Source organism: Budorcas taxicolor, chromosome 8, assembly GCF_023091745.1.
Source record: "Budorcas taxicolor isolate Tak-1 chromosome 8, Takin1.1, whole genome shotgun sequence".
In the NCBI taxonomy this organism is placed as follows: domain Eukaryota; kingdom Metazoa; phylum Chordata; class Mammalia; order Artiodactyla; family Bovidae; genus Budorcas; species Budorcas taxicolor.
Genome location: NC_068917.1, coordinates 97,991,054 through 98,135,232, shown reverse-complemented (window position 1 = coordinate 98,135,232; position 144,179 = coordinate 97,991,054). Strand labels below are relative to the sequence as shown.

General features: G+C 43.2%; 1 protein-coding gene and 1 non-coding gene across 2 annotated transcripts; both read left to right on the top strand.

Moving 5' to 3' along the window:
- The first annotated feature begins 32,935 nt into the window (after window positions 1-32,935).
- On the top strand, window positions 32,936-143,489 carry ABCA1 (ATP binding cassette subfamily A member 1). Its single transcript, XM_052645014.1, has 49 exons — window positions 32,936-33,038; window positions 47,169-47,262; window positions 52,425-52,566; window positions 54,475-54,593; window positions 73,845-73,966; window positions 76,571-76,747; window positions 85,495-85,587; window positions 90,211-90,451; window positions 92,327-92,466; window positions 92,805-92,921; window positions 96,841-97,038; window positions 97,812-98,017; window positions 98,798-98,974; window positions 100,524-100,746; window positions 102,418-102,639; window positions 103,722-103,926; window positions 105,059-105,172; window positions 105,895-106,066; window positions 107,088-107,219; window positions 108,118-108,260; window positions 108,479-108,616; window positions 109,843-110,063; window positions 111,392-111,464; window positions 112,311-112,513; window positions 113,590-113,638; window positions 113,827-113,940; window positions 115,019-115,167; window positions 116,058-116,182; window positions 117,418-117,516; window positions 119,604-119,793; window positions 120,640-120,734; window positions 122,157-122,189; window positions 123,337-123,442; window positions 124,417-124,491; window positions 124,969-125,138; window positions 126,681-126,858; window positions 128,875-128,990; window positions 129,081-129,225; window positions 130,821-130,944; window positions 132,618-132,747; window positions 133,013-133,133; window positions 133,919-133,981; window positions 134,774-134,880; window positions 136,965-137,106; window positions 137,472-137,606; window positions 139,272-139,375; window positions 139,981-140,073; window positions 140,729-140,972; window positions 141,598-143,489. Exons 1-49 carry the CDS (start codon window positions 32,973-32,975, stop codon window positions 141,736-141,738), a joined length of 6,786 nt encoding a protein of 2,261 aa, XP_052500974.1. The 5' UTR covers window positions 32,936-32,972; the 3' UTR covers window positions 141,739-143,489.
- Window positions 123,659-123,731, top strand: TRNAG-UCC (transfer RNA glycine (anticodon UCC)). Its single transcript has one exon. It is a non-coding gene; the product is annotated as a tRNA-Gly (tRNA).
- Window positions 143,490-144,179: the final 690 nt, after the last annotated feature.

The window sequence follows — 144,179 nt, the reverse complement described above, 5'->3', positions numbered from 1 at the left end:
CCCATGAAATGTCTTGGCTGTTTTACTTTAAAGCTCAGCAGAACATTTTACGTAATGTTTTGGTGTGGCTGTAGAAAATTGATCCCTGCTGATAGAGAAATATTTTTGAAAAAAAGCTTTCATTTTCAAACAATGAGTGTAAACTGGCTGCCCTGACCTTTACCCCACTTCTGAGCTTCTCCCCACAGGGCTGGGGTGAAGGAGACTGGGTGAAAATAAATCAAATGTTCAGTAATTTATGTGAGTGTTTGAAGAAATTTTATTGACTCTTTCTATAATCTTGAAATGTAGAAAGAATCTGTAAACATCAGAGCCAAAAACCCTAAAGGAAAAGATTTATAGACTTAACAAAGTTTAAAAAAAAGGATGACAATCTTGGAAAAGTATTTGTAATATGAGTAGCATTTGAGGAGTTAAAACACTTGGTTTATAAGAGTTTAACAAAGAAGAAAAAGATGGACACTAGGATACAAAAAGGTCAATAAATGTATGAAAAGATGTTCAATCTTATTAGTAATCAAAGAAAATATAAATCAAAACAATAGTACATTAGATTGGATTTAATTTTAACACTGATAAAAATGTTGATAAAAGGATGAAGAACTAGGCATATTCATACCAATATACACCTATTAGAAAGCCTAAAGTAAAAAATCCTGACATTATCTAGTGCTTCACCTCCTAATACAGTAGAATATATACATTTAAAATGGTATAATCAAAATGTCCATAACATATTACTTAGTGAAAATAATTTTCAAATTATTAGTAATATGTAAATATATCAATTCAGTCAGTTCAGTCACTTAGTCATGGCCGACTGTTTGTGACTCCATGGACTGCAGCACGCCAGCCAGGCCTCCCTGTCCATCACCACCTACTCCTGGAGTTTACTCAAATTCATATCTATTGAGTTGGTGATGCCATCCACCCATCTCATCCTCTGTTGTTCCCTTCTCCTCCCGCCTTCAGTCTTTCCCAGCACCAGGGTCTTTTCCAACGAGTCAGTTCTTCCACATCAGGTGGCCAAAGTATTGGAGTTTCCGCTTCAGCATCAGTTCTCCCAATGAATATTCAGGACTGATTTCCTTTAGGATGGACTGGTTGGATCTCCTTGCATCCAAGGAACCCTCAAGAGTCTTCTCCAACACCACAGTTCAAAAGCATCAATTCTTCGGCACGCAGCTTTCTTTATAGTCCAACTCTCACATCCATACATGTGACTACTGGAAAAACCAAAGCTTTGACTAAACGGACTTTCATTGGCAAAGTATTGTCTCTGCTTTTTAATATGCTCTGTAGGTTGGTCATAACTTTTCTTCCAAGGAGCAAGCATCTTTTAATTTCATGACTGCAGTCACCATCTGCAGTGACTTTGGAACCCCCCAAAATAAAGTCTGACACTGTTTCCACTGTTTCCCCATCTATCAGTCATGAAGTGATGGGACCAGATGCCATGACCTTAGTTTTCTGAACATTGAGTTTTAAGCCAACTTTTTCACTTTCCTCTTTTACTTTCATCAAGAGGCTCTTTAGTTCTTCTTGCCATAAGGGTGGTGTCAAATATATGTTTGACATATGTGTGTGTGTGTGTGTGTGTGTGTGTGTGTGTGCGTGTGCATGTGCGCTCAGTCATGTCTGACTCTTTGCAAACCCATGGACTGTAGCCTGCCAGGCTTCTCTGTCCATGGAATTTTCCAAGGAAGTATACTTGAGTGGGTGGCCATTTCCTACTCCAATGTTTATATAAATTATATTTATGTAAAAATCATTTACAAATAATATATATGGCATGAAACTGTTTTGCAAAATGAGAAATATTGGGTTGGTCAAAAAGTTCGTTTGCATTTTTCTATAATATCTTACAGAAAAACCCAAATGAAGTTTCTGGCCAACCCAATGTGTGTCCAAATACACATTTATTCACTGAAAAAATATCTGGAAGAATGTACATCAGACACATTGACAGAAGTCATCTCTGGGTAGTGGGATTATAGTGATTCTAACTCTCTTCTTTGTACCTTTTTCATAGTCTTTTAATCTTTATACTTTTAATAGCCTGAACATTTGACTATGAGCATGTATTATGTGCTTTTAACATTTATGTGACTTTTACAAAAACCGATGCAAAGGTTTAAGGTTTTAGTTTTAGACCATGACAAAATTTTCCCAAGTCAAAGCAGATGTATTCAAACATTACATACTCCACAAAAGTATCCTGCCCAAATCTACTATAAAAGAGAGAGCATTTGGCTCTTTATTGGTAGGACTGCTGACACTAGCAATATTATTTCCACTGTTGAACTTTTCACCCTTCAGATATGTGTGGGTCACTAACACACTTCCTCATCTTGAGTTGTCTTTGATATTTAAAATGTAATTCTTAGACTCAAGGAACATAACCTCAAGGTGTTTATATGGTTAAAAACCAAATAATGCATCTTGTTTAGTATGATTCTATGTATATGGTGATTGGGAGGATAAAATGGAAAGATTATCTGTTACTAAATTTAGAAATTATGTCCTGATAGATTGATGGTTGATTTAAATATAACTTCTTGTCAAGCATCTGTTTTTAGAATTGAATTACTATGACTCTACAGTTTGCTTAAAGTCTCTTAGTCTCAAATTTCTGTTTGCTTTGTATGCTTTTAAGAAAATGAAGAGTAAAAATGCACATTTAATTTTCATTGTATCATATTTTATATGACACACTGTAGTCATCTCATAGAAATATAAGGTGACAAACAAATTGCCGAAGAAGTAATTGTCATTACCTCATTGAATCTTAAGTCATTCAGAACCATGTCCCACATACTGAAGATTCATTTGGGAATGCTTTTGTTTCCCCAGCTGCCCTCTTCTCTAGCTTTGCCTTATTGACCGCCTCCAGTGGAGTGCTGACTATTTTTCATCTTGCTTTCTATGTTTATCTCCAGGGTTTAATTCAATAAACAAAGTGGCTTGGATCAAACACTGGGCTCTCATGGGTTTGGAACGTGTTCTTTGGTCTCAGTTTTAGTTACCAAAAGGGAGGGTTGTTTCTGACCTCTCTGACTCTTCCCTGCTGATTTTACTAGGCCTTTGATACTAGTAAAGGGTGAGATTTTTGAGGAGGTGGTCTTGCTTTTGTTAGAGATGGTACTGCCTTTTATTGCTTTGTGATTCAAGTTGTGTTCAGTTAAAATTGCAAAGGTGTTAAAAAATCAAATTAAAAGTAGCAAAAGTAGAAACCAAGGTTTTGATCTGTAAGGAAACATGTGACTTTTACTGATGCAGAGATAGCAAATAAGAACCCTCAGCTAGCTTTCATTTTGCCAAGATTTAGGTCATTCATTGCCTACAACACTGACAAGCTCCACCACTTCTCCCAACACATTCTCAGTGTGTACAGTGGACTAGCATCTCCCCTCTATCATATTCCCCCAAGAACTTCCAGGTCAAGGGGCCACAAACTCAAAAGACTCTAGGAGCTGGGCAGGTAGTTCAGAAGAGTAAATAAGACTGTTTAATAAAAACAGGAATTAGTGGGGATTTGGCCAAGGTAGAGATAGCCATGTTGCACCTATAGACACCTCTTTTTTTTGGACAGGGAGCCTCTCTTTTTTTTTTTTTTTTGCAGATTTATGTATTTAATTTTTGACTGTGCTGGGTCTTGGTCGCTACATGCAGTCTTTCTCCAGTTGCAGCAAGCAGGGGCTACTCTTTATCGCAGTGCTCGGGCTTCCTACTGCAGTGGCTTATCTTGTTGTGGAGCCCGGGCTCTAGGCATGTGGGCTTCAGTAGTTGGGGCACATGGCCTCAGTAGCTGTGGTGCACGGATTTAGTTGCTCCATGGCATGCGGGATCTTCCCGGACCAGGGATCTAACATAATAAATGCCTGCATTGGCAGGCAGATCCTTAAGCTCTAGACCATTAGGGAAGTCCTCGAGAAAACCTTTTCTCAGTATCAGCCAGTTGTTGCTATGTGGGAATAAGGCTTGGGGGATCAGAGCTTCCACCTTTTCAACAGAAGCAAGAAATAAAGATTTTTGTGTGACATTTTCAATCTCATCAACCATTTTCCATAAAATATCAGCACACTTTAGCCCAAACCATGTGTCTGAGAGCTGGATGTGACTATGGGCTGCCAGGGTGCAACTTCTGATAAAAACTAAAGTGCATAAATTTTGGGCGTCCAAAAGCAGGGTACTGATGAAGGCTGTTCCGAGGTCAGGACCAGCACAGATACAATCCCAGCAGTGAAGAAGAGTAACATGGGACTTTGAGGCACAAATCAGTGGTACTTCAGTGGTACTGCTGTGTGCTAGTGGACAGGGCTATAGGATGCTGAAAATTAGAGTGTAATTGGCTCTTTTAGATCCCAGTGGAAGCCCCCAGGGCTCTTAGGCAGTTCTGGGGGAGGGAGGAGAAGATGGAGATCTCAAGAAAAAGATATTGGACTTCCTGCTAATAGGCAAGTGGGGATTTGAATGATTAAATAAAAGATGAAAAAGAGATATGATTGTATTTGAACTGTGAGCTGGCAAAGTAGTTTATACTGGTTAATCTAATTGAAAATATCAATTTAAAAATCCACAGATTGGAATTTTGGAAAGAAGTCATATTTATTAAGTTATTATTGGACATTGCAGAAAGTTATATTGTTATTTGAAATAATAATAGTGTAATATAATAAATGGTATTAATAATAACAACAGCTGTGTTTTATTAATTTACTTTCACCTTGGAGCATGTGGGATCTTAGTTCTGACCAGGGATCAAAGCTCGTGCCCCCTGCAGTGGAAGCAAGGAGTCCTAACCACTGGACTGCTGGGGAATTGCCAATAATAGTTGTCTTTTTTTGAGCTCTTACCACGTGCTAGGCACAGTACAAGCACTTAACATGTACTAACTCACCTAATAGCCATAGAAACTGTAAGAGGTAGGTTCTACTATTATTATCTACCATTGGCAGATAAGTAAACTGAGACACAGAGAAGTGAAGTAACATTCCCAAGGACACACAGACACATTAGACAAATAAGGAGTTTTCACTTAGCACTGTACTCCTAGGATTGGTTTAAAATCCTCTCTCTTATTTATAAAGATACTCACCAAAAAGTTCTGTCTTAACCATTTCATCCTTCCATATTCTCTTCTGTTCTTCATTACTGTGTGTACATTCTTCTAAAATACATTAGAGTTTAGTTTCCATACGGTAATTTATGGTTTGCCTTTCTGCAGTTGTAAACTATCTCCTCACTGCTAATCTACTGACTTTGTCTTTAATGCCATTTTCCTTAGGTAAAAAATAGCATATACTTATCCTAGAAATTTTGTAAAATACAGACACATATGAAAAAATTTCTCCTAATTCCACCATCCACAGGAAATTGCTGTTAACCTTTAGGTGACATTCTTTCCATTCTTTTCTATGCACATATATATTCAATAAAAAAGACTACAAATATACTACTATTTTTACAGACTATAAATCATATATACACATAACTATTAGCTTTGCTTTTTATAGTTAACATTTGTCACAAGCCATTTCCCGTATTTCTACGTTTGAAAACATTATTTTTATTTTTAATGGCTATATAGGATTCTATCATATGAGTTTACCAGAATTTATTTTAGAATCTTTTCACCATTAGATGATTAACTATTTTAAAAATACTCACTCATGGGGATCTTCCCTGGTAGTCTGGGAACTAAGACTCTGCACTCCCAATGCAAGGGGCTAGGGTTCAATCTGATCAGGGAACTAGATCCCACATGCGCAACTAAGAGTTGGCACGCCACAACTAAGATTCTGCATGCTGCAAACACAAAGGTCCAATATGCCACAACAAAGATTGAATATCCCAAGTTCTGCAAGTAAGACCAAGTGCAGCCAAATAAATCAATATTTTTTAAAAAAAATGCTCACTTCTGGAGAAAACATAGTGACAAACATAAGTCTCTAACCAGATTTTTGGACATTTCCCTAGGGTAAATTCCTCCAAGTAAAATTAATGGGTCAGTAGTTCTTAACACATGTTGCTACATTGCCTGTCAGAATGTTGGACCAATTCACATGCCACCCTCAGTTTTTGTGATCTTCACTTGTGCAGCACTTTCCTATTTCCTTAACCTCTGAATTTATTTCCTTATTTGTCAGAACTGGACCCTCCATTGAGCTTTCTTTTCTCATCCTAGCAGTGTGCTGAGGGCCTGCCATCTCCAGCAGTAAGTAGACAGATGTGGGGACTTCCTGCTGCTGAGCTCTGTAGAGCAAAAGAGTCAGTCCAGAGGAACCAGCTTTAGGCTCAGCTCTGTGGGAAGCCCCAGACATCTGGGAATGGAGCTCATCCCCCACTAACTTACATATTGTGGATAATTCTGCAACGGGAGGTTTCTGGGACAAGTAACTGGGCTAAGAAAATGCTCAGATTTCACTGGACAACATCAGTCACCAGAAGCATGGCAACAAAGAAGGGAAATGAAGGCCTGCTTCCATGGCCTGGTCACAGCACAACATCTGGACAGTGTTGTCTTTGAAGAGGCACAAACATTCCTTCTGTCTAAACAACTTCAGAAGCTATGAAAGGCACTGGTGCAAGGACAAGTCAAACCAACACAAGACCACCAAGGGGACAATAAAAGGAAGACCTTGCACTCCTAAAAGAACTGTCTTCAAAATGCTGAAGTGGAAAAAGAGGCTTGCCTCTCCAGCAGTGCAAAAGAGAACGGTAATCTGGAACATTTCCTAGGATTTCTTTGTTTTTGAATGACTTATTCTCTTATTAATATGTCAGAGAGAAAAAATGCTTCTGGCTAAGAAATAATGCCCCCTAATCCCAGAAGTCACAGCCCGCAAAATAGATTCTTAAGTGTCAGAAAAGCACTCTGAATGAGAAGAGAAGAATACAATACATCACTTCTGTTATAAAAAATGCTTGATTTCTTTTAATCCCCAGAGTCCAATTATTTTCTTTTCAAATTTAAGGGTAAGTCTGCACTATTAATTAAGGGTTCAGTTCAGTTCAGTCCCTCAGTCGTGTCTGATTCTGCAACCCCATGAACCTCAGCACGCCAGGCCTCCCTGTCCATCACCAACTCCTGGAGTCTACCCAAACCCATGTCCATTGAGTCAGTGATGCCATCCAACCATCTCATCCTCTGTCATCTCCTTCTCCTCCTGTCCTCAATCTTTCCCAGCATCAGGGTCTTTTCAAATGAGTCAGCTCTTTGCATCAGGTGGCCAGAGTATTGGAGTTTCAGCTTCAACGTCAGTCCTTCCAATGAACACCCAGGACTGATCTCCTTTAGGATGGACTGGTTGGATTTCCTTGTAGTCCAAGGGACTCTCGAGTCTTCTCCAACGCCACAGTACAAAAGCATCAATTCTTCAGCTCTCAGCTTTCTTTATAGTACAACTCTCACATCCATACATGACCACTGGAAAACCACAGCCTTGACTAGACAGACCTTTGTTGACAAAACAATGTCTCTGCTTTTTAATATGCTGTCTAGGTTGGTCATAACTTTCCTTCCAAGGAGTAAGCGTCTTTTAATTTTATGGCTGCAGTCACCATCTGCAGTGATTCTGCAGCCCCCCCCAAAATAAAGTCAGCCACTGTTTCCACTGTTTCCCCATCTATTTGCCATGAAGTGATGGGACAGGATGCCATGATCTTAGTTTTCTGGATGTTGAGTTTTGAGCCAACTTTTTCACTTTCCTCTTTCACTTTCATCAAGAGGGTAGTTACCTATTAATTTGAGTACTTAAAAAATATCTGTCTATAGTATTTCTCTCTTTCTCTTTCATCTACTCTCTACCCCATACATTTTTTATCTAATGAATTCTAATCCTCTCTGTTCTCTGTCCCTTTTGTCTCCTGATTCTTGAAAAATAGCACAGCAGAATTAGTTATTTAATCCCATCACTCTCCTTCAATAATCTTACACAGGAGGCCAGGGATGGAGATGAGAAGAAAGATTTTCAAGTAAGGGAACTACATGAGATACAGTGTTTGTGGAATGGGGAGTGGGCAGAAGGAAGAAAGGAATGGGGAGATGGAGAAGATCCAAAGGCCTTCTGTGTAATGTTTGCAAAAGTCTTTGTAGGTTTTCTAAAGGAACTTTGAGGGATTGCTTCTTTGTAAGCAATGGAGAACCATAGGAAGTTTTTTGGAGGGGAGATTTGATTAGGTACTTTTTGGCTTTGTGTTGATTTGATTAGATTTTTCCCTTTAAGCAAAAATCACACTCTACTGTGTTAGGAAAGATAAATAGGAAGAAGAAGAAACTAAAGGCAGGGATAACAATTTGGAGGTTACCCAGAACTTTGGCTTGATTTTAGACAAATGAGGATGAAAAGGACAGGGCAGATTAAAGAGATATTTGGGAGATTCAAGTGGCTTGGGTGCTTTTTAGAATGAGAAGAAAAAGATGGGGACAGAGAGAGGAAAAGTCAAACAAGTATGACTATAATTTCCCACAGTCAATATGTGGATCCATCATTAAATGAAATTAAAACACAAGATGCATATGGAGGAGGGAGATTAAAGGGAAGATTAAAAAACTGGTTTGAGATTTAGTTGCAGAATATCTTGTTCAGTGTTGTGCTGGTAAATGTTAAAACTGGCTTTCCAAAAAAAAAAAAAAAAAAGAGAGAGAGAGACAAAGACAGGAAGAAAGGAAAGCCCTAATTGTATCAGATTTCAGTGGCATTAATATTCCCAGGATGGACTGATTGTAAGTTCACTCTATGAAAGTTACTTATTGCAGAGTTGGGAAGAGATATACATACACAGTCAGCAATTATGAGCTGGAATGAGCACACCACTGGTCTTGCTGGATGCTCCATGCTGTATGGGGGGGGCACCGTCCCGGAGCACAGCAAGGAGGTGAGAGCTGGGGATACTCAGTTTACCTGAAGCCAAGGGAGTGGACTGTGTTAACAAAAAAAGAGAGAGAGAGAGAAAACCAGTATTAGGAGACATTATATAAGGATAGAGAAAGTCAGGGAAAGAGTTATGAAAGAGGCAGGAGAGTCAGAAGAAAACCAGATTCAGGAAATTCAAGAGAACTAGATTCAGGAAGGAAGATGTGGTCAGTAGTGTTGAATACCAGAGATCAGGTAGCCCAGGGACTTAAAGGAGGTCATCAGTGCTACCCAATCAGTGGTCTTTCTGTGCTTGAGGTATTTTCTATTTTTCTACATGAAAATACCTTATAATGATAAGAATGAAAGCACACCTACTGCTCTGTCTCTTTTAGAGAAAGTCATTAATTGATCTGGAAAGTGGTGGGGGCCAGAGTTTGCCTGAAATGGGCTGGAGACTGAATAAAACAGAGGGATTACAGAAGAAATTTTCTCAGCAGTTTGGCTCTTAAAAGCAGGAGAGCTTGAAGGGAGAAAGGTTAGAAGGATGGCTTTTAAAAAGAATTATAGTTCATTGATCAACCGGTAAATCAGGGGAATATATCTCTCTATAATCCAAACTAACAGGTTCATCTCAATGACAAGCAGAACAAACTCAGGACCAAAAGCAGTAATGGTTTTGAATCTTGCATGTGTCAATGAGTCACATTAATAAAGAAGGGGATTGCACTGGTCTGATTATGTTGAACTTGTAATATTGAAAGCTTATGCAATACCTGGTTTACTTCACAAATAATGGTGATTCCCTTTTTCTTTTTTTTTTTTTTAACTATCTTTAGCTTGAAAATTTGTTTCTAACCATGTATTGGAATTAAACTGACTCAAATATGAACTGTAGGTCCTTTAATTCCACTTTACATAAAAGAAGAATTGTCTTTTTTTCTTCGTTAATTTTGAGGCACCTGTCATTCTTCAGGAATTCTCAAAAAGCCCAGCTATCAGGTCTTCTTAATTGTAACAAGTTCTGCTAAGGAAATTATTTTTAGAATACTTTCTGTTTTATTCTTCATTGACTTCCTATAATACTCTTTTTTTCTCCCAGAGTTTCCAGGAATCAAAAAGCATGGTATGCATACCAAAAATACATGTGTGGTGAAAATAATTTATATTTTAAATAATTTGTACGTGTACATTTATGTGGGGGCTTCCCTAGTAGCTCAGCTGGTAAAGAATCCTCCTGCAATGTGGGAGACCTGGGTTCGATCCCTGGGTTGGGAAGATCCCCTGGAGAAGGGCATGGCAACCCACTCCAGTAGTCCTTCCTTGAGAATCCCAATGGACAGAGGAGCCTGGCAGGTTACAGGCCATGGGGTTTGCGAAGAGTTGGACATGACTGAGTGACTAAGCACATTTATGTGAACCAGCTATAGAGTGTTATATATCAAAGCAATTTCCAAGCAAAGCCTTTTGGGTAATTCCTAATTTAAAAGGTCTCAATATAATGATAATCGGTAGAGCCATGGCCTCTACCAGGGTCTCTAAGGCCACAGCTACCTGAATTCTGTAATTAGAAGATGCCAGGGTCATCTCAGAATAGAACTTCAAGACACTCACGCTGCACTGACAGAATCAGCTTCTCCGGAGACAGCAACAAAGAAGGGCCATTCTGCTGGTTTGGAAAGAGTCACCTAGGGTGGAGACCTGGAGTGTTGGTGTCAGTGTTAGCAGGAACAGAAGGACTTGGGGGGAAGCTTACTGAAGCATACTCAGGAACAAATCAACCTGTGACATTTGAGGGAGAGAAATTCACACTTTTATACTCTCCCAAGGGACACATTCTTTTAACCTCTAACTTTTGAAATTCAGTATTTTTTTTTTTTTCATATGAACCTGTCATACTCACAAAGTGTGGGCTCGATGAAGGCAGAATTAGGTGCTTGTGTCCCTTGGCCAAATCACTTAGTCTCTTTGGGGATTTAGGCTCTTTTATGGGTAGAAACGAACACAACTGATAAGCTTATTTCAGACATTACAGTGTGTGCTGAGAAGAGCAGATTCTTGATACCATAGGTTATTCTCAGTTAGAAATGATTACGTTTGACTTTGGGGCCATAGACCTTTGTATTTAGAATCAATGGCTGTCTTCTCTGGTGCTTTCATCTCCTTCTTGGCCTCATCTCCTTTCTCCAACGGACTATCCTTGTCTCATGTGTACAGGACTTACTGTCACTCATTCCCCAGGAGAACAATCTGAGGGGTTACTTAAGTATGGTGCTCTTGGAAACTATAGCCTTCAGTTTCAGAAAGAATGATTCTGGTGGTGGGATTTTAAGCACTGTGATAGGTGGATGGTGGGGTGGGGTGGGGCAGGGGATGGAGAGTCAGAGAGTCGTAATCACTTCCACAAATCACACTTGGAGTCATAACACCTCCTCCAGGAACTTTCCTTTATATCTAGAGGTCAGAGAGATTACTTTGAACTCTGCTAGACTTGGAGTTTTAAAATTTTGGCATGGAAAATTCTTTATAGGCCATGGTTGGTACCAGAAAATGACATTAATAGGCGGCTATCAACAGGCTCTTAATTTTACAGAGCCATTCTTCCCAGGAGCTCAAATGAACAAAATTTACTTTCAGAAAACCTCAGTGAGTCAGGGAGAGCATATATATAGTCTCTTTTGTGGATAAAGAAACGGAGGCAGAAAGTTAGTGGATTATGTGGTTGTCATATTTGACCCTGGAACCTAGGGACCAGGGTCTCCTTTTTGTGGGCCCTGGGCTTCAGAAGTTTGACTCTGGCCCACCTCAAACTTCATCCCTTCCTAAGGATGAATGGTCCACAGGACCCAGGGGCCAAGTCACCAAGTTATGAGTAGCTGAGACCCCAGAATTGTCCTAAGGCCCTTAAGTGCTCTTCCAGGGCCTGCATGGGCCTCCTCACTGGATCCATCCTTAGTGTTGACAGAACCACTGACATGTGCGCCTGCATTCAAATCATGGTCTGGAGGGGCTTGTGCAGCTGGGGCTCCAGACGCACACCTGCAGGTTCTTCTGGAATATGACAGAGCTGAGGATGGGAAGCAAAGTTGTCCGGGAGCCTGCTCTCCTGCTCTACCACTTTCTTGTCAAAACTCAAGTCAAAACGAGTCTGGTCGTGAATCCACCCTTCCCAGTTGCTCCAAAGGTATCTCTGTCAAGTAGGAGGAACTTATTTTACAGTTTGTTAGCTTTATTTATGAGTTAAATATTGAGAGTTAAAGTATGTGGGCCTCCGTTTGTACACTTGCTTCTGTTCCTCAAATGTTATGGGCCCTCTTGCTCTTGACTGTCAAGGCCAAAGCCAGAGGAAGAAGCTGGAGAATTGGATGGTTATGTGATTTTCCAAGACTGCGATTCTCTAGTGGTACTTTGCAAACCTGTAGAAACCAAAATACAAGCCCACGTGTATTTATCTATTACTGCTGACTGACATGGTGAAAATAAAAAGGAAATTAGTCCACAATGCTGGGTTTTCTGTGGCCTCCTTCTCCCAGTTTGCTAAGGGAAGGAGCGAGACAGTTTTCAGGGGTCCTCCTGGGACTTGGGAGGCCCAAAATTGGGAACCCCAAAGGCTCTTGAATTCCAAAGTGAGGGTTTGCGGTGGAAAACAAAACCAGCCAATTGTCCAGAGGACTGTCCATCTTCTCCCCACTCTGGGCATTTAAAGGAAAAAAAAGACTAAAGGGTTGGCATCCTTAGGGGTTTTAGCCTCGCTTTCTCTTCCCCTTTCCTCTCCTCTCTCCGCCCCCAAGTCCCTCCAGCTGAGTAAATTAACAAAGGAAACAAAAGTTGCTGAAAGAACTAGTTTAGAGAAAGCGATTTTCACTCGTGCTGTTGGCTGCCCTGAACCTGGACGAGAGTCTCTGGAGGGCACAGTCCCAAGACCGCCGTTTGCCCCTGCTCCTGCGCTGGTGGGCCGGGCTGGGCCGAGCGGCGAGGACCTACGGCGGGGGTAGGCCGGCTGCACTCCGCCCCCAGCCCCGCGCGCCGCCGGACGTCGCCCGTTTAAGGGGCGGGACGCGGCTCCACGTGCTTTCTGCTGAGTGACTGAACTACATAAACAGAGGCCGGGAAGGGGGCGGGGAAGGAGGGAGAGAACAGGCTTTGACCGATAGTAACCCCAGCGCTCAGCGCCGCCGAATCTATAAAAGGAACTAGTCGCGGCAAAACCCCGGTAATTCCGAGGCAGAGTGAGTGCTGCCGGGGCCGGCAGAGACGCGCCGGCACCTCTCTACCCGGGCGCAGGTGGGCAGAACAGGGAGCGCCGTGCAACCAGCGCCGCCACAGCCAATTTCTCGGGGCGCTTTGCTCCCTTTACCCCCCGTCTTTTCCGAAGGGTTTTTCAAGGGGTTGGGGAAAGAGCCACAAACACAAAAGTGGAAAACAGGTAAGAGTCTCTTCAGCGACTTGGACGTTATTGTTTCGTTTCGGGCCGAGGGGACTTTGGGAAGCTCTGGGTGTCTGGGACTTTAGTCCGAACCCCCACATCCCCACCTCCTGCAGCACAAACAGGGGCTCGTAAACGTGGAGAGGACGTCCTAGGAGGAGCTCTGGCGACCCAAAGACGCGACATCGCTGCGCTCAGGGTTCGCCTGCGGTGGAGCTCGGGGAGCATCTCTGGGCGCGCGGAGACCCGAGCGCAGTAGCTGGGGCGCAGTGGAACCGGGGGCTCCTGGTGGTGCTGGAGGCGCTGCTGCCGGAGTAGGGAGAATGGGAGGTCTGGCACTGAGCTATTCCCTTTGTTTGGAAGCGCCTGAGCCGGTTGGAACCCTCTCTGGCTGCGGGTCGGCCGGCGCCCACCGGGAAAAATGCCAGCCGCCAGAATCCCCTCTGTTCGAAAGGCGCTAGTCCGGGTAGGGCTCTGATCTGGGGATAGGTCCCCCGCGCCCCCGGACTGGAGCAGCGCTTTCTGGCTCACCAAGAATGCGAGTGGGAGGTGTCCCAAACAGAGTCCTTAGCGCTAGTGCTCTTTTGAGGCCTCGGGGGCTTTGTTTGATCAGGGGGTTCCTGTTCCATAGTCTCCATACGCTTCCAGGAGGTGCTGCCTCTGACGCTGTGGGAGGCTGGGGATGGGGGTGGGGGAGACGGGCGGGACGGAGGGACGAGAGTTTTGTTTCTTTAACAAACGTTAGAAGGGTCCCTGCGGAAACCTGGAGCTGAGGTGACCATTCCCCTGCCCCCCCTTCCCCCCATCTTCCTGCCCTTTGCTGCGTGTCTCTTGGAGCAGCTTCAGGCAGGGCACGGATGGGGAAGCTAGGGCGAGACGGTGCAGCAGAATGACCGAGAGTAACCCCGGCAGGCGGTGCAGAGCTCGCAGCTCCGCGGGCGGGCTGTGCTTCGTGGTGGGGGGAGGGAGGGCTGAGCGCCGGCTGCCGGTGGCCACGGGGGGAACTGATCCACAGCGCCTCCTGGCCGGGTGGCCTGGGAATCGGCTTCTTGGCCCGAGTGAGGCCAGGCTGCAAGAGGCTTTGTCGCCTGCTGTGGTTCCGACCGAGATCCAAGGAAGACGGGTGATTGTAGACTGGGAGGAAACCTGGGGGATCAGGCGAAAGTGCTTCTGCTTGTGTTTTAGATTGCTTCCCAACTCCCAGAGAGTTGCTAAATGGAAGGTTCTTGGGGCGTGCGTGGGCCAGTATTGTGTGTAGGTGCTTGTTTTTCAGCACTCATCAAAAAGAAGGGAATAAACAAGAGAAAAGAAAACAGGGAGAGAAGGAAAAAGGGAGAGAAAGAAATGTAGCACTGGAAATAATTGGCCTTTGTCTTTTGCAAAAGCGATACCATCAGCTTTTAAAACCAGAACTTTTCAGTGAAACAAGGAAGCGAGTGCGTGGTATATACATTCATATAATAGACGATAAATTTGATATTAAAAAAATTCCTTGGTGATAAAAATCAGCAAGTCACTTCCTAAGGACCGATTCCCACCTCCCATCAAAGAACACCTCATAAAAATTTGCAAGTTCAAAAGCAGAGTTTTAATGGTCCTTTAAACAATAGTGTGGGACCCAAACCTAAGTTTCGATCTTTTCAGACAAAATTTAAAACACACCTAAAGAAGTACTTAGTTTTTTATCTCCCCTTTTATTTCAGCCCATTTTCCTCATACTTACTACGAAATTAATGGAGGCTTTTTGTTGTTCTTGTCATTCTCTTTGAGACATTTATCCTAAATCAAAGAAAGTGTGAGAGCAAAGGGAGAAGGTTCTGGAGTAGAACCTCTTCTGATGGTAAATAATTTTCAAGTACAAAGTTTTCCTTGTCAGCCTATTCCCCAAGTACTCCTTGTTTTTTTCTTTTTTTTTAACTTTTAATTTTACATTAAAGTATAACTGATTAACAATATTTGATAGTTTCAGGTGACAACAAAGGAACTTAGTCACACATACATGCATCCATTCCCAAATGCTCCTTTTATAGGAGCTTTAATGCTTTATGCATTAAGTTAATTCATGATAGAGTTTTGGGAAAACATTAGATACACAGAGCAAGAAGCGGTAGAATCGGAGTGACAGCCTTGGATGACCACAGTTCAAGGGGTAGGAATTGCTACTGCAGTCAGAGTGATTCTTGAGCCCCCTCGCAGGGACCAGCCTGTTGTTCCAGAATGATGTATCTGATTGTGAAATGGACGCTTGTGATATGTGTCTCCCCTTCAGATGAGCATTTAAAATCTCAGCTCTCAATTTACATCTACATAGAGGCCTATAGTGAACCCTGGACACCTTTTGACTTAGGGCGTATGTACAGTTCACGTGAGACTAGCTTAGATTGGAAAAGGGTGATTAGGGTTTGATTGTTTCCAACCTCTGCTCTTAATGCTTACATTATTAAAAATGAATGAAACCAAATGAAACTCAGTGACACAGTTTTTTATCTTCTGTAGTATTTATCTTGTATGGAGAGAAGTGGTAATATTTTTCGTTTAAATTTTTTTTAGGGGATCTTCCTTCCCATAAGCTAAGTTGCTTATGCTATATTCCGCATGATTGTAAATTGTTAATATCTTTGCTATTTTTATTTTCAGCTCCTAAAAAATTAAATGGACATTGCCTTAGATTCCTTAATAACCTCTTCCTTAATTCCTGAACTTCTGACAGTCTAGAAAATTCCGATAGACATGTCATTTTAGCATTTCTAAAATACTCTAAATTCCAAATACATTTTTATTTACTATCTAGGTGGTAAAGAAATAATGGAAATTTAATGCTCTTTATGGTTAATTACCTCCATATCAAATTTTAAAGATCTTGCTGAAAATTTGTTTTAATTTAACTGTTCTGGAGGAGGGCTTAAACTAAAACTGAAACCTTCTTCATATCTGCATGTGGAAATTATCATAAGTGTGGTAGTTACTGTAATATTTATTTAATAGACACTGTTAAATAGCACCAGGTGCCAAATATTATTACAAGTGCTTTTCAAATACTATTTTAATTTTAACCACAAATCCATCTGTTATCCCTATTTTGCAGACTAAGAAACAGAGAGAGTTTCTGGCCACACACCTTGCAACTGTTAGAGCTAAGTTTTGAACCTATCCAGTGAGCCCCAGAGTTCTTTGACTCCCACCCTAAGCAGTGAAGTGGTACAGTTTCAGTTGCTGTGGGCAGAGGACTTTGCGAGGATGCTCGCTGAGTTCTGGTACATATATCTGCTCTAGTCCTTAACGGAATCTACAGCCTGTATCTTATTTCCCTTCTTGCTGTGAGTGGGCCAGCCAAATTCTCTTCAGCGTGTTGGGACATTGATTGCGTAGGGATTGCAACACTATGGAAAGGACAGACAGTAAAATTTGCTCAACTCTAGCTCTTCGTTTAAAATAAAAAATTTACTGGCATTTCAGTCAAATATTTGTAAGTCTATAATGATCTCCAAATCTTTCCCTGTGTAATACATAAAAAATGGATAGAGGGTTTGACTGTGAAAGGATAAGGAACAAAAGAAAAGGGGAAGGGAACTATTAGCTTAGCTGTCAATCTTTGGTGAATTTTTAAAATTGCTTATTGTACAATATGATTTCTGTTTGTTTTATCCCTCAATATGTCAGAGACCTTCTGAAATAACCTGTTTTTCTGTTACTGATGTTACTGTCTAGAAATCAAATTTAGCGTTTTTCTTACGGCATCTTTCTCTGAGCAAATACATTTTCAAAGTCAGCTTAAATAAAGGTGAGACAGAATGGGAAACTTTTTCTTATTAAATTGGTGTAGCACCTTGGACATAAACTCTTAGAAAAGGTTTTTCTTGGTAAAAAGTTATGCTTATTATTGATTTACCTTATGCTGGGTGTTTCAAGCATTTTACATGTAATAATTTAGTTCACTGTTGAGAACCGCATGAGGTGGATTCTGTTATTTTCATTTTACAGACAGGGAAACTGAGGTGCAGACAGGCTAAGTAGCCTAACCATGGAGTTTGTAAGTAAGTAGTGAAGCCGAGGTTGCATCCCAGGCAGTGTGGTTTCCATGAATTTACCAATAACAGGGTAAGGGCTTTGTTAAAATATTGAATTTTGACAATGAAATACTTGCTAAAGGCAAAGAATGAGTCTCACTTTTCATTTGGGTATTTACGACTGAAATAGTTCCCTGGATAGGTAACCAGCACAGATGTTGTTAGAGAGGCACATTTTAGAAATATCTGAAGCCAGAGTAAGAAAATCTTGTATGTAAAATTATTTTCAGGTAGAGCCTTTGGTTATTCTGCATTCTGTTGAGACAGTAAGCTGTTTTAAAGCAAAGAGCATTTACTCCGAGGAGCATCAGACTTGGTTCCTAAAACAAAAGAGAACTTGAAATCCTGTCTTTTTCCATTTTGAAAATTTACTCTAAGACCTGATTTAAATGCCATCCTTCTCATAAGCTCTCCTGGATTCACACCTTCCTGCCAACACTGAGTTAAAATTAATTCTCCCTTTCTTTTTTGCTCCCATAGGATTGGATCATAGCACTATTCATGTCATGGGTTTAATTGCATGGTTTTTTTTTTTTTTTTTGTTATAATTAACGTTTATTTGTCTGGTTCTTGAGTGTATGCTTCTCTAGGAGGAGGTCTAGGATTCTTCTAGGATTAAGGTCCTAGAATCCTAGAGAATCCTAATTCTCTAGGATTAAGGTCCCAGTCTTTAATTTACTCTCCTTGATATGGAAGGGGATTCAATAAATGCTATCTTGACTAAGTCAAAGAGAATGGGAAACTAATATTGGTTTTCTATATTCTGAAAGATGAATTAAAATGATGTGATAATCACAGAAAAGCATTAGAAGTAGAACTATATGAGAAATAACTAATTAAGGTTAGGTTTATGATAGGTTGAGAAATATTAGTATGTACTTAGACCAGCTTAATTTTTGTAGAACAAACAATTCTGATTCCATTCAGTTTCATTTCTCTCTTTTGAGGCAGCTGTGCTTTGAGAAAGTGATCTAGTCTGTTACATTTCACATTAAACTACATTTATTTGCACATTAATTTATTTTTTAAAAAATAAGAATGAGATGTCACTAAGTAATTTAGAATTTAATTACTTAAAAATCAAAATAACTTTTTATGTATAGAATCTTTTATTCATTTTTTATGTGTGTGTTTCTGTATGTGTATATGTGTATTTGTTTAGAATTGCAACATTTTCTATGCTAAATCCAACTTCTAAGAAGCATTTGGAATTAAAAACATTTTATTTGGCTACTTTTGAAGTCAAAATGTTTTATGATAACTGGTGTTTAGCACCAGACACTTTTTGGGAAGAATTTTGCATATATAAAACCAATCAGTGGTTATTATTTATTGGGACAGTATTCTGGACTACATGGATAATATGCTGAAAGCTATGGATTCTCTTTTCAGAAAAAATATACACAGGCATGTACACTCCAAATTTTACATATAATTACATGCAATTTGATGTAATTATACTCTACATGTAATTCTAGAAACCCACTAAGCAGTCATGTGACCCTGGGCTAGTCATTTTACTTTTCTAAGATTTAGTTTCTTGATGAAAGAGGCTGAGTACATGACTTTTAAAGAGCCACTCAAGCTTTTATATTTTCTAGATGTGTATTTAGGAAAAAGAGTGATTCTTTGATAGGAGCTGCCCAGAGAAATGTCCTGAGGGACAGTCTCAGCATTAGTGTAACAGACTGTGTGGGTTTTGAGAGGTAGAGTGGAAATGCCCATGGAATACATAGGAGTGTTTTGATGAGCGTGATGACGGAAGAAAAGAAGACGGTGGGAGGAGAGGAAGAAGAAGTGAGAGGGCTTTGGAATTACCTACTTATCCACATTAGGTGGATGAAGACTTGATTCATAGAATCCAAAGAAGAATTTTATCTTAAATGCAAAGGAAAAAGTGGTTGGTGATCTCAGTGTTTCAATGGAGCAAACACGATGGAGTGAGACATGCTGAGACATTTGTCTCATTTCCGACTCACCATCTGGAGATTCTCTCTGAAAGAAAATATTCATTTGGACTCTCCATTCTGGGCATCTCCATTTTGAGTATAGATTTTGTTTTTTATAGTGCAATCCTATTAAGCCAATATATAATAGAAAGCTAACTGACTTTTGAGATATGTTCATCCTCCAAGAAAGGATGAGAAATAGACTAACCTTAAAAGGATATTTCTAAATATCTCGGAAGACTCTCACTGGGTGCAGATGGGCAAGACACAAAGTTTTCTAAAGCATTGCTTTGAGTTAGTTGTTTCAAAGATCATAACAAATTAGGACTAGAAGGAACCAGAAGGGAAAAAAAAGGAGCAAGAGGGTTCATGATTGAAACAGGCATGGGAAGAGGGAAGGAACTGCTAAGAAGTTGTTTGGGTTTCATATCCCTCTTTACTCTTGCTCTGCAAAATTTCTGTAGGATGCCAGGTTGGGAATAGTTTTTGTCAAGAGTCAAACCAGCTTGTTTTCTGGAAGAAGCAAGTCCTCAAGGGTATGGCAGCTTGAATTTGATTGGATCTGATATTTAGATGGTCCAAGTTTGACATAAAGGTAACACTAATGGAAGCAGCAGCTTTCCTTGGAAAGGCAGAGAGGATGTAAAGGCCCAGAATAATGGCTTCTAGACTGATCTGTAGACTGTTCTCCACTCCCCGATGCAAGGCTTTGGGATGGAAGTGGCAGTTTACTTTAGCTGGAGTGAGGTGTGATTTCTGGTATTGGAAGGAGGGAATAGGAAGATATCATATTTTTAAAATGTGTGTGTATTATTTGTCTATGGCTAATATAAAAAAAAATACCGTTATGTTAAACTGAAATTCATTCCTTTAGCAAGTATTTTTCGAACACCATGTAGAGTACTAGGTGCTGAACAAAAGTCAAAAGACGTTAAGGATCTGACACCACAATGATCTTGGCATTCAAGGCTCTTCCAAATAAGACTGACCGTTTTGATAGCTTTGTCCTGGACCGTACGAGGCACCCACTGAGCCATCTTTTCTCACTGGTTATGAGCGCATAGTCTGGCTCAGTAACTGTAACTGACTCCCTCTATGGGTTTTCTTCTTTTCTCTGATTTCTACTTTAAGAACCCCTTCATGCTTTTTCTGAGCTCATTGTTCTGGAATCTTAAATCCATCCTTCATGGTTGATGGATTTTGTTTACACTGTACCTTCTCCTCTGATTCCTCACTGACAAAAATTTTGCCCCTTGACCGCAGGTAGATGAGCACAGTGTGGGCTGGGTCTTCCCCTCCGTTACCTCATTTACTCCTCACTAGAACCTGGAGGTAGGCAGCATGTAAACCCCTCAGATTCTTTCAATGGACTCACACTTTTATAGTTATCGATACATATATTTTTTAAAAGTTAACCTTATATCGGTCCTCTAAATTGAAAACTGATGTCAGTTGTCTGAAATAAATGGTAATTTTTAAAATAATTAGAATGAAAACGAATTGTTTTTTAAAGTCTGTCTATAAAATAAGCTTGCTTTCTAAAGGCACTGACTCTGAAACTTGTTCTTACTTTGTTAAAAAAGGGAAATTAAGCACATGTTATAGAAGCATTGAAAAGAAGATCAAACAGAAACTTTCTCCTTAATGTAATACAGTTTTTACAAATCTAAAGTGCTGAAAAGAGCATTTTCTCATTGTGTGATTGTGTGTTTAATACTGTTCCTGTCCATCCCCTAAAATCTTCTAAGTGGAATTTAAATATTACTTAAATTCATCTCATAAACTTTCCTGCAATTGGGGAAATATTGAGGCTGCCGCATTTTTATGATGATACGTCTGATACAGAAACTAGTTAAATAATTTGTTCCTGGTTCACGTGCTTCAGTAATGGCAGAGCTGGGGGTTCAAATTTGAGTCTGAAACTCAAGCTGCAGGCAGTTTTCTTAGACTCAGAAGATCTTTTTAAAAATTTAAAGTCTTTATTGAATTCGCTACAATTTGGTTTTGGTTTTCTGGTGGCCAGGCATGTGGGATATTAGCTTCCCAACCAGGGATCGAACCTGCACCCTCTGCATTGGAAGGTGAAGTCTTACCATTGGACTACTAAGGAAGTCCCCAGGAGATCGTCTACTCCAGTCTCCTTATATTCTGTGGCTCAGAGTGGTATAATGGCTCGCCTGAGTTCATTCCCTAGCAGTCAGTAACAGGAATTTAAAATCTTAACTTTTTGCTTCTTTAATCCAAGCTTCTTGCTACTGTATCAGAATTTAGGGTGGTATTTACAGTGTCTCTTTAGGAGAAAAAAAAATTCAGTCTATAGGTCTGTCCTTTCAGTTTACAGTGGACACTGAATCTTTAATATTGAACTGGCCTCATTTATTCTATTGGTCCAACTTGAATCTTAATGGGTTTTTCAACTGGATTTTCTTTTTCTCTCAAATAAACACTGCTCTTGGCTGTAAGTTCAAATCAAGGAAAGGCCCACAAAATTCCCAAAGGTTGAGTCTTTCCCTGGGACCATTTTCTTCATGGAAAAGTAGAAAAACGTTGTGCTAATTTTGGCTGTTTAGGATTAATTGTGACTACAGGCAGTTTTTTAGCTTTTTAGTTTTCTGTTAACTTTAATGATCGTGTTAATTATAGGAAGTACCTCGAGTTCAAGTTAAGGAAAGCCTTTGGTCAAGTAGTGTTTCTTCAGTTGTCAGTCCTGTTACAGGACTTGCAAATTTAGTGGAATTAGTGCCATTTTCCCATTTCCAACTCCAGTCCCATTTCACATGATCTCAGCATGGCTTTCTCCTTGGCTGTCTGACACTAGGTTCCAGTGGCCTCCAATAAGGGGAGTGGATGTCCCCCTAGAGGCTGCAAAGACCAGCAAGGCACACTGTCCTCAGGTGGAACTCCACTGGGGACTCCATGCTCAAGTGATGTAGACACTTAGCATACAGTCGCTCGGGAGATGAGAGTGTGTGCATTTTAAAATGCCACTGTCAACGGCAGTTGATAAAAGGGATAGCGAATAGTTTAGTTGCATCTTTCCTTGAGCATTTTGTTATCTGGCACATAAAATGTTTGATTTGTGAAGATCTTAATGACAGTAGCACTTTCAAGAAGAAGTACTAAGAATCATGATAACATTGAAGTAATTCAGATCCATTTCCACTGGGAACATCCTTCCAGACCTCAAATAATGGAGCTCATGTTGCCAGTATTTTTTCTTTTTAAAAGCTAACATCCTTCATTTTTTGTTTTTCAGGTCAACTTGTGATCTTATTCCTCTGTAATTTAGCAAGGCAGTCAACAAAGTGGCTTGTTAGTTCAAGAGAAGGAGTTCAGTTTTGAAGTTGGGAGGGCAGGTTCGACCCTGTGCCTCTGTACCTGTCCTGGAGCTCCAACTACATCCTCACCTAGCTGGTCAGCTGGTTCTCACTGGGTTGCATCTCGGACACATGAGGCCTCTTGGACAAATGACCTGTGCTAGCACTGTCTCAAAATCTGGTTGGTGAAAGGGGAGGTTCTGGACAAGGTTGCTGGGTTTGGTCACATGTGAGCTAGAACTGGAAAAGAGCCACAGGTGAGATTACTTGTTTTGGCAAAAGTAAAAGGAATAAAGTGTTGAGGTTGAAAAATTATATACAGATTTTGATAAGCTTCATTGAGTGAGTTCTTGACTTGAGCCTATGAGTTTAGAGTTTGAGGCTCCTGACCAATGTTGACAGATTTGTATTCATGGTTGAGCCCCTAGGGGAGGTGTTCTTGTTAGTTGGCATGTTTACAGGGGTCTGGAGCCTCAGTCTGGCAAAATTACAGATTCTCCTTTGCTCACAAGAAGTCCATGAAAATGAATGTCCTTACCAACAAATTTGAGTGACTTTGGGGAAGACCAAATTGATGTACTCCTGTTTAATCTGAATTTCTTTGAATGCAGCTGGAAAATTTGTCATGGTTTTGGGCTACCTGAGCTTGTCCTTTATGACATTTCTGATTTGCTACCGTTGTGAACCTGCTTTAACTAATTTTTCTCATCCCTGAGTTCTGACTTCAGAAGCCTTCACTCCACAAATGTGTACAAGCACCAAGTGGCCCTGGGCTCAGTGTGGTGTAGGACAGTAAGATGTTGCGATGGTCGCTTGTGGCCTGACTTACTGTGTAGCAGGGACCGTTGGAGCACTTAGTACACTGGAGGAGATGGTGGGAGAGCTGAAGAGATGGAGGAATAGATATAAGGCCCAGATCACCAATAGGTAATTGACCTGGAAAGGAGGAAGTAGTCTGGAGAACAAAACTGAGCGAGGTGCTGAAGACATGGAGGAAGGCCGCCTATGTGGAACAGAAGAGCTGACTGCTCCCAGAGCAGAAGAATAGTATATGTGTGTGGTAGGGGTCCCCAGATGGGGGGGTTATGGTAAGACACTGGTAGAAATGGTACCAGGATACCAGCAAAACCCTTTCACATCTCCCACTGGTCTGGGCATGCAGAGAGTTCCAGTGTGTTCTGGAAAGGCCGTTGGGGAAATAGTCCCTTCTGTGGACAGAGAAGGAAGAAGACAGATTGCTTTAATATTAATAAACTGCCCACTTTGTGCCCCACCTGAGTGCTTTGGGGAAGCCCAGGTAGCTCAGTGGTAATATCTGCCAATACAGGAGATGCAGGAGACACGGGTTCGGGAATATCTCTTGGAGGAGGAAATGACAGCCCACTCCAGTATTCTTGCCTGGAAGATCTCATGGACAGAGGAACCTGGTGGGCTAGAGTTCATGGGGTCCCAAACAGTCGAAGATGACTTAACACACACGCTGAGTACTTTACACTGTGAAGTCAACTGCACTAATCATAGCTTCCATTTACTGGATACTTCTTTTGTCCCAAATAATGTTTTATATACATTATTTGTTCTGTTTTGTGGAGAATACAGGGACTCAATGCCTAGGGTCCCTGAGCTGCTGAGTAGCAGAGTCAGGATTCAAACCCCACTTTCTCTAACTCCAAAACCTCCCTTCTGTCTACCAGGCCATTTAATTCACAAAAATAATTAAGGACATCTGGGGAAGCTTGCTGCACAGCGGCATCAGTCCACAGGAAGGGGAAGGCGCTGAAGGGATTTGGGTTTGTCTGTCCCCAAGTCCTTTGAGCACTTTCATAAAAATAAACTTTTTAGGCTGGGAGAATGTTGAACATCTGAAGATGTTGACCCTTCCAAGATGTAAAGCAAACAAAATGGTTTTTGCTGATATCGTCACTAAGCCTTTTATCCTAAAATGCTCTTGGAAAGCCCTCCTCCAACAACAGGGAACATTATCCAGTCAAAGTTTTCTGCAAATAAAGGATTGCTCATGGAGGCAGACTTGCTTGTGTTTCTGTATCACTCAGGGTGTTTGTCACTTTTATAGTTCCTTCCCTGCAGGATCCTCTAACTTTGGTATTATGATTGTGGTTGAGAAAAAAGTTGTTTTCTATGCCATGTAATGTTGACAGATATTTCATTTCTAGGGGAAAGGTTCCTTTTTCCTATATGCTACACACCTGCAACCAGGGAAAAAGCAAATAGTTGTATTGTTTGCTGAAGTCTTCCTTTCAGGGTTGCTGTGTTTGTTTAGTGGAAATCAGCAGCGTAAGAAGGGCTGTCTCTAACATTTTGTCAGAATTTCTCCATAATTCTACAATGATGAAACAAGAACTTGAGGACAGGATGGATTTGCTTTCAGAAACTCTGGTTGTCAGTTTTAGAAGTCCTGAGGCTGTTTTAGCTGCTAGCAACTGGACTGTTGAGAGTGATAAATAGGATCTTTGGTTGTCCAAATATCAGCAACATGATAGAAATATATTTAAACTTTTTGAATCCCCTTTAAAATAGAATTGTTGACAGCATGAGGAATTGTGCTTCTCAAAGGCTCATTCTGGATTTGTACAATATTCATGTATTTCTTCTAACTTTTCAGTTTTTGTGTATTCCTGTCACAGCCCTCATTTTGAAAATTAGCGAATACTTTCGTCCAGGAAATTGAATATATATTCCAGGGTGAAACAAGAATGTGCAGTTATATATAAGCTTACTGTTACTAATAAGCAAGTATGATACATTGGTACTTAAAATTCTCCTTGAGTTACAAATTGTCAGAATTAATAAAATTCATTAGATCTATATATTTTTAAGATATTTATTTATGTGGCTGTACTTGGTCTTAGTTATGGTATGTGAGATTGAGTTCCCTGACCAGGGATCCTACCTGGGCCCCCTGCATCAGGAATGTAGAATCTTAGCCACTGGACCACCAGGAAAGTACTGGATCTGTATTTTTAAAACAGGTCTTGTGATAGCAGTGCCTCTTCTAGAATGACAGGAATCTTCTAGAATGATAGAATGACTTCCTTTTATCTGTGACTTTGATCATGGAGGATTTCTTACATCATTTTTTCTCTTTAAATTTGAGTATTAAGATGTTATGGTATAAGTAGGAACATAGTTTCAGGGGTCACCAAGTACCAGCCCATGACCTTTCTGCAGGCCTCTAAGGGTTTAGTGGCAACTAAGGACAGTTTCCCTGAGTTGTGAGTCTACACTATGTCTGGAGAGTGTGAGGGGATAGAATTTAAGGATTAGCATGAATGGCCTTACAGGTAGAGTGCTCGGTGACAACTGGAGGCCAGAAAAGAAACTGAGGCAGTTAAAATAACTTCAGGCTTGATAAAGTTGATGGCTATCTTGGGAGAAATCATGGGGAGACTTTCCAAGTCACCTTCTTCCACCACGGCAGCCATGCCCTGTCATCAGCCATGGGTGCAAAGAGCCTGTTCCAGCCTGGTTTTAACCTCGCTATCATTTTCCATAAATGTGGCTACTGATCTGGAGACATACACTCAGAGATGCAATTAAAAAACAGACCTCTTCCAAAGAAGCATGCTCTGGTGGTCTTACAGGTTTCATATCTTCAATTCTACAGAAACTTCTACATCTCTCTGGAGATGAGACACAGCAGTACCTGTGATCCTTGTATTTGCATCAGCATCTGAGGAAGAGGTCATTAGTTGAGCTTTAGCGCCAACACATTTACTACAGTTCGTAAGTTATATAGTTATATCCTGCCTTAAATCTATCTCTTGCTTTTGTTATTGGCTAGTTATTTATTGGTGTAGGACATCCAGACATAGTTTCATCAGGAGAGATTTCAACTTCTGTCTCACTTCTGGAAACTATGGGAAAATTTGTCTAACAAAGAAGAACACACACATACTTGTTTATTAATTTGTTTGTTTAGAGAAAGAGCTGTCATAAAACCACTGTTTTTGAAAGATGAAAGTCAGTTGCTGGCTGCATGCTCTGTGTATATGAGCTGTTTGGGTAGAACTGATAGGAAAAGTGTGTTCAGAAGAATAAACAGAGTTGTAGGAGGAACACAGTAGTGGGAAGGTAGGAGCAGTTGTTGACAAAGTTATTTCTGGAGAAACCTGGAGGCCAGGTCCACCTCTTGGGGGTGAGTCTGGCCAGGCCCCTTGCTTTTGGTGGGCCTTGGCTTCTTTGTAAGATTGGGGTGTGGTGGGAGTGGGTCTCCAAAGCTGCAGTGACTTCCTCCTATCAGCTGGGGGTTGGCCTTGTGCAAGCTTGTCCTCTTCGGCTTCGAGGGGCCGACTTCTCAGCTCCAGTGAGAAATGGCAGTTGTGTGGTTCCCAGTGGAGGCTGGCCTTCCTTGGAGCGAGCGGGTAGGAGGTTCCCTGCCCCCCTCTCAGCCTCATGTGCTTGCAGTGTTCTTGTAGGAAGGAAAAAGACCAACCAACCCTTTGTTACTGCACAAACTAAGAGTTTCGGATGGTAGTGAAAACATGTGCATTTTTTTCCCTTACTGAATTTCTGTAGACAGATTTAATGTTTTGGAAGGGTAGAAGGCAGTCACGGGATGTAGTTCCTGTTTTCCTTTTGACGACAGTAAGTGGGAAAAAATCCTCCCACCTTGTCTTTTCAGCTTGTCTGCTTCTTTCTCTCTCTTCCTTTCTTTTTCTCTCATCTCTCTTTGAAACTTACCTGTGAAGTTCAAAAGGGCTGAACATTTTGGCGAGGATGGGGGTTGGAGGAGCAGTGCAGTAGCTGCTGACTGGGGTCATCATTGCCCCCTTGGGACCAGGCTTCCTGTGAACCTCTACTCTTTTTCTTTGCCACCATTGCTGAGTCTGCCTGGTATTTCATATTTTGTTTTAGGGAAAAGTTAAAAGAATTCACAATCCCAGCTGTCACTTGGTGACCCCTTTGCCAGTAGCATATGGCACATTCTCATTTCACGGACCTAAAGAAAAGAATTACCCACCTATTATTACTCTCTTTGCTCTGTTTTATTTTTCTTCATTATTCTTATCACCCACTGCCTTAACAACAGTCCTACTGTTATTTGTCAGGTCTTCTTCCACCTTGCTAGAAGTTCCATGAGAACACTTTTGTTCATTGCTGAATCTCCAATGTCTGGGACAGCACCTGCACATAATAGATATTTAATAAATATTTGCTGTGGCTAATGGAAGCTAATTTGCTGTGGCTAATGGAAGCTAATGGAGAAGGAAATGGCAACCCCCTCCAGTGTTCTTGCCTGCAGACTCCCAGGAATGGGGGAGCCTGGTGGGCTGCTGTCTATGGGGTCGCACAGAGTCAGATACGACTGAAGCGACTTAGCAGCAGCAGTACTAGTAGTAGTAGTAATGGAAGCCTTGCAGAGTTAAGGCTGCAGTTTGTGGAATGAACAGGAGTTGATGATTTTATTCATCATTTACTTTCCTAGAGAATCACACAATACTCAAGCTTTACACCATATAGTTCTTATTTCTTCCAAGGCATGGTTTGACTTGTGGAATATGTTAATTATTACCATAGAACACATGTTTTTTCTGGGGGGGGATCATTGACATATAATTTACATGTTAAATTTAGCCTTTTTTACACGTATAGTCTGAACAGTTTTGATTCATCTGTATAGTATATGTATAACCACTGCCACAACCATGGTGTGGAATATATCTATCACTCAGTGCTTCTTACAGTCTGTCTTCTCCCCTACCCACTGGCAACCAGGGATCTGATTTCTGTCCCCATTATTTCACCTTCCCAGACTGTCATATAAGTAGATTCATATAGTATGTAGTCTTTCGTGTCTGACTTTTTTCTCTTAGCATAAGACTTTTGAGATTTCTCTCATGCTGTTGAATGTATTAGTAGTGTGGTCCCTTTTTTATTGCTGAGTAGTATTCCATTTTAATTTATTCACTAATTTATGAATCTTTGGATTGCTCCCAGTTTGGACTATTCTGTGTAAAACTTCTATGGATGTTCACATACAGGTCTTTGTGTGAATGTATGCTATCATTTCTTTCGGGCAAATACCTAGGACAGGATGGTTGGGCTGTATTATAAGTCTGTGTGTAATTTTATAAGAAACCACCAGAGTATTTAACAAAGTGACTGTTCCATTTTCATTCCTACAAGCAGTGTCAGTTGCTACTCATACTTTAAAATTTAAAAACTTGTAGTAGTTCCAGTGGATATGTAGTGGTATCTCATTGTGGTTTTAATTTTCATTTCTCTGCAACTAATAATTGCTTATTTGAGAAGGTCATGGTTTAGCAGGCTATGGTATTCTCTAGGTATTTAATAATTTTAAAATATCAGTGGCATTTGAAGTGAAAATTTCTTTTAAAAAATTGGCCAAAGATCTAATTGGTCACTTCCACGAGGTCATACTGTACAAAAAAGGTTGGGGTGTGGAAACTATGTCAGATTTTGGCAAAGGGTGGTTCACCTGGGTGACTGATGTGGAGACCTGGAAAGGACATGCTAGGACTTGACATGAAGGTGGGGAAAAAGTAGGTTTCTTGGCTCCTCTGGCCTTGGCAGGGCCTGCTCCATCCTTAGCTAAACCTGTGTTTGTGGGAATCCAACCTAGATTCAGTGCCACTTTCCTGGATATCCCAGGAGTCACCAGCAACCCTCGCGGCTATCCCCAGTGTGTGGTGAACATAGAGCCCCTTCCCTGGGGACAATTTGCCTTAATCAGTTAATCAAGCTTGAGAAATCGGTTACCACAGGCCCAGGAGTGCCACCACCCTTCCATCTTGAATCCCTATTTCTCACATCCATCTCATAGTTAATTAATTAAGCAAATACTCCCTGAAGGCTTACTCTGTGCCTTATACTGTTTTGCATGTTGGGGAAAACTGCGATTAAGAAAGAGAAATGATCCTGTGGACTCAGAAAGTGGCAGAAATGATGCAAGGGAAAACAGAGGCTGCCGTGAATGCACCTTGGAGGGGTTTTTAACCAGATGTCAGTGCAGGGGAGGTATCAGGACAGGATCCTACGGTTGGGGAAGATTCGGCCTGGCTGACCGTGCTGGAAGCGGCAGTTCAGGACAAGGAACGTGCGGGAGGCCTAGTGGTGGGAGAGAGGGCTGCCCATTTGTAGCCGTGAGTAGTTTTCTGGAGCTTGGTTTAGAAAGTGGGGAGTGGTGAGAAAGGAGGCTGGAGTCATTGGGGAGACTAGCTAAACCAAGGTGAGGACTGCACTTTATCCCCAGGGCTGTGGGGTGCTGACAAAGGCAGTTTTAAGTGGGAGAGTGGCTTGTTTGGAGCTTTGGTTTAGTGGCATCACTTTGGTTTCTCTGTGATAAATGGATGGAGGGGGTAAGACTGGAGGCAGGGAGTTCAGGGAAGTGGCTGTTGTGGTCATCCAGGAGCTGGAAGAGGGTGGCCTATTGACTGGCCATGATTGTGAAGTGGGACACTTTCCAGCCAGTGACTGGAAATGTGCACAGGGTCAGAAATGAGTGTGCTACTAGCTTTGAAGCATTGAGAAATCTAGTCAATACATAGTACGGCCTTCTTTTTGGTTTTGGTTTGTTTGTTTGCTTCCGTGGAAAGCTGATGTAGAAATGTCCCTTTGGCCTCAGTTACCTGAGCAGAGGATTTGGGCATTGCCAAAACCTTCTCTTTGAATAAAATTGCTCCCAGCAGTGGTCACCATGTTCTGAGGCGGGAGGAGGGAATTACGCAAGAGGCCCAGGGCTATGCCAAGGTGGGTAGGAAAGTGGGGCAAGTTACCCAGCGAAGCCGGAGCAATACCTTCTTCCGCTGCATAGACTACTTCTTGCTGACGTCTCTGCGTGTCTCCTGGAGGGTCTCTGAAGCCAGGATCCATGTCTGGAAATGCAGAAACCCTGCTTTAGGAAAACGCTCTCCAGAAAGCTTCCTCCCGGCCCTTCTCGTCTCATGCACATTCTGCAGAGGTGTGTCTTCATTTCTTCTGAGATTCTCCCCTCAGATTTAGGGGATTCTGTGTCCTGGTTTGAGCCTGAGGGTCTTTAACACTAGGCCATTCTGATTTCATCCTTCCTACTTTGCCCCTCCTACCTTGTCAGAAACCCATGATGGATTTGCTAAAAAATGCTGCTGCTGCTGCTGCTGCTAAAAATAATGGAGTAGAAAAGAATGTTTGGACAGGAGATAACCATTTCTCTGTAAGAGGTAGGGATGGACCAGAGAAAGAAAAGTGGGGAGGAGGGAGCTCATTTCTTTGCCACTTACAATGTGCTGTGTACTTTTCTGGGGAACTTATATATTTACTTATATTGTCTCATTGACAATTGAATATCCATTGAATATCCTGCAAGGTAGTTATTATCACCCCCATTTTACACTGCGGAAATTGATGCTCAGAGGGCATAAAGTTTTGGCTGAGGGCACGTAGTTGAGAAGCTGGGCCTAACTCCCATCTAAGCTGTCTTTCCTTTTTAAATTATAAACTTACGTTCCAACCTCCTCATTGTTACCTTGGGGACCTGAAAAGATTTGTGTAGCTTTTAAATCAACTAAGTGATTCCTGGAGAGCACCTTTAGCATCAGGAAAATCTAGCTAATTATTTATTTCAGTGTTTCTGGAATGAAACCCTGTCCCAGGCCACTTACAAAATGATTTAGGATTACAAGCACGAAGCTCACAACCAAATTTTGGCTCTCAGCGCTCAGAGAGACCAGTGGCCATCTTTAAATAACAAATTGTGGATGGACTCAGTGCTGGTTTAATTATTTTTAGTGAGAATATTTTGGGGGAGGGGCATCTGTGTCCATCTACAGGTTTGCTGAGCAAGTGATAAAGACAAAAAAGATCCTAAGGCTTGACTCTTTCAGAGGAATCCCTGATTTGTTGGCTTATCAATGAGTGAATTAAAATATATAATAGTAGAGTCAGTGATTCTTTTCAGACACTGTAGACTGCTTACATTCCCTTTTCTTTTGTAGAAGTTTTTAATCCAAGTCCTTGTGGTGTGGGGGCCAAGAGGGTAAAGTCCTGCTAGAGGTTGACCTTTGCGTTGAGGTCCGTTTGGACTCACAGACTTTTAGTCCAATACTTAGTTTTGCTTCCACAAGCGGTCACTACATTCTTAGCCCTTTCTGCTGTTTGTTCCTCCTGCCTAATCTCCCATCCCCATCTCCATTCCACCAGAGACCACGATGATTAAATGAGCCATTTTAGAGGTAAAGTTGGTTTCTTATTTCTGCTAAGAGTTCCTGGCTGTGAAGTGGTATCAGGGCTTAGCTTCGACCTGTGTATCCCTCCCTTCTTTCAGTTTTTATTTTCTGCCTTTTCCCAGGTTTAATTTTACTATGACTACTGGGATTACTCCAGCATTAAGTAAATACTGTTGTTGAGGGGCAGCTGGGACACACAGAAGGTTGTATCGCCTGTTTATGAGAGCCTCCCCTTCCCCCAGCATGGCAAAACAGTCCTCCAAGGAGGCATCTGTGACACCTGACGAGGAGTAGGTGGGCCCTGTGTACAGGTACAGGTGGAGCAAGGCCAAAAGTGTGCATATGTCCAGACAGTGGGAACTTGTCAGTTTCACAGGAGATGCTCTCTGCCTGCCTTGGCTGCCTTGTTTTACTCCATGGGATATTGTTTTCTCTTCACACACATAGAACACTAGGGGTTGTCCTCCTCACTTAGGAGCCAGGTGTCTGTGGCATTTCCTTGGTGTTTACTCACAGTTGTCTAAGACACGCTGTGGCGTTTCAGATTAGGAAACTGCTCTATCAGTGGTGCCATTTATCATTGGAAGGACTCAACTTTGTGGCGAGATGAAAATGTAGTGTACAGCAAATTTCAGACAATAGTGTTAAGTCACTCCAGGTTCAAGGCGAAATTTATAAATGCTGCTGACATTTTCTGAGAAGGAAGGCATTTTCTAAGAGAAGGGAGGCAGGTCTCTGGGATTCCAGTATGCCATTTGCAGCTCTGGTGTTTTGGGCACATAAGATTGATCACTTAGGTCTGCCTTCAATTTTTCACTCCCAATGGTCACATCAGTGGAGCGCAAGTGATTCGGATAATAACGACTTACTCACAGGCTAAAGCCAGAAAAGCTCCAACATCCCTGTTTACCAGAGACCCAAGGCTGCAAGTCGAGGACTCATGCCTTGTGGAGAGGCAGTCATGAGACAGAACCGGGTGTTGAGGGCTCAGATGAGGGGGCTGGTGCAACAGCCCTCACTGGCGTATGGCTTTGCAGCAAAAACTAACATCCCCTCTTGCTTTATCTTTCAGTTAATGACCAGCCACAGCGTCCCTGCTGTGAGCTCCAGCCACTTCCTTCCCAGGCTCCCGAGCCTCACGCAGGCTGCTGTGGTGCTGGCTGAGGTAACATGGCTTATTGGCCTCAGCTGAGATTGCTGCTGTGGAAGAACCTCACTTTCAGAAGAAGACAAACAGTAAGCCTGGGTTTCTCCGGGGGTTCTCTCCTGCTTTTCTTCCTGATTTTGATTTGGGAGTGAAGAAGGGGGCGGAAAAGAGATTCTTCTTCTTTTTTTTTTTTTTTAACTTATTTCAATTGGAGGATAATTCCTTTACTACAGTATTGTTCTTCTGCGTTTTCTTAAGGGGATTGAATGTGTCTGGCCCTGGTGGACCCAGGACTGTGTGGGGTCATGATTTAGCTAGCCCTGTCTCTTATCATAGGAGGCAGATTTGCAACCAGGTGGCAGTCATAGCTTTGGTTTGTGCTAGTGCCCAGGCCTAAGTTCAGACGCCTGGAACTTGGCATACAATGCTGCTTGGCCATCTTACTCCTAACTTTTGCTGCAGCCCTGGGGGCTGCTTGGCTCTTCAAGAGCTCCTGATGGTCTGGGTGGTGGAGTTGAAGTGAGTTCATGGCCCAGCTCTTAGAGGTCAGAGACTGAATCTTTTAGTATGGGCTTTCCCCTTTCAGCTTGGACTGCGAGCCTGGAGGAATACAAAACAGATTTGTTTTATTTCTGTGGAGGGTACTATGCCATTCACTTCTGGATGAGACAGTGATCCTTTCAAAAACCCTGAGAATACCATCTTTAACACTCAGTAAATGATATTTTTCTGTGAGAAGGTACAAACTATAAGGCCTGGAGATTTCTCTGAAGCTCTGGTATCAGCTCTTGGCTTCTCCCTCCCTGAACACCCCTCGAGGTCCTGTCTGATCTCCTGTGTTTAGCCACACCCTCTCTATAGTTGACTTCTAAATGTCTGTTTCCTGCCCTGCATTTTTTCCTGAATTCTAAGCCTACATCCCCTTTTGGCTGTCCTCTGGAGAAGGCAATGGCAACCACTCCAGTACTCTTGCCTGGAAAATCCCATGGGCGGAGGAGCCTGGTGGGCTGCAGTCCATGGGGTCGCTAAGAGTCGGACACGACTGAGCGACTTCCCTTTCACTTTTCACTTTCAGGCATCGGAGAAGGAAATGGCAACCCACTCCAGTGTTCTTGCCTGGAGAATCCCAGGGACGGGGGAGCCTGGTGGGCTTCCGTCTCTGGGGTCGCACAGAGTTGGACACGACTGAAGTGACTTAGCAGCATGAAGTGTAACACATCTGCAACAGAAGTGACCATCCTCTTTAGACTCAAAGAGCCATAAGGAATCTTGGAGATAACTTAAGGGATCTTGGAGATAAACTTCACTGTTTCTGAAACTAGACTAATGCTGGCCCTTCTTTAAAAGAACAAATATGTCAAAGTCCCCTTGTGTTGACTGAACATATTTTTTATTTTAATGTTACGTGAATATGTACATATGTGAAACTAGATATAAACCCCTTATTCTTATAGACTGTTATGCAAACATATGACCTATACAGACTTATAAATTAAGTGCAAACAAAATTGCAGAACCAGTACAGTTCAAATTAACACTGTTAGTGTAGTAAGGCGACTGACACTGTTTGAAGGCAACAGTGTGACTATGGTAGTGAACACTTATTTGTTTGAGTTTGGACAGTCTATATTACCATGTGTTAATGATTCTGTTTTCCAATGACTTTCCAATTTTTCCAGTGACTTTCGTTGGATATCATTTGCTTTCATTTGGTCCAGTCTCATCATTCACAAATTGCTTCTGCATCTGTGCCTTTCTCATTGGTCTACTGCAATTATATTGGTGCTAAAGTGAAGTCGCTAAGTCTTGTCCGACTCTTTGCAGCCCCACGGACTGTAACCTACCAGGCTCCTCTGTCCATGGGATTTTCCAGGCAAGAGTACTGGAGTGGGTTGCCATTTTCTTCTCCAGGGGATCTTCCAAACCCAGGGATCGAACCCAGGTCTCCCGCATTGTAGGCAGACATGTTTACTGTCTGAGCCACCAGGGAATATTGGTGCTAACACAATGGCAAACACAAATAGAAACTTAGACTTGTGATCTTGTGCCAGAACTTGGTTGTAAAGTAGGCATTCAGAAAATCCAGGTATGTTTATTTCCTTAGATGACCATTGAAATGAAAACACAAAGTGTTTAAAATCCCGACAGAGAACTCATATAATCCCTCGTGAAATTATATATATTATTTGTATACATATACTAGTTTGAGAAACACTGACTTTTCAGTCCCTCATATTACATGCAGGGAGCTGAATCCCAAAGTCATTTAATGAGAGAGTAGGAACTAAAATTTATGCATCCTATCTGTCTTGATAATAATAATCATACTAAAATATAACAATTTATAGAATATATAATATAATAAAAGCAAACACTTAGATTGCACTTCCATGTACTAGGCACTAAAGTGAATTGTTAACTAGATTAATCCTTTTAAGATCCACAAAGTACTGTTGTTTCGCTGTAACACAAAATGCTATTGTGTTATAACTGGGGAACTTAAATCACAGAGAGAATATAAGTAATTTGTCTGAGTTTCACACTGCTAGTCAGGGGCGTATGTAGTGTTCAGTTCTAAATAATCTGACTCTAGAGTTGGTTCTCTAAACCACTATGTCAGATTGCTCTTCAGTGGTATTATTTTTTCTATCTTCAGTCTCAACATCTTGAAGTTTCTAACCTTTTCCTTACCTTTGTCCCTGCCTCCCACAGCTGTACCCAGGCCCTGGTGTTCCCAAGACCTATATATTCATTTCCTAATCTCATTTCTTAGCTACTCTGTGGTCCAGGTCCCCAGTCTCTTCTTATCATGTTGGCAGCAGGCCATGTGATGGGGAACTGTCTTTGCTGTGCTGTGTCTATTAGCCAGTGAGTAATGGAAAGAACTATATCATCTTAGTAATGCAAAGTCTCAAGCCCAAACCTGTCATTTTACAGATAAAGGAAGGGATGTCCCCAAGGTCAACTAAGGAATCAGGAGCACAGGGTCCCAGAACAGGATTTGGGATTGGGCCATCCAGACTGGGCTAGTGTCTGTTAGTCTTGCTGCTTCTTGCTCAATATTGCTTATCAGTTTAAAAAGAGCTACAATTAGAGAGACAGGCAGCCTTCATAAAAGGCAATTTTTGGCCCTGTGGCAGAGTTCCTATTGAAGGGGAAGTAAGACATAGTATCCTGACGCAGAAGGAGTTCTTTGGATATACACCTACGGTCTGCTGGCTTGTCTGCTTACCTTCCTTCCTGATTTCTACAGGAAATGTGTTTTGCCAAACTAGAAAAAAAAAAGGTGATTTATTTCAGGTTGCAGAAGTTTAGGGTGTCAGGGTTGGAAAGATCTGACCTGACCCTTGTACAGTTGATGGGAATGGGGTTTCAGGTGTGGGGCAGGGGGTCCTGAGTGGATCAGTCATAGTAACACCAGAATCAATTTCCTGATGGCCCTAGAGGCACAAGTTCTTTTGAGCAGGCTTTGCCTTATCTGCACAGGAGGTTTAATACCCAGGGATCTCAAGTGCTGGCTGTCCCATGTTTAATACCCATGGATCTCAATTGCTTCCCAGTCCAAATGGCTTGGATCTATGGATATATTGATTGTAGACAGTGAAACCTGTTTAGGGTCTTGGTTCCACATTGTTAGCTCAGAACATGCCCTGCCCTGTAGGCAGGGGAAGGAGTTAGCAGCTCCATGACAGTTCTCACCTACAGTGTACAGAATCCTTGCTTAATTTCCCCCTCAGAGATCCTGGATGTACTCGCTTGGCTCCATAGCCTGGCACTGGGGATATGCTTAACAAGCATTTGCTCAGTGAGGGGTGAATGTGTTAAATGGGCCATTAGTTTATAGATCTTGAGGAGGCGCCCCTGCTAGAGGGGCCGCATGTGCAGGGAGACCGGAAGAAGATGTAGGAGCTGGGTGCTGAACAGTAAACCCCAGAGCAACCTTCTTGAAAGGTGGCCATTTGCTCATTCACTCTGTGTCCTCATTTGCTAATGAATTTGGGGGACCTCTTTTCTTGTGCCCCCATTATGCAGACTCATGGGGACCATCAGCCAGGGGTAGCTTTCTGCTGCTCCTGTTAGGCAAAGAATACATTGAAAATGAGTTGCGTAAGTGGGGTGCAAAGCTCAGTTTGGGTACAAAGTAACAGTTAACTTGTGTGGGTGGTGGTCAGTGAGCACAAATAGGGCTTGGGACAGGAAAGGCGAGGGGCTTCGGAGTTCTCCGGATCCCCATCTGGTTTTAGGCTGAGCCAGACATCAAGGTCCCTGTGGAACAGATGGGACAGAATATGGCCGTATGGCCTTTCTTTTTTGCCTTTGGTGTTAATTTTCTCACTTAGATCTGTTTAGCCATGTGGCTGAGGAAATAGATAATTTTAATTTCTGCATATTTTAGAGTATCAATATTTGGGTACTGTTCAGTGACAAGGAATAAACAATCAAATAAATACAAATTGAGTCCTCATTTAAGAGCCACTGGAGAATTTTACATGATAGATGCAAACTAACCCTCCCAGCTTCCAGTTTCGCCTGATACATTTCTTCCCTGTCCTTAGTTCTGGCCTGGCAATGCTGGTTCAAATCCAGCTAATAATTCTAATTATTATCTGATTTTAATTCAATTCTAATTCCAGCATGGCCACTATATGCCTTAATGGCTTGCTGCTGCTGCTTAATGGCTTAGGGAATCTCATTTTCCCTGACTTTTAGTTTCCCCTTCTATGGAATGAGGACAGTTAGCACAAATAGCCATTTATTGTTTCCTTTGAATAAATATTTGCTAAGCATCTACTGCATGTAAGACAGTGTCCTGGGTGTACAGTGGTGAAGCAGACAGGCAGGATCCCTGCTTTCATAGAGCTTACAGTTCAGCCAGGAAAGCAGATATGAAGCATGTTGTCACATAAGTAGAAATATCATAGCTGTGGTAAGTGCTGTGAAGGAAAAAAAAAGAAACTGTCCTACTATGTCAGTTACTACTAGACTGTGGGTAGCGACTTAATTTAGAATGAAAGGTCATGACATTTAACCTGAGTGCCTTGATGTTTAAGCAGCAGTTAGCCAGGGAGAGATCAGGAGCTCAGCCACTGGGGCACTGGCTTCCAGGCAGAGAGACAGGGTGTGAAGGCCACGTGCCTAATGCATGTCCTGGAGCCAAGGGACAGGAGCACCAGTGGCACTGAAGGAAGACTGGCTGCGGGTGAGCTGGGAGTCGGCAGGGTCAGGTCATGGAGCTGGCAGAGGACAGCTTATTTTTATATAATGTGCAAAAGGAGTCCCCCGAGGTAGGTAGGTCATGATGACGAGGATCAGATTGTGTGGTCCTTGGCACTGAGGAGACCTGAAGGATGACAGCCTGAGCATACACATGTGCCATTTTGTGCTCTGTTTTTGGGCTTCCCAGGTGGCCTTGCCATAAAAAACCCACATGCCAGTACAGGAGACATGAGACTCGGGTTTGATCCTTGGGTTGGGAAGATCTCCTGGAGGAGGGCACGTATTCTTGCCTGGAAAATTCCATGGACAGAGGAGCCTGAGTGGCTACGGTCCATGGGGTCGCAAAGAGTCAGACATGACTGAAGCGACTTAGCATGGCATGTATGTTGTGTATTTCCAAATAATCTTCATATTATAATAATTATGATTCTTGATGTATAGGTTGTATTTTATACTTTTGAAAGTACTCTTGTACCTGTTATCTTCTTGATTTTCACAGCAATCCTGAGAGGTATCATTACAATTTCTGTTTCATAGATGAAGGAAGTATTATAAATTAGTACATCATTAAGAGGAGGGACTAGAAGTTTTGACCCCAAATCTACCATGCAATAATGCCAGTGACATTCCTGGTAGCAATACAGGGATCCATGCAGTTTTCATTTTATAACCTCATACATTATTGCCAACATTGAGATATTTCTTGTGTTTGCCATTATAAGTAAGTTACTATAAAGATTTTATGCATATAGCCTTTTCTTATTTTTATATTATTTTCTTAGGCCGGAATCTCAGGAGTATGATTACTAGGTCAAAGGGAAGTGGCCCTTGACATATATGGTCAGATGTCCTTCCAAAGATCAAACCAATTGAAAAATCCAGTGTCTCTGCATGAGGCTTTACAGTTGTGGGAGGGTAGGCCTGGCTTTCATATTTGTTTTTCCCTTCAGCATTTCTCTGATTTGATCTTTTAAGATTTCAGTTTAATTTAATTGAAGTGTATGTTGAAAAGTGTTCACTGTGATGCTGACAGAGCCTAGAGTGTGCCATTGCTTTGATGAATTTTCTGTTATCTTGGGAAACTCACTGTCTCATGTTTCCTTCTTTACCTCTTAGAATAGTCTTCCATATTTTCATCAGTTTCTTTTCCCCATTGAATCCTATTACCTTATCAAATTCTAGAAGTAGCCTAGTGCTATTTTAATGTCCCAGGGACATTGGATAATGTCTAGAGACATTGTTTGGTTGTTACAGTCCTGGGTAGGGGTGGTTGGTGTCTACTGGTAGAGGCCAGGGATGGAGGGGAACATTTTACCATTCATAGGAGAGCCCCTCACAACTATTATCTGGCCCCCTGTGTCAAGAGTTGAGAAGTACCCTGCTCTAGAAGTGCTTGTGCATTATATCCCCATGTTGTTGCTGAGGAGTAATGAGAGGGGAAGTCCCCAGAGCAGCTCAGTGTAGCTGTTTACTTAATCATCAGAATTTTAATTTTAATACCCAATCTGAAATAAGGTTTCTGGGTTTCTGACTTTGTTAAGAAGCACCTTTACAAAAACAGTGTTCCTCTCCATTTCTTCCACTCTGTGGTGGGGGCAGACATGGAGGGAGGTGAATACATAATAGAGTAAGATTCAGAAGTGTGTAACCATAGTGTGTGTGTAACAAAGTGAAGTGAAGTCGCTCAGTCGTGTCCAGCTCTTTGTGACCCCATGGACACCAGGCTCCTCCGTCCATGGGATTTTCTAGGCAAGAGTACTGGAGTGGGTTGCCGTTTAGTGTGGGTGAATTTAACTCAGGTGACCAATACATCTACTACTGTGGGCAGGAATCCCTTAGAAGAAATGGAGTAGCCATCATAATCAACAAAAGAGTCCAAAATGCAGTACTTGGATGCAATCTCAAAAATGACAGAATGATCTCTGTTCATTTCCAAGGCAAACCATTCAAAATCACAGTAATCCAAGTCCATGCCCCAATCAGTAATGCTGAAGAAGCTGAAGTTGAATCATTCTATGAAGACCTATATGACCTTCTAGAACTAACACCCAAAAAAGATGTCCTTTTCATTATAGGGGACTGGAATGCAAAAGAAGAAAGTCAAGACATACTTGGAGTAACAGGCAAATTTGGCCTTGCAGTACAGAATGAAGCAGGGCAAAGGCTAACTGAGTTTTGCCAAGAGAACGCACTGGTCATAGCAAACACTCTCTTCTAACAACACAAGGGAAGACTCTACACATGGACATCACCAGATGGTCAATACCAAAATCAGATTGATTATATTCTTTGCAGCCAAAGATGGAGAAGCTCTATACAGTCAACAAAAATAAGAGCAGGAGTTGAACTCCTTATTGCCAAATTCAGACTTAAACTGAAGAAAGTAGGGAAACCACTAGACCATTCAGGTATGACCTAAATCAAATTCCTTACAATTATACAGTGGAAAGTGAAAAGTGAAGTTGCTCAGTCGTGTCCGACTCTTTGCGACCTCGTGGACTGTAGCCTACCAGGCTCCTCCATCCACGAGATTCTCCACGCAAGAGTACTGGAGTGGGCTGCCATTTCCTTCTCCATGGGATCTTCCCTACCCAGGGATTGAACCCGGGTCTCCCACATCGTGGGCAGACGCTTTAACCTCTGAGCCACCAGGGAAGCCCTTATACAGTAGAAGTGGAAAATAGATTTAAGGGACTAGATCTGATAGACAGAGTGCCGGATGGACTATGGATGGAGGTTCATGCCCTTGTACAGGAAACAGGGATCAAGACCATCCCCAAGAAGAAGAAATACAAAAACACAAAATGGCTGTCTGAGGAGGCCTTAAAAATAGCCGTGAAAAGAAAAGAAGCAAACAAACAAAGGAGAAAAGGAAAGACATAAACATCTGAATGCAGAGTTCCAGAGAATAGCAGGAGAGATAAGAAAGCCTTCCTCAGTGATCAGTGCAAAGAAATAGAGGAAAACAATGGAATGAGAAAGACTAGAGATCTCTTCAAGAAAATTAGAGACACCAAGGGAACATTTCATGCACAGATGGGCTCAATAAAGGACAGAAATGGTATGGACCTAACAGAAGCAGAAGATATTAAGAAGAGGTGGCAAGAATACACAGAAGAACTGTACAAAAAAAGATCTTCATGACCCAGATAATCATGATGGTGTGATCACTCACCTAGAGCCAGACATCCTGGAATGTGAAGTCATGTGGGCCCTTGAAAGCATCACTACGAACAAAGCTAGTGGAGGTGATTGAATTCCAGTTAAGGTATTTCAAATCCTAAAAGATGATGCTATGAAAGTGCTGCACTCAATATGTCAGGAAATTTGGAAAACTCAGCAGTGGCCACAGGACTGGAAAATGTCGGTTTTCATTCCAATTCCAAAGAAAGGCAATGCCAAAGAATGCTCAAACTACCATGCAATTGTACTCATCTCATACGTTAGCAAAATAATGCTCAAAATTCTCCAAGGCAGGCTTCAACAGTACATGAACTGTGAACTTCCAGATGTTCAAGCTGGATTTAAGAAAAGGCAGAGGAACCAGAGATTAAATTGCCAACATCTGTTGGATCATTGAAAAAGCAAGAGAGTTCCAGAAAAACATCTATTTCGGCTTTATTGACTATGCCAAAGCCTTTGACTGTGTGGATCACAATAAACTGTGGAAAATTCTGAAAGAGATGGGAATACCAGACTACCTGGCCTACTTCCTGAGAAATCTGTATGCAGGTCAAGAAGTAATAGTTTGATCTGTACATGGAATAGCAGACTGGTTCCAAATTGGGAAAGGAGTGTGTCAAGGCTGTATGTTGTCACCCTGCTTATTTAACTTATATGCAGAGTACATCATGAGAAATGCTGGACTGGATGAAGCACAAGCTGGAATCAAGATTGCTGGGAGAAATATCAATAACCTCAGATATGCAGATGACATCACCCTTATGGCAGAAAGTGAAGAGGAACTAAAGGACCTCTTGATGAAAGTGAAAGAGGAGAGTGAAAAAGTTAGCTTAAAACTCAACATTCAGAAAACTAAGATCATGGCATCTGGTCCCATCACTTCATGGCAAATAGATGGGGAAACAATGGATACAGTGACAGACTTTATTTTCTTGGGCTCCAGAATCCCTGCAGATAGTGACTGCAGCCATGAAATTAAAAGATGCTTGCTCCTTGGAAGAACAGCTATGACCAACCTAGAAAACATGTTAAAAAGCAGAGACATGACTTTGCCAACAAAGGTCTGTCTAGTCAAAGTAGTCATGTATGGATGTGAGAGTTGGACTATAAAGAAAGCTAAGCACAGAAGAATTGATGCTTTTGAACGGTGGTATTGGAGAAGACGCTTGAGTCCATTGGACACCAAGGAGATTCAACCAGTCAATCCTAGAGGAAATCAGTCCTGAATATTCACTGGATGGACTTATGCTGAAGCTGAAGCTCCAATACTTTGGCCACCTGATGCAAAGCACTGAATCATTTGAAAAGACCCTGATGCTGGGAAAGATTGAGGGCAGGAGGAGAAGGGGACAACTGAGGATGAGATGGTTGGATGGCATCACCGACTCAACAGACACGTTTGAGTAAGCTCTGGGTGTTGCAGAAGCCTGGCTTGCTGCAGTCCATGTGGTCTCAAAGAGTTGGACACGGCTGAATGATTGAACTGAACTGAACTGAATCATAAAGTGTCTGTCTTATTTCCAAGCTATTTATGAAGGCCTACTTGAAGTAAAAATGCTAAGTTTAGAGATGGGGGATGAAATCTGATTTTGATAATAAGTGCAACCAAAATGGCATTCCATATGTGGAACCAGAAGTCAAATTAGGTTTCAAGAGGGAAGCTATTGGTAAAGAAAAACCTGGAACATCTCCCTGAGTTTAGAAGGCAAATTCTGTGTTCAGTGACAGAAATCATTTTAGAAGTTCAGAGTAAAAGTGCATGGCTAGAATGTGTCTTTTATGAGTTCTCTGCTTTGAGTGCTGTCTCTTGGAGATAGTCTCTTCATTAATACATGTTAGTGTCTCAGCTCAGTAAGGCTTATAAGGATCAAAAATCTAGATACTCTGGTAATGGGGCAGGGGATAAGGAGATCAGGGTACATAGTGGTTTAAAACACACCCTTGAGTTGGACTGGTTTTGAATTCTGGCACTATTTACCAAATTTGTATCCAAATTTATTAACTCTTTGAGCCTCATCTGTGAAATGGGATTTAGAACAGTATTAACAGGGTTGTTTGATGATTCACTGAGTTTATATATATAAAGCACTCAGAACACTGATACATGAATGCTAAGTCACTTCAGTTGTCTCCGACTCTTTGCGACCCTATGGACAGTAGCCCACCAGGCTTCTCTGTCCATGGGATTCTCCAGAGAAGAATACTGGAGTGGGTTGCCATGCCCTGCTCCAGGGGATCTTCCCAACCCAGGGATTGAACCCACCTTTCTTAACATCTCTTGCATTGGCAAGCAGGTTCTTTACCTCTAGCACCACCTGGGAAGCCCTGCACTGATGCATCTTGGTAAGACCTATTTAAGTATTAGCTATCATTATTATTGTCGGTCTTGTTCTTACCTCTTTGCCTAATCTGCTTATACTCAGTTGCTGGGAATGATTTGCAAGATATACTTTGTACTCTTTGCTGTCAGTACCATGGGAAAGATCCATTGTTTTTTTTTTTTTTTTCCCGGTCAATCAACATATTTTGAGCATCAGTTCCCCTGCGGTGTCCTAGATGTGGGACTGCAGAGATGTCCAGGAACCTAAGACTTGATTCGTTGAGTCAGATCAGTGCGTAGGAGGGCTGGTGAACACCAGATTCCTTTTAAGTGGCTGTCTTGAAAGGTATATGTCCCAAACATAGCTAGATGAGAGGCAGCATGAGGGGTGCAAAAGCATGTAGGAATCAGTAGACCTGGGTTCAAACTCTGGTGCACTCTCTTACCAGGCTATGGCTCAGAACCTGCCCCAATCTAATGATACCAGCTACCTCACAAAGTTATTGTGAAAATTAAATATTAGAGACAAGATGTATATAAATCCCTGGTGCAGAGTAGGTGCTCAATATTGACTGTCACTATTATAAATCTGTAGGCCATGAGCTCATTTTGCCTTTGTGGAACCTGTTGATATGCTTTGATCATGACTTAGTGGGGTTATTTCTCTGCTGAGTCACTGGTTTCCTAAGTTGGGCAAGACTAGCTGTTCCTCTCAACCCTGCTGCTAACTGTCTCTGTGACTTACCCTTTCTTGAGCTTTAGTTTTGTCACATAAAAGGCAGATGATTATGCTTACTACATCTTGGGGTTGTTTGCAGGATTAAATGAAATAATCCATTTATTATAAGGTGCCTGTTACACATTGGACTCTAAATAAGTGGTAAATATTATTTATCCCCAAAGTGTACATGGCAGTTTCAGAGCTTCAAGGTTGATGACTATCTTACTCATACTCTTCATTTAGTTTTGGTTTTATTTTATGGATTTCTTTTCTGAATTTATTCACAGTTAACCTGCTTTTTAAAAGTTTTACTCTCTTTTGTTAATATTTGTAAGTGATTTTATTTAGCTGTAAGCTTGGAATGCATACAATTTTGTGTTCTGCTTCGTTCACTTAATATTACATGGTCCATAGTGTCTGTGTTTCATAAACATTGTTGTAATAACTGTATAAGGTTAAGTAGATGTGACATAATTTAATCATTTCCCTATTGCTGTGCAATTAAGTTGTTTCCAATATTTTCTGATTATACTGTCTAAATGAACGAATAACTAAATGTATGTAGCTTTTTGACATTTTAAACTTAGTTCTGTGGGATGAATTCCTAGGAATATTCTTTGGTCAAAGGGGATAAACATATCTTTTGACTACATATGGCTAAGTTGCTTTCCTAAAGGGCTCAACTGACTTACATTTCCATCCTTATTGTTTCGTAAACTTCAGTTCATTCTCTCACTCAGCACACATTTTAAAGCCCTTATCTTGAGGCAGGCTTAGTGAGAAGAAGGTGACTCTAGGGGAGAAGCTCCTGCTGTGCCAAATGCTGATAGAGGCTCCGGGTACCTGGGGAGCCCAAGAAGGGACCTGCAGCTCAGTTGGTAGAATGTCATTTGAAAGCAACACTGAATGTTGCTTCTTTGGGATTATTTACAGAAATACTTAGCAAGACCAGCCCCATCTTTGGTCTTGGAAATCCCATTGATAGCATGCTTTCTTCCGAAGAAGGACCTATGTGTCTGTTTTTTCCTGATGTGCTATCTAGAGCAAGTTATTCTTCATAGTTATATGGTAGCAGTGTTTTTTGTTCTACAAAAAAAGTAATACATGCTTATTATGGAAAATTTAGAAAGCACAGGAAAGTGTTCAGAAAAAAATTACCCATGCATGTTCTTACCATCCTAGGACATCCACTGCTCTCATCCATGTATTTCCTTCTATAAAGAAGATTTAAAAAAGAATTTAATGTAGAACCATATCAAAGGTCTTTGGAATCTAAAATACCAGAAATCCAACAACAAATAATAAACAAAAACCGAAACCAAGCTGAAGCAAGATTAAATTAATTATGATCTATTCATAGTGTGGAGTATCAAGTGGCCATTAAAATCCATACTTTAAGAGAATATATTATGTCATGGGGAACATTCCCAGTATGATATTCAATGAAAAAGCAAAATACAAAATTATATATGCTGTATAATCTTAATTTTGTAGAGAAAGAATATTATTTATGTATGAATAGAAAAGAAAGACAAAAATATTAATGGAGAACCATTATTAGCTTAATTTACTAGAGATTATCTCCAGGAAGTAGGAGTAACAGTGATTTATATTTATTGTTTCTACTTTTCTGTGTTTTTTTAATTTCAAATTTTCCACAATAAAAGTATATGGACTTGGGGATCAAAAAAAAATCTATTTAAATAAAAGGAAAGATTTAATATCTGTGTTCTCTTGGCTTTATGGCTCTGAAGACACAGTTGTAGTTACCCTCATCCACAAGGGCCCGAGAATCTCCTGGGCTTTTCGTGTTCTTCCTAATTAGAACATTGGAGTCTAGAGCTGAAAGGCATGATAGAAGCGAGGCTTCAGGCAGTGGAACTAGTTGTCTAAACACCACAGGTTCAGTGAGATTATTCTCATGATTTCTATCCTGTCCCTGTGCTTATTTAACCCCGGTAGCTCACTGAAGCAGATTTCCTTTAGAGAAACCCCTTTGCTTTAACCAGCGAATAACACTTACTTACGTTCAGTGGTCATCTAACCCATTGGAGAAGATGGTGACTAGATTTTGACGGATGGGGAAGGACTTTGCGCTCTTCCCAGATATTTCCAGCCCTGATGGCACACAAGTCAACATGGAGCTGAGTGTGAATTTCCGTTGTCCTTTGGAGCCTTCTCAGCCCCACAGGGGGCAACTTCATTTGTTCCGTTAGAGCTGAGCTTTTGTGCGTTTAGCACAGCAGTTTGCCCAGGCTGTCTTTTTTCACCAGATGGTCCTAACATACCTGACACTGTGCTAAGGCTGTGGAGGTACAAAGATGAGTCGATCCAGTGCTTGCTTTCAGGCTGCTCATATCGTAGTGAGGAAGCCAGTAACAAAAACACGATTTCAGGGGCTCAGGGAAACTGTTATGGGAGGAGGATTCATGGGTTACTCTGGGAGCACAGCAGAAGGGCTTCCCGCTCTGCCTGAGATTTTAGTAAAGGAAATTGTGCCTGGTTGAGTCTTGAAGGGTGAGCGGAAGTGAGCCAGATGAAGCAGGATGGGAGGCATCTTCCCTTTCTTAGGGAAAACACAGAGGTATGGAATAATAGTAAGGTGTATAAGGTGAGAACTACAAACAGTTGAGTATCATTAAAGCTTAGAGAGTGGTAAGAGAGGCCAGATAAGTAGGTTCATTGTTTAATTCATCTTTTCATGGATTTCCCAAAGCTCAATAGTGTTAGGCATCCATGTTTGTTTAATTCACAGTGCTTTGTCTTTTTCCCATTCAGTGTCAGCTGTTTCTTGAAGTGGCCTGGCCTCTATTCATCTTCCTGATCCTGATCTCCGTGCGGCTGAGCTATCCACCCTATGAACAACATGAATGTGAGTATCTGAGCATCCCGCCTGAGGCTCACCACTGGCAACCAAAATTCAGGCAAAGGGCAGGGACTAAATGTGACCTTTCCCATAACTCTCTTTAGGAAACACGGGAAATGGTTTGGAACAGAACAGCTAGGCTTCCGATTACTTGATAAACCATCAACTCAGGAAACCATTTTCAGCCCTAGTGAATGGTGATAATAGTAGTTATAATAATAGCCACATCTGTTTCATACATTTTCAATCATGAAAATAAAATAGTCTTGCTGATAGCTCAGAGAGGGGTGATTAAAAAAGCTCCCTAAGGCGATACCTTAACATCACTGTCATCTGGTCCCTGCCAGGCTTTTTCACATACATTATGTTTTTATCACACAGTTGCAAATCATGGGACATATAATTTTAAGCAGCATTTGTGTAGAATATCTCAGATCGACTAATATTATTCTGTTTGATTCTCATAACAACCTTGTATAATGGACTTTATCATTATGATCATTTGTTTTAATTTCTTAGTAAGTAAGTAAGAACTCAGAAAAGTTCAGGGGCTTGCCTAAGGTCACATATCTATTAAGTGACAGCGATGCAATAAAACTCACGTCATCTGACTCCCAATCATGTGTTTGGATGATGGCCTTTTCAATGAGCATAGAGAATACAATAGTGGCTAAGAACACATGCTCTAGCTTCAACACAGGTAGTCACCTTGGGCAAGTGACTTAGGTTCTTTTTACTGAGCTTACTCATCTCTATAAAAGGGGAATAATGCTTACCCCATATGTTTATTGTCGGGCTTCCTTGGTGGCTCAGACAGTATCTGCCTGCAATGCAGGAGACCTGGGTTCAATCCCTGGATCGGGAACATTCCCAGGAGAAGGGAATGGTTATCCACTTCAGTATTCTTGCCTAGAGAATTCCATAAACAGTGGAGCCTGGTAGGCTATAGTCCATAGGGTTGCAAAGAAGCGACTAACACTTTCATTTTATTTTTTCATGGTTGTTGTGAGTGTTATCCCACAATCTCAATCTTTCTCTTCTGCTTGAGCTTGCTAGATGGATTGACACTGCAAAAATGCCCCAATCTGAAAGATCAGCATTTGTGGGGGAGGTTAGCTGGGACCTTTATTCCATGGCCCCAGTGACTTTTCCTGTCATTATCCAGCTCCATCCACAGCCCATCAGCTCCATCATTTCAGTCTCAGTTGTGTCCGACTCTCTGTGACCTCATGGACTGCAGCTCTCCAGGCTTCCCTGTCCATCACCAACTCCCAGAGCTTGTTCAAACTCATGTCCATCGAGTCGGTGATACCGTCCTACAGTTTCATCCTCTGTCGTCCCCTCTCCTCCCACCTTCAGTCTTTCCCAGCATCAGGGTCTTTTCCAATGAATCAGTTCTTCACATCAGGTAGCCAAAGTATTGGAGCTTCAGCTTCAGCATCAGTCCTTCCTATGAATATTCAGGACTGATTTCCTTTAGGATAGATGGGCTTGATCTCCTTGAAGTCCAAGGGACTTTCGAGAGTCTTCTCTAACACCACAGTTCAAAAGCATCAGTTCTTTGGTGCTCAGCTTTCTTTATGGTCTCACATCCGTACATGACTACTGGAAAAACCATAGCTTTGAATAGATGGACCTTTGTCAGCAAAGTAATGTCTCTGCTTTTTATTATTCTGTCTAGGTTGGTCACAGCTTTTCTTCCAAGGAGCAAGCAGCTTCTCTAGTAGCTCAGCTGGTAAAGAACCAGCCCCATAGGTGTATAGGATACAGTTCTTCAGGGAAGTGGTGGGGCTGGGGTCACATTTGAATTGTGTTCCCAATCTGATCCCATGTCTTTCAAGGCACATACTGACAGTTATTCATCTGCTAATTTGCTAGTACACATTATACATGTTCAAGTTAAAAAAAAAAAAAAAAACACCTGAAAACATTCTACCAGTTGTGATTTTCTGATTTTACCAAAAAGGAAAAGCATATACTATGAAATATACACTCAATTTGTGGGTCTAGGAGGTAATTCTGCTTTTTCGTTTGGAACCTCAAATGTTGATGAGCAAATGCATATTTGATTTTATATCAATGTTACCCTAAGCCCTTGCTGATGTAACCATTTTAGGGAAAACTCAGCTTTTTCATCTGCTAGGCTAGTCTTTCTCTGGAATTATCATAAGCAAGGAAGGCAGTGTAGTGGAAATCGCACAGAGTTTAGTGTCAGAAAAATTGGGATTTGTTTGGATCCCACTTCCTGGCTCTGCCACTTGCTGAGGTTGTGATCTTGGGCAAATTGTTGAATTTTGACCCAGATCTCTTTGAATCCAGACCGTCGATTCTCAGAAAAGTTGTGAAATTCCTATACCTAAGGTAAGACTTTTGCCCTCCATCAATGTGGTTCTTGCAGCTTTACTTCCTGTTCTCAGCACTTTCTAGGGACCTGGCTGGAAGGGCAGAGAGTTAAGCTGATGCTTGCAGAGGTGTCTTGTCTCTGGGAGCAAGGGGTTGGTATATAATTCTTCCCCATTAATCTTTCCCAGTTTGACCCAGACCCATGAAGATCTTAATCACTTCCCTGGATCATGACAGTCCATCATCCTGTGCACCTGATGCCAAATCCTCATCCTGGTTTTGTCTGGAAATCAGATGGGACATGACACATGGGGAAGGGTGTGCCCACACTCACTGGGCTATAGCCTGAAGCACCTTGTCAGTGTGCTGGACCAACACCACCCTGCCTTTGGTGCCAGCATTTCCTAGAGGTTAAAAGGGGACAATCCCTTGGTCCTTCGAGTATTTGGTTGGGTTACATAAATCTCCCCTGAATGAGGAGCAGCTGACTTAGGCAAGGGACCTTGTTTGGTTTTCCTTGAACTATTAACAGGGAGATAAGCGGATTAACTGAGTAAATGCTCAACAGGCCAGAGTCCCTGCAGAGGGTGGTTGCAGGGACCAGATCTTGTTTCATCCTTGTTTTGGATGTTGCTTCTCTGATTGGTATGTGGACAGAGGAAAAAGACAGATGAAAGGACCCCAGTATTGAAATGCAAAATGTCGCAAGTCCTGGCTATGGGTGCACTTCTGGGGAGACTCTGTTAGCCCATTTGCATGAAAATCTAAACTGAAAAAAATGGGTTTATGCCTTAGAGGTAGGTGGGGGCTGTGAGATGGAAGGAATGCTCCTAGCTGGGCAGGAGCTGAGGAAGTACTGTTGTAGGCTGGCCACCAAGCGCTGTAGTAACTCTAATAGGCCCATTTGCTGATCCTTATCCTGTGCCAGGGACTCATACATTGCCTATAAAAACTCATGTAATACTTACTATGGCTCTGTGAAATGGGTTCTATTGTTATCATCATTTTATAGATGAAGAAATTGAGGCTTTAAGGGGTCACTGACTTGACCAAAGTCACTGTTTAGCAAGTTGCAGAGACTGTTGGTCTAACCCTAAACCCTGTGAAGCTCTATGGCTCTTCACCACCTAGAGCCTTGGTTCTTAATGATTGTCAGCTCTTTAGGGGTCACAGATAATCCTGAGAATATGATGAGTGCTGGAGCCTCAGCCTTTCTGTCACAGGAATCCACACATGCTTGGTCTCAAGTTAAGAGACCCAGGTTCCAGGGCACATTTATCTTGATCTGCTTAAGCAGCTTCATGGCTCATGTCCGTGAACCAAACTGTATTTGATGCCTCTCACCAGTCCCTGTACATGCAGTCCTGCTGTTTGTAAGAAGCGCCTCTGTAGTGAAGGGAAAGGAAAGAGAGGAGATGGCCTGCAAGATGGGGGCTTGTTGTTTTGGTGGATAGAGAAGCAGCAACAGCAACTAATGTAGCTGCACAGGTGACACTTGATCCTAAGTCAGCACCTTCATCGAGTGCCTTGAGGAGCTTGGGAGCTAATGGAGAAGGTGAACAGAGGTCCACAGAGGACAGTAATGGGGGTATTGAGAAGAGCCAACAGATAAAGGAGTTGTTCAGTTGCTAAGTCATGTCCAACTCTTTGTAACCCCATGGATTGCAGCACACCAGGCTCCTCTGTCCTTCACTGTCTCCTGGAGTTCACTCAAATTCATGTCCATTAAGTCGGTGATGACATCCAACCATCTCATCCTCTGTTGTTCCTTCTCCTCCTGCCCTCAATCTTTCCCAGGATCAGGGTCTTTTGCAATGAGTCAGATCGTCACATCAGGTGGTCAGAGTATTAGAGCTTCAACTTCATCATCAGTCCTTCCAATGAATATTCAGGGTTGATTTCCTTTAGGATTGACTGGTTTGATCTCCTTGCTGTCCAAGGGACTCTTAGGAGTCTTCTCCAGCACCACAATTTGAAAGTATCAATTCTTCGGCACTCAGCCTCTCTTTATGGTCCAGCTCTCACATCCATGACTACTGGAAAAACCATAGCTCTGACTACATGGACCTTTGTCAGCAAAATGATGTCTCTGCTTTCTAATATAATGTCTAGGTTTGTCTTAGCTTTTCTTCCAAGGAGCAAGCATCTTTTAATTTCATGGCTGCAGTCGCCATCCACAGTGATTTTGGAGCCCAAGAAAATAAAATCTGTCACTGCTTCCATTGTTTCCTCTTCTATTTGCCATAAAGTGATGGGACTGGATGCCATGATCTTAGGTTTTTTTTTTTTTTCAATATTGAGTTTTAAAGGAGGCCACAGGTGTAAGGGAAGGAACATGACTGAGATCACAGAAGCATGGGTTCTACCCCTGGTCCTGCCCACTGAGTCCCTGAGTGTTCTTCATCAGCCACTTTATCTCACCATGGTTTCTTCTTTCAAATATGAAGGAAGAGGATTAAGTCATCATCAGGGCCTCTCTGTGTCTCGAAAGGGTGAAGTGGGTGGCAGAAGTGAAGGAATGAGGATCTCATACTTGCTGCCCTCCAGGCACCTTCTGTGTATGATCTGGTCACTTCCCCAAAGCTGGTGTTGTGAATCCAGCCCTACAGCTGATGTCAGGTAGATTAAGAACTGCTATCTGATGCCACATTTCCAACTCATGATCAGTCGATGGTGGCAGATTTCTGGGATTCAGAGAATGGGACAGGTTTGGGATGAAACAATGTTTGGGTGGAACCAAAAAAGAAAAAGATTGCTATCAAGTCCTAAATCCTTCAAAGCATTAATGTTTCTCTTTTTGTCTTTCTCTTCCTCAATGTCAACAGGCCACTTTCCAAACAAAGCCATGCCCTCTGCAGGAACACTTCCTTGGGTTCAGGGGATTATCTGTAATGCCAATAACCCCTGTTTCCGTTATCCAACTCCTGGTGAGGCTCCGGGAGTTGTTGGAAACTTTAACAAGTCCATGTAAGTACCGGATCAGGTTTTCTTTCCCAAACTTGTCAGTTAATACTTTTTCTTTCCTTTCTCAGACTTCGGGGAATTTTAAATGGTTGGGTTTGAGTGAAGGTGCTTTTGTGAAGGTTTGTGTGATAAAATCCAAAGAATGAGACCAGGGAGAATTGCTGCCAATATTTAAAACCTTGTAAGCTCATTTAGGAGAAGGCAATGGCAACCTACTCCAGTACTCTTGCCTGGAGAATCCCATGGACAGAGGAGCCTGGTGGGCTGCAGTCCATGGGGTTGCTAAGAGTCAGACACGACTGAGCGTCTTCACTTTCACTTTTCACTTTCTTGCATTGGAGAAGGAAATGGCAACCCATTCCAGTGTTCTTGCCTGGAGAATCCCAGGGACGGGGGAGCCTGGTGGGCTGCCGTCTATGGGGTCGCACAGAGTCGGACATGACTGAAGCGACTTAGCAGCAGCAGCAGCAAGCTCAGTTTGGTACATTTTTTATATAGCTGACAGTTCTGTGGTTGGGGGCCTTTCCTTAAAAAACTGGCAGGTAGAGAAGAGGGGAGAGGGGAGGAGAGGGTGAGATGTAAGGAAAGAGTAACATGGAAACTTACATTACCATATGTAAAATAGTTAGCCAATGAGAATCTGCTGTATGGCTCAGGAAACTCAAACAGGGGCTCTGTATCAACCTGGAGGGGTGGGGTGGGGAGGGAAATGGGAGGGAGCTTCAAAAGGGAGGGGATATATGTATACTTACGGTTGATTCATGTTGAGGTTTGACAGAAAACAGCAAAATTCTGTAAAGCAATTATCCTTCAATAAATAATTAAAAAAAAAAGAAAAAGAAAACCTGGCAGGTAAGTAGAGAAGGGAGAAACAGCACGTCAGCCTCATGCATTAATGAGGAAACGCTTATTTAGCAAACGTTTATTGTGTGTGGGAGATGGCTGGTCCAGAAGTTGGGATATAGAGGTGTGCAGAGGATGTGGCCTGTCCTCAAGGAGCTCACAGCCCAGGCTGGGGGAGCTTGGTCCTTTCTGCTCTTGGATCTCCTTTCTTCCTTCATGGGTGCCCTATCGCACTGCAGTGTCCGTCCTTCTGTCTACAGGTCTTTCTTGGCCCTGGGTGTAAGCTCCCTGAAAGCCATCTTTCATCACTTTTGTATTCCTGGCTCATGGTTTCAACAACAGACATAGGTAGGGCTGAGTAAGTGTTTGCCAAATGAGCCGTTGAAGATTCTTGGAAGACACAGAGGCATGGCAGGAGTTAGAAAGGACTAAAGGCTGCAGGAGACACAGCAGGATGGTTCTGAGGAGACTGCCGGCAGGGAGGCAGGGCCTCATTCCAGCGTTCATGGGCCTTAGGCTTTGTGACTTTCATGAACCCCTTTTTCCATGCAACAGCATTAAAAATTTTATTTTTTAACTGTGTTGGGTATAAAGATGAGTATATTTCAGGCTAAATTAATGATATGCATTCATTCGGAAATTTTTTCCTGATTTTAAAAGAAATTAAAAATGTTGTGGACCCCTAAGTGTATCCTGGGCCCTAGGCACTGTGTCTGCTGTGTTTCGTGGATAAGTTGGCCCTGGGGGCCTATGTGTGTGTGTGCACGCCTGCATGTGCATGTGAGGGAGCGCTTCCTGCAGAGGCAGCATGTGGACTGGGCCTTGAAGGCTGGTAAAGTTTGGTTGTGCAGATACATGAGGATGAGTGTTTGGGGTAGGGTGGGTGGGTGGATGGGTGGGTGGGAGCATCGCATCTCAGAGGCTGGGTGAGGGGGCAGCTGGAGTGGGTCAGGGGTGGCCCGCAGGGTCCCTGCAGCCAAGCTGCGTGTTCCTGGCAGGTACTTTGTTCAAACTGGAGAGACAGCTGGTCTAACCAGGACGTTTCTGCTTTTCTTGCTCCCCCTGTAGTGTGTCTCGCCTGTTCACAGATGCTCGGCGGCTTCTCTTGTACAGCCACAGAGACACCAGCATGAAGGACATACGCAAAGTTTTGAAGACGTTATACCAGATCGAGCGTTCCAGCTCACGTAAGCAAAAACCGTCTGTGAATTGGCTCGTAATTGGAAATGAACCTGCACCCGGGAGAGACAGCAGCTGATGCATCCTGGCACTTGTTCCTTTTAGCTCTTCCCTGTGGGGTTTTCCTCCTCAGTGGCTAGGCTGTAAGGCCTCTCTGCAGGATGTATTTGAGAAGAAAGTATGGATATTATGAGTGCCCTGGCCCCCTCTGGGGACATAAAAGAAACCCCCTAGAGAGGAATGGCACTGGCCTGGCTTAAGGACAGTTAAGGGTGCAGGTTGCTTCCAGCCTCATTTTATGGAGTTGGCCATATGGTTGCTGTGAATGGGCAGATGTGTAGACAGGGGATGCTTCTGTCCATATAAGAGCAGATAAAGTTGCAACTTGATATGGATAAGTGAAAGCTAAGCATTCACTTCTAAAAGAAAAACGCAGTTCATCATCCCCCTAGTCATTTGATTTAGTCAATGAGCATTTGAACCTCTGATCTCTAAGAAGTGACAACCTTATCTCTGATCTGGTGAGGGCCCGGGCAGCTCATTGCCATCTAGGAAGTAGCTGAGAGCAGGCAGCTTGCTGGCCGAGGTGCTGGCTGCAGAAGTCACCATGGTGCAGCCTCCTAGGCAGTGGCCGACGGGGGCCGGGGTGGTGGGAGCATGCCTCCAGATGCAGGTGGTGATGGCCTGCATGGTCTGCAGAGAATTCAGAAGCAGTAATGAAGCTTACTAAGAGTCAGTTGCTTTTTATCATCTCCATGCACTGGTGGTTCTAAACAGTGTTGAGTGATAAATTACCCCATCACCAGTCAGCTGCCACCACTGCTCCAGCAAAGTGCTTTTTTCTTAGTTCGGTGTTGGGAGGAATAGGTTGGCTGGCTTTTGCTGAGAGCCCTCCCAGTTTGCTATCCACTTGGTGAAAACAGAAATAGTATAAAGTGCTAAAGTTTAAACCAGGCTTGTATTGGAGCTTTCTCTTGGGTGGCTGGACTGTGCTTTACCTGGAGGCAAACTATATGGGAAGTGGTGAGCGGGAGGTGTCGTTTCACAAGAAAAACAGGTGTGACCGTGCCTGGGCTCTGGGTCGGCTCTGAGGAGCTCCCAGCTGCTCTGCTCCTAGGTGCACAGCCAGGCCATCTGGATGCCATTTCCTTGCCCTGTAGGCCCCCATCCTGCACACCTGTCTATCCCAGCACAGGACACAGAGAGACAACCACCACCAGTCAAGGCATTTGTCTTTCCTGATCTGCTGGGGCCCCCCTGCCTAGTAGACCAGAGACAGTCAGGGTTATTTCTTCTACTGCAGAGACAGTGTGACCCAGAGGAAAGAGTGCTACAATGTATTATTTTGTAGCTTGGTGACTTTGTGAATAAGTCCTTTCGGGCCTTTTGGGGCCACACTTCTCATCTGTAAAATGGAGCCAGTAGGAGAACTTTAGCTCATAGGATTGTTGTGAGGAATAGAGGAGTTGAAACATTTAACTGCTTAAAAACTGCATCTGGCACCAAGGAAACACTTAATGAATATGAGCTATGATGATTTTGGAGTGCTATCATGGCCAAGCTGTTTAACTTCTCCAAGCCTGAATTTCTTCAGCTATGAATAATAGGTAACTTGCAATGTGAAATGTGAACCCTCACAGTGTCTGGCGCATAGTAGATGTTCAATAAACGGGAGCTGATTTTACTCCTGTGCATCAGTGATGTATTTCTGAGCACCTGGCCTTGCTCTTCTGCCTTTCACTGCATGGCTGGAGAAACGGACTGTGAATGGGGGACAGGGCGGGGAGTAGTTTCAGATCTCAGTGGGTGCTTCCTAAGACACATATAAACTAGAGACATGAGTCAGGGTTGAGAAAAGAAGCCAAACCTGCATTCAAACAACTTTGTCTCCACAGCTCTGAAGAGAGATCTGTGATTATGGTTGTCTCCTGTCACAGCTTATCTCTCCGTTCACCCTTGTCTGCCCTGCAGCTACTTCTTAGGGCCACTTCTGCCCTGCAGCTTCCACCTTTCTTGGCTGTCTTGTAGCACTGAGCCCAGCCTCAGTCCAGAGGGAGACGTAGAGAAATGTTACTTCTTCCGAGGTGGAATCAGTAACTTTTTGCTGAAGTTGAATAACACTCTAGATTTCAGAGGGGTTTCCCAGGTGGCACTAGTGGTAAAGAACCCGCCTGCCAGTGTAGGAGATGTAGAAGACATGGGTTTGATTCCTGGGTCAGGAAGATTCCCTGGAGGAGGGCATAGCAACCCACTCCAGTATTCTTGCCTGGAGAATCCCATGGACAGAGGAGCGTGGAGGGGCCTGGAGGGTTACATAGGGTTACAAAGAATCAGACATGACTGAAGTGACTAAGCACTCACACATGCATGCACTACGTTTCAGAGAGTCCAAGGCTGGGGTGTATCAGTGTAGGTCCTGACTTGGAGACCTCTGTTTCTCCGCAGTGAAAGCCCTACTCAGAGCATGATGGGCTCCGCTCTGTTGTGCTGTCACATTGCAAATGGAAAGGATCTTTGGTTGGAGTCCTGCCCTCATCAACCTTCTCTGCTTACCCCAGGAGTGGCAGGTGGCAGGGACCTGCCTCTCCCACGGCAGCTCATTTTGGGTATTGGCAGAATACCCAATATTAGAATATTCATATTCTAATTATCAGAATATATTCACTGGTCTTCTGTACCTCCCAGAGAAAGAGGCTGACTTATTTCCCTTGAAGTGTTTATAGACAACTGTTGTGTTTCTTTCCCTCTCTTCCTGAAATCTATTGTCTTTTTAGGCTAAAAGTCCTCCATTCCTCTTCTGGAATGTCTACCACACTCCCCACTTCCTGATTTCTGCCTCTCAGAGGAGGCAGTTGGTTGTGTTTCAGTGTTTCTTTGTCTTTCTTGAAGTTTATCAGAAATTACAACAGTCCGCCAGTACAGAGCAGGAAGGGACTTTCTCTCTCTTGCTCTGAGCACCATATTTCTGTAATGTAGCCTTGGATTACATGAGGCTTCTTGGCATCCACGTCACACAGTTGACTCATTCTCCATGTGCAATCAACCTGAGCTGTGGAGCCTTTTACATACAGAATATCGCAAGTTACTTGTTCTCCATTTCTGAATTGTGCTGTTGGCTTTTTGAACCTAAAGGGAGAATATCTATCTTTTTTCTGTTTTCATTTTTAGATTGCCTATGTCATCTCTTCCTACTCAAACTGTTTCAGATTCTGTTTTTGCCATGTATTATATTTACTAGTGCTGCTGGTTCCCTGTCATGTAGAAATTTGATAAATAGCTCTCTTTGTTCTCATCCAAGTTGTTGGTGATTGTGGGACCAGCGTTGGAGGTTTGGATCAGTCTACTGGAGACTAACAGCCCCTTTGGACAGTGCCATTCAGGCTGTTACAGACCTACCAACCCATGTTGTCTTTGTGCTGGGCCACCAGGCTCCTGTGATCTGGTTAGAGGACTTATCTTGTTCTTCCTTTTCACTTCACCTGCTAACTCCATTGATCCATCCACAGATAATTTGTGGATGTCTGCTTAAATACTCTTTTCTAGTCCCATGGTTTGCTGGGCTAGAGCATTGTTTTATTTCCACTTGTTGGATGAGACCTTAGACGTCCATTAGTTCATTTATAGATAAATGGGCTGATTGAATCAAATGTTCAGCCAGTATTTATTGAACACTAATATGTCCCAACCTCTGTTCTAGGTGCTGGGACATAGAGGTGTACAGAACAAATATGGCCCCTGTCCATGTGGAACTTCTATTCTAGAAAAAAAGACTGTGATCCAGCCAGGGGTGGGGGAGGGACTTTCCCAAGTTTGCATAGCCACCGGAGAGATATTCTGGGAATGGAATACAGCTAAACCTCTGTTGCTCCATGCAGTGCTCTTTCTACAGTGCTCTCTCGTGCTGTGCTAGCTGTTCCATTAATCTCCCAACTGGGAAGATCTCCAGTTCAAGAGTTAAGTCATCGTCAAGCCGTCATATCCTTGAAACCATCCTAATAAGCACATGCAGGAAGCTTTACAGAGGGGCCTCACTCAGTTTTCTCATCACTGCTACTTTTTGGACATTTTATTTTCTTTCTAAATGTATATCCGTCCAGGTTGGACAGGGATTAAATTAATGTTTGGGAGTCTAGGTGAGGAGCATGCACTCTTCTTAAGACCCCATCATGACTCCAACCCAGTGGAAATGTGAAAGTTGCACAAATTCTCAAAAGCTCTAGAAAAAGTGACAGGTCTGGATTCTGTCTCTGTGAGATGCAGTCTGGCAAGAAAGAGTGTTTCATTAAGTGAATCTTGTATGATATCTGAGATGGTTTTGAGCAGTACACAGATGACAACTTTTAATTTTAACCCACCTCAAAATAATTTCACGCTATTATTGCTTAGGAGGCTGTTGAATAGGGAAAAATTACTTAAAGTTAATTTAAAGACAATACCATTTTATGTGGGTGTGGTGAAACTTGTGTGAGTAGTTTTGTAGAGCTGGGAGGTTGGAAATTGCTGCTGTAAGAGAAAGCATTCTGGGTTTTGTATTAAGATTTGTTTGGGAGATGCGATGTCACCAAGATGGTAAAAATAGGTCTTTGCTGACTTTGCTCCCCCCACAAAAAGAATCCTTTGGGGAACAAAATCAGGCTCTGTCCCTCATTAAGTGTGAAACTTGGGCATGCTTTGATTTTTTCTGACCCTTAGTTTACCTGAAAAATGGAGATCAGGTATTCTGCGGGTTGTGTTTAGTTGCTCAGTTGTGTCTGATTCTTTGGACTGTAGCCTTCCAGGCTCCTCTGTCCGTGGGAATTCTCCAGGCAAGAATACTGGAGTGGGTTGCCATGCCCTCCTCCAGGGGATCCTCCTAAACCAGGGATTGCCTGTCTACCGCCTTGCGGGAGGATTCTTTACTATCTGAGCCACCAGAGAAGCCCTGTGGGTTGTTGAACATTACATCAGATGACATTGTGTGGATGGATGACTGATAGCGAGGTCATAGCACACAGCTGACATGGAATTAATCTGAGTTACTTTATCTCCCCTTCTGTTTCTGGCTACCTGTTTGGCTTTGCCAGTTTGTTAATCTTCTCTAGGCCTCAGCTTTCCTCGCCTTGAAATTGGGACTTCGGTGAAATAACCTGAACATATTGCCTCTTGGAAACTTGGCACCTGGGTGGTGGATCACCTGGGACTGACTAGTGCTGTGGGCTGGCCCCTGCTTGTGGACCCTGGAGGGCAGGGTTGGGCCTTGTTTGTAACTCTGTCCCAAGCATCAACAAGATAGCACAGTACAATCAGGCACATGGCAAGCAGCAGTGAATCTTTGCGGAAGGATACCTGTCCTTTCTCCTTCACAGAGTATTTTGAGGGTCAAATGAAAGCACCTTGAAAAGTATAAAATCCCAGCACATGTCATTTTCAAGTTGATCCATTGTGTGAACCCAGGTCCCCAGGGGTTTCAATTAATAATAATGACAAAAACGTCTCAAGAACAGTCTTGGCTTGCTTTCTTCTACAAGATTTACTTTCCAGAAAAAGTGAAGTCCCTCAGTTGTGTCCAGCTGTGATCCCGTGGACTCCTCCTCTGTCCATGGGATTTTCCAGGCAAGAATACTGGAGTGAGTTGCCATTTCCTGGAAAGCCTGCTATGAGTCCAGAGGCTTGAAGTGGATTTACTGAGAAACTAAAGGAGTTTCACGTTCAGAACCCCTTTCCAAGGCCCTGGTAGGGATCTCAGCAATCAAAACTTGCCGAAGTAGGATGTTTAAAAAATACTGTTTTTCTTAAAGAGAGCCCTCTAAACTGTGTCAGCCTCAGGCTTCACACAGCAACATCTGCCCCTCCAGAGACCTTGGGGGATGGGAAGGACTGTCTTCTTCCTTGGCCTCTTCCTCCACACCACCCTCCAAACTTGTGCACCACTCCAGTCCACTGCCTCCTCTTGGGAATCTGGCATTTTCCAGTGGAATGACCAGCAGGCTGGCCAGAACTAAAGCCTTTTTGATGGGACCAGTGCTGCTCAGATCAGGACTGGGCTGGGGAAGGAGGTGTCCCTTTGCTTTCTTCTTTGTCTTTTACTGTTTATTTCCTTTGTGCTATGCTGTGCTTAGTTGCTCAGTTGTGTGCAACTCTTTGTGACCCTATGGAGTGTAGCCGGTCAGGCTCCTCTGTCCCTGGGGATTCTCTAGGCAAGAATACTGGAGTGGGTTGCCCTCCTCCAGGGGATCTTTCCAACCCAGGATCAAACCCAGGTCTCCTGCATTGTAGGCAGATTCTTTACCATCTGAGTCACAAGGGAAGTCCTTGTTTCCTTTAGAATTATTTAAAATGAGTTGCTCACTGATAACTAATGGGCTCATTAGCTTGCCTCCTGATGGATGTTTCTGCTCAAACATTGATTTGACTCCAGTGCCTTGCTCCTTTCTCGAATCCTGGCATCTGGACTACAGCTTTCCTTCATCTCTATGGCAACATGGGCTTGGACCCTCTCGAGTTTATACCATGTGTAGTGGTTAATGCTTCCTCCTTGGTTGGAAGTTGGGAGGGGCACCTCCTGGGGTGGGCCACCCTCACATCTCCTGCAAGAAGTTCCCCAGCTCCCCTGTCTCTCATTTTTATAGGTAGCTGGGCTCTTGTCTCTTGTCTCTTAACTCTGGATGCTCCCTCAGCCTCCCCATTTCTTATGCTGGTCCAGGGACAATTCCTTGGCATGAAGTTGTTGTTCAGTCACTCAGTCGTGCCCAACTCTTTGTGACCCCATGGACTGCAGCATGCCAGGCTTCCCTATCCTTCACTATCCTCCAGAGTTTGCTGTAACTCATGTCTATTGAGTTGGTGATGCCATCCAACCATCTCATTCCCTGTCGACCCTTTCTCCTCATGCCCATAATCTTTCCCAGCATCAGGATCTTTTCTAATGAGTCAGTTCTTTACATCAGGTGGCCAAAGTATTGGAGCTTCAGCTTCAGCATCAGTCCTTCCAATGAATATTCAGGGTTGATTTCCTTTAGGATTGACTGGTTTGATCTCCTTGCAGTCCAAGGAACTCTCAAGAGTCTTCTCCTTCTTGGCTTGAGGAGGCACTGTCGTTTCTCCATCGTTATCCGCTGTGGCCTGGCGCAGTGGACAGGGCTCTGGCTTCTGTCCTGTAGCTGGAGGGCCAGATCCCCAATTTTCCCATGTGCATGGGACTCAGCAGCTTTTATTCTCAGCCAAGATTTTAGGTCACTATGTGTCTGGCCCTGTCTCACATTATAACCACAGCAGTCCTTTTAACAGAAGCCCAGTAGGTACTAGGGCTTCTTTTGTGGCTCAGCTGGTGAAGAATCCACCTGCAATGTGGGAGACCTGGGTTCAATCCCTGGGTTGGGAATATCCCCTGGAGAAGGGAAAGGCTACCCTCTCCAGTGTTCTGGCCTAGAGAATTCCATGGACTGTATAGTTCATGGGATTGCAAAGAGTCAGACATGACTGAGCACTTTCAATCACTCACTCAGTAGGTGCTGTGGGGGACTTCAGAAGATCATTTTTCTGGACCTGCTGAATTGGGCGGTGAGGTAGGTGGGGACAGTTAAGGGAGGTCTTTCAGGCTTTACTTAGGCTGGCTGGTCACACATTTCTAAGGATGCCATGTATACCGCAGTCTGTGTGAATGGCACTTCCCATGAGAACAGTGCTCCATGAAGCTGGGTGCCTTAACTCAGCTTCCCCTGATGAGGACTAGGTTTACAACTGGCTTCCCACAGCTCCTGAATCAAGGGCTTCTGTAATGCCTTCTCTCGAGAACTCAGCATCCTCTGAAGCTCATGAGAACTTTGCCGGGAAAGAAGAGCAAGGAAGAACTTTGGGCACTTTGTCGCTGCACTGGAGATGTCCCTTTGGAAGACATCCCATATTGTTGAGGTCAAGGGTCAGAAGAGGGAAGGACTGAAGGGGAGGCCTGAGGCAGCACTGATCCTGACCTGGCTTTTGAGTCTGTCCATCCCTTCAGCAAGACTTTTGAGTGTCAGTGGTCTGGCTGTTATTTGCTATGTATTCATGTTACAAATCTGGCTTGTTTGGCCTTTTTGATGTGGCTCTGACCAAGAGTTTTGTGAAATAAGTCCTGAGGGTTATGCTGGAGTTTACTTAGGGAAATGGATCATAACTTTCTGGCTGTTGGGTTTACAGGTAATATTGAAAACTCACTGCGTGGACCTTTAATTCTACTTTACTCTTTGAAAGTCAGAAAGACCTGATCCCCTGACAGCAGGACAGGCTTTAGTGACATGGCAAGGTAGCTGGCTGTGGCAGGGAGTTGAGGGAAGGAGGTTGTAAAATTATCATCTTGTAAACATCCACTTGGCAGCCAGACTGCCTTGGGCCAGATCCCGGCTTTGCTACTTAGTGACTGTGTGACCTTGGATAATTGTGTGTCTTTGTGTCTCAGTTTTCTCAAATGGAGTTAACAGTCCTCTCTTAGGTCTATCGTGGGGAATCATGAGCATTAATAAGCATAAAGCATTTAGCACAATATTTGGCACGTCATAAGCACCTCATTTATGCTTCAGTTCATTGGATGACCATCATGTGAGATCGGGAATTTTGTTCCTCTTTGTGTACACAAAGGAGCTGAAGTTCAGAGAGGCTAAGTTATTTGCCTAAGGAAACACAGCTGGCAAAGGGCAGGAAGAGGACTAGAACTCCAGACTTTGACTCTCTGCTAGTACGTTATTACAGTCTATAGAGAGCAGCCAAGGGTAGCCAGAAAAGCTTCTCAGGTCACAGGATACTGGGCATGGATGGACTGGGATCAGAGCGGAGACAAGAGGGCTTCCGAGAGAAATGCCAGACTTCCTCTTCTTCCTGGCTTCATGGTAATAGACATGGGTGGAACGTTCCCCAAGGCCCGTGTAGAAAGAACATCCTGTGACTTACAGCCACTTCTCCTTCCCTGCCTGACCCCTTTCCTTCCATATGAGCAGCTGCTGAAGTTGAGGCTGCAGCCTCAAACTTTGTTTTCTGTCTTTGTGGGGCCCCTCATGGGTCATCTTGGGAGATCAGATGACCCGTGTGTCAACATTATATCATCAAACTGGAAATCCTTGAAATTTTTGGCTGATTGCAGTTCATGTCCATATGCACTCATCAGAACTTCTGACTTGAGACCTTAGAGTTTCACAGTGTGGAAGTTCCCCAGACCTGTCAAAGCCAGGCAGTGTCTCAAAACCCAGCCTGTTGGTTTCCATCCAAGGCAGGGTCTGGCCCCAGCTTGGGCTGCCATCAGGGGGATGAAGCGCGGTACTGCTGTATGGAAATATTGCTCAAACTAAATTGAATCAAAGGTCAGCTCTGCCCAGACAAGAATAGAAAGCCCAATTGTACTCGACTACTGGACGGCATGTACCACACGGTATCAGACTGCTTTAGAGAGTTCGGATTGTTAACATCAAGAATAGTGTTTCATGTCTCTTGCTTTTCCAGTATGAGATTTATTTACCCTGTGGGTGGCAAAGAGCAATATGGAACTCCAGTTTGTTTCTCCTTGAACTCTTTCCATTTCTGGCGGTCTCATCACTGTTGCGTTTAGGTATAGAAGGGCGATCTTAGAGTGAGACTTTGCCCAACAGACTGAGTTGTACCAGGTAATGATGCCGCTTTACATTTAAATATGTTATTACATTCAAGTCGTACAACGCCTTGGTATTATTATCCCCAATTTATTGATGAGGAAACTGAGACTCACAGGTTATGTCTTTTGCCCAAGGTGACTGAGTAAAGCTGTGAATTGAATCAGTGTCTGTCTGATCTCCAGGTTCAGCATCTTTGCACTATCTCATGTTGCCACATTGCCTTATTCCACGAGTAGCATGGCCAGCTTTGGATGGCAAAATTATTATAAAGCATTTAAAAAGAATAAAATGATTTACTTAATTCCTGTATAGTTGAGAGAGCCAAAGGTTTATAAGCCAGAGCTGATTGGGTTCAAATTTACCACTTGCTTGCTCTGTGGCCTTGAGCAGGATGTTAACATCTCTGGATCTGTTTCCTTATTTGAAAAATGGAAAAAATAATACTTTTCCCATAAGCTTGTTTTAAGGATTGTAGAAAATAATACATATAAGTGTCTGATGCTCGGTACATGTTGATCTCCTTCCTCTGCCAACAAAGCACTACGATGTCCCTTAAGACGTGTTATTAATTTTAAAAATAAGAGAAACTTAAGCAATTTATACGTTATATATGAACAATTCTTCCTAATCCAGGCCTGGAAAGAACCCATTCTCAGCCCCTAATTCATAAACTTATCTTCCTTTCCCCTGTTCCCTGGCTTCTCGGGGCCCTGCAGGCTGATTCTGATCCCTAACTCATGGTGCTAAGAGCCTCTGGCCACATTTTTAGGCAGAACACCTGAATTCCTCCAACTCTTCTCTTTCTTCCCAGATCATTTGCTGTTGGCCCATTCTGTTTGATTTGGTCTTTCTGTTTCTGGACTCTGTTTCCTCCTATTTTGATCTCACCTTCTCTCTCTTCCTTGCCTTTTCCTGGCATCCCCCCGCCTCCTTTCTACCTCCCTGGCCTTCAAAGGGGCCTCCACACAGTGTTCACCCAGCTGGTTTTTTTTTTTGGCTTTGTCTGATGATGGCTTCTTGTCTCTTTTTCTCTTTCTCTTTAGGTCCAGAACTCCCTGGGGCTAATGCTACCTCCCCAGTGTTATCTTTCTTTTCCTTTTGGGCCTCCCAAGCCAGCCTGACTGTACCTCCCATGCCCACTGCGTTTACAGCGCTCCTGACCAGTGTGACCAGCTCACCCACTCTCTCCCTCTGGGGCCACAGTCTCCACTGGCTGTTTGGGGGCCTGCTTACCGTTCAGCTTCTTATCAGCTGTCATGAATCCTTGTTCCAGGGGGTCCTGGAACACGTCTTCCACCGTGTCCACTTCTCAGTGAGACAGGTATGCCGTTGCCTTAGCAGACGGGTCCAGGAGAGATGTGTCAGGTCTCTTCCTACCCCCTGATTTCAGTGTTGACTGATTCCGGAGTGGCAGAGCGGGCTGGGAAGTTCACAGCTCTGTTCCCCTGACCTTCTATCCCTGTCCTCTCAGAAGGCAAGGGCAAGGATCCTGTCTTTGTATAGCATCTCTTTTATTACAGATTCCTGCCTTCAAGGAGCACTGAGAAATATTACTACTTGGAGCTACAGCTCTAGTGTTTTGACTTCAGTAGCTGTTTAGAAATTTGTTGATTAATTAATTAATCAAATTAATCAAATTCCGTTCTATGTAGACTAAGGACTATGTAGTTCCTGGAGCTGTGATGGTCCCGTGGGTCTCAGAAGACTCTGGCTTCCCCAGGACTTGCCATAAAAGATCAGGAAGCACAACCCTAAATATTGTAGTTTCTCTAAGGAACTCTTCACTTGTGTCAGCTAAGACTTTATCAACATTTGTTTTGTTTTGAACTTGTTTAGTTTCTCCACTTGTATTTTCTGTTTGGGCAAATTCCAGGAGATAGTGAAGGACAGGGAAGCCTGGCTTGTTGCAGTCCATGGGGTCACAGAGAGTTGGATATGACTGAGCAACTGAACAACAACAAATATTCTCTTCCAGTATGTGTGAGTCAGTATTCAGGGCATTCTATACTGTCATTACTGTTTACCTAATCCACCCCCTAGTGTAGCTATCTCCATTTACAGAAGAATGTAGGGTTGGAGAATTTAAGCCTCCAAGGGCATGTAACTGGAAAATTCTGAAACTGAGATAGGAACCAGGTTAGCCAGACTCTAGAACTTGGAAACTTTCAAGAGTGTATCAGTATCCTTGGCAAGCCCTCACTGTAGAGAAGGAAACTTCTGGGTTGGGAACCCTGGCCCAGATGAACAGCAGGAGTTCCCGAAGCTGTGTGCACCCCGGCTCCCAGCCTCCTCTAATCTGCTCTAAGGAGTCACCCCAGGGAGCAGCCAGGTCACCCTGTCTTACCCCCTTCTCCAGAACCTTGAACTTCCCAGGGAAGCCCTGGTTTTCCTGGGGAGGGTCCAGCTGTCTCAGTGAAGCAGGCAGGAGCTATCCTTGAAGAAGAAAGTGGAGCCCTAGCATCAGAAAAACCCTGAAACAACAAAAACTATCCTAGAAGACACCTGAGTATGTTTGTTCCCAGCTCTTTTCTGGCAGAGAGATGTTTCGCAGTCATGTCTATACAAGGTCTTGCTTAAGCCGAGTAAAGCCAGGAGTGAGAATCTGGCCACAGTTTCTCTAGGCCGTTTCCCCTGGAATAGGGTCAGGGCTGGGAGACCCTTCTTGGGTCCTTTTAAGAAGAGTATCTGGGCCTTGGAAGCTGACATGATCTTTCTCTACTTCTCTCTCTCTCTCTCTCTCTCTTTTTTTATTTGCCTCTTCCACCCACTTCTCAAGCAGCTGATCGCTGTGGTTTCTTTTCATGTTAAACAAAAGAGACTACAGCGATCTTGTAACTGGAGCCGGGGACAGGAGGGCACTGACCGGGAGTAACCCCGCTGCAGGCTCTGCTGAGGACTGCCCTCCTCCGCCTTCCTGGGCTGCTGCCCTGCCTCCTCGCTGCTTCTCCGCTGTGCTCAGGCAGGCTGGGAAGAAGCAGAAGGAACGCTAAGTGGCCCTGAGAGCATCCCCCCACATCCACCCCATGTATCCCCCTGGTGCAGTGATCCTCCCCGCCACACCCTTCTCCCCTGCCATGAAAGTGTTTCCTTAGCCTGCTCTGAGGATTCTGTTCTGTTTGTCCTCAGCCCACAAACACACATTTCACTTGTTTTGTTCTTTGGACTCCAAGCTCCTGAATTGGTTTCTTTCTTTCTCTTTTTTTCCCCTCCTTTTCTTTGCCCTACCTCCCTGCATACAAAGCAAAGCTCTCTGGAAAAGGACAGACCACTGCTGGCTTCTCCAGGCAAAACCAAGGAGGCTGATTTCAGCTGATCAAGTATTTTGGTCCACACTGGAGTTATGGCAACAGGAGAGCTCTTGGGACCCTTTGCTGGATGGTGACTTTCAATCTTCTCTTCGGGCAGCAGGGACCCATGTTTAATTTAGTGACCGGTCCAGTTCCCTGATGACCATATTCTGTGACAGTATTTATAGCCTCTCAGTTACCCTTGTAAACTCCTGAGGCTCTTTCCCTCCAAAAGACTACTTTCACTTTCTTGATCTTTGTTTTCACAACAACCTATGAATGTTACTGGCCCATCTTACATCTAAGGAAACTGAGACCCAGAGAGATTCAGAAATGGAGAAAAGTGAGGTTCACAATTGCACAGTTAGGAAACAGCTGAGCTGGGACCTGAATTCAGATTTTCTAATGCCAAGTCCAATGCCGATTTAGCTTAATCCCAAGTGTACTTTTTAGTACCAACAGTAAGACAATCCCTAAGATCTTCTATAACCCACACATTACAGATAGGAAAATCGAGGTCATGTCAGCTCACGTGGAAAGAGTTAAATGGCCAAGTAAGTGACTGTCTTTTCCATTAAGTGTTTTCTATCTAGTGTCCAATGACTGGTTTTTCTTACTAGTCATCTTCTATCTATGCCCATCCCTGCAGTGATGTTGTAGAGGTGATTATTCCCATTGATTCTCTGTAAAATGCTAGATTTCTTTATTCTTTTCTAAAGTTCTGATTAGGCAAACCAGTCAGCTTCAACCTTTTCTTCACCTTATAACAGTGTCAGCAGAAAGAATTCATAATTCTCTCTGACTCAGGAACTCAGCCAGGCAAATACATAGCACACACACACACACACACACCTTGGATCATAAATTCAATATTGACTTGGTTGGCAAAGTCACTTCTGTGTTCTTATCTATTCTGAAAGCATATACTTTAGGATCAGACTAGCACTGAAGCTAATGAGGTGTCTTTCCTGAAAGTGATGATGGTATTAGCCATCTTTATTAGTCCTTTATTGAGGACTTTCCTTGGTTCTAGGCCTTATGCTGCGACTTCAGGTACATTTCTCTTTTAACCCTCAGCTCAGTGTAGTGAGGTAGATGCTTGTCATCCTCGTTTATCCTGTTGTGGACATTTCTCATGCCCTGCTTCCAGCTCCCACATTCCTGACTGTCTTCCGGACCCTGGGCTGATACAGCTGAGGAGGTTCACTATCTTGACCTAGTCCGTCTCACACGCATGTCCTGCTTCACCCATGCCTACCCACAGCAGGTCATCTCAGTTCATTACTTGATTCACTCTTTTGTGTTCATCCACTCCTTCATCGTCCACCACTGACGGGATGCCTCCTCCGTGCCAGGCACTGCTGTCCTTTTGAGTAAGTCCTGGCCCTCAAGCACTTCTGTTCTTCTAGAGAAAATGATGTGGTCTCAGACAACTGTAGCTCGGGGGAAGCACACATAGGAGGCTATTAGGGTATGGAGGAATGGCCACCTGACCCAGCTTGAGGGCATCATGTCAGGACAGGCTTCCTGGAGGAGATGACTCATGGCCCAAATCTTAAAGATGGGTAGGAGTTAGCTAGGGCAAGAGGAGAAGGGACATTTCAGATATTGGGCTTTCTTGGTATTATTGGCTTCTCCACTCATTTTCCTGCCAAGAAAAAAAGTGGAGAAAACTTGAGACCACAGGTGCAAAATCACCCTACTCTGGCCTCACATTGTGCCTCGTCCTCTTCCTTTTCCCATCCTACTCCCCAGATCTTAGGTTCTGAAGAAGCTCTTCTATGCTTATCTGCTTGTGTGTTTATTTATTCGCTCAGAAATGCTGAGAACCATGGGTACGTAGCACTATGTCTACAGGGTGTCATGGTCCCTGCGTCATGGGAGGTCTTCCTTACCTTCTCCTCGTCAGCCACAGCCTCCGGAGATTTCTGGCTGTCTGTTCTTTTCCAGAACCTGGCTTCAGTCTGTTCAGCCTAACTCCCGCCTTGAAACAGATAAGCCTCATCTGGGTCAAATGCTTCCTTCGGCTCTGTCATCCAGCGCTCTGCTTTTTCTATTGATTTGCCTCTTCATCACCCTTATCATCCTTGGAAGTTCCTTGAGGGAAGTGTCTGTGTCCATACCTTTGCTCTATACATCATTGTGGTACACTGGTCAAGGTGAGTGAAGTAAACCCTTCTCAATAATCACAACATTATTATCATTTTTTGAGCAACTACCATGAACCCCTTGCTCACTATTCATGCATTAGCTAGTGTTAGTGAAAGTCGCTCAGTCATGTCCAATTCTTTGTGACCTCATGGACTGTAGCCCTCCAGGCTCTTCTGTCTATGGGATTCTCCAGGCAAGAATACTGGAGTGGGTTGCCATGTCCTCCTACAGGGAATCTTCCCAACCCAAGGATCGAACCCAGGTCTCCTATATTGCAGGCGGATTCTTTACCATCTGAGCCACCAAGGGAAGCATTCATGCATTACATGCCAATATCTCTAATCCTCATACCTTTGAAAAGTGGGTACTGTTACCCTTACCTTCTAGGTCAGAAATCTTGGGCTCTGGAAGGCAAAATGAATTTCTCAAAGCCATGCAATTCATAAACAGCAGAGTCCAGAATCAAAGTTAAGTTATTCTGTCCCCATACCCCTGAACTTTTCGTTTCACAAATGTTTCCCAAACTTGGCTGGAATCATCATGGCGGATAAAATTCTGATGCCTGTGTCTTAGCCCCAGAAGTTCTGATCATGCAGAGGTTGTTGGGGGCGGGTGGGGTGGGGCGGGGCCTTGGGATTTTTGCAAAGCCCCCTCAGGAGTTTCATAGGAACTGAGGCTGCAAAACAGTGCGCATTGCACTGCCTTCCTCTGCCCATGCTGGCTGCAGCTTGGTGTTGGTGGCATGTAAATCTGAATCCACATGTGTGGTATCCATGTGACCAAAATGCAGGTTCTTCGTATCCAGGGATCATTGGCATTCCCTGCTGCCACCCCGTATGGCCACCTCACCACCCTGTGCATGGGCACTGCCAAAGGTTGCTGACTGTTTCATCAGCCTCTTGGCTTTTCTGCCTCATCCAGAGGACTCACTGAGAGGTGGTTGGGGTTTGATCACATCCAGATGTTCTCATCAGCGGAGCCTGTTGACTTCAACTGAAACGTCATGTAAATGTACTGCTCATGTTGACTAAAGCATGTTGCTTGTGACCTAGACCCATCACATGTGCAGTGGGGTCAGCCTTCCACCCTTTAGCAGCCTTGCTCTGGAGGAAGAAGGTTGTTCTGAATTTGCCTAGCACAGTGTCGATTCCTGCTCTGGCTTTTCACTCTCAGGAGTGGCCTGCCTGGTCACAGACCAGGTGAGCTCACATATTGTGTTCTGCCTGGGTCTCAGGGAAGTTTTTTCTTTTTTTCCCCTCCCCTACCTTTACAGATGAGGCAGTGGAGACACAGCTAGGTGAGATGACCTGGCAAGTAAATGGATGTGGAGCCGAAGTTTTCTCACCCCTCAGTGTGGTAGTTTTTTCATTGTTCCACAACAGTCCGTGTCAGGCTTTCCAGGTCAGACTGCAGTTGAAGCCACTAACTTTCCTGTCTTCTTCCTGTTTACCCCTACCTTTGGGATACTGGGACATCTAGGGTGTCACTTTGTGTCTCTGGGAATACAGTTCTAGTGACCAGGGGTCCTGTTTATCTTGGGGTGCAGCCTGGGGGTCGTCCCAATATCTGCGAGCCATTCTTGAGCCTGTACAGCTGAAAGGAAATCTTCTTTGATGCTCCTCAGATACTTCTGAAATCTTCCCAGCCCTGATCCCATCTCCTGGTACTTATTTCCCAGTCACCATTCATTGATCAGTAATTTTTTGCCTGATCTGGGCACTGGGATGCGAAGATAAAAGACATATTCTGTGTCTCAGAGGCATAGTTTAGGGGAAAGTGAAAGTGAAAGCATCTGTCTACAATATGGGAGAACTGGGTTCGATCCCTGGGTCGGGAAGATCCCCTGGAGAAGGAAATGGCAATCCAATCCACTCCAGTACTATTGCCTGGAAAATCCCATGGACAGAGGAACCTGGTAGGCTACAGTCCATGGGGTTGCAAAGAGTCGGACGTGACTGAGCGACTTCACTTTCACTTTCAAAAGGATGGTCCTCAGAACCCTTGCATTAGAAATACAGAAGATGCTTATTAAAATGTGGATTCTTAGGCCCCACTCTAGAGCTACTATTTCAGGATCTCTGGGAATCCAGCCCAAGAAATTACATTTTAGCATGTCCCTAGGTGAATCTTCAATGCTCTGAGGTTTGGCAGCTACAGAAGTGAATGCGATGGTATGAAGACAGTATCGTATGTGATGGGGAGCACCAGGCAGGTGGCAGCCTGCAGGAGCACCTTTTCTCAGGAGGGACACTCACTCGGCCAGGACCACTTCTTAAAATGTGTCATGGGGAATAATTGCTGCTGCTAAGTTGCTTCAGTCATGTCTGACTCTGTGCGACCCCATAGACGGCAGCCCACTAGGCTCCTCTGTCCCTGGGATTCTCCAGGCAAGAATACTGGAGTGGGTTGCCATTTCCTTCTCCAGTGCATGAAAGTGAAAAGTCAAAGTGAAGTCACTCAGTCGTGCACGACTCTTAGCAACCCCATGGACTACAGCATACCAGGCTCCTCCATCCATGGGATTTTCCAGGCAAGAGTACTAGATTGGGGTGCCATTGCCTTCTCCGGGGGAATAACTCGGAGTCAGCCAAATAAGGTGTAGCCAGAGAACTGTTTCTCTAGAGATGTGAGTCATGCTCAGTGTGCCCTTCTGTGGTGGTGGTTTAGTTGCTAAATCATGTCCAGCTCTTGTAACCCAATGGACTGTAGCCCACCAGGCTCCTCTGTCCATGGGATTTCCCAGGCAACAATACTGGAATGAGTTGCCATTTCCTTCTCTAGGGGATCTTCCTGACCCAGGGATTGAACCTGGGTCTCTTGCGTTGCAGGCAGATTCTTTACCAACTGAGATTATTAAAAGTTTCCTTTAGCAGAACATGCCTGAATCAGACAGCACTGATGAAAGTCTGGCTGGGTTTTGAGACCTCCTCCTACTTTATCTCTGCACATCACCCCCTTAGCTCCCAGGATTAACTCCTGTTCTCTTTTTAAGCCTCACCTCACAGCCCTGTTTTCAGATCAGACATCTATTTCTCATCAGTTAAGTGATTTGAGTTTGCTAGGTTTGCCCCCTAGAGGTCGGTTCATGCCAGGGCCTGTGGGCTGCAGTCTCTCAGTAATGTCTGGCCAGTCGTCAGGTCTTGATGAGCCGGCCTTCTCTTTATTGAATGAAGTTGGGTTATTATGAGAGAGGGGCAGAAGGAGAAGTGGACACTCAGATGAAATATGGAAGAGAAAATGAGAGCATTCCAGTAAGGGGGACCCACAAAGCATCTGGTCACCTTACTGTTTGGAGATAAAGAAGCTGAAATTCAGAAAGATGATATGAAATATCCAAGTGATACCACTTAGCCACAGCCTCCAACTCTAGGGACTAAAATTGGATTTCTGGCTAGTGCTTTTTCTGCTTCACTACACTGGATTGGAACCTTTTCTAAATGTACCTGGAGGGCTTATTATTTAAAGTGATTCTGTAGGAAACCCTGCAGCAATACAATCATTTACTAGTGTTGATTTTTAAAATGTGTGCATGCATATTTTCTTAAAGCAGGGGCCAGCCTGGGTGTGGGAGCTCTGTAATCACGTGTTCCACGTCTGGAACTGAAATGAAGTCAGGCCTGTGAAAGCACTTTGATATGCATAATGCTCTGCACCCGTGGTTCTCTAAAGGTGGGCGTGGTTCTCTAAAGGTGGGCCCCAGACCAGCGGGTGACAGCATCGTCTGGAAGCTTGTTAGAAATGCAAATTATCCAGCTTCACCCCAGGCCGCTGACTCAGAAACTGTGGGGGGCAGGGGACCAGTTTTCACAAGCCCTGCAGGTGATTCTGATGCCTCTTCAAGTTTCAGAACCACTGTTTTGCATCAAGAAGAAACCAGCCCTTTGGGCTTATGGGAATAAGGTTTTAAGTATCTCTGAGTTTAGCTGTCTGAGATGGCATTGGGGAGATAGGAGCTGTGGGGTCAGGGTCACAAATCTCAGATTTGTTTACTTATTCTGAGAAAAGGCTGTGTGTGTGTATGTGTACAGCAGTGTCGCACTTCACAGCTTCAGAAAGCACTCTTTTCATGTCTCTGCTGTTAAGGCAAAACTCCCTGAACCTCATTTCTCTGTGTGCTCAATTGCTTTAAAATGAGGCAATCAATATTAGGATATTTTGCTCCATTGTGCTTTTTTTTTTCATTTTAGTTACTCATGAAAATGAAACACTATTTCTCCCGCAGGCTTGAAACTTCAGGACTTCCTGGTAGACAATGAAACCTTCTCTGGATTCCTGCATCACAACCTCTCTCTGCCAAGGCCAACTGTGGACAGGATGCTGGGGGCTGATGTCAGTCTCCGCAAGGTAAGCTGCGATCTTCACCTTCCCTGGTGGGGCTTGTGGCAATGACATTATAGGAGAGCACCTGGAAGGAAGTGAATAAACTCCTGTCTTTGTAATGGTGCTGAAGGAGGTTGGCGGCTCCAATGCTGCATCACCTATTTTTACCTCCCTTCTCAGGCTGGCCCTGCCACACCATCCAGAGAGTGGAAGGTGCAACCTCGTGTCATGGGCCAACTGGTTGAAATAAAACTGATTTCCTGCCTGTCAATTGGCATGTATTGATTTTGTTTTTTTATTTTGTTTGTTTGTGAAAGTCGCTCAGTCGTGTCCGACTCTTTGAGACCCCATGGAATACAGTCCATGGAATTCTCTAGGCTGGAATACTGGAGTGGGTAGCCTTTCCCTTCTCCAGGGGATCTTCCCAACCCAGGGATCGAACCCAGGTCTCCTGCAGGCGGATTCTTCACCAGCTGAGCCACAAGGGAAGCCCAGGCATGTGTTGTTGTCTTCCTAAAGGGGAGATGAATTTAAGATAAATTAAGCATTTAAAAAAAAACTCACAGTTCTGAAACAATAACTTGGGTTGAGGATTGTTACCTAAAGTGTCTCTTGTCTATAAAATCTAAAACAGATTTTTTAAATGTAGTGCTTTCTTTTTTAAAATTTATTTCTTTTTAATTGGAGGATAACTCTTTACAATATTGTGTTGGTTTCTGCCATATATCAACATGAATCCGCCATAGGTATACATATGTCCCCTCCCTCTTGAACCTTCTTCCTACCTCCCACTCCTTCCCACCCATCTATGTTGCCACAGAGCACCAGATTTGAGCTCCCTGCATCAGAATAGCAAATCCCCACTGGCTATCTCTTTGTAATGTTTCTTTCAAAGATAGATGAGAAAGATATCTAGAAATATAGAATATAAATAATAAGTAAATAGAAATTAAATAAAAATAAATAAGTAAAAATATTTAAAATTAAATAAATAAAATAAATAGAAAGATATCTGTTATTAAGGAGAATATGCTTAATTTTTAAAAAAATTTATAAAATCAGGAAGTATATTAGTGTTTAGTAAGATTTTAACCTTAGATTTTAAAGAACTTTCCTCTAGCATTATTAGATAATCATCCGGCTCCTATGCAGTGGGCAGCAGGCCCAGATTGCATAGTTATTGATTTCCAGAGGACCTTCTCAAGTTTATTCTCTGGTAGAAAGGGGAACTGCTTCCTTACCCTGTCTCATGTTTATATAGAGCTTGACTTTGCCATAAGCAGAAGTAGTGGAACTGTTTATGCCCCCAAATAAAATCTTTGCTTTACATGATATAGAATTTTTAAAATTAGAAAAATGTTCTTACTGCTTGCCCTTATGAAACTAGGAAAATATGCCTGTGTTTACCAATTCTGCGGTTGGGAGATGGGCCAAAGGCAGCAGGCTTATAAAAATCATTAGCATGATTTCCATTGCCCCCTGCCAATTTCTTATCACATCTCACGAGTTTAAAATACGGGGCATCCTAAATATGGAAGTGGTCCTTGCAAGGTAATTAGTCTCTGTAGTCACCGTTATCACTGTCTTAAACACAAATACTAAAGGTCGGCTAGCAGCAAGGGCTAGTCAGAGAAAAGAGGAAAAGCAAAGTGTACTTGAGTATCTGGCAGTAGGTGGGAACTTAATGGAAACCATGACAGACCAAGTGCTCTGCAGTGTTGGAGAGCTGCATGGGTCCTGAGAAGCTTCTGGTCCATCACTCCCAGGAGGTTGTACCACGAGCAGGTCAGGCTGCCTTAATTGAAACAAACAGAGCATGTTGTAACAGAGTAATAGAGTCTGAATCGTTCATTCATTTGTTCCACAAATATTTATTGTCCATATGTTCCAGCACTGAGGACACAAAAGGAACATGAAAAAACAAGGTCTCTCATCTTATTGAACTTTTGCCTAATGGACAGTAAGGGCCATATGTGAAGAAGTGTTAGATCCAGTAAAGCTAGTTACATAAGATATGGCCAAGGAGAAGTTCTTTGCTATAATGTGTAGGCCAGCTCTAAGTCATTCTTATCTGTCAATGAGATAAGAGGATTGACTTTCTAGTACTCTGCTTTGATACAAGTAAAAGGAAGAGTTCCACATCCTGAAATTGTTTGAACATAGTTATATGCCTTAGTTAAATATCTTTATCTACAAATAAATAGTATAAATACGTTTTCCCCCATGATTTAGTCCAACCCCAGTTTAAAATATCCTTTATTTCAAAATAATGAGAACTTTCTATTTTCTCTAACAAGAGTGGTTTGGGGAGTTCAGACTCCAGATTCCTATTTGCTGAGTCATGTGTCCCACTTTTGAGAAAAAGAATTAGACTCAGGATTTCCCTTCCCAAGGAGAAGAGTGTGGAGGTGATGAGTCAAATGCCACATTCTGGTTTTGAATGTCCTGTAGCATCATGCCTTGCTTTACCTGAAGTTCAGTAGAGACCCAGTGCTCTGGACAGGGTATAGTAGTGTCCATTCCTCAAAGTGATATTGATATGAAGTGTCCCCAAGAGGCTTCAAGGACCCTGCTTCCCATCTGTGTAATCCAGTTTTACTTCTCTCTCTTTGCCTGAAATGTTTATAGGTATTTTTGCAAGGCTACCAGTTACATTTGACCAGTCTGTGCAATGGATCAAAATTGGGAGAGGTGATTCGACTTGGTGACCAAGAAGTTTCTAGGTTTTGCAGCCTGCCAAGGGAGAAACTGAACGCAGCAGAGCAGGTGCTTCGTTCCAACTTGGATATCCTGAAGCCAATCCTGGTGAGTAGGCTTGCTGTGTAGGGAAGCTTTTAGGATGTGACTTTTTTCCCTGGACAGCATGACTCTGTTTTTGTAGAAACATAGGTTGGCTGGGAGTTGGCGATGTAATTGGCTCAGATTCCGAGCCATCTCCCCAAGAGTCAGTAAGGGAAGAGTGAGTTGGGTGTGGCTCTGAGTCCAAATCTGTTTCAGAGAAGACCTACTTTTTTTTTATGGTTTTTAATGTTGTAAAGGTTCATTTGAAGAAGGAATTCTCTAGATTAAAAAAAAAAGTCTCAAAACCATTAATGGGAAGATGGATGTCCATTTTAAAAAGTGTATCAGAAAGGAAACACTGAAATGTCTCAGTGGGAAAACCCTGGAATTGAATGGGAGCACATGCAATAATTAACTTAAAAAATGACAAAATTGCTTTCAGAGGTTAAAAATACCAACGAAGTCTGATTATTAGTTGGGAATCACTCGTTCAAAGAAACAGTCCATGAGAATACACATTCATTTCTAATCCAAAAATAGGACTAAGTCTGAGCCTTCTGGTTGTCAGTGCTGTGCCTAGTTCCAGAATAAGTATCTTTCTTTAGGTTTTCTGGGAGCTTTGGTAAAATGCCTTGTGAACAACATCCTTTAGCATCCATCCAGCATTCAGGTTTCCTGCTTACCAGACAGCTCCCTTGATTGTCAGTAGGCTCTTTTAAAACCAGGGGGAAAGCCCTGGAAGAAGAACATGCCTGGAAAGAGAACTTCCTCATTCTAATAGAAAGACATTGGAAACTTCTGGGACTTTGCACACCATAATTTCTCTAGAGAAAGATGGGCCCTCCTGGGGTACTAAGAAGGTTCGGTTTCCAGACCCTGTACCTGGATCATCTCCTAGAATGTTCCTTAGAAACACATCCCAGAGTTTACACTCTTGACTGACCATTGAAGAGTCCTTGGATCCTGCTTGATTCTCTGCCTGAAGTGAAGGTAGTAGTAAAACGGAATTCTGCTGCTTGCCTGGCAGGTTTTATTGTGGCCCCCATCAGTGTGAAGGGCTTAGCCTCAACGCTTAAGATCTGTTTTTGTTCTCTTCCAGAAATAGTATTTTCTATTTCAGCGTTTTAAAAAATACACTGAGTTGTTTTTTTCTAGTGGTCTGTGATTCTGTAGTATAATTTACAGAGATGTTTGCAGCCCCAGATAACTGGCCTAGTCGGATAAGCTCACCTGTGAAGACACTTGCAGCCTGTTGGCACTTTCTGCATCATGAGTCAGAGTCAAAGGTTGTTGCAAATACTAGCTCATTTCCTTGGACTGTTTTGGTTGTTTTGCTTTGCTTCGCTACAAGACAGAAATGTTCACCCTTTCAGCTGGGATGATTTGAACTTTGGAAAGATGGGTGTTTTTAGAAGACAGAATAAATTTACTCTGGTGCCCATTCATTGTTTCATTTCTGTTTACTCATTAAACACCTATTGTGTGCACAGCCCAGTAAAATCCCTCCAATTATGTAATTTCTGAATTACACTCTAAGTAGAAAGACAGCAAAGCCTTCATAATCTGACAGTCAATAGCTTAGGGTTTGACTTGAAAAATCTCTCCCTAGTTGGGAAAATTAGTGTGATTGGGAGTGTGGAAATGTGCTGTCAGAACTGTCAGCTACTTCACAGCCCATCCTGTCGTGTTGTGGTGGAGCCTTGTAGACCAGTTGGTTCACGGCAGGTGTTGATTAGGGTGGCTGCCATATGCTTCCTTCACATCTCTTGGGCATAGGAGCATTTCAGGTTCTGCTCCTGCCTGTCAGCTGTTATTGTGAGATCTCTCTTCCTAAAATCAGAAAATGGGGCTCTTGAATCAGAACATGGTGAGTGGCCAGGATGGCTCTGTGTAAAGATGTTTTAGGAGATACCATTGGGATGAAATGACTTCCAAACATTTTGAAATGTGGCTCTTAAAGCAGTGCCTTAATTGGAGCACTGGGATTGATATTTGATTTATATTAAGCAGCCTTTTGCTTTTGCCATTTGGTTGGAATTTTGGTATTGGTGATGGCAGATGGGTGTGCTGTGAGACCTCCTTGTACACAGGCAGTTAATTGTGCCAAGAAATACAACAGGAGCAGCAACCAACATTAGGGGGTGGGAGAGACAGAAACTGTTCTGTCAATATGTATTTCTGCACCAAAAGTGGGTTTCGAGGAGAGACATGCTTTGAAACATTTCTGCTCTTTCTCTCTTTTTCTTGGTGTGGCTGTTTCTCTGTTTTTCAGTCAAGATATTCTGATTCTTTCTCCTGGGTCTCCTTCAGTCCTCTGATGACCACTTGGACCACAGTATTTTGACAACAGTGGGGAAGTGTGGCAGAGTAGAAAGGGTGTAGGCTTGGGGTCAGCTGTTTCTGGGTTCAAATACTACCTCAGCATTTTACCAGTTGTGCTACCTTAGATAAATTAAGCCTCAGTTTCCTATTCTTTCACATAGTGATAATGTAGTTTGCCCTTTGCTGTGATTATTGCTCACATATATGAAAAGCCTGGCATAGGGCTAGTACACATTATATGCTCAATAAAAAGAAGTTAATAATTTAATTTATGTGAGTGATATAAATTATGTGCTTGAAAACAGTGGCTGATAATGTAGACATTTTCTTCTATAAATCAGTGCTAGGAATCAGTCATTAATGTTCATTACTTTTTACATCTGGATACCACCCTTATGGCAGAAAGCAAAGAAGAACTAAAGAGCCTCTTGCTAAAAGTGAAAGAGGAGAGTGAAAAAGTTGGCTTAAAACTCAACATTCAAAAAACGAAGATCATGGCATCTAGTCTCATCACTTCATGGCAAATAGATGGGGAAACAATGAGAGAATTTATTTTGGGGGGCTCCAGAATCACTGCAGATGGTGACTGCAGCCATGAAATTAAAAGATGCTTGCTCATTGGAAGAAAAGCTATGACAAACCTAGACAGCATATTAAAAAGCAGAGACATTACTTTGCTGACAAAGTACATCTAGTCAAAACTATGGTTTTTCCAGTAGTCATGTATGGATGGATGTGAGAGTTGGACTACAAAGAAAGCTGATCACCGAAGAATTGATGCTTTTGAACTGTGGTGTTGGAGAAGACTCTTGAGAGTCCCTTGGACTGCAAGGAGATTGAACTAGTCAAACCTAAGGGAAATCAGCCTTGAATATTCATTGGAAGGACTGATGTTGAAGCAGAAACTCCAATACGTTGGCCACCTGATACAAAGAACTGACTCACTGGAAAAGACCTGATGCTAGGCAAGACTGAAGGTGGGAGGAGAAGGGGACGACAGGATGAGATGGTTGGATGGCATCACCGACTTGATGGACATGAGTTTGAGCAAGCTTGGGGAGTTGGTGATGGACAGGGAAGCCTGGAGTTCTGCAGTCCACGGGGTTGCAAAGAGTCGGACATTACTGAATGACTGCACTGAATTGAAAGTGCATTTTATTGTATGATATAACTGATTGACATATTCTATAGATTAGCATGTGGACAGCTTCAGGGAGAGTGTTCATTCTGCCATAACTGCCTTTGGATTGGAACATACATTGGAACAATATTTCATTAAGTCTTTGAAGTGTTTCTTCAGTGCCCTTGGCTTTTTTTTATCAGTCCTATTCCAGCCCTGTGTACTTTCTTGCTTGTATTCTGAGAGTGACTCTAAGGCACAGTAAACACTACTCATTAAAGTTTGTCATGCATAACCAAATAGAGCGATAACTTTGGGAAGCAGAGCATCTCTAAACAAGGCATGAGATATTCATCAACAAAACTAACACATAATTACTGTGTCTGCTTTGTACCAGTTACTGGTTGAAGGCATTGAAGTTTCAGCCATGAACAAGACAGACAAGGTCCACATGGTACTTTCATTCCAGTGAACACTGAGAACCGACTTTAAGGCTGAGATTGGGAATTTGAGGAATTTTTCACAGGTTCTGGGTTCTGTAAAGTGAGGGCTGCCCTTCCCAGCAGCTCCCTAACAACAGCTTGTTCAATGTGGAACACCGTGATCCCCAGTGAAAGTCTGTGTGGTTAAGTACACTTGGGCTCTAGTCCTGTCTCAGTGATGTGAAGATGGTGTCTGATCCTTGTGGCAAGGGAAATGGTATCTGATTTGAGTTAGCAAGGACAGGCATACAGACTGACCTTTATTGCAGTAACAACTTAGACATTGCACAACTATGTGACTAGATTGTCTTGACTTCTGGTGGTACCTTCACCTGAAAACAGAAAGCTCTGTCTCCATGGAACAAAGTGTTCTGTTTCTGTCTTCTGATGTATGTAGTCCGCTCTTGCAAAGGTGGAACTCTGTTCATGGGACAAAGGAGGTAAGGTGAGTGGTGCCCTGAAGTGCCCAGAGGACTAGTGCCCAAGTGACCAGCTGGACTGTGCAGGGATAGAAAGAGCAGGCATAAGAGGAGTGAACAGTCATTCTTGTCTTGAAGGGTTTTTGTTTAGTGTCTTCTTGACCCTTTGATAAGGACTCAGCTTGGCTCATAGCTTTTGGGGATTAGGTATTTCTCAGTTTGTCACATGCAGTGACAATGTTTTGCAGGAAAAAACACTTGGTTTTCCCTCTCTTCCTGCCTGAAACACAGACTCTTGCGGGAAGTATCAGGTTTTGTTTGGTTTTGTATAATTTTACTGCCCACCTGTTTACAACATGTGCTTTTGCCTGGCAAGCAATTGCAATTGCTATCATTTGGTAAATTGTAGAATGACACGTCTCAGGGATTTACTGTTTTAGACTCTGTTCACCTAATTCGTGGGAGAACAGGGGAAACACAGAACTGGGGATAAATTACTGAACTAAGCAGTGTGTTACTATGACTCAACTCCAAATAGACAGATGTTTTTGCCTCAAACATACAATTTTTTCCTTGAAATAATATAATTAGTTTACTTGAAATAGTATAATTTTTTTCTTGCCATGTCTAAGATAAAGGCTTGATTTTTGATCCTGAATTATGTGGTAGTAGGTATATTTAACTATGTTTAGAAATAGCAAAAATGAAATATTTTAATGTATTAATCACATATAATTTAAAATTTAATATTTAAGTTGTTGAATTGCTTTTAAAAGATTAGTACTGTCCTTAGACATGAGTTATAATTCCCTACTTTAATAAAAATTATTAAAATGTTCCTCAAAGTACAATTGTTATTGTCATGTAAATGACTGCAAAGAGACAGTAATTGCTTTGGGTGATGATAGTCTTTGTACCTGGTATGTGGCTTACTTATTTTCAATTGGAAGTAAAACATATAAATCCTAGCCCTGAGTTGGCTTTTCTGAATATGGGCAAAGTGAAGCAGAGATTGTAGTCTGCTTTATAAGAGTATTTCAGGGAAGTTTGAAATGTACAATGCACACATTAAAACATGCATTTGCAAGGAGAAAACAAAATTGTGTCTTATATGAGAATACTATTCAAATATATGTACAAGCATGTCTCATTGTAGTAGTGGAGTCCCTGCAAAATTTTGAGTGTGGATAAGATTTTTTTAAGCTTAAAAGGATTTCCAGTTACATTTTAATTTCACAGATACTCTGTCTTGTATTTCTATCTGGCTACCACTTCTAATGTATTAATAGTCATCTCTCCCACTTGTCCCTTTGTATAGCTATTATCTATAAACAAACCCTTCATTTTTTCAGGAAATCCTCACACAGCGGGTCAGGGAGACAGTGGTAAACAAGGTATAGATCTGTGTTCCCTGCTGTTGGGGAGAGGAGGGACAAAGAAAGTAAAGAGATGCTATTCAGAGTGTTAGCCTCTCTGCTGGGTGCTGTGCATCAGGAGACCTCTGATGGGGTGTCCTAACCTAGTCTTTGAGGATTAGGAAAGAAACATCCTCTAAGTTGGAACCGAAAGAATAGAGGTTAGCCAGGTAAAGACAGAAGAATTTTCCATGCAGAGGACATGATGTATGCATGGGGCTCCGAGGAAAGAGGCAAGAGAAGGTGGCATTTAGAGGAACTGTGCATGGCTGAGTAGGTCAGAATGGATCAGATGTAGCTACGGGGAGTTTGATGGGGAGAGGAATGGTAAGACATGACACTACAGAGGTGCAGAGCGAAATGTTCATTTAGCCTTCGTAGGCTATTGGGCCTCATCCTTGGAGCAAGGGGAGCCACCTTAAGGCTGCAGATGTGAGTGACTTGATGAGGTGAATATGAAACAGAGTATGTTTGTGAATTTGAATGATCTTTGAAGCAGGACTCACACCAGTCCATTTCTCACCCTCCTGATGTGGTCTTTCCTTTGCTTTTTACTTTTCTTCCACATTTCTTGGGTGCCTAGTTATTATGTGCCAGGAACTGTGCTGGACAGTGAGTTGAAATAAAACACCAACTCAGAAATTAAAATCAAATCGACTTTGATAAGTTATTGCTTTTTTAAAAAAAAAATTCAGTCTTTTACAATTTAAACTAAATTTTTGGTGGGGCGCATGCTGCAGCATACACAGAAATAGAAATATAATGTTGAACACATGAAATTCATATTATGTTATAAACCGTTGTTACTTCAATTTTAGAAAATAAAAAGAGAATTCATGTGGAAGGAAAAACTTAAGGAGGATAAAAAGAATATAAAGAAGTCATCTATTAGGCCCAGAAAGGATGGCATAATGGCTTTTATCATTATGGAGCCAGTGCTCCAGAATGTCATGGTTTTAGGAAATGTTGCAGTGTTGTGATTAACATATATTACCGAAATGGGTAAGGGCTTTGAGTAATATCATATTCATTTGTCTGTTCTTCTTATAATGCTAGTATAGTATTTAGTTATGATCTTAAAATATTGAATAATACATGAATTCCTGTTAGCTTAACACAGAATGTATAGTCTCCACTAAAGATTTAATTTTTCCCTTTATCCCTGTCTTCCTTCATACAAGAAAATCTTGCCTCCTGTGCAGGGGAGCTCAATGGGGACCTCTGTGAATTTATAGCCAAGGGAATACTTTTGGTTATGAAAAATAGTAGTAGAAATTCCAAACTGTGAATGGGTTACTGGAGCTCTTTGGAAGTACTATTGGCAAGCTCTGTCTGCCTTTGTCAAGTAAATATGAGCAAGAGACCGCAGTTAATAGTTGGTGCAGGCACTTGGTTCTCAGATTTTATTGTGTGGCCTTGTTTCAAGGCATCTTGCCTGGGGTTAATTTTGTTCAAGGAAGTTAGACATCTTTCGAATCTGATATATATTCAACCTAACCTATATTCCTATCCTTCATTCCTGTCAATCTCCTTCCCTCTTCCTTTTTCCTTATTTTTCCTTGAATTAAAAAGAAACTTATGAAATAGTTCAAGAAATAACACACTACAAATATAGTTGCTGTCATCTGTATATTCCCCTCTTTCCTCAAAGATAGCTGGTATCTTGAAGTTGCGTATTTTTATCCAACTGTATATATATTCACATTCGGTTAATAACATACTGTATTGGTTTGCATGCGTTTATATTATATATGGGTGCATGTTGATCTGCAACTTGTCTTTTTCACCCAGTGTTATGTTTTTGAGATTTATGTATGTTGATAAATGTGGCATCTGGTTACTTTTAACTGATGGCTTGGTATTCCATTTTTATTCTAAATTTTTTAAAAAAATCCATTCTTCTAGTCTTTGGCTTGTTTTTTCACTTTGTTCATGGTGTCTTTGGTGCGTAGTTTTTACTTTCAGAAGTTTAATCCCCATTTTTGATTTGGACTTCAGTATTTTAAGAAGACCTTCCTTACCCCAAGTTCATAAATACATTTTCTCCTGTATATCTTTTAACTTTCATTTTTAGTTTTAGCTGTTCAGTCTACCAAGAATTTAATTTCATGTAGTGGTGTAAGATGGAAAAATTACTCTCTTAGATGAGTAACTATTTGTCTCAGCAACAGTGGTTGAATAGCCTGCTGCTGCTGCTAAGTCGCTTCAGTTGTGTCCGACTCTGTGTGACCCCATAGATGGCAGCCCACCAGGCTTCCCCGTCCCTGGGATTCTCCAGGCAAGAACACTGGAGTGGGTTGCCATTTCCTTCTCCAATGCATGAAAGTGAAAAGTGAAAGTGAAGTTGCTCAGTCGTGTCGACTCTTAGCGATCCCATGGACTGCAGCCTACCAGGCTCCTCTGTCCATGGGATTTTCCAGGCAAGAGTACTGGAGTGGGGTGCCATCACCTTCTCTGGTTGAATAGCCTATCTTTCCTTATTAATTTGTAATATTAAATCTGATTTACATCAGTCTCTTCTCTGTATTTTATAGTATCCAAGCCCCCAAAAGTGAAAGGAAATAGTTTTTACCTCCTGTGTCTCCCAATTAAGACCTCTGTTTGTAAGTTTTCCTTACGAAGGTCTCTGTGTAGGTTCAACTTTCAATATGGTAGCCTTTAGGTAAAATGTGAACTTGAAGAGAGAAAGGCAAAGCAAACAAAAAGCCCCCCACCTGGTTTTGCTCATGATTGCTTCATGGAAGGAATGAACATTAACACAGCCTGTGAGCTGTGTCACAGAGACCTACTGGTGTGTGTCATTTAAAGGAAAGCCTGGGCCCATCAGAGGACTGGGAGTGTGGGAAGGCTGGCCCCCGGCATAGAATAATTTTAGTGTCTTATTTTGGTTAAGAGTGGGTTTCTTGTGTTTCAAATTGAAGATTATGAATAGTTTTAATCAACTTGTTTAGTTTTAAATAGAGATTTCAGGTTTACATTGAGTTTAGAAACAGTTATTGGTTTCTCGTTGCAGACAGAACTAAACCCTACATCTCTCTTCCCGAGCGAGGAGCTGGGTGAAGCCACTAAAGCTTTGCTGGATAGTCTCGGGAATCTGGCCCAAGAGGTAAGTCATATCTTTTCAGTCTGAGGGGGCAGACCATCCATTATGACTTTTTTACACCCTGAACTTGATTCAGAGAGTCCATTTGATATGCATGTCATAAAAAATGTAAAATCAACTTTAGAAGCATCTGTGACCTTAAAATTACTTGGTTTGATCTCCTTACTTTAAAGATGAAGAAACCAAGACTCATGGATGTCTCAGGGTTAATTAGCTAGTAGCTAAAGGCCCGATGTCTAGCCTAGGACTTTCTCCAATTGTTACTCTAGGTTCCGAGTTAATGACTCATTAGTAGAGGAGATGATTCCTCCTTGTCCTCCACGTACTGTGTTTGTCTTATAGCAACTTCTCCTTATTTCTTCTTCAGTACTAAAGCTGGACAGTCTTTTTACCAGAACATTTGTTTACCAACTGAAAGGGAGAAGCTGGTACCCCTAATTTGGATTTTTGCCTTGTGAACTTCTGGCCCCTTGAGTTCAACTTTGGGAATAGAGTCTCCTGATAAATGTTGAGTTTGCCTTTTGGGTCCACATGTTTACAAGTGTATTAGAATTACCTAACTTCCTACTTAACAGAATCACCTTTGTCATAAGATCAGAGGGCCTGACTTACAAAATTAGCGGATAAGCACTTCTCTGCCTCCCAGTCAGCGTGTGCTTGCCTTTCTGACACCCAGCCTTCTTTCAGAATAGACTGGAAAAGAGGAACCAATGGTCTGGAGCCCGTTGTGTAGAGAGCTGAGTCAGGGAGTGATGGTCAGAAACCGCACAGGCCTTAATGTATAAGACATTGGGAATAATTTGTGGCAAAATTTTCTCAGACTTGGTCCAGCCTTATTATGAACTGCTTCTTTAACTCATTTTTTTTGGTGTTTTTATGATTTTTCTCAAATATCAAAGCTCACTTTATGTCTTCTAAGAATAAATACTTAGAATACTTTGGCCACCTGATATAAAGAGCTGACTCATTGGAAAAGACCCTGATGCTGGGAAAGATTGAGGGTAGCAGGAGAAGGGGGCTACAGAGGATGAGATGGTTGGATGGCATCACTGACTCAATGGACATGAGTTTGAGCAAACTCAGGGAGATAGTGATGGACAGAAAGGCCTGGCGTGCTGGAGTTCATGGGGTCACAAAGAGTTGGACATGACTTAGCGGCTGAACAACAACAACAGCAAGAATAAAGTATTGCATGTTCACAAAGGAAAATGCGGAATGTTTGGGAAGTACAGAAAGCACCGAGGTTCGGCTCTGTCAACATGTTACCTAGCGTGTTACTTTCGATCCTGTTCTTTGTCAATCCTGCTGCTGTGTGTCTGACCGAAGAGGACTGGCTTTCCAGCTCCTTTCAGGAGGAGAAGCCTTCTTCCAGGCTGCCATCTGTTACTCTGGTTATGAATGCTGGTGACCTCTCTGTCGGTGGAGAAGCTGGGTCTCCTGGGGTTCTTCCAGGAGGCAGAATGAGAAGCAGAAACTGCCCTGCAAGTCCATTGCCATCTCTCCTGAGTCCTGTTAGCTGACGGTGACTTGCCCTGTGCTCTCTGCCAGCCCTAGAAAAGGCAGAGCAGGGATTTAACGTTTGAAGCTGCCTCTAAACTCACAGTCTGGTTATAGCTGTTTCCTCTTACATCACTGGCCTGCCTTTTGTCTAGGGTTAAAAAATAATTGAAAGCATGTGATATTCTGTTGCTCACATGGTAGAAACTCTTCAGCTGAACAATATACATTTTTCTTGGCAGCTGCTTCCTTGTGTCCTGCTTATTCCCTGGCCCTGGGCAGCAAGGGCCCCCCACTTCTTTCAGTGGAACACAAAGTCAAGTCACCTTTGCCACCAGTGACTCATTATCTAAGAGTTTCTCTGGGACAAATGGGAGAAGATAAATACATAAGTGCCCTTGTTGATCTGCTCAGTGTTTGGAAAGAAAGTTGGTTGTTTTGACTAAAACACAACCCTTGAAAGGAAAAGGGAGGTAAGCTGCCATGTTTCTTGCGGCTTCCCCTGGTTTCCCTGTGTGATCCGCATGACAAATGTGATGAGGCCAACTATGCCTGTTGCACAGGTGACACCGAGGCTCAGAAAAGCTAGACGATTTGCCCACAGTCACCTAGTGGGTTAATTGGCAAGACTAGGATTTGAACCCAGGATGCTTGGCCTCTAAAGCCCACATTCTTGCAGCTTTAGCAGTTTTTTTTGTCTGAACCCTCATGGTAACTGGAAATAGAGTTGGAAGGAGACTATTCGGAGAAAGAAACTGGACTAACAGGGCCGGGAGTTGTGAGGGAATGGGGACTTTGAGAGCCAGAGGGATGAAAGTGGGCATGAGCTTCACTTTTGGAAGGTGAGCCTGGGGAGGCAGAGTAAGGAGCAGTGTTTGGTTATCTGTCCACACCCGCTAGGACCCTGGCACAGCTGGGTGCTAGGGACTCAGTGGTAAGCACACTAAGTTCTCTGTTGTTGTGGGACTGCAGTGGGGCAGGAGATAGAAATAAACCAGTCGTGTATAATGGGACAGCAAGGATGCCTGCAGTGAAGGAAAACGAAGCTGGGTAAGAGGGATGGAGGGGGATGAGGTAGTATTTTAGAGGGGAGGGTGATCCATGAAGCCCTGTCTAGTCAGGTGCCATCTGAACATGGAGGAAATGACACTGCAAGCAGGAGGAACTGTAGACCCAAATACACTGATGTAGGGCTAGATTTAAGAGATGTAAAGACTGGGGAGGAGGCCAGTGAGGCCAGAACAAAGAGAGCAAGTGAGAGGGGAGTCAGAGATGAGGTTAGAGCAGGAGGTGAGTGCCGTGCAGACCTGGAAAGGCTGGATTTACACTGAGCAAGATGGGAGGCCAGTGGAGGGTCTGGATCAGGGGTGTCTGGTGTGGCTGAGAAGATTAGAGTTGTTTATGATTCCAGTGTTAGGCTAAGAAGAGGCTGTGATGGGGCAAGGGCAGGAGAAAGCCATGGCAGTGGATTGAGAAAGCCTCAGTAGTTCATTCACTCCGTAGATGATGATCAGATGCCACCATCCGTGGGTTGGAGGCTGAGCGGCTGCCTTCCCTGTGGTGGGAGGCACTTCATGGGGAGGCTTGGGGCAGGAGCTGAAGTTAGAACAAGTAGGAGTCTGCCCCTAAGGCAGGTTCTGGGAAGAGCCAAGAATTTGGAATAACTCAGTTGCTTACAGTGCTTCTATCCAAAGATGTGCTGACTTTATGTGGGAAGAGATTTGTTCTTTCGATTGGGGGATGGCAGGATGGTGGTGGCGACAAAGAGAAGTGAGTGGCTTTTGTGTTGTCCTTCAAAAATCTCTAGGGCTGTTGCACCCACCAGCAAAAGGAAAGATGGCCTGACTGCCTATCCCCCTCCCTGTCTGTGGACCTCAGAAGATAAAGTCAGGAAAAGCTGGCCACCTAATTGTGTTTTCTGGGTGTCAAAGCCTCCCTCTCTGGAGGGAAGAATCTTTGTGACCTCTGACCACCCCCGGAGCACCTGGTTCCCCTTTGTAGGCTGAAGGCAGAGGCAGGGTCTGTGGCACCCAAGACCTTCTCACTCACAGGGATCAGCGGGCTCTGTGAGACAGAAAACCGGGTCATGGAGTCAGCCTAGACTGCCTCCGGAGTAAGAGTGGCGTCCCGTACCCGCTCCCCTCTGCTTGCCACACCTCAGCCTGGACACGCAGTGACAGGGCTAGGAATGGAAAGGTGTATTAATGATTTATTGTGAAATGTGTGGAGATACAAAGTGCTCTGTGAATAGTTAATCATGAGAGCCACTGGACCAAGAAGTCTACAGCGTGCTGGAGTACATTTGTGTGTGAGACAAAGCGCTGGTCACATGTAAGTCCCAGACTCAGCCCCCGGCTGCGTGGCGCCTCTGCCTCTTCCAGGCAGGGGCTGTTCTGTGCAGGGCCCTCTTGGAGAGTGGATATTGTGTGACGTTCTTCTCGACACGCTCTGTTTTAGCTTCATCGTCTTGATCAGAAATGGGGCCCTCAGAGATGTGACTTCCCGAAGGTTGTGAGCCAGTGAGGACGTGGCTGAGATTCAAAGTCAAGCTCCCATTGTGTGTTCCTTCCCAGTGCCTGGCGCTTAGCTGAGACGAGGGTGGGGATTTCACACACACTGCCTTTTCTGCCAAGGGGCAGGAGGTACCTCAGTTTCCACACTGAAGTTTGAGATGTTTTAGAAATGAGGCCCTCACCGAGGATGTGAGCGGTTCCTGATGTACGCATGTGAACACATGATTCTTCAAGGAAAGCATCCTCTTCTATAAACCCGATGATAATCTGAATGAGATAAAGCCCATCACCAGGGGCTCCACCAACTTCTAGGCTGTACTTCCGTCTTTAATGTGTATGGGAATCACCTGGGCACCTGGTGACAAAGTGGATTTGAACTCTAGATAGATCAGAACCTGCCTCTCAAACAGTCTCTCAGATGACACCAGTCCCTCTTCCACAGACGGGTAGCATGGCTCTGGTGGTCCCATCACCAGGCTTCCGAGAGGCGACGCCAGACAAGTTATGTTCTGGTATAAGGCTTTGTAGAGGTGAGGAACTAACCTGTTTCTTTGTCTTCTGTGTCTTCAACCTTCCTGCCTCTTTCCTTTCTACTTCCGCCTGCTCCCTCCCCCAGCTGTTCAGCATGAGGAGCTGGAGTGACATGCGGCAGGAGGTGATGTTTCTGACCAACGTGAACAGCTCCAGCTCCTCCACCCAGATCTACCAGGCTGTGTCCCGCATCATCTGCGGCCATCCTGAGGGCGGGGGCCTGAAGATCAAGTCCCTGAACTGGTACGAGGACAACAACTACAAGGCCCTCTTCGGGGGCAACGGCACAGAGGATGATGCTGGCACCTTCTATGACAACTCTACATGTGAGTGTCTATGCAGCCAGGCCCTGGCACCACCTCCGTCCCAGACTCAGCCCTGTGGGGCCCCCTCTCTCGTGCTTACCCTCATCCTACATAGCAGCAGTGGGTACTTGTTTACATGTCTATTTGCCACCCAGACAGAGCTCCTAGAAGAGGGAATCTTCTCCTAATCAGCGAACTGTCCCCACTTGTGTGAAAGGGGCCTGGCACATCCCAGGCATACAGTGTTTTTATCAAGTGAATGGATGATTGAATGTCACTGTCTCCAATTTTCTGGGGTATGTCAGAAGGTGGTTCCCAGAGTGATCAAGGTTCTTCTCATTCTCCCCATCTCCCTTCCCTTTCCCCCCTGCTCTCCTTGAGATATGCTTTATAATAAAAACTTAACAGTAACAGCAATAATGAAAGATAGAATTTAGGGAACATTTCCTATGTCCTTTGCATTTTTTTTAAAAAGTTAATTCATTTAACCCTTATGGTAAACCTGCAAGGAAGGTTTATTTTTATTTTTTCTTTTTTGGTTGTGCTGGACCACAGCTGGTGGGATCTTAGTTCCCCAGCCAGGGATGCAACTTTGACCTCTGGCAGGGAATTCCTTGCAAGGAAGGTTTTATAGCCCCACATTTTGTAGGCTTGGAGAGGTTCAGTGACTTGGTCAAAGTCACACTGTTGTTAATCAGCAAGAACCCGGATTCAACCAGGTCTGCCTGGCTCCATGCTTTTTGTCCATAAACACATGACCTCCAGAATACCTGTTCATGGTGGCATGTGTGCCATCAGACTCAGGCATTTGATCTGCTGTTTGTTTTTGGTTCTTAGCTACAAGGTGTCATTAGAGAACCTTGTTACACCATATCTGCTCCCCACGCTTGGGCAGTTTTGTGGTGATGTGTGTCCTGTGCCTGTGGCAGCGAGGAGCCGGTGTTATAGCTGTAGACAATGGCATTGTTTTCCTTGCAAACATGATGCAAGTGAGCCTTTCTCCATTTCTAACCGCAGGTGTGTCTTTCAGACACTGAGTGAGGTGGCTTTTAGTGCATTACTGTAACATAAGAACCTTTTATTCTTCTCTGGAGTGAAGCACTCCAGCCGTGGCAGGTTGCTTTGTGAGCCTGAAGGGAAGGGCGCTGTAGGCAGTTTTCTGAAATGCCGTCCCCTCTGCTCCCTCTCTTTGTGAGTCAACCTGAGGGAGCCTTCATTTTCACAACAGCTACAACTGTGAGCAAGTCCTCTTTTTTGTTTTTGTTTTTAAATATTATCTTTGCAGCATGTAGAGGATACTTGGAATCTAAAAGAACCCAGAGTGAAATTTTTTAAAAATTTGGGAATCTTTCTGGGTAATCAGACCTTATTATCTATTATGACTTCATATTTTTCACTTTGGGATATTCATTACATTTATTTCAGGTACTTGTTATGAGACTTAGAAATTGAAGGGAGAGTTTTTATTTCTTCTTGAAAACTAAAGTCTGAAATTCAGCCCTCTGTTTCTAGTGGACACAAAGTGTTGAAGGCTGGCGTTAAGTCATCTAGAGCGACAACTCTAGGCTTGTGCATAGTAAAAAGTATTTTTCTATATTGTCTCAGTTGTGACATCATCTGTGTTATAATAAACTTTGGTTATTTATCCAGCATTGTTCTAGGGGCTCCACCGATATCATCTCAGTTAATCCTCTCCACGTCTCTGCTAAGTAGATGTCATTAACTTTAATTTTACAGAGGAGTCAACTGAGGCACAAATCTGAAGTTGTTACATAACCGTTAAGTGGCACAGCTGAGATTTAAACCTATGACTGACCAGCTGGTTCTAAAGCTTTTGTTAGTTTCTACAAATATATGACCATGCATACAAATATTTGCCTTTCATCCTTTTCACAGCTCCTTATTGCAATGATTTGATGAAGAATCTGGAGTCCAGTCCTCTTTCCCGCATCATATGGAAAGCTCTCAAGCCCCTGCTTGTTGGAAAGATCCTGTATACACCTGATACTCCAGTCACAAGGCAGCTTATGACTGAGGTAAGCCACCTGGGCCTGAGAGGCCCTCAACAGACTCTTCCTAGAATTAAGAACAAAAATATAAAGGTGGCTTCAGATGGAGTATATTTAGAGTATACTTTTCTGGGATTTCCAAAGAATGAGGACCTCCAGTCTGACCTAGGCCCCAGCTGACTACTGAGGGCCAGCTCTCCAGTCTTGGGTGTTTGAATCCCTGCTGCAGGCAGGCACTTCTTGGGGATGGGAAGGACAGGAAAAGGGCTTCTGTGATGGAGTGTCTTTTCAGGGAGTAGCTGAGTTTCTCATGTCACTGCTCCTCTTTTATTTTTTGCTGCTCCTGGCTTCCTGGTTGACTCCAGGTGAATAAGACCTTCCAGGAACTGGCTGTGTTTCATGATCTAGAAGGCATGTGGCAAGAACTCAGCCCCAGGATCTGGACCTTTATGGAGAGCAGCTCAGAAATGGACCTTGTCCGGGTGAGTGTCCCTCTGATTACTGTGTGCCTGCTTGATGCTCTTTACTTCCCAAGAAGTGACTGAGAGGAGAGTTATTTACATTGAACCCAGTACAGAGGGACAGAGCACAGCTCAAGCCCCAGGGCTGTCACTTGGCAGAGGTATAGGTGATGGTGCACAGATTACACCATCTCATGCACATCAGCATCAAGGCATCTGGTAGTCAAAATCATAGTTCCAAGCAAGAAACTTCGGACTGGTATTTGGAGGAGGAGTTTGGTGATTACAAGACCTTAACTATTTTCTGGCTGTAGAACCACAGCACCTTACTCAGCCCTACTATGTCCTGGTAGGTCTTGGACAGAGGTGTGCGAGCAAAAGCCTGTTCTGCAGACTTATCACAGATACTTGCTCCCCAAGGCGCTGTGTGAGTGAGGAGCCGCTGTTATTACGTGGAGGGGAATTTCACTTAGTGCTTCAGAACCACTTGAAAAGGGATAAGTGCTCTGAAGACAATTGGATTCAGAAGCGGAGGAGTCTGAGCAAGAACAAAATGTCTCCTTTGCTTGAGCCTGAGTGCCATTTAATCACATCATCCCGCCTTGGGCTGAGTCAGAGAATCATTAGACTATTTCCTGTCTCCATGGTGAGAGAGGCCTCTTCCTTTTGTTCCTGCTGCTATTAAGCACGAATGGATTTTGCCAGGTTTCTTGTCTTGACACGTCATTGATCAGAAGGGCAGCTGGGTGTTACAGGTAGTATATCTACCCAGAAAGGTACTCTCACAGGCTGAGGACCCTTCCGAGATGCCCTAGGAGGGACCATACCCTGGGGGCCTTCCAGTGATGGGAAAGCTGAGTCATCTTTGTTGCAGTGGTCCTGCAATTTAATTCTTAAATTGGGAGCCTTTAAAAACCAAGGGACTTTAGTCAGGGAAGCATGAACAATAATTTGTATGGATTGAGTGAATAATTCCTGTCTAATAATAACAACAACAACTTATACCCATCAAGGACGGTCTCTGTTCAGCTCCAGTCTCTCCTCCAAAAGGGATTCATGTGGTTCAGCCACAAACAGTGTCATAGATCTTGGTGTGGTCTCAGGCATCTTCTGGTCCTCTCCTTGGAATCTACATTCCTACTTGTTGGACTTCTCTCCTTCCGAGTCTCAGAGAGTGATGAGGGGCCATGTTGAAGGAACTCCATGACTTTTAGTTTGTAGGCAGATAGATGCTTCCCCTGCTTTTAAATAGGGAGTTTGACTTGGATGCTCCAGCAGGTCACAGGCTGTCAGTTCTTGTGGGATGAGGCCCTTGTCAACATGGCCGTGGCATTCATTGGGGATCCTGCTAGAGACCCCAGGATGTGAAATAGGAAATGTAGGAGCTGTGGCTGGGGAGAAAGGCGTGGTGTGTGGTTGTCAAGCCAAGGACTTTACCTTAAGCTCTGACACACCATTACCAAATCCAAGGAAGGGTTTTTGGCAATGTATACATTACTCTGGTTTGATAGGTGGGTTGAAGAGAGGAAAGATGGAAGGCAGAGACCAGGGCAGAGGCTACCCTGGTGGGGTGAAGCCTGGTGACTGATTTGTTGTGGAGGGGTGAAAGAGAGGGAGGTTTTGGGGTAATTCTTAATTTCTAGCTGATGGATGGTAGGGATATCCAACAAGTCAGTGGATACTAGGGCTTGGAGTGTAACTAGTTGGTTAGGCTGGAGACACCAGTTAGGGACTCATCAGCCTGTGGGTGGAAGTCGAAGGAGCATCCTCCAACTGCTTTCTTTTCTTTACTAAGGAGTGTTTATTTCACTCCACAAGCTTGGGCTTCTCAGTCCTCTGCACCCCCTGAAGCCTCACATTGGGTACATAAGGCAGTGCCTGAGACTTCTCGTTCTGTTGTAGCTCTTTCTTTTTTTCAACTTTATTGAGGTACAATTGACAAATTAAAAGTGTATGTATTTAACGTATACAACTTGGTGTTTTGATATATGTTTGCACTGTGAAATGATCACCACATTGGAGCTAAGTAACATGTCCCTTCCTTCACCTAGTTACCTCTTAACAAGTGTCAAGTATACAGGATGGTATCGTTAACTATGGTCACCATGACATACGTTAGATCCTCAGATCTAATAATGGGAACGTCATACCCTTTGACCTCTGTGTTTTCCCAGCCCCTTGGCAACCACCCCTCTACTCTGTGATAGCTCTTATCTTCTGCTGTGTCTGGCTCTGTCTGCACCTGTTCTATCCAGAGGCACCCACAGATCTGGAGGCCCTTCTTTGTTGGGTCATGGAACCCACTGATACTCAATTGTTCTTTCTGAGCTGCTATTTGTTTCTTTCACCTTCAACCTCTGCTTCCTCCATGGACACTGCTCCTGACGGTGATCTTCATACCCTAGAATCATGTAGTCAGTGATCCCACTGGGCACATCTCTCAGGCCTTGCTGCTCTCCTTGGCTGTATTGCTCAGAAGCCACACTGGGCAGGGTAGACCTCACCTCGAATACTGCATGTCTTCACTCAGGTTTTTTTTGTTCAGTTCAAGTCTCAAATAAAATCATTTCAGAATCGCTAACCCATCCCCCTGTGCACCTTTGTGAGATACAATTTTGAATCTATTATGTTAATAAAAATATATATCCTAACTGATGACAATATCATTTGTTATTCCCTATAGGAAAGCAATTTGGAATGAAAATTGTAAGAACCATAAAAAGTGTGCTATCCCATGCACTTCCATTCCACACACCCTCAGGGATGTATCCCATACAGAAATAATTTTAAAGAAAGAAGTCACCCTACAAAACAAAATGTTATTGCTATAATAATTGTTTGTTGTGAAAAATTAGAAATAGACTAAATGTTTCATAGCATGGGAATGATTAATGAAATTATAGTTTATATACCCTATAAATACTATTATGCTCCCATTAAAATAATAAATATGAAGCCACATGGGGAAAAGCTTATAATATTAGTAGAAATGAGACTGATTTTAAGAATAGCAGAGTTTGGCCTTAAGAGATTCCATTTCAGTAGAGTCAAAGTTTCATCTGCCTTCTTGAAGGTATGACAGGAGTTGTGGCTGATTCTCTTTTCCATAAGCTGAGGTTGAAACAGACCCATTTTTCTGGCAGCATATCTTTGCAGGCCTCTGCCCTGGTCCTCTGCACCTGCTGGTTGAGTGCCTGATTGATTTCCCTGCTCTTCCATGTTGACCCATGTGGAGAGCCAGCCAGCTAAGGAAAAAGGAATGGAAGATAAGCCTCCTTTTCATCCTGACCCTTGCATCCTGTAGTTGGGAAAGATCAGGTTTCACTTGGTTTAACAGCAGCATTCTTTCCCTAAGCTAAACAGGTTTGTCTTAATTCAGTCTAGAAATTAGAGTCTTTATGAGGAGTTATCAGCCTGGGTCTCAAAAGAAGAAGATGATATAATGCAAGGGGAAGGTGCAATAGAATTTGAGAGCCCATGTCTCATGTCCTGACTTTGTTACTTATTAGCTGTGTGACCTTATGGTTAGGGACTTAACTTCTATGAACCTGTTTTCTCATCTGTGAAATGGAAACTATTAGACATACCTTCCTTAAGATGTTGTATGAGGTGAAGTGTTTAATCCAACAGTAATTATATAGAGTATAAGTGTGATTATTGTTGTTACTGTAGTTAATAGCATTTATTGTTAAGCTATACTGGAAACTGGATTCAGACTGGACTGACATTGACTGGTCAACTTCATGCCTATTAGTGTATGATTCATCCTTGATAAAAAGTTATTTTTTTCAGCCTCAGTGGTCTCACCTGTAAAATGGAAACACTGTTACCTACCTCACAGTTTTTATAAAGATTAAAAAATGACAATGTATGTGAAAGGGTTTTGTAAATCATATAGGGCTCATCAAGACTTAGTTGTACTTTGTCATTGGAATGGCAGACACTGTTGGACAGCAGAGGCAATGATGACTTTTGGGAACAGCGACTGGAAGGCTTAGACTGGACAGCCAAAGATATCGTGGCATTTCTGGCCAAGCACCCAGAGGATGTGCAGTCCACCAACGGCTCCGTGTACACCTGGAGAGAAGCCTTCAATGAGACCAACCGGGCAATCCAGACCATCTCTCGTTTCATGGAGGTGAGGAACTGTTCCATGGACCATTTAGAAAAGGCTTTGGCTTCTTTCTCTGAGATGATGCAATACGATTGAGACTGGAGTAAAGTTTAAAAATTTTGTGTAGTCTTATTTACAGTAGCATCCCTCCAACCTAATACATGTTGTGTATGAAAAGTCACTTAAAAGCACAGGTGGTGTATGAAAAAGCACTCAAAAAAATGTTAGTTGAATGAATGAGACAGACAGAAACAGACCTAACTTCTAGCTTTATTCTGTCTGACTCAAGAATCTCTCTATCCACTGTCTTCTAGTTTTTCCTGTGTTTTGATATCCAGCTACCTAAAGGCAATAAAACATTCCCTTAAAAAAGTGTTACTTATGAAACTTACATAAAATCTAGTAGGACTGATTACATTTAAAAAATTTGAGTCCTAAAAATGATGTGACTTAATAGGGACAAATGAAAGTTTTTTTGGGTCTGTTTGATTAGTTGTTATGACTCAAAATTACGAAGAAAGCAGAAGAAAATGAGGCCTGATCATTGTTTAAATCCCTTTTCCTCCACAAAAATCAGGATGAGTAACTTATCTCTAAAATACATTCAACATTTCTCTTAAATCGCTAAGGTGAAAACCCAAATAATCCATTTTCAATTGAATATTGGAGAATGATGTGAGAGGATGAAGATTAAAAAAGACATGCACTTGGCGCTTCTCTCTCAGCATAGACACTGCCTTGGCCACTGCTTGTTTTCCTAGCCGTCAGCATTCTCATGATGGCTGTTCTTCCTTCAGTGTGTCAACCTGAACAAGCTAGAACCAGTAGCAACAGAGGTTCTGCTCATCAACAAGTCCATGGAGCTCTTGGATGAGCGCAAGTTCTGGGCTGGGGTCGTGTTCACTGGAATTGCTCCCGGCAGCGTCGAGTTACCGCATCATGTCAAGTACAAGATCCGGATGGACATTGACAATGTGGAGAGGACGAATAAGATCAAGGACGGGTAAGTGGAATTGCACTGTACCAGCCCGTCTTAGAGAAGTCAAGAGCAGCTAATGTGACTGGAGATACTTTAATAATTTTGTAAAAATTTCAAACAAAGATAAATCAGTGGCATGATTTTGGTGTAACTGGCACATTCACGGTGGAGACAGCTGTTTCAAAGGTCATAAAATATCCTTGTCTTTTCATTTTGCATTTCCATTCAAGGGAATTAGTCCTAAGGAATTAAATCAACTGGAACAAAGAAAGAAGGAAAAAGACATTAGGTTCCCTGTGCTAATGCTATCCATTTCTAAAAAGGGAGCAAATAACCAAGATAAAAAATGATAAAGTGAATTTTGACATATCCACTTGTAGTAATGTTAGGAAGCAATGGAGGAGGGAAAAAAAACAAACCAACAAGTGGTTTGCTCATTCCGATTATATCTATGTAAAAAATGTACACATCACTGAGGGCTCCCCAGGTGGCACTAGTGGTAAATAACCCACCTGCCAGTACAGGAGATGTAAGAGACACAGGTTCAATCCCTGGGTTGGGAAGATCCCCTAGAGGAGGGACGGCAACCCACTCCAGTATTCTTGCCTAGAACCTGGTGGGCTACAGTCCATAGCATCCCTAAGAGTTGGGCAAGACTGAAGCAATTTAGTGTGCACGCACGTGTCACTGAGACCACAAAGTACGATGCAGAAATAAAAACAGTGGCTCTGTAGGCTTGTGGGTGATTGAATTTTTTGTTGTGTGGTTCTAAGGAATGTTCAATCATCTGTGGCTTGATTTAAGGTACTGGGACCCTGGTCCTCGGGCTGACCCCTTTGAAGATATGCGGTATGTTTGGGGAGGCTTCGCTTACTTGCAGGATGTGGTGGAGCAGGCAATCATCAGGGTGCTGACGGGCACAGAGAAGAAAACTGGCGTGTACATGCAGCAGATGCCTTACCCCTGTTATGTTGATGACATGTAAGTTACCAGTAAGCTGCCACCTTTACTTAACTGGTTAGCACTGTCCCCAGGTGGGGTGTGTACACACTCACACACGTGCACACATACACACATACCAAGAGAGGAAACAGAATGCTTTGGTTAAATTTATTTTATATGTGTGTTGACACTGGTCAAAGAATTGATGAAAACAAGACTATGGCTACTGCAAAGCAGTTGTTTTTGAAGTTGTGTGGAGATTTCAGGAAATAAGATGCCAGATGTAGGTAGTTGACAGTTTGAGGCACAGACACACATGAACACACACCACACAGTGATCCTTACTCCTTTCCGGTCTACGGTTACTAGAACTTTTATTTTTCATACCCTATCCTTTTGGTCAAAATTGGCCCAATCTCCAAGTTTAAAAGGCGTCATGACGAGCACATGCCAAATACATCCACACATCCACATGTCCCCCAAATACAGAAGCACGGTGTTACGGACCTTGAAAAGCTAACCTCACGTCAGTTTTTCTTCTTCTTCTCAGTAAGTGGTAAGCCACATTTTCAAACAATGCAAATAAAACTGAACAAGTCCATTTTATCTTAGACTTTTTAGGTAACCTTTTAGTGCTTAGTCACTGGGCTGCCAAGTGGGGACTGTGGCTCTATGGCTCATGATTTCTTGTGAGAGAGCAAGAATGGGGCAGAGGTGTAGTTATTGCAGGCATCTGAAGTATGTCATGTTTCTTCCAAATTCTGGAAACTCTTTCATTCTCTGTTGTGTGAGGGTGAGAGTGAGTGAGTGTGTGTGTGTGTGTAGTGATCAGACTGCAAAAGTAGCAGGGTTACTCTCCTTGTATCTCTCCCAGCTTCTTATTGAGCCACCCTTTTACTTGCAGGGTTCATTCTAATTTTTCCAGGTCACCTGGATTTATCTTGTTTTTCACCTTCAGAAAGATTAGCCAGTATTTTCCAAAGGAAAATTTTTCCAAAGACACCCCTAAGCCAAGCTTTACTCTAGAAAGGACATATTAAGATGGGGACACGCCTGCTGTCACATACCCTGTAAGTGCATAAGTTGTAAAGCTGAGACTTGAACCTTGAGTTTTAGAGTCTAGAGTCTGTGTCCCTTTGACTTCGCTGCGTTTCATTTTCTAGTTTGGAATCTGAAATCTGAAATGTTACTGACAGGAGCTGCCTGAAGTGTGTTTCTGCACCATCTGTCATAACAGTTGTGCAAGGCAAGCTGATAGTGAGATGACCTTGAAGACACTGAACTTTCATGAGACAATGAGTTGGGTTTTTGGTTTTGTTGGCTTTGTTTTAGTACTTTAAAATCACATTTAGCTTAATGACCTCTGATAGTTATCTAGCTACTAAAGCAAGCCCTCGAAGAACTTTGGCATCACCTTGTTAATAGTTTTTAATCACTGCATTGCCACGCTCATGAAGCATTCCTGTCAGGGTGCACAGGTCTGCCCATCTCGGGCTTGGTCCTGGTGATTTCTCTTGCATGCAGGACCAGAGTTGTTGGCCCAGGAACCTGGCTCACTCTTGCCTTTAACCCTCCCCTACCCTTCCAGCTTCCTGCGGGTCATGAGCCGGTCCATGCCTCTCTTCATGACGCTGGCCTGGATCTACTCAGTGGCTGTGATCATCAAGGGCATTGTGTATGAGAAGGAAGCGCGGCTGAAGGAGACCATGCGCATCATGGGCCTGGACAACGGTATCCTCTGGTTCAGCTGGTTCATCAGCAGCCTCATCCCTCTGCTTGTGAGCGCTGGCCTACTGGTGGTCATCCTGAAAGTAAGGCTGCTTCACTGGCTCCTCCCTGTGCCCCCCCCTGGCTACCGGGCAGAAGAAAAGCACAGATTGTTTGGGAGGGATAGAGTCAGAGGTGCAGTTCCTGCAATTCCTTCATTTTATAATTGGGAAAATTGATGAAACTTGGAGAGACCCCGAGAAGGGCAGCAACTTGCCCAGTGTCAACCCAGTTGGTTAGTAGCTAAGCTGGACTGAACCTAGGAGTCTCATGTCCTAGGTGAGCATGTGCTTAACCACACCATGCCATCTGTTTGGCAATGGCTTGTGATAGTATCTGAGAGTTACTGATTTTCCTAGGTGTATGTATTGGTTGATGATTCTGCCAGAATTTCTAAAAACCATAATCAGAAGGATAGATACTGTTGTAGGTTAAGATTTTCTGGAAGCAGAGGCTGAGATAGAGTTTGGTGTATGTTTATTTCTTAGGGATCTATACCTATAACAAGGAACAGAGAGGATGCAGGATTGAGCACAGACAGGGGTTGAACTGTGGCGCATGGCTAAGCCCCTGGGTGCTCTGGCCATGGAGTTGAAATGTCCAGCCCTTTAGGTTACCCCAAGGCCTCCCTCTCTGACAGTCCATTGTCCCAGGCCCCTCAAGTAGTAACTGGAAAGATGTGCCCCAGGGCTGGGCAGCTTTCTGCAGCTGGGACAAACCCAGATCAGTTGCCACCTGTGGCTGTCCACTGACAGCCAGTCCGCAAGCCTTTCCATGAAGGGGACTCTGTACAGTGCAGTTCTGTGTCCACCCCTTACTTTAATAGACTCACGTGCCAATTTTTTCTCAATTGTTTCATTAAAGAATACATCTTTTAAAAATAAATGTTTTTAAAAGCAGAGGGGTACCAAGGAAAAGGAACTAACAATTAATTGAAAAACTAGCTACTAATCATTACAAGTGAGCACGTACTGATTGCCAAACACTATTTGAAACACATGCATATGCTGTCTTATGACGTCCTCACTAAGTAACCCATTTAACATACAAGGAAACGAGGCCAAGGAAGGTTAAGGACTTCACTGAGGTCACCCAGCAGTATGGCAGAGCTGTTCTTGGTGAAATCAAGCTCCCCTCATGCTTTGATATCTGACTGGCAGGCCTGAGCTCTGTGGCCGGGATGGGGGTCTTGTGGCTGGTGGGTGTGAGCTGCTCTGCCAATTGTGTGTTGGTAGGTCCTTGTGAAACAGAACCAACTACTTGGGAGAAACTTGACAGGTCCACAGAGTTTGGATGGTTATGTGGCTCCAGAATCCATGGCACCTTCTCACAGGGGATGTTAAGATGGCCTGGCCATTTTCCTTGGCTTTCAGAGAGAGAGGCCACGTAGGATGCTATCTCCTGCAATTCTTTCTTGGTGCTCATAGTCCTTATAAAAAGTGATATTATTCTTGGAGAAACAATGAACAGAATTGTCTGTTGAGGTGAACCTTGGTGAATATCAAGCCTGGACTTTGTTCTGTTTCTGATTCTGCTGTTCTTTGGCTGTGTGGTCTTGGGCTGGTCATTTCCTTTCTGTAGACTTCATTTCACTCACCAGAAAATGAACAGCACTGTTTCTCTATATTGTCTTTTAAGATGACTAGGAATAAGCCCTGGCTGCTTCCCATGGATCATTGCTTATTGAGAGCCTTACTTGGTCTCTTTCTTCCCAGTTAGGAAACCTGCTGCCCTACAGCGACCCCAGCGTGGTGTTTGTCTTTCTGTCTGTGTTCGCCATGGTGACCATCCTGCAGTGCTTCCTGATCAGCACGCTCTTCTCCAGAGCCAACCTGGCGGCCGCCTGTGGGGGCATCATTTACTTCATGCTATACCTGCCCTACGTCCTGTGCGTGGCGTGGCAAGACTATGTGGGCTTTACCCTCAAGATCTTCATGGTGAGTCGCTCTGGCCCTTCGGCAGTACCTGCAGTCACAGCCACCCCTGGTATTTCACCTCTGCTTTGTAGTCCAAGCTGAGAACAGAAGATAAGAGATTCTCTTTCCACGGGGACTTAAGCCTCAATTCTAGATTGTATGCTTCTTGAAGGCAGGGACTGTGTCTTACTCAGTAGTTTATCTTTAGTCCTCTGAGTGAACACTGATTGAATTGAATCGAATGATAATTTTGAGGGAGCCAGACTGCACCATGGGCCAGCTGGGGGTAAATGGCCCCGGGGAATGACTTTAGAGCATTCCCTTTTATCTGCCTTTTATCTCCCAGCTCTGGTTGGCTATGTTACTGCTGCTGTGTTAAGCTCACCACAAAGTCCCAGTCACAGATAGAACTGAAAGTTCTTGAGGTCAGAGCTGGCTCGTTCTGGACCTTTATCTTCCTTGTGTCCAGTATGGAGTTTAACTTGAGTAACGTTTTCTAAACTTCAAGACTGAGGAACAGGTGCCCCATCTCCCCACAAATCCCTGACTTTACTCCCTTCCCTTGTACAGAGGAGGAGAGGCCTTTGAAAGTATGCAAGTCCCAGTAAGAACGAGTTGTTTTCTGAGTTTTCTATAAGATGCTCCAAGTGTTTCTGTCTGGACCCATTAGGCATCAGCAGCCCCAGATAGGTACCTGTGACACTGAGCCCATTGCTGACCGAGCTGGGAACTTGAGAGGACCCTGAAAAATGCCTGTGTGTGTGTGTGTGTGTGTGTGTGTGTGTGTGTGTGTGTGTGTGTGTGTAAGGTACAGTTGCTGAGCCCCTGAGGCATCTTTAGAAGCATAAAATTCTAAAAGTTTTATATGCCATCATATATGCATTTCTGAAATGTGTGTGCATAATGAGTGCTTATAAATAGAATCACTTTATATGCTGTCAAGGAGCCCACTCCCCTGAAGGGACTCTGTAGATGAATATTTCCATATCTTGTAATTGATCCATTTTGCAAATTCACATTTCTCCAGGTGGCATTTACATTAGCAGTGATAGGAAAATGAGAGACAAGGAGATGGATGAATGAATTTTGCCTCTTTTGCACAGAGCCTGATGTCTCCTGTGGCTTTTGGGTTCGGCTGTGAGTACTTTGCCCTTTTCGAGGAGCAGGGCATTGGGGTACAGTGGGACAACCTCTTTGAGAGCCCCACAAAGGAAGATGGCTTCAACCTTACCACCTCTGTGTCCATGATGCTTTTTGACACCTTTCTCTATGGAGTGATGACGTGGTACATCGAGGCTGTGTTTCCAGGTACACTGGACTTCCACACTGCTTTTGTCTTCATCCAGGAAAAAGAAATTTCTAACTGAGTCATTTTCCTCTCTTTGTGCTGGAATTTCTGCAGGGCCCAGGTCTCCTTGGAAAGTGGTTAGGGCTTTAGACCTATGGCAAACAAATTATCTCTAAGAAGAAGCTACTGATGCTAAAAGTACAGCTTTTACTATCAACCTAACTCTTATTTCTTGAGCACTGTGTGCCAGGCACCTGCACATGTCTTATAAATGATGCTTTGGTTCAATTTAATACTCATAAGACTGCTGTGAGGGAGCTACTGTTCTAGCCAGTTTTTGCAAATGAGAGAAGTATGATGCAAAGAAGTTAAATAACTTACCTGTGGCCTCATAACTGGTAAGAGTGGTGCTGGGAGGTGAACCCAAGTGAGTTACACTGAGTCAGCTTGCCCAGGAGAGTTCTTCCAAGCTGAACAAGGTCTAGAATTCTGTATCCCCCAAGTTACCACCAGCAGAAGTTCTGTTTCCTGAGTACAGCTTGTGAATAACAAGATACGTATTGGCGCTAAGCCCTTGCCTGTGCTTTAATCGAAAGTCATAGAAGTTCATTTTTATACTTCCCTAATAAATCTTCTTGACTGAGACCTCCCTTGGATATATTTTCATAGAAGATCAAATTCTGAGAGAGTGAGCTTTAACCCTTTCTGGTTCACTTTCTGATTTTTTTCCAAAGGAGTGGCCATGAAGTATTGATTACCCATCCCTACTTGAACTACCTGAATGTCCCACACTGAATGTGCAATTTTGTATTGTACAGATCTGGATTCAGAGTCTGAGTTCTTCACTTCACTGCCTGAATGATCTTGACTGGGCCACTAATCCCTCAGTTTCCTCATCTCTAAAGTGGGAATAATGACCTGCCTCATGGGGTTGCTGGAAAGATTCAGAGAAGTGCAGGGTGTTTGTCATACATAGCAGAGCTCAGCAAATGTTAGCCCCTCCTCCCCCACCTCCATTCCATTCTGTCCTGTCTCCCAACAGCTGTGTCAGGGGGAGACATCAAGGAAGCTGTATCTGGGATACCTGGCTGGGAAACCTGGGGATTGCTGGGGTGTTACAGAGTTTGGCTTACATCTGTGCTTGGCTTTCAGGCCAGTATGGAATCCCCAGGCCCTGGTATTTCCCTTGCACTAAGTCCTACTGGTTTGGTGAGGAAAGTGATGTGAAGAGCCACCCTGGTTCCAGCCAGAAGGGAGCATCAGAAAGTGAGTTTTGCTAACCTGCATCCCCCTGACTGCCGTGCTGCTGCCCCTCCTGGCCCTCTTTGAGGGGGCAAGGAGTGACTCCCTCCCTGAAGAGTCTAAAACCACCTTAGGGGCAGAGACATCACATGAGGTGCCCCTTTCCAAATTCTTTTTTTTTTTTTTTTCCCTTTCCAAATTCTTAACTGCATTTGTGTCCAGTGCTGTTGACTTCTGGGGGAGTTGCTTTCTGAGTTCCTAAGGGACATTTCCTTTGCTTTCTTGCCTTCATTAAATAAAAAGTGACTTTTGATCTCTCCCTTCACCTCCACCTGTCCCTCACACACATACACACATACTTTGTGCTCAGTATGGCTTCCTAAATCATTCAGAAGTCGCTCCTCTGCTGATCTCTTCTGTGCCCTGCCCCCACTCACCAGTGGTGGCGTGTGATGTCCTTGTTATGGCTCACGAGATCCCTTACCACCCGCCCCTGCCTGCTGGTCCAGCTGCTACTCCTGCCATTCCTACTCTTCTTCCCCAGCCTCTCTGCATCTTTCTTACTGTATTCCAATCACCAACACTAGTGCCCAGTTAGGCCCTAATTAAAGATTTGTTGCCTGCTTGCCTGAGAAACCAGAAATAGCCATGGAGAAAGGACAGTTGCAAAATTACAAGACCCTGCATCTTGACCTTCCACTTATTAGTGCCTTCTGTGGGCTCATTTGTGTCCTGTCTTCTCACAGTCTGCATGGAGGAGGAACCCACCCATCTGAAGCTGGGTGTGTCCATTCAGAACCTGATGAAGGTTTACCGAGATGGCATGAAGGTGGCTGTTGATGGCCTGGCCTTGAATTTCTACGAGGGGCAGATCACCTCCTTCCTGGGCCACAATGGAGCTGGCAAGACCACCACCATGTAAGAAGAGGGTGTGGCTCTCTGAGAATCAGCCACAGGCAGGTTCTTTCCTGTAGTCAGAAACATACCTAAGGACATTGCGTTGCTTACCCAGGCGAGGGCAGAGTGCATGAGGAGTTGATGAGTATAAAAGTACCACCTAATGTGAGAATGCTTTCCAAATGCTGAATTTTCCTATCTTTGGGTTAAAATAGGCTGGGGACCTTTTGATGACCTTTCCCATTCGGTTCTCAAAATTCTGCAGTGTTTTAGCACCTAATGTTGTGACAGATCTGAGAAAGGGTTTCTTTGGGGCTGGTTTGGTCAGGATTGGGAGGCAAGAATGTGAAAAGGAAGATAGGCTGTGTTGGAGGGAGGAGGCAATTTCTGCAAACTCTGTCTCTAAGCAGATGTGAGGAACAGCTGGGCAGCTGGCTGTAAGACTGCCTTCTCTGGGACCTATAAGAACCTTAATAATGAGAAGTTTCAGAAGGGAACATGGGCCATAAACACACCAGAGTTACCCTCAGTGGCTTTCAGTGTAGCCCATCAACCATTTCAGAGGGTATGCTGGTGGTGGGGGAGGTAACCTCTTTTTCCCGTTACGTATTTTTTTAAATGCACAATTAATGTATTGCGAAAATTGCAGAAAATCTTTAAAAATCTTTAAAATCTAAAAAATCCTAACACACAAATTATTTTCATCTTTAAATAATTGGTTCTACTTTGTCCATTTGACTTGAACGTGATTTTAGGCATACAAAATGTGTGTTTTAAAGTGTACTTCCCATTGAAAATTGGAATCTTTACTTAAAAAATGTGTGTGCTAAAATTGCCATTTCCAACACATAGGCCCATCCCTATCTGTTCACTGAGGCAAAGAGTCCTTTGCTTTGTGGGTGTCCCTTGGGGTCTCTTAGGAAGGAAAGAGGGTGGAGGGTTGCTGCCTCTGCTTTCCGCCCAGGCTCTGTAGCCTAGAATGGAGCGTCTCCAGGGCAGGAGGGCTAACGCTGACTCCTGTGCTTTCACATTTTTTCCTCAGGTCCATCCTGACTGGGTTGTTCCCTCCTACCTCGGGCACTGCCTACATCCTAGGGAAAGACATACGCTCTGAGATGAGCACCATCCGGCAGAACCTGGGGGTCTGTCCCCAGCATAATGTGCTGTTTGACATGTGAGTACCAGCGACCCCTCTACAGAGGTGTGTCAGGAGTGATGGGCAGAGTTGGACTTAAGCATTTTTACCACCTTTAGGGGTGGCAGGCCTCACCTTCCTGGACATGTTTACCTGGTTGTCCTTCAGTTTTGGAAAAGTGAATTGTGGGGTAGGAGGTGTTACATTGGTCCAGCCGGTGCATGGGAGCTGGGGAAATAGTGCTGTCTATTGCTGTCCTTCTAGAGTAAGGAGCCCTCTCTCCCCACATACCCTCCCTGAGGCTGCCATAGCTTTCACCTGGCGGTACCCCAGGGCCCTCAGTATGTGGGCTCTGTGTTTCCTGCTCAGAACTTTGCTCCCATTCAGCTTGCCCATCAGCAATCAGGAAGAGACTTGAGCTCTGTGACCTTGTGCAAGGTCACCCGCTTCTGGGCCCCGGTTTTCTCTTATCTAAGTGAGCAGCTCAGACTTGTGTCCTCTACAGGGGTCCTCCTTCTTTCAGGGCTGAGGTCGTTTGAGGTTCAAGGGAGTTGCTCCGGTCCTCCTCCTTTCAGGGCTGAGGTCCTTTGAGGTTCAAGGGAGTTGCTCCGGGCTAAAGCTGGGGCAGCTCCTTGGTTGGTGGGGCCGTGGAGAAAGGCTCTCTGAGGACCTGCTGCTGCCTGATGGGTGGCCATCAGGCCTGCGGGGAGTAGAGTGGATGTGACCTGTCACAGTTTTCATGGTGTTTCTCAAGCAGCTCATGTGGCTGCCCACTGTGGTTCTGCCTTGAATCCTTCCTGGAGATTATCTTGCAAAAATGAATAAAGTTAAAAAAAAAAGGTGGGGAAAGAAAAATGTGCCTGTCATATTCTGGGTGAGGAGGCACTGTGTTCTGTGTGTCCTGGGGGCCCAGAGTGACCTGCCCCTCTGCCCCCAGGCTGACTGTTGAGGAGCACATTTGGTTCTATGCCCGCCTGAAAGGGCTTTCCGAGAAGCACGTGAAAGCTGAGATGGAGCAGATGGCCTTGGATGTTGGTTTGCCGCCCAGCAAACTGAAAAGCAAAACCAGTCAGCTGTCAGGTGAGGCCCAGAGCTGCCTTCCTCCTCCACCTCCTCTTCTACACACACACACACACACACGAAATATGGCTACCCTAGGGTCCCCTGCTTCGAGGGAGGGGAAGGGTGGGTCAGAAACGTGTCCCAGACTTATCCCCAGTGGGGTGCCTCCGCTTGTCTCTTGGCCCCTCTGCCGTCATTCACTGGGCTGGTCTGGGGCCTGTCTCCTCTCACCGTAGGTGGAATGCAGAGAAAGCTGTCTGTGGCCTTGGCCTTTGTTGGGGGATCCAAGGTTGTCATTCTGGATGAGCCCACGGCCGGTGTGGACCCTTACTCCCGCAGGGGGATATGGGAGCTGCTGCTGAAATACCGACAAGGTCACTGATGTGTATTTACTCTGTCTTCTGGGCTGGGAGGGGGAAGGAAGGGGGGAGGGAGGGGCTCTCAAAGACTGGCTGTATCTCAGGGCTGTTCCTGCTAGAGCACCAGAATTGCTTCTCAAGGAGAACAGGGAGCTGAACTCTGAGCTCAGCCCTGGTCTGCAAGTAGGAGGCCTGGTTTACAAGACACTTCAAGTTTGCATTTCAACCCTAGGGGCCTGCATGGGGGAGGGAAATGGGGACAAAGGGTGTCCTCTGTGGGCCCCCTGGGCCCTCTGCAACATAGAACTTTCACTTGCCTAGGATACTCATGGTCCCCTGCAGACAGATTCCTGAGAGCCGAGGCTGTGTCGTCCTTTATCTCTGTCCCCACGTGGTGCATTATGCTTGCATGTTGACAAAGTAGAGGGACACTTGAGTGGATGGGAGAGTTGCAGTCAGTTTGTGTGACCCCATGGATTGTAGCCTGTCAGACTCCTCTATCTGTGGGATTCTCCAGGCAAGAATACTGGAGTGGGTTGCCGTGCACTCCTCCAGCAGATCTTTCCGACCCGGGGCTTGAATCCGCATCTCCCTGGGGCTCCTGCTTTGCAGGTGGATTCTTTACCGCTGAGCCACCAGGGTAGAAGATACATAAGAAGGTATGGTACAAGGGGCACAGGTTTGGAGTCAGCTCCAGTTGGCCCAAGACTTTGGAAAAGCCATTAAACTTGCCTCAGTGTCTTTATCTATAACTGTGGTTAATTCCTACCTTATGAAAAGTGGAAGTCGCTCCGTTGTGTCTGACTCTTCGTGACCCCATGGACTATGGCCTGCCAGGCTCCTCTGTCCATAGAATTCTCCAGGCAAGAATACAGGAGTGGGTAGCTGTTCCCGTCTCCAGGTCTCCCACATTGCAGGTGGAATCTTTACCAACTGAGCCACCGGGGAAGCTCACCTTATGAAGGATTTAGTTAAATGAGGCCTAGCACACTAACACATAGACCACCTGGCACACTGCTGGCCTGAAGCTCGTTCCCAGATAAACATTCCTGCCCTTTGTTTGAGGATGCAGAGCTGTCCTCACAACATCACCAGCCTGGGGGTCACAAGCACACAGCCTTGGGGGTCGTTCTCCCAGGCATCCCCCCAACCCCGGCTCTTATTTCTGTGGCTTTGGCCCCTAGGAGCAGTGAGGATGGCCAGCCTCACCTGTGCTATGTCCCTGTGTTTGTACCTGGCAGGCCGCACCATTATCCTCTCCACGCACCACATGGATGAGGCGGACATCCTCGGGGACAGGATTGCCATCATTTCCCACGGGAAGCTCTGCTGCGTGGGCTCCTCCCTGTTCCTGAAGAACCAGCTGGGGACAGGCTACTACCTGACCCTGGTCAAGAAGGACGTGGAGTCTTCCCTCAGCTCATGCAGAAATAGCAGTAGCACTGTGTCATACCTGAAAAAGGTGAGTTGCAGTCTCATTGCGTCCGGGGAATCAGGACTCTTTGGCTATGACTGGCTTGTCCATACCTGCCCTAGTCTGCCACCTTGAGGCCACCAGCTCCCTGCTCTGTGCCCTGTACAGAGACTTCTGTTCCCATCATGTTAGCTCTGCTGAATCCCGTTTCCTTTTTCTAATGGAGACACTGAGTGTAGGAGAAGGTCCTTAGAGGGCTTAATGTTGTTGAAGAAGAGAGGTTTGCCAAGAGTTAAGAGCCTTGGCTTCAGAATGCCCTGCTATGTCTGCTCATTACCTTTAAATCTTCTTGACCTAAACTTTTAAAACACAAAATAGCAAATATTTATCGAGCACTGATTTCATGCCAAACACTCAATCTAGCAGCCTCTGGACATAAAAGAAAATCATGATAATAGTTGTAGCATTGTTACCATTTGTAGGCTTTTTTTTTTTTTTTTTTTTTTTAACATCATCTCGGAGTACAAAACAACCCTGGGAAGAAGGTATTGTACTTATTATCCTGGAGAATGGAAGGGATTTAGTTCATTCAAGGTCATCCAACAAGTGCATTACAGAGGAGGGGCCAGCACCCAATAACAAGGTACATTCTCCCCTGTACTGCAGTACATGCCTGAGATTTATTTGTGTATTCCAACAGTGGCACTCAAAACACTTATCAATATATCCCATCCTTGACCTCATGTCCACTTATTTACCTTTTAACTAGTGTCAGTGAGTCAAAGTATAGTCTGAGGCCAGTGGCATTGGGATCACTTGGGAACTTGTGAGAAATGCAGAAACACGGGCCGAAATCAGACTTGCTAAATCAGAATCTGCATTTTAACAAGGTCCTATGGTGAAGAGACACAAATTAAAGTGTGAGAAGCTCCGAACAACACAACCAGGTAGGTAAATCCCATGCCCAAGACTGTTGGCGAAGGCCTGGTTACAGCACTCATAGGTTTGTGGGGGGGTTTTTTTGGCCATGCTACATGGCTAATGGAATCTAATCCCTTGACCAGGGATTGAACCCATGCTCCCTGCAGTGGAAGCACAGAGTCTTAACCACTGAACCATCAGGGAGGTCCCTACAGTATGCATTGGCAGGCCAGAGTTCTTTTGAGAGCCCTGCTTCCTGTGCACACAACACACACATGTTAGATCAGACAGCGGCTTCAGAAGCCAAGACTACCTGGCTGAATGCCCCTCAGGAGAAACTTTTTGCTCCAGTTCTCACACACAGGAACCTCTCGGAAGCTCCGCCCTGGTGAAGGTGGTGGTGGCTGTACCTTGCTCGGTCCCTGACCTGTTCTCACCTCCTTCTTTGCCATCAGGAGGACAGTGTTTCTCAGAGCAGTTCTGATGCTGGCCTGGGCAGCGACCATGAGAGTGACACGCTGACCGTCGGTAAGGACTCTGGGGTTTCTTATTCAGGTGGTGTCTGAGCTTCCCCCAGCTGGGCAGAGTGGAGGCACAGGAGGAGAGGTGCAGAGGCTGGTGGCGCTGACTCAAGGTTTGCTGCTGGGCTGGGGCTGGGTGGCTGCGGGAGCAGGCGCAGCTTAGTGGCGGATTGGCCTAACGCTTGCCGGGGACCCTGGGGCTTGGTCTGGGAGCTGGCAGGGCAGTGTCCCAGAGAGCTGAGATGATTGGGGTGGGGGGTGGTCCCCCACCCATTCAGCTGAGATGAGTGGGTCTGGCTGGACACTGGACACCTCCCTCAGGAGGGATGTCTGGAGTCCAATGTCTCCAGTGACACATATGGAACGGAATCCTTTACTTTGGCCAAGTTTGCTCCTCCCTAACAACTGCCTCTTCCCAGGAAGACCTCTCCTTCCATGAACTGTTTGATTAACCCTCTATTGAGATAAATAGAGGAGCTTCCTTGAATAGATTAAGAGAAAGATGAAGAACCTCTTAAGGTTCCTTTAGTCAAGTTTTCCAATGAAGAATCCTAGCTTTTTGGCAATAAACACTAGGCTTTCAAACTCAGAAAGTCTTTCAGCCAGCTACCCCCACCTACCCACCATAAACTGAGGGCCTACACTGTGCCTGGCTTTGGTGATACAAAGGTGAATAAGACCCAGTCCATGCCCCCAGGAACCCTTGGGCCAGAGATGAACCTGTGGAATGATTTCAGTGTCTGGGCCAGCTGTGGTGTGCAGGCAGTGGGCTTCTGAGGAGCAGGCAGAGGGTGAAGGAAGGGGGCCTCTGAGCTGGCCAAGCCGTATCATATCTGTGCTCCGGTCCCTACAGATGTCTCCGCAATCTCCAACCTCATCAGGAAGCATGTGGCTGAGGCACGGCTGGTGGAAGACATCGGGCATGAACTGACCTACGTGCTGCCCTATGAGGCCGCCAGAGAGGGAGCCTTTGTGGAACTCTTCCATGAAATTGATGACAGGCTCTCAGACCTAGGCATCTCCAGTTATGGCATCTCAGAAACTACTCTGGAAGAAGTAAGTTCAGTGACTGACTGTCAGAACTGAGCAGGGCCCACAATCCTGGGGCCAGACAGGCAGCCTGCATGTCCACTGGGAGTAGGATCACCATGGACCTAGGCACTGAGCCCTTAGATCGTTGGCATCTGGGCAGTGTTGGTCCCAGTTAAGCCTTTAAGATTTCAGTGGGAGATGGTAGGAAAGAAAGAAGAGGATTGCTCCTGGTGTGACCAGTCGTGACCATGCCTAGGAAAAGTCCAACATTTATGGAAAGCCTACTTATGCCTTGGGCTAACCTGGGTGTGTTTTGTTGTTTTCAGTCATTGTAACTCATTTAATCCTGATAACAAGATGAGAAAATTGGCATGAAGGGATGGTGAGCAGATTCAGATCAGGGGTTTTGAGTTTCAAAGCCCATACTCTATTACTGTGTAAGCAGTGCCTCTCTTTAGAGAAACCTCGAGGGTTGGAGGGATATAAAAGTTGTCTGTCCCAGTAGTCCCCAAGTTAGCTGGTGCAGGAGAATCTTCTGAGAATATTCTAAAAATGTCAAGGCTCAACTCCAGGGTCTTTGAAACAGAATTTTTGGAGGTAAGACCTTAATGTCTGTGCTTTTATTGCATGCTTCCTGGGCAGCATCTGTAGATCAGAGTTTGGAAATCACCTGTCTAGTTCAGGTCGCCTTCTAATGTTGGAAACCTCGCCATAACCTTTCTAGTGATAGGGAATGCCGCTTCTCCTGATCATCCTCTCTTGGATAGCCTATTTTGGTGCTTGCCTGCTCAATGATTTCGGGCCAAAGACTTGAAGCCACTTGACTCATTCCCTGTAGGTACAGAACAAATTCCTCCTTCTGCAGTGTCCTGGTGTCATAACTTTAATTTGAAAATGACTTTCTGAATTGATAGCTCTCACCACTGGGGAAATGTTCTCTGGTATAAACGGCTTCTCTCCCAAGTGACTCTAACAAAGTGTTATCAATAAATGAAGCTTTTACATTATGTCTTTAGGGGCTAGCGTGTTCAGTCATGTAATAATCATGACAGTTGCTCTCACAATGTGGTGCTTATAATCCTCTCATTCTCACTTTTCAGATATTTCTCAAAGTGGCTGAAGAGAGTGGAGTGGATGCTGAGACCTCAGGTAACCCTCCAAAGGGACTGCATGCCCTCTGGGCTGTGCCACCTATAGGCTCTCTTAGCTCACCAGGGTTTTGCCTTTCCCTTCAAATTGTTTTATGACATTCTTACATTTACTGTATAGACTTTTAAAGATTCAGAGAATTTGTTTTATTACAAATAAAACATGGGGTTCCTTCCTTTTGTCTGCAGATGGCACCTTACCAGCAAGACGAAACAGACGAGTCTTTGGGGACAAGCAGAGCTGTCTTCGCCCTTTTACTGAAGATGATGCTATGGATCCAAATGATTCCGACATAGATCCAGGTCCGTTTGGGCGAGATCTGTGTTTTGTTGCTTGAAAGTGAATTTCACTCTTGTGTTCTCTGGTGTTATCTTTCAAGGCCCTTGAACCAGGATGATAGATGCCTACAGGGTCTAAAGAGAAGAGAGAGAATGAAAAAAGCCACTTTCCCCTTTCTGGTGCTGTGCATATGATCAGACCTGAAAGAGCCTGTCCTCCCTACTTCCTGCACTGCACTGAGACCTCTCACTTGAGATACACATCAAAAGACAGCCCTTTATTCCTCTGAATCCATTTATTATCTTTTCCGTAGAGTCCCGGTTTTCTCATGTTCATTAGGTGTTTAATTTTGGAATAAATGTTCTTTGAATGGGTGGATGATTTTGAAAGAGTGAGGTGAATTTACTACTAGAGTTGATTGTACCCTTCAACTTAGCTATTTTTGAAGACTATCCCTGTGTGTTTGACTGGGATGGAGAAGGAGAGAGAGGAAATCAAGCAAATATTGGTGAGATGTTAGGTCACTGCAATTAGAAATCATTTGTGTAAGATGAGGATTTCTATAAAACTTTTCTGAACAGAAACCTTCCTGGCTCTCCTGTCCCTGAGCCACGTTGAACGTGCAACTCTCGTGTTCTCCGTAACTTCATACGTTGTTAGCACTTAGATCACCTGAATGTGTCCACCTTTTAGCCTGAGCTATAATAGGCAGGAGACAAGTTGCTGTTATGTGTTCTCAAAGTATGTCAGCCTACAGACATGGCCTGTTTATAGAATATTCTGTAAGAAACAGGATGACTCAATTCATTTGAATGGCTTGATGTAACTATTATGTGTGCACACATCTCTTCAGTTGTCTCAAGGCACCTTCATTTTTCTGTGCTCATCAGACAAGAACCAAAGGCAGAGGCTGCTGGTGTGGTACATTTGGGGGTCATACCTTTTCATGGACATGAATTTTTCATAAAAGCCTTTCATTCCTTTACTTCTACCTCCAAACACAAGCCTCCAAGGTGGTTGCTAGAGATGCTGGAGGGAGGAGGTTGGGGATGTCAAAAATGCCTGCTATAATCTATGACCTTCAGTGATGGCTTTCTGCAGAATCCAGAGAAACAGATCTGCTCAGTGGGATGGATGGTAAAGGTTCCTACCAGGTGAAGGGCTGGAAGCTCACACAGCAGCAGTTTGTGGCCCTTTTGTGGAAGAGATTGCTGATTGCCAGACGGAGTCGGAAAGGATTCTTTGCTCAGGTGAGAAATGTGTTCCTGGCCAAGGCTTCCTTGGTGGACTACAGGCTCCCAACTAGTGAAAGCAGTGTAGCATCGTTGTTATAAGATGGACACTGGAGCCAGATTATCTGTATTTCAATCCCAGTTTGCTTCTTGCACTTATATATTTGTTGACAGATTACTTCTCTGAGCCTCAATCTCCTTATCCATAAAATAGGGATGATAATAATAGTACCTATGATATGTTATGAGCAAGTACTTGGAATGGGTCTCAAATTAGAAATTTCTGTGTGTGTTAATTTTTTATTAGAGGAGAATGTAACAAGGACAAAGTCTAGAAAAACTGGATGAGCAAATTAAACTTTCAAAACTTCAGAGATGGTATGACCAGATGTACTCAACATATGAACTTACTGGAGACTTGATTTTTCTCTAAGTTGATGTTTAACTGCAAAATGATAGAAAAGATAACCAGGGGTCAGAAAAAAATAGTACATAGAAAAGACTTGTTATTCTCTGTTTGCATGCTAACTTGTTAGGTTGGGAGGATTGAATTATTCCAATCTGCAAAATCAAGAAGTATAAAGAAGTTACAGAGATTCTTTCCCACAGGCTATGTGGGTAATGCAAAGAATATGAGTTTGGAGCATATAGATTTATATATGAATTCTGGTTCTGCTACTTCTTGGCTGCCAGGTGGCCACAAGCTCAGGCTTTGTATTGCCAGCTTCCAGAAATTCACCCAAGGGAAGGGGTTTAGATTTCAGCCTCTACTGCTTCCAACCTGCCAAGAATGTCTTGATGGAACTAGGCCCTGCACACACCCCAGTGCTGGCTGGTCTGAGGCTACCTGGACTCTAACCTTTGTCTGTCTCTGGCAATTCTTCTCCCTCCCTGCCTCCTGATTATAGATTGTCCTGCCAGCTGTGTTTGTCTGCATCGCCCTGGTGTTCAGCTTGATTGTGCCACCCTTTGGCAAGTACCCCAGCCTGGAACTTCAGCCCTGGATGTACAATGAACAGTACACATTTGTCAGGTATGCATTTGCCTTCTGCACCCAGGGGGAGAGGAGGGCTCGGGCTGACCAGAATGTCTACTATGCTGAGGGCCAAGGGGAGGGGGACTCAGTTACACCAGGGCATGGATTGATCAGCTGTGGCTACAGCCCTCACACAAGCTCATGCTAGATGCGAGAACAGCAGTGAACCAAACCTGAGTAGCAGGGCTTTGAACGCCTTTCCTCTCTATTCGTTGTTGTCAGGAACATACATGCCTTATGTAAATAATTTACCAATGCAGAAGAATCTGCTGGAACTATAATATACTTGGATTTTTATACTAAGTCTTTATTTTGCAGTTGAACACAGGGTTTCCATACACTCAGACCCTCACACCTCCAAGTTCTTGTCTTCTGCATGGTGCAGTTCACACGTTTATTATTTCATCTTTAGGTTACGGATAATAGCTCCTGTTTTTTTAGACAAAAATACAGCTATTCTGTGACGATCCAGTGCTTCAAACAAAAGAACAAAGGAATTTCTCCATCTCCTTATGCAGGAGTTTTCCTCAGTCCCACAGTATTTGTAAACCTTTTTATGGAGAACTGTGCCAGTGATGTCCAAGGGAAGCTTCAGGGAAGCTTTAAAGAAAAGAAAAAAGAAACATAAGCATGCAAATCAGCTTCCTGTTCTCTGATTCTGTGCTTTCTTCCTATTTAGTGCGGGTTTACCTCCTCCTTTTCTTTTCCAGCTGCTGACCTTGTGTTGCCCAGGGCTGTGGGGCATGGGCTTGTTTTGTGTTTATAACTTCTGCCCATCATTATTTGTGCTTTCCAGTTGGCCATGCAAATGTTAAGCCCATAAAATCTGCCTTCCTTTTCCTAGAAAACCCCTCTTGTCTATGCCTAATGATTAATTGTGAAAGTACTTTTGAAATACTGATCTTTAATGAATCCATGTACTTCCCGTAAAATAGATATATGTAAATGTATGTGGGTACACACGTATGCACCCCTCCATATTTATCACTTATTTACACAAGTTCCACTTTGGAGTGCTGTATGTTATCTTGACACCAAATAAACAACCAGAGGCTGAGTTACTTGTGGGTGGGTTCTGTGTTTCTATTTTAAGAGCTTGGCAGGATTTGGCACACGGGAAGTACTGAATAAAGTGTTAAATTTGCAAAAAAAAAAAAAAAAAAAGCGCCTTTTCTTCTCCCATTCATGATTTAAATGAGTTGCTAAGCTGGCTCCCTCTCATGTATCTACAGTAATGATGCACCTGAGGATGTGAGCACCCAGGAACTCTTAAATGCTCTCACCGGAACGCCTGGCTTTGGGACCCGATGTATGGAAGGAAACCCAATCCCGTGAGTGCCGCTTGAGCTGTGAGCCCCTCCACAGCTGGCTTCGTGTGCTTGTCACCTGGTTTTATCTTTGCACTGCTTTAGTCACTTGTATGCCACCTGGTAATGACCATCATTTACCCTTTGAGACAGTTTTTATTTTAGGGGAGCTAATGTAGTGATTTAACCCTAGCATCTAGAAACAAACGTAACAGACCAGTAGACTCTTCCAGCATCCTGCCAGGAAAATGACTATAGACATTTGTTTTCTGCTTTAGACATTAATATTTAATTTAAATAGTACTTCATAATGATCCCCTTCCCCCAGATCCTATACCTGACTGCAGAGATAGGCTCCTATTATGTATAATTTGCAGTCTTGCTAATCAGTTTCTTCACTCTAAAAGCCTGAAAAGTTGACATAATTTTTATAAAAATGGACATTTTCTTCTTTCAGAGTTGCATGTTTTGTCATATTCTCCTTCAAAGTCCTTTTTTAAAAAAAGAAAAAGTAGGTAGCATATAAATGAATTCAGTGAAATACTCATTTGACGGTCGTTGTATAAGGGCAGAAGGCATGTCCAGATATCTCTGTGAGTAAAAACAGTGAAGAGTGGTGAGGAGCTTCTGAGAGCTCAGTGAAGGTAGAAGCGAGTTCAGGTTTCCAGGCTTGGGTAGAATTTGCACTTGAGGTTGTTAACCACAGATTCAAGGATTATGGAGAGTGTGGGAAAGTTTAGGAAGATTGGAGAAGGGCAAACTTGAATTCCAGGTTTTAAAGGGAAGATAGTGAGCCTGCAGGTGACAGACCAGTGAGCATGCCACCTGGGTGTGCAAGTTCTAATGTGTGCTCTTTAAACATACAGCTGTTATATACTTGTTGGCTCTAATTAACTCTGGATACTTACTGAACACTTGCTAGTATTTAGTACGTAATAAGTATAAATCCTGACAGTTAATATCAGTTCCTAAAGAACAAGATGACCAAGCTGGAGAAGGACAAGTTTCGTAAGATTTGTGATGAGATTCCACTTGGAACCGGAGAGCAGTCCACAAAACTGTTCATTTGATGTAAGAATCATCTAAACCCAGTGGCTCGGCTTCAGATCATAGCATTTTAAAAGTGTAAGGGACGTTGGAAATGCCTTGTTGAAATGTGACCTATTGAAATAAGTCATTGTACTGTTTTGTGGAGAAAATAGGCTCCAAGAGGGCAAGTGACTTGATGATCTCACAGTAATTCAGAACTCAGACATAAATGCCTGACTTGTCACCTGGGATGCTTGCAAACAACCTAGCTCTTCGTGAGCCAACAACTCTCACCTCGGTTCACTCCCCCAAATTCTTTACTTGTTTTAAAACATGTAAAAGTGAATCTTGACATTCTTCCCCAGATTTTCAGCATAAAACGTAGACTTTGCCCGAGGCATATGTCTTCTGACTCCTGCCTCCCTCTTCTCATCTTGCATCACTCTTCCTCATAGCTCATCACATTCCAGCCTCGCTGCCTTCCTGTTGTTCCTTATTCATAGAACACTGGGGACCTTTTCCCCTGCACTCTGTTGCTTCTGCTTGTAATGTTCTTCTTCCCAATCCCTGCCTGGCTTGTTCTCTGTCATCATTTAGGTTTTGGCTGAAATGTATGACTTCTTCAGGTGGTCCTTTCTCATCAGTCATTCCCCCTTTATTTTGCTTCCATTTTGGCCATCAAAGATTATATTATTTGTTAATTAATCTTTCCTGGGAACACAAACTCCATGATGGCAGAGACTTCGTCTTTTCACCCCAGATTCTCAAATATGCAGGACAGTGTCTGGCACATAGTAGAGATGCTCAGTGAATGTTTGTTGAGTGAACCCATGGGTGAGTGATTGAATGCTGGTGATTGGGTTGACTTGAGTTCAGTATATGAGCAGTTAGGCCTTCTTTGTGTTCCATGGTATTTAACTGGAAAACGAGTCTGTAGCTGACAAGTCTGTGGGACAGATCAGTAACTAAGTGGTGAGGGGATATATCTGTATTTGCAGTTATTATTGATTCGTCCTGTGCTCTGAGGCAATAGGAAAGGCCAGACCCTCTTGGGCGATCCTATCCTTGGTGTCCCTTTGCAGAGAAAGGCCCTGCTTGGTGGGAGAGGAGAAGTGGACCACTGCCCCAGTCCCCCAGACCATCACAGACCTCTTCCGAAATGGAAACTGGACAATGGAGAACCCCTCCCCCACCTGCCAGTGTAGCAGTGACAAGATCAAGAAGATGCTTCCTGTGTGCCCCCTGGGGGCAGGGGGGCTGCCTCCTCCTCAAGTGAGTCCTTTCAGGGTGTGACTGAGTAAGTGAGGGTGGCCTGGGAAGAGGAATGGATGACATATTTTGAAGTCAGCCTAGGTCCTTGTTTGAGATACAACCAGAGACAACACTCTGGATCAGTGGTCTGTGGAAGTCACACTGCGGCCTCTCCTGCAGTGGTGGTGTCCCAGGACAGACTGACCGATGCAGCTTCATCTCCACCTCTGCCATAGAGGAGCTGGTGACCTTGGATGGGTCACTCTGAGTCCCTGGGCTTGTTTCCTCACTGCTGAATTAGGGAGGCTGGCCCGTAAAGCTTCTGTGAGGGTTATGACTCTGACAATCCTCTGAGACTATGAGTGAGAGAAGCAATTCTGAATCATTTTTTTCTGAGAATTTCAGGAAGAGGCTTGCTTGTGATGTCTCTCTGCTGCCTTATCAGCATCCAGGTTGTAGGATGAGGACAAGGAATTTTAAATAGTGTTGAAAAAGGAGTCCTTAGTGGTTTGCTTCTTAAAATAGCACTTCATCTCGTCATCAGTGTAACTCCAATGAAGAAAATTCACTAGGCATAGTCAGTGGTGCTGCTCCCTAGAAATCTTTTGTAACTGTGAAGAATGATACTTCATGGTCTATTGCTTAGCTGTTCAGAGTAATTTGCTGGGAATCACCTTAACTTGGCATAAAGGGCAGAATAGACCAGGCCTTGGTGATTGGCTGATGACAGTGTCCAGGCCCTGTGGGCAGGGGTCTGCTCACACCATGGTACGTGTTCGAGGAACATGTGTCATTTTTGTTCTTGATTTGTTTTCTGTTCCAATTATGGCCCATAAAGACACATGTGCTTGGTTTTTCTGATGACAGAAAAAACAGAATACTGCCGACATCCTTCAGAACCTCACGGGAAGAAACATTTCGGATTATCTGGTGAAGACATACGTGCAGATCATAGCCAAAAGGTCATCATTTATAATCCTGGGCCCCTGCTTAGCTGTTACTGATTAGAGGAACTAAAGTCCTAAAAAATAGGAGATTGAATAGTGGTGGGAAACATCACAGTTTGGCTTGATGTTGTCCTTTTGAAGTTTAGGATATTCTTTCAGATTAGAAAAGGTAATGGGAAGTATTATGAATATTCAGGTTGAAGACTGAGGTTGCCTGGCTCCAGAATGAAGATAAATCTGGATTTAAATTCTAATTCTGCCACTTATTAGCTGTTTGACCATGGCAACCAGTTATCCTTCTAAAGCCTTAGGCTGTATATAATGTGATAATAATGTTGCTCTCAGTAGTTTGTTGTAAGGATTAAATGAAATGATACACGTAAAGTACCTCTCATGGATGGAATGAGTGATAAATACGTGGCATTATCCAGAGAGCGCTGAGTTCTCAGGACTTCTCTGTGGAGGCTTAGAAGAGCCATGTAGCTTCCTGGGGCATCACTGCATAGTCCTGAATGCATTAGCTCCCCCAGTATTTGCAATTTTGCTTTCCTCAGTTTCAGTTACCCATCATCAGCTGTGGTCAGAAAATACTAAATGGAAAATTCCAGTAACAAACAATACATAAGTTTTAAATGGTATGCTTCTCTGAGTGGTGTGATGGGAATCACCCCACTGTGTCCCTCCTGGGATGGGAATCATCCCACTGTCCAGCATATCCACACACCATAAATGCTCCTTGCCCTGGCCCTTTTGGTGATCAGATGGACTACCACAGTATTACAGAACTTATTCCCAAGTAACTTTTATTTTACGTGATAGTGGCCCTATTGACCTTCAAAGAAAATGACAGGTGATAGGAAAAAATAGTATACGTAGGGGTTGGTATTATCTGGAGTTTTAGGCATCCAGTTGGGGGGTGTTGGAGTGTGTCCCCTCCAATTAAGGAGGGGACTGCTGTACTTAGCTGATGCCCAGAAAATGTTTGTTCTAGCTTCCTTCCCATCAGCTTTGTTATATTTGGTCCCCTAAGTTGGGAGTTTTAGTGACTTTTAATGACAAGGGTATGCTTGAATGGCAGTTACTGTTAGTTTCCAAGAAAGAAGCATAATCTCTCCATATGTTAGCCATAATTGAACTATTATCTTTGAATTTAAAAAGTTTGTAGTTTGATCACATCTTTGTTGGTTTTTTAATTGTTTTAATACAAGGCATGACCTTCATAAAATAATAATGTTTTAATATGAGGAGAAGAAAAGACATGCTGATTAGGGCTTCTTTTCATTGGCAAAACCCTACAACACCAGCTTGATTGTAGAGTCATTTCTGTCCCTTTGTTGTATCCCCAGGTAGATATTTCTAACTTTTGTATGATCAGGAAAAGCATCAATGTTTCTCTGGACTGATTTCTGGTTTCTTTGTCTTTGGCCCTCACTACAGCTTAAAGAACAAGATCTGGGTCAATGAGTTTAGGTAAGTTGACTCCTCTGTGCTTTTCTTTTTGTTTTCCTTGACTCCTAAAGCTCATGAGGATGATTTTAATGCAGTTTTTTGGACCCTGGGAAGCTGTTGGTTTAGGGATGGTTTTGCCCTTGGCTCAGTGCCCAGCTGCCACTTCAGAGGCCTTTGGAATTTTTGCATATTGATCTCCTTGTGGGTCTCTAGGGATTTGACAGGAAGCATGATGTGAGGGAAAAACCTATGCCAATTAAAATTATCATCAGATTCCTAGGAGACCTAGGGGCCCAAGAACAATTTTTCAGGTCTTTGTAATAACCAAGAAGGTCTTAGATGAAATAGGAGGCTTCAAAACCATCTATGTTCATTGCATTTCAACTCATTTATCCTTCTGAGTTTTTAAAAATAACAATGTTTCTGTTAGGAAATAAGACCAGAATTCCATCAGGAGGGTAAGAATCATTTTTTCCTCTGCTGCAGTCAGGCTTTCTCCTCTCCACCCTCCACCACCACCCCTGCCCGTATCCCTCTGAGTTTTGAAGAAGCAGATGACACTGGGGAAAAAAACGAAGGAAACATCCTTGAAGCCTATTATTACTCATGAGAAATGAGATGCCTTACATGGCTGCCTCAGAACTTTGTTTTTTGACCCTATCTCCCACCTTTCTTCTTTGCCTTTTTTCCCAAGAGCCAGGACCTACTGAATAACTGAGTAGAGTGGATGCAGAACCTTCTGTGGTTCTCCTGCTATGAAAGGGCCATAACCCATCTATAAACCCTCCCTGGCCTCTCTGGCCAATGTCTTCCCTGCTCATCCTGACTCCCCATCTGCTTGCCTTGAGACCCATGTTCAGGCCTGAGCTACCAGGGGTGGGAGGAGCATCTGTGAGATGAATGAGCATTCTTTCCTCAACATCTCAGATGTCTCATTCTGTGTATAATGAGACCCAGGTCCCTCTCACTTGGGCAGAAGCTATAAGAGTTAAGAGATTGCCAGGATCCATTAGAGGAGACCAAGGTGAAACTTTCTCTGAGTCCTATTCTGGTCTTACTTTGAACATACAGTTCCTCTAATTGAACATTACATCCTTAGGCAGTGTCTGCTGCTGAGTGACAATGGGCCCCACGCTGCCTGTGTCGTAATGTCAGGCTATTCTTTTAGGTACGGTGGATTTTCCCTGGGTGCCAGTAATTCTCAGTCACTTCCTCCGAGTGAAGAAGTTAATGATGCCATCAAGCAAATGAAGAAACACTTGAAGGTGGTCAAGGTACAGTACCCATCCTAAGACATGTCGGACAGAAAATGAGTTGCTGGTACATGGGCGTAGTTGACAAGTAGATCTGATTACCTGGTAGCTTACTGTTTAAGATTTTCAAGTACAAAGCCATCACTGAGCACTTAGAGATCATGGGTCAGCCAAGACTGAGTCACTCAGAGTGTACTTACTGTTTGAAAGTGCAGGTCAGAAACAAGTTCAGGGACTTCCCTGGTGGTCCAGTGGTTAAGACTCTGCACTTCCAATGCAGGGTGCCTGGGTTCAATCCCTGATCAGGGAAGTAAGACCCAATACAGCCAAACAAACAAAGATGCTTGAGAAGAAAAAGCAAGTTCAGAGAGTTTAGATCTCTCAGAATAACTTAAGTATAGCCAGTGAACTGGGCATCAAACATACTTTTCTAAAACAATCATTGGTTAAACAGGAAATGAATCACTTTCTTTAAACCGGCAGCTAGTTTTAGGACCTGATAAACATTCACTTTCTTTATCTGTATCCCAGGTTTCCCATTTCTAAGTTGGAATTGGGGGTCTGATGATATGAATTCCAGGGTCACAGACAGCAGGGATTGTCCTAGAATCTCTCCCTTGAGGCCCAGACCCCATATCTGATGCATCTACATGTTAAATGTAGCTGGGGGCGATGTCAAGGGAACGTGGTAAAGAGCCCTTACCACCAGATACAGACTGACATCTGCCTCTTGGGACCACCAGATACAGACTGACAGGGTTTCCCTCTGGTTCCTTTAAGACCTATGACTCGTGGCAACATCAGGGCTTTAGATTTCCAGTCACTTATTTTTCAGGAGCCATTTATTATTTAGAGGGTTCAAGTTGCATTTCAGTGAATGAGGCAGTAGCTGTGTTTCCCTTCACAAGGTTGTGCCATTGTCCACAGACTCCAGACTTCCTGTTGCTCCTCCCCTGTGAACCATCCCAGCTGAGGCAGCTTTTTGTTGTTCACAGGACAGTTCTGCAGACCGATTTCTTAGCAGCTTGGGACGGTTCATGACAGGACTGGACACGAAAAATAACGTCAAGGTAAAGCCCTTTGTTCCAGTGGCTTGATGAACAATAATTCCTGTATTGCCCCGAAGTGTCAGCTCATAATAATGTTGATTCACGACAGAAAAGTCTAGTAACTTTATTGGTGAGGCTATAAAAAGAACTTGCTTTTCTGCTAGTCACACCAGAGGAACCATTATGAACATGACTGAGATACTTAACCTGTTTAAGCCTCAGTTTCCTAATCTGTAAAATGGAGGCAATAACCATGTCTACCTCAAAGCTTTGGTGAAGATTAAATACGTTAAAGAAAGTCAGCATATTGCCTGACCTCACGGTCAGTGCTGGGCACACCCTGGCCCTTGTTACCTCTTTACCATGTTCTCTGATCATGTTTTATCTTTAGGTGTGACTGAAATTTCTGGAGTTCATGTGCATGTTTTGTGTGTGTGCACCAAACTTTGGGAACAGGGGTTAGGAGCAGTACTTTGTACCTGGTATGTTTTATTTCAGGTGTGGTTCAACAACAAGGGCTGGCACGCCATCAGCTCTTTCTTGAATGTCATCAACAATGCCATTCTCCGGGCCAATCTGCAGAAGGGAGCGAACCCCAGCCAGTATGGGATTACTGCTTTCAATCACCCGCTGAACCTCACCAAGCAGCAGCTCTCAGAAGTGGCTCTGTAAGTGTCACTGTGTCTGATTTGGGAGAGGGGAGGGTGTTGGGGGAATTGTGGTGCAGGGGAAAGAAGTATGAAGCTGGTTGTAGAATAACAGCTGGGGACGGAGGTATGTTATGTATGTCTGGGTTGGTCCAGACTCTGGACAAAAAATGATCAGTTTATGAATTGGCTGGGCAGAGATTAAACTACACAAGATAGATGCTTCTGTAATAATTAAAGCCATTATTACATTTAATGAATTCATTTAAAGTAAGTTAAATTGTTAATATGATTCTAAAATATTTTAACTCACTCTTAACACAATGTTTAATTTAAAAATCAATTTCATTTGTTTCAAAACAACTATTTTTAAACTTAGTGAAACACACTTTTATCAGCTTGTGTGTTTATTAATTCCTGGAGAGGGAGAGAGAGACAGCATGTGTGTGTGTGTATGTGTGTATGGTGTTAAAGCCAGTATTATCTAGTTCAGAGTGTATAGCCTTTGAAATCATAGAGATCTGGGTTTAAATCTGGTTTTTTAAACTTTCTAGATACATGGTATTAAGTGAGGCATTTCATGTAAATGGACAAGTCTGGCCTTCAGTGCAAGGTTGATATTCAATACATGTTAGGTTCCTTTCTTGTTTATGGAGTATGGCACAGTTATAGTTTCTGCTTCACTTGTATGGAATATCAGTGTATGTCACTAGGATCTTTATACCAAGCTTATATGAAATTTATATAAAGAAATAATATATATTATATCCCATTTAATGGGCTTATAAGGCTATTTTTCTTATAATAAGGATCTGATGGAATTTTTATGTTAGATTGATATGCCATGCTCTTTTGTTGTCAAATTCATTTACAGCCAGAAATTGTTGTTTGAATAGTTTCACACTAATATTTCTGCTTTATTTAGTTTTCAAGCTACACTACTCCCTTATGTGTGAAAATTTACAGCTTGTTGCTCATAAAAGATCAAGACTAGTAGAACAAAGTGAATGCTATTAGGCCACTCTTAGACTTCCTTTAATAGTTTTGTTTTGGCCGTGGACTCTCTTTGACCTCAGTAGAAGCAGTTTTGCATTTGAATTATTAAGATTTTTTTTTTGATTGAAAATAATCATCTTTAACCCTGAATGAAATATATGTGGTGAACAGATCTTTTTCCCTGGGGTATGCTTCAGACATTCATGTGTGTGTGTGTGTGTGTATGCTTCAGACATTCGTGTGTGTGTGTATCTGTGTATACTTCAGACATTCATGTGTGTGTGCGTGTGTGTGTGTGTATGCTTCAGACATTCGTGTGTGTGTATATCTGTATACTTCAGACATTCATGTGTGTGTGTGCGTGTGTGTGTGTATGCTTCAGACATTCGTGTGTGTGTGTATCTGTGTATACTTCAGACATTCATGTGTGTGTGCGTGTGTGTGTGTGTGCATGTGTGTGTGTGTATGCTTCAGACATTCATGTGTGCGTGTGTGTATGTGCATGTGTGCACGCGCATGTGTGTCTGCATGCTCTGATTGTGCCCTCAGCTGCACTGTCTTTTTCAGGATGACCACATCTGTGGACGTCCTTGTGTCCATCTGTGTCATCTTCGCGATGTCCTTCGTCCCGGCCAGCTTTGTCGTGTTCCTGATCCAGGAGCGCGTCAGCAAAGCGAAGCACCTGCAGTTCATCAGCGGAGTGAAGCCTGTCATATACTGGCTCTCCAATTTTGTCTGGGACATGGTAAGACCACCCGCCTGCTGCTGCTCCATAAACCTCCATCAGGGCTCTAGACTGGACGGATGGAAGGGCTTCTGGCCTTCACCAGGAAATGTTCCAGCTAATCAAAGATGAATGAAAGAGGATAAGGCAGGCACAGTTGTACACTTTCATGTCACCAAACACGACCTTCAGCACACAACTGATGTTACACCAGAGAAAATCAGTCCAAAGGGACTGCAACTGATACCACCACCACCTCATTGCCTAAGTGACAACCTTTTAAAGAACTGAGGTGGAACACTCAGTCGGAACTCTAAGTCAGTGCCTCTAACTTGTCTGATAGATTTTTAACCTCCAGAGTCAGGATATTCTTTGTCTTACCAGGAACTCAACCTGCCATTTGAAAACATCTTTTGTTTTACTGGAAGCTTATCCATCCCTTGCAAATCTGTTTTCATGTCAGCTGTAATATAATGCTTCTGTTTGAGCCAATATGGAGGGTGTCAAAGAATTCTGAAGTTCAAATTATTTTTATAAAGCAGAGTTGAAATGTATCTCCCTATGAGTTCCATTAATTGTAGGCCACACAGAAAATTTAATTCTTCTCCCATTGGATATACCCTCAAATATTTGAAGACACCTATCATTTATCCTAAATCTTCCCCAGATAAGATGGTATATGAGAACACACTTTGTAATCTCTGAAGCCCTGTAGAAGTGTGAGTGATGATGATGATGTCTGTGTTGGTTATAGCAAGCCTCTCAGACTTGTCACTGTTCTGACCTGATTGCCTCTCTGTGGCCCACACTCCATATTGTTAATGTGCTCTTTGAAGAACAAAGCCTAGAATTAGCCTTATAATCAGATTGACATCCAAATGGTTATGGGTCTAGAGGCAATTGATCTTTATCCCATACTCCTCTTCCTCAGCCCAAGGGTACTGCAGTTTTGAAGTAGTGTGGTCTTATTGGCAACTTGTAGGGAACTGAAACCTCTGCTTCATAGGTATTGTTAAATGGGGTCTTTTTCACTGTTTACTAATGCAGTTGACTCTTTTCAACCTTTATATATAGCTTTATTTATAAACATAAAGGTTTTTTAAAGCACATATAAAACTTTTTTCCTGTTAAACTAAATTTTATGGGATGTCCATTTGTTTTGTTTTTTGTCTTAATCGAATGATTGCTTTATTGAGTAAGCACTTACATACTGACTGCTCACTGTGTATCTAACTCTGCCAGGCATCACAGATTCAGAGATGAAAGATCAAGTCCCTGACTCAGGAACACTATTATCTTCCTGTATATTATCCATCTCTCCCTGCTGTAGAACCTCTGAAATTTGCTGTAAGCATGTCTTCATCTAAGTTGTTGAAAAACACAGTTGGGTAGGATGTGACTGAGGCACAGAGCCCTGCAGTCTGAAGCTACAAATTCTTCTAACAGCTGGCAAGCCCACTGCTACCTCCCTGCCTGTGCTTTGCTCTGCCAGCTGCGAATTCCTGTAATTGTCTTGTGGTCAAGACTTTATTTCTGCATTTTAATGCTTGAGACACTGTCAGGACAGACTTTAAAATTAGTCTTGGTGTGATGAAACTGTCCTGACATTGATGTTATAAGTGCTTACCTCATAAATAGATTACAAGAGAGCTTGAACTTGGGCAGACTGTAATATAGCATTAATGATGAAACAGACACAGTCATCTTCGGGAAGAGTAATGGCAGCTTACTTGCTGCCTGTGAAATTGAAATTACTCTGACTGGGAATCCATCCTTCAATAAGTTTACTGAGCGTGACACCTTGGCTTATCTGTTGGAAAGACAGAAAGGACATGCAGTTTATAAAATCAGCCAGGGGTAAAAGGCTTGTGAAAATGTGCTGTCCAGTATTTTGATTAATAGTTTTTGTGGCTTCATTAACTCACAGTTATTCTTCAATATGTTTATCTGCCCTTTCTTGTCCAGTGATGGTGAAGACTTGAGATGTGTTGTGTCTTTGACTTAGGGGTGACCTTGGTTTCCTTGTTTCACTTTTAGTGCAACTATGTGGTCCCTGCCACGCTGGTCATTATCATCTTCATCTGCTTCCAGCAGAAGTCCTACGTGTCCTCTACCAACCTGCCTGTGCTCGCTCTTCTACTTTTGCTGTATGGGTAAGGCACCTCTGGATGGGGCAGATGGAATCCACTGTCAGAGAGAAGGTGGAGGACACGCAGTGGACATGTGTCTTTGTGCCTCACCAGGTGGTCCATCACACCTCTCATGTACCCAGCCTCCTTCGTGTTCAAGATCCCCAGCACAGCCTACGTGGTCCTCACCAGCGTGAACCTCTTCATCGGCATCAATGGCAGTGTGGCCACGTTTGTGCTGGAGCTCTTCACCAACAATGTGAGTTCTGTGGAAAGAGATGCTGGGATGACCATATCTGGAGCCAGGGGATAGTGTCTGTCATGATTGTATTCTGCTTGCCTGTGGCGTTGACCCCATGGACCAGTCTGAACTTTTGCAGTCTGTCTTTCCTGGGTTTGCATAGCATCTCTTGCTTCTCCTTTTCCTTATGTGTCTCTGATCAAATCTTTCTGTTTCTTTCGACAAGTCCTTTTATACTCCTTTCTGTCCAAGTGTTGCTTTCTCCAGTATTCGGTCCTCTGCCATCTTGTTTTCCACTGTAGGAACTGTCTCTGGGTGATGCTGTTCATTCTGGAAGCTTTTACCCCCACCTCTCAGTGTCTCACATTGTTCTCTCTCAGATCTGTGCCTTAAGCCCTGACTCTTCCATTGAACTCTCGCCTCACAGTCTCACTTGCCCAGTGGGTGGCTCCGTTTAGATTAACTGAAAGATACCCTAGACTGGTCACATCCCAGTCATCTTCCCCTCAGAACCCAGTATTTCTCTTGCCATTCCTGTCACACTGGATGGCATTACAATCCCCCCAGTCACCCCAGCTGGCAGTATTAGAGCTATTTATCTGCTTTGCTTTTGCTTATTTCTCCCACATTCAGTTGGTGACCTTGCCAGTTCCCTCAATTACAGATCTCTCAAACAAGGTTTCCTGTCCATTCCTGTTGTCATTGCTTTTGTCCAGACACCTTAACTTAACCCACAAGGCCTTTCAGAGGTGTATAATCCTTCCTGGACAGTCCCCACCACACCCTTTCCCAACATGGTAGGCTTCGGCTGAAGGGTTCCTTAAACCCTCCGCAGGCCCACAGGCCTGTTTGAGGACCCCCAGCCCAGCCCGCATGGTCCTCACCAGTGTGAGCCTCTTCCTCAGTGGCAGTGGCAGTGTGGCCACTCTGTTGTTGGAGCTCTTCACCAGCAATGTGAGCTACCACCCAATTCTGTGAAAACTAAGCTTCAGCCTGAAGTTTTGCTTACCTGCCGTATAGCAGGTACTCTCTCTTCTCTGTGCTTCCAAAGCTCACACAGTTCATGCCTCCAGGACAACACATCCAATTATGTAGTAATTTCCTGTTTCCATATTTCTTTTCTTCAGAGTAGAGACTGTTTCTTAATCATCTTTAGCTCTCCTCTTCCCTAGCCCAGTGCATCCAGCACTTAGCAGCTTACTTAGTTGCTAGGTATTTGGCCATTGCTAGATTGATGTATTTGAGAAGAATTATTTGAATTCCAACAAAATCCTGAAACTGAAATATATTGACCTAAACATGAGCAATTTGCTTTTAAAATGCTAAGCAAATGTTTTGTGTTGGATTTGCTTTTCATTAAATGCAATCATATTTCTAAACTTTGCTCATTTTCCTCCCATATTCATAGCATTATTCCAAATTTTCTAAAGAGCAAAACTTTTGCTACATTATATATCATTAGCTATGGCTGCTGCTGTTTATTGGTATCTGAATCAAAGATTCAGTTTGACCTCAAGGAATCAAACTTTTTCTTCACTCTCATATTTTAGACCTTGGTCAGTTTTTAGCCTGCGTCATAAAAGACATACAGTCTGTCTCTTATTTTTTTTTAGAAGCTGAATAACATCAATGATATCCTGAAGTCAGTGTTCTTGATCTTCCCACATTTTTGCCTGGGACGGGGGCTCATTGACATGGTGAAAAACCAGGCAATGGCTGATGCCTTGGAAAGGTTTGGTGAGTGACAGCAGTGGCTACAGGATGTTTTAATAGGGATGGGAGTTTGTATGGGTCTTGATACTTTGGCCTTTATTTTGGAAAAAGGCTGGTGACTGGGCCTAGGACTTCCCTCCGCTGATAGGGCTCATATCAGCACAGTTGGCTGTGGCTTGTCTGACACAGCCATTTGTCTGAAAGGTGAGAACATGGTTTTGGAGGTAGGGAAAAATACTGGTTTTAGCTTGGACCCAGTGCCTGGTACCACTGGTGGCGTTTGTTAAAGTCATTGGAAAAATCAAATCACAGCTCTAAGAATTAGGTACAGGCCAGAGAATCGAAAGGAAAGATGCAAACTTTGGCTCTATTAGGAAGATCATGGACCTGCAGGTGGGGTCCTATATTACCTTTTATACAGTCTATAAAAAGATAATTTACTGCAGCTCTTTCTGCCTTTAGAGCCTTTAAAAAATCTCTCCTGTGCCCACATTACTATTCTTTATCGACTTGCTCATATAGTTAGATGGGCCATGTTATTTAATGGGCATAGAAGAGGGACTATTTTTTTAAGCTTGGAGGTACAAAGGAGATATATAAGGAATTTAAGGAATATTTATATAAAATGAGGTGAATTGAGTTACTAGATTATATTGTGCTGTGCTTAGTCGCTCAGTCCTGTCTGACTCTTTGTGACCCCATGGACAGTAGCCCACCAGGCTCCTCTGTCCATGGGGATTCTCCAGGCAAGAATACTGGAGTAGGTTGCCATGTGCTCCTCCAGGGGATCTTCCCAACCCAGAGGCAAATCCAGGTCTTCTGTATTACAGGTGATTCTTTACCATCTGAGCCACCAGGGAAATCCCTAGATTACATTATACGCTACTGAAAGGAGCATCTTTTAATGTGCTTTCTAATCTTCCTTAGTGAAGCTAATAATTTGTTAAAATACTGACCCTAAAAATTACCCTGGATTGCTTGCCTTTTCACAAAGAATTTTTGGCACATCTCATTCAAAAGGAAGCATTAGGTTTCTTAGATGAAGTTACAGATCTAATACATGTTGACTCTGAAATTCTGATTGATACTGCATTGCAGTATGCTTCCCTAAAACCTTACCTTAAGTCAGACTTGGAAACTGGTGACTCCTTTATTTTTTCGTCCTTATCACGGGTGATGTACCAAGTGGCTTCAGTCGTGTCCAACTCTTTGCACGCCTATGGACTATAGCCCACAAGGCTCCTCTGTCCATGGGATCCTCCAGGCAAGAATACTGGAGTGGGTTGCCATGCCCTTCTTCAGGGGATCTTCCTGACCCAGGGATTGAACCCGTGTCTCTTACATCTCCTGCATTCGCAGGCGGTTTCTCTACCATTAGTGCTGTGACCAGATCCCTAAAATGGGTGATAACCATTGGTATTTGTAGAAATGGGCTTCCATAGGAGCTCAGTTGGTAAAGAACCTGTCTGCAATACAGGAGACGCTGGTTCAATTCCTGAGTTGGGAAGAGCCACTGGAGAAGGGATAGGCTACCCACTCCAGTATTCTTGGGCATCCCTTGTGGCTCATCTCGTAAAGAATCCACTTGCAACGTGGGAGACCTGGGTTCAAAACATAGGTAAATTTGAGCCTGAATTTGAGGAAGGGCTTTGGTCTCTCGTGCCTCCATTCTGATTTGATCTCTGCACTGTGTCCAGGGGAGAACCGCTTTGTCTCACCACTGTCTTGGGACTTAGTGGGACGAAATCTCTTTGCCATGGCTGTGGAAGGAGTGGTGTTCTTCCTCATCACTGTGCTGATCCAGTACCGATTCTTCATCAGGCCCAGGTGAGCTTTCTTGCAGAACTCACTGAGCACTTGGTTTAGGGTCACAGCAGATGGAGCACAGCGAAACACTCAATGGTGGCTGGGTTGACTTGAACGCAAAGCGGATAATCAAACTGATTCTCCCAATGTGGGCATCCCCTGTCCAACAGTACTGACAATGCTGGAGTGTGGATTTTATAGGACTGATGTAGAAACTGGGTCTTGGACTTAGAACATAACTTGAAAGGTTGATTTTTTTTTTTCTTCTTAATTTTCTTCCCCCAAGACCTGTAAAGGCAAAGCTTCCTCCTCTGAATGATGAGGATGAAGATGTGAGGAGGGAAAGACAGAGAATTCTTGATGGTGGAGGACAGAATGACATCTTGGAAATCAAGGAGTTGACTAAGGTGAGACAGTGAAGACAGGCTACAACTTGCCTTCAATTTTTTCAGCTTTATATGTTAGAAACTAGCATTTTGCTGACTCACTTAATAAAAGGAGCATGCTTCCTGAAAGGTGCATTTATACCAAGTTTCTGTCAATTTAATTTTACTTAAAATACACCATGGAGACTTCTCTAATTAAATCCTACCGAGAATAATTTTAAAGTGAACTCTCATTCTTGAGTATGTTTGATTTTCATGTTTATATTTACGTGTTAGTTATTAAAACATCTAATATTGTATATTGAGTCAAAGCTGAAGTTGGGAGAATAAATGATTGATTTTGAATTTCAAAAAAAGCTGATAAATACCCATTGATTAAGAGGAGGATCTATTTTGGCCCCTTCTAGGTGCCAGAACAACAATAATTCAGTTTTTTGTAATATGTTCAATATTTGAAATGTTTTGATAACAAATTTTTATCCCGTAGAATTTAATTTTTAAAATATCTGCAGTGTCTTTATATTAAATAAAAATTATGTAGATGTTAATGACAAATATATTTTTTTAAAGTCTGATATTCGATTAAAAAATACAAAGAAATTCATTTATATTTTGAGCATCAGAGTCATTCAAAAGCCAGTTGCCACAGAGACAGACTAAGGCTTTGGCACATTAAGTATCTGACTTAGTCTTATCAATGAGTCGAATCTCGTGGTGTGTTTAGGTCATAATTCCCTCTTCCACAGTTGCCTGGGGGAGCCGTGAGTCACTGCAGCTCATGACTTTTTACATTTTGCTGGTTTCAGGTATACAGAAGAAAGAGGAAACCTGCTGTTGACAGGATCTGCGTTGGCATTCCTCCTGGTGAGGTAAAGGCGCTCTATCCATATTGTGTTTGCTCCTATTAATTCAGACTGTCTCTACTCCAGTCAAACAACAATGTCTGTAAGAAGTTAAAAGTGATTTAAAAAGGCTACTCCATTTATATCTATGTGTAGCAGTCAGTCATTGAAAGTTTGAGGGCCCCATATATCAAATGGAGAAGGAAATGACAACCCACTCCAGAATTCTTGCCTGGAGAATCCCATGGACAGAGGAGCCTGGCGGGCCATGTCCATGGGGTGTCAGAGTCCCACACGACTGAAGTGACTAAGCACACATGCGTGCATATATCAAAACTAGTGGCCCTGTGTATCAACAATTTTGGATAATCTCAGACAATTTAAGAAAAGTATGTTCATCTAGAAAGTGATTTTGTGATCCATTCAAGATGATAATGAAATTCAAATAGATTTTTAAAAAGATTTTCTCTTTATTTATGTTTGTATTCTTATATACCCTTTAGCTAGATTCGATGGTAAAATTTGATTTGTTGGCTTTTATCACTGTTTTTCACTCGTTAACTTTGGCTTTAACCCAACAACTCAAAGAATATTTACAAATACATCCACATTTAAAATGGTTCCATTATAAAATGTATGATTAAACATCCATATGACTTCTGAAAACCTAGAAAATATTTTACTCTTCATTAAGAGTGACATTTTAGGATCATGTTACATAAAAATGAAGCTGAGGTGACTATTTATTAATCTTTTATATTCAGATTTTTAATAGTTTGCTAATATTACTGACCCAATCATTTTCCCAATCATTTTCAGTGCTTTGGACTTCTGGGTGTTAATGGAGCTGGGAAATCATCAACTTTCAAGATGTTAACAGGAGATACCACTGTTACCAGAGGAGATGCTTTCCTTAACAAAAATAGGTGAGAAAACAAGTCTGTATTTTGCCACAAAGACTTTTTTTAAACTTTATTTAAATGAATATGTTGTGATTTTGATATAACAGCACTGTATAGTTTCTAAAAATGTTGAAATATAGTAAACTGTAAAGAAGAAAATAAAAATCCATAATCCCAGTACCTACAGATAATGACTATTTACACTACCTTTTAGTTTCACTTTATTTTTTTTAACAGATTTATTCAGGTATAAGTTATGTACCTTACAGTTTGCTTGTTTTAAGAGTACAATTCAGTGACCTTCAGGCAATATGCAGAGTTGTACAACCATTATCACAATACAATTTTACAACATTCCCATCAACCCAAATCTCTATTTTTTATATATATATTATATTTATGTATGAGATTATATTGGATTATATTGAGATTATATTAGATCTAGATTTTTAAATTAGTTTTTTGTTGCTAATGACTTGGGTTACATATTCTAAGATGTAGAATTTTACATTGCTGCATAAAATGCCTCTGTGTACACGTACCTGTAGTTTATTTCACTATTTCCTTATTGTTGGACATTTATTTCACTAGTTCCTTAATTGTTGGATATTTGTTTCTGTTTTTCACGAAATATGTCCTTGTATTCATTTTGATTGTTTCATCAAGATACAAGGTTATATACCTGTGAAATTGCCCTCTAAAGGTTATGCCAACAATGGATGTCACCACTGGGCTAGTATTTGAAAATGCAGAGATCACTGAGCAGCCTGATCTTAAGGCGTACAGTATGCCTACAGTACAGCCCTGCTAGGCAACTTTGAAAGTGAAACCCTTGAGCATTCTAAATATGTGGAACTTCTCTGGGCTTTTTATATGGAGAAATGGTACAAATGGCTTTCAAACTTTTTGATCATGTCCCATAATAGCAAATACATCTTACCTCTCAGTCAAGTAAATGCACAAAAACATGTAAACAGGCATATAGCTTAAATAATTTTGTAAAATACTACCTACTCTTACTGCTTATAGTGCATTCAATATTTCTTACTCCACTCTCTGCCATGCCATTTTAATAATACTAGTTGTGGCCTACTAAATTTATTTCATAATGTACAAATGGGGGATGACTCACAATTTGGACAAAGGGCTACTAGCCAATAAAATTGAAAACATCAAGGAACTTAATGTACTCATGACTTTTCTCTGCATCTTACATTTGTTTTAGTAACAGTGTAAAGGCGGTTTAAGAGAACGGAATTTTTAGAATAGCAGGCCTGAGGCTACATACATGGTTCCCCAGGTTTGTTTCTAGTACCAGGCTCCTGGGGTATATAGCAGTAGTAGCAATAACTGGTCCAGACTAAGGTTCATCACATTGCCTGATTCTGAATACTGGTATGAGCAGTGTAGTTGTGAGGTCTAGGCGAAGGGTCTGTGAGGGTCCAACTTCAGTTCTGGAAAACATTGGACCTGGGCCTACTAATTGATGTGCAGAGAGGAATGAACACTGCTGACAGGCTGAACCCATGGCTCTCCAGAGGTGACTGAAGTGCAGCCGTCAGACTGGATGTGACACTGAGCTTCCTCCTACACCAGGGATCCTTAACCCTAGATTGGCTTCATGGGGCCTAAAAGCTGCCGCCACCAGTATATGTAAAATTGTGTCTGTAGTTACATTTTTTGTTGTCATCAGGTTCTCATCATGAAAACCTTCAAAACCAGGGCAGTTTCTGTGTTGAATATTTAGTAGGACTATAGGGTTTGGATCATGCTGTGGCCAAGTCAGTGTATAGGCAGCAAAAAGCAGGGGGAAGTCACCCGAATTGCTGGGCCTCCTCTGGCTTAAATGAAGCAATAGAGCACATGGTGCATATGACTGGGCCGCAGAATCAAGTCAGGAATGGACACTTCATGTTAAAGCCCCTGGATAGCGTGACTAAGATTGTTGATATCCTGAGGGCAGAAAGGCTGTTCCTTGAAGCTATAAGCAAGTGTGCTCACTGGTCTGTTTGTCATGCACAAGCACAGTGTATAGAATGTTAGGCAAGATGGTCTGACCAGGGTACCAAAATGCATAAAACCCTGACCAGTTTTGCTTTTCTTTGCAGTATCTTATCAGACATCCACGAAGTCCATCAGAACATGGGCTATTGCCCTCAGTTTGATGCCATCACAGAGCTGCTGACTGGAAGAGAACACGTGGAGTTCTTTGCCCTTTTGAGAGGAGTCCCGGAGAAAGAAGTAGGCAAGGTACTGTGGGCACTGGAAAGCCAGCCTGCCTTCTTTGGCATCCTGACAGCCTGCCTTATGGCTGTGACCTTCGCACATGGCCATCGGCTTCAGGCTGTTCTTCCTTATGGGTGCAGCGACAGGAAGTGCCGGCTCTTTGCAGCTACTTTCAAAGGGGGAGGCTGCGGCGGTGGGGTAGGGATGGGAGACCAGGCTCGCTCTGGGCAGAGAGGGGGTGCTGCTTCCTGTGCGGTGGGCACTATCCAGGTCATGATCGTATAGAATCTGGTCCTACTCAGTGAAAGAATTCTCACACGTAAGTGTAAGAAAGCATGATAAAATTACCAAACCCAGCAAAGGTCAAGGTGCTCTTTTATCACTCTTAGGTTGGCGAGTGGGCGATTCGGAAACTGGGACTTGTGAAGTATGGAGAAAAATATGCTGGGAACTACAGTGGAGGCAATAAGCGCAAGCTCTCAACAGCCATGGCTTTGATTGGCGGGCCTCCAGTGGTGTTTCTGGTGAGTGTGACTGAATGGAAAACCCTGTTCTGGCCTGAATGGAAAGCATCTCTATTCTAAAGTCCTGGATGTCCAGGATGTGCATGACTGGCTTGGCAATGGCAAGCCCCACCTCACCCGATGAGGAATAGCCCGATGAGGAACCAGAGGGAAGCTCCCCATCCCTCTTCGTAACACACATGGGGCGTATCTGCCTTGCCCTCGGATGTTACAGAGAGGGAGATACTCCAGGGACCTTGTTTCTCTGGCATGGAGAATCCCAACAAGTGTTACTGAGGCTGGGCGTAGGATTTAACTTTCTTTGGACCATTCTGTATGCCATCTATGTGTTCATCCTCTGGAGATAGAGAATGTTGTTACAGCTTCAGGATCCCTAAGTAGCACCTTGGGTCATAGTTCCTCACATATGGATAAATGGAAAACAGAAGATCAGACCAACAGTGGCCTTTGACCTTTTTCTTCTGTAGAGGAGAAGGGCACTGAGGTTATTACAGGAAGAAGCCTTGGACTGAGGCTTTAAAGTTATCCAGATTTAGATTTAGAATTTGTTTCTCTAAAAGCAGCAAGTCTAAGATCATGGCATCCGATCCCATCACTTCATGGCAAATAGATGGGGAAACAATGGAAACACTGACAGACTTTTTTTAGGGGGGCTCCAAAATCACTGCAGATGGTGACTGCAGCCATGAAATTAAAAGATTTTTGCTTCATGGAAGAAAATCTATGACTAATCTAGACAGCATATTAAAAAGCAGAGACATTACCTTGCTGACAAAGGTCCATCTAGTCAAAGCTATGGTTTTTCCAGTAGTCATGTATGAATATGAGAGTTGGACTATAAACAAAACTGAGTGCCAAATAATTGATGCTTTTGAACTGTGGTGTTGGAGAAGTCTCTTGAGACTCCCTTGGACTGCAAGGAGATCAAACCAGTCAATTGTAAAGGAAATCATTTCTGAATATTCATTGGAAGGACTGATGCTGAAGCTGAAACTCCAATACTTTGGCCGCCTGATGTGAAGAAGTGACTCTAGAAAATACCCTGATGCTGGGAAAGATTGAAGACAGGAGGAGAAGAGGACGACAGAGGATAAGATCTTTGGATGGCATCGCCAACGGGCATGAGTTTGAGCAAGCTCCGGGCATTGGTGATGGACAGGGAAGCCTGGCATGCTGCAGTCCATGGGGTTGCAAAGAGTCAGACACGACTAGTGACTGAACTGAACGGAACTGGAGACCAGCAAGTAGAGTATAACAGGCTAAGCCAGGGTGAACTAGAATTAAAAAAGAAGAAATTTATTCAATTTTTGAACTGACTTCAGTAGCATTTCAGACAAAAATAATTTTTAGTATATGCTTGTCAGTCATGAAAAGATGATTGAAACTAAATGACTTTTCCCTTTTCCTTTCTGTTTATTTGGAGAAATTTAACTTCACAAAAATTAAATTTGAGTTTTCTACTCAGTGACAGTTATAAAAGTGAACTGGTTATAAACAAATATGAAATATTCTTTTATGTAAGGTCTTGTTTTTTGATCCATCAGGAAATAAACAGAATGGTAAGTTAAACCTTAGGCTATTTCTAAAACGCTTCTGCATTTAAGACCAAACCTATCTTTGATTTTTTTCCAACACATAATAAGACTTATTCTATTCTGTTTACAGGATGAACCAACCACAGGCATGGACCCTAAAGCCCGGCGCTTCCTGTGGAATTGTGCCCTAAGTATCATTAAGGAAGGGAGATCAGTAGTGCTTACCTCTCACAGGTCTGTAGTGAAGAGTTGGCTTGACTTTGTTGTTGTATAATTTTTAGGTTTTCCAAGTAGTATATATGGTCACTGTGTAAAAACAGAAAACACAGAAAGGCAAAGAAAAAAAAATTATGGTCACCTGATGTATCACCAGGAGACAACTATTATTATCACTGGGCAATATATCTTTGCAGAGTTTTCCTCTGCAAATCTATACACAGTGTATATGTTTTTTACAAATAAAAATGCAAGCTTTGTCATATATACCAAGTTCTTTTTCACTTAACAATATTGAGAACAGTATTCCAAGTCTGTTTAATTGAGATGTGTCATCATTTCTTATAGCTATTAGTGAATAGTATTCCATTAGCATATACCCTAATTTACTTAACCGTTCCTCTTTTGTATAGACACTTGGATCATTCTCAGCTTTTTCACAATTGTAAATGACACGGCAGTGAGCACTATTTTCCCTACATCTTCATGAAATTTCTAGCAGGATGCAGTTATACTCTAGGAAGCTAAGAATCTGTTTCTTTGAAACGCCAGATGTCATGGTGATGTTCTGACGGTTACAGGAGCATCTTTCTCAGACTAAACCTCATTCTGTGTCCCCACAGTATGGAAGAATGTGAAGCTCTTTGCACCAGGATGGCAATTATGGTCAATGGGCGGTTCAGGTGTCTTGGCAGTGTTCAACATCTGAAAAATAGGTAACAAAGACAATTTCTTTGGGATCCCACGTAATGAGAAATTGTGTATTTATTCTTTTGTGAATGTATACATGGTGGTTCTAAACCAAAGGGAAATAAACTGAACAAAATGGTACAGTGCAAAGAGTGAGGACTTTGAAGTCCAACAGAACGGCGTGCAAATTCTCTCTTTACCTTTTAGTGGTTGTATGCACTTGGGCAAGTTATTTAACCTCTCTGAGAGTCAGTATTCTGGGAATAGCTACTTTCTGGTTTTGTTATAGAGATGTAATGGGAGGATTTACATGTGCCAGTAAGGTTGGAGCATAGACTTTGGAGTCAAACACACCAGTTGGTTTGACTGGTGTTGGGTCCACACCCCAGCCCTACCACTTCTGAGTTTTGTATCATGAGCAAGTGACCAACTCTCTAGGTTTCAGTTTCTCTGTAACATCTCACAGGTCCAAGTGTGGATTAAATGAAGTCATGTCTAAAGCACTTGGCAAGGCAGCTCAAATAGAATAGGTATTCAGTATATGACAACTGGTTCCTTTTCTCTGAAACTGATTTCTGGGTCTGACAGGGACTATTTCCTCTTTCAGGACCCAAGAGTTAAGTATTCTTTTGAGAAGTTTCCCCAGAGTCTTCAATTTGATTTTGTTTTTCCTGCTTTCAGGTTTGGAGATGGTTATACAATAGTTGTACGAATAGCAGGGTCGAACCCTGACCTGAAGCCTGTACAGGAGTTCTTTGAACTCGCCTTTCCAGGAAGCGTCCTGAAGGAGAAGCACCGGAACATGCTTCAGTACCAGCTTCCGTCTTCACTGTCTTCCCTGGCCAGGATTTTCAGCATCCTTTCCCAGAGCAAAAAGCGACTCCACATAGAAGACTACTCTGTCTCTCAGACAACACTTGACCAAGTAAGCGTTGAGTGTCAAAAGTAGATTTGCTCTTCAGGGTGAGGACTCTTCCCCCTTCATTATGGGCCCTAGAACAGTATAGATTATCTGAGCATGAACTCCTGATTGTCAGCTGTTATGCTTTTTACCTAACCTCCCTGAATCTGAAAAGGGAGATGATGCTACTGATTTCATAGGGTTATTATGAGAATAAATTGTCATACTAATCATAAAAACTGCAATTTATTGAGTATCTGCCATGGGCAGGTATTAGGCCAAGTACAGTATCCCGTTTAAATTAAATGACATCAGGTACAAAAGAGATCCTGGCCCTTAGTAGACATCCAGCAAATGTTAGTTTTCATCCCCCTTCCCTTTAATCAAGTCTGTTTGAGTCAAAGTATAGATGATTGAGTGGTTGGTTGATTTGGAGGGGCAATATATAAGGGCAGTTTTTTACTTTTTTTAATGATTAATGCTTTTTCAGTCATTCCTTTCTCCCTCCTACACAAAGTTTTCTAGTTAATCTATTTATTCAATCTCAGATTCTTCTATATGACCTAATTTCCACATGGGGAAAAGTGCAAGTTGAATAAAGAGAGAGCAAGTTAGAGGTGTTTATAATGGTCTGTCTTTATTTTGACAGGTATTTGTAAACTTTGCCAAGGACCAAAGTGATGATGACCACTTAAAGGACCTGTCATTACACAAAAACCAGACAGTAGTGGATGTTGCAGTCCTCACATCTTTCCTGCAGGATGAGAAAGTGAAAGAAAGTTATGTATGAAGAATCTTGTCCATATAGGGTGGCTGGAAGAAGGGAGGAACTAGACCTTCCTCTGTACCACGTGAAGTGTTCCAGAGGAAAGAGCTAGAAGATTTTGTGGGAAGAAGTAAACTGGATACTGTACTGATACTATTTCAATGCAATGCAATTCAATGCAATGAAAACAAAATTCCATTACAAGGGCAGTGCCTTTGTAGCCTATGTCTCATATGGCTCTCGAGTGAAAAAGACTTGAATTTAGTTTATTACCTTATACTCATGTGAAACTCTAGTATGGAACCCAGTGGACATATGAGTTTGACATACTTTTTTTGTTCCTTTGTATTCTTACTGGGGTTGCAACAATAATTCATCAAGTCATGGCCAGTGATTATTTTTCAAAATCAAAAGGCATGCACATGTTCATTTATTACGCCGTGCCATGCCAAGAGACTGGCTTCCTGGTGACATAGCCACTGCTGGCAATGAGTGTGCCAGAATTACTAGTGCCAAGTTTCTCAGAAAGCCTGAAGCACCATGGTATGTATTGTACACTTTTGTGAAAGCTGCGCTACTCAGTCTGTTGACATCATCAAATACCAGGTGATGAAATGGCGCCATGTGTGGGGAAAGTCCTGCTTTGATTCCCTTTTTGAGCTGCTCTGGTGATGGTGACATGGAAACTGCATGGTGACATGCAAAAGCAAAACTTGGTTTCATTGTTGTCCTTTGCTTGGAACCATGAGTCTCCAAGATTATCTTTCTGGGACTCTAAGTATACTTAGATCCAGGTAAGAAGCAAAGAATCAGCAACCACATTGTTGGGGCTGCAAGCTGGGGAGGCCATGGCATGTGATGAAAGAGATGATGTATTTGGAATCAAGGGAAGTCTGTGTCCATTTGTCCTGCTTGTCTACTAACACGGTACAGTGCATCTCAAGATCTTGTCGTTTGACACAAGCATAGTATTATTTCTGGCTTTTTGAATTCATCTAGAATATGAAAAGACGGAGTTGTCTTCTGAGAACAATCTTTGTACTTTTAACGTTATTTGGAATTGTAAGTTCTATTAGTGACTTCTAAAAACTTAGAGTGGCTTCTTTGTAGAACCCTGTGGCACAGAGGAGTATGGCCACACTGCCTCCTCGCTAGCTTTAATTTTTCACGTATGTTTGCAAATGGATTATCTGACTAATGCCTAGTGACTTGAAAACAGTATGATGGCCAAGATCTCATGACAACATTATATTTAAGTATCTTTAAGATCGTTAAGCATACTTTTAGTATCAGCGCATTAGTCAAGTATTCTTTGAGTGTATGTTATAACTGAGTGAGTATGGATGGATGGCGTGGGGAGAAATTAAGTTTCAGTAGATTTCCTGTGCCATGTTCATCAGATAACTGGTTTACAAATACAGGTTTTGTTGTGGTTGTGGGAACCCACTGAAAGAATATTGGGCAGCCCACTTTTTGAAAGCAGCAACAGTGCAAAAGCCAAGAAAGTTTATGTCATAGGGTCACAGATTAGCTTCAAAACTTGTTGAATAACATAAAACTTTGGCTTATGGCATTTAGTACCTTTGAATATTGGCTTTGAAAATCTCAGATACCCCATTCTGACAATCTCAAATTTTTTATCTCTTCAGTCACTATCATGGGAAAAAAGCAGCAAATGCCCCCACATGAAAATTATTTCAGACTTTTCCAAGGCAGTTTAATTGTTTTTAGTCAGTAAACACTTGTTAAAAAGAATGTTATCTGTCTTGAGACAACAAAATTATGAGAGAAATACTGTTTGAAGTTAAAGTGATCTTTTAATATCATTACTAATGTCTTTTCCTTTTAAAAAATGAGATATTAATTCTAAAAGTACAAGATTTCAGATCTATTCCAAATATACATTTTTTCTTTTAAAATTGATTGCATGTTATCATGCAACTTGTTGCCTGGAGAAAGAAAATGACCTTTAGAGAGTATTGCCAATATTTTCTAAAATGATAAACAAGTAATAAAGACATTTTCCCAATAATTCTTGGCCTAAACTCATATTTTATGCTGTCTTTAATGATATAAAATTCATAGAATGTTTGTTTCTCCTTGTTTAGTATTTTCCAAAATCAAGCTTCTGCTAGATTCCCATTTCAGCAGAATCATGTCCTAAATCTGTATTGTATCAAAGCCATGAGCAGCTCCCTTTTTTGGATTATTCTACTTCAAGGCCATATTTTAAAAAAATCAAAAGATACTGTGAACTACTTTGAAAAATGCAACATTTCGATATAGATTTAAAGGCTATCTTAAGCTAGGAACAATCTACAGCTACTCATCTACTTCATTAGTACTGTTATTAGATATTCAAATTGCAGTCTTTAAAATTTTTCTGGGTAAGCCCAATTATAGTAGAGATTTGCTCTACTACTCTCTGCTCAGTCAAGTAAAATTTCTATATCATCCCTGTGGAA

What these genes read in the sequence shown, in the direction of transcription:
- ABCA1 (XM_052645014.1), top strand. Translation starts at nt 32,973, where the DNA reads ATGGCTTATTGGCCTCAGCTGAGATTGCTGCTGTGGAAGAACCTCACT. An exon ending in GGAAACTTTAACAAGTCCAT is followed by an intron (nt 52,567 to 54,474) that starts GTAAGTACCGGA and finishes CTCCCCCTGTAG; the next exon opens with TGTGTCTCGCCTGTTCACAG. An exon ending in CATAATGTGCTGTTTGACAT is followed by an intron (nt 107,220 to 108,117) that starts GTGAGTACCAGC and finishes CTCTGCCCCCAG; the next exon opens with GCTGACTGTTGAGGAGCACA.